This window comes from Zalophus californianus, chromosome 3 (assembly GCF_009762305.2).
Source record: "Zalophus californianus isolate mZalCal1 chromosome 3, mZalCal1.pri.v2, whole genome shotgun sequence".
Classification (NCBI taxonomy): Eukaryota; Metazoa; Chordata; class Mammalia; order Carnivora; family Otariidae; genus Zalophus; species Zalophus californianus.
In genome coordinates, this window is record NC_045597.1 from 77302202 (window position 1) to 77432989 (window position 130788).

Here is a 130788-nt window from a genome sequence, read left to right on the forward strand (position 1 = left end):
TTTTTTTCCTGAAATCTTTAGGGTTTTCTGCATTTGCAGATCATGTCATTTGCAGAGTTTTTTTTTTTTTTTTACTTCTTTTCCAATTTAAATGCCTCTTATTTCTTTTTTTTGCCTAATTGCTCCAGCTAGGACTTCCAGTACTACATTAAATAAAAGTGAAGAAAATGGGCATCCTTGTCATGATCTTAGAAGAAAAGCTTTCAGTTTTCACTACCGAGTGTGATGTTAGCTGTAGGCTTGTCATATATGGTCTTTATTGGTCTATTAAGATGATCATACAATTTTTATCCTTTCTTCTGTTAATGTGGTGTATCATAGTAATTGCTTTTTGTATGTTGAACTATCCTTGCATCCCAGAGATAATTCTCATTGGTCATGCTGTATGATTCTTTTAATGGGTTGTTGAATTTGGTTTGCTAATATTTTTGGAGAATTTTTGCATCTATGTTCAGGGATATTTGCCTGTAGTTTTCTTGTAGTCTTTTTCTATCTTTGCTATCAAGTTATTGTCTCAGTTACTTAAATTCGGAAGTGTTCCCTTCTCCTCAAGTTTTTGGAAGAGTTTGACAAGGATTGGTGTTAATTCTTCCTCAAATGTTTGACAGTATTCACCAGTGAAGCTTTCTAGTTCTGAGCTTTTCTTTGTTGAGAGATTTTTTTATTATTATTAATTTAATCTCCTTACTAGTTGCAGGTCTGTTTACATTTTCTATTTCTTCATGATTAGGTTTTGGTAGGTTGTAGCTTTCCAGAAACTTGTCCATTTCCTTTAGGTTATCCAGTTTGTTGGCATATAATTGTTTAAAGTAGTCTATTACAATCTTTAAATTACTGTGGTATCAGTTGTAATGTCTTCTCTTGAATTTCTGATTTTTTTGAGTCTTCTCTCTTTTTTCCTGATTTAATCTACCTAAAGGTCTGTCAATTTTACTGATCTTTGAAGAAAGCCAACTCTTAGTTTATTCTGTTTTTTTCTATTGTCTTTCTATTTTCTATTTCATTTACTTCTGCTCTAAGTTATGTCTTTTTTGCCAACTTTGGCCTTCTTTTGTTGTTGTTCTTACTTCTTTGAGATATACAGTTGGGTTGTTTGAGATCTTTTTTTAATGTGTGCTTTATTGCTGTAAACTTCCTTCTTCATATTGTTTTTGCTGCATCTTGTAGTTTTAATACATTGTGTTTTTGTTTTCATGAGTTGCAAGGTATTTTCGAATTTCTCTTTTGATTTATTCTTTGACCCATTCATTGTTCAAGAAGGTGTTATTTAATTTCCACATATCTGTGAATTTTCAAGCTTTCTCTCAGCTAGTAATTTCTAGTTTCATTGCATTGTAGTTAGAAAGGATATTTGGTATGGTTTTAACCATCTTAAATTTTTTAGGCTTGATTTGTGGCCTCTCTGGTCTAGATTGGAGAATGTACCATGTGCACTTGAGAGGAATGTGCATTTTGCTGTTGTTAGGTGGAATGTCTTGTATATTTCTGTTAGCTTCCTTTGGTCTATAGTGTTAAGTATTCTAATTCCTTATTGATATTCTGTCTGGATGTTCTATTTATTATTGAAAGTGAGCTATTTTAATTTTCTACTATTATTGTGTTGCTGTCTCTTCCTTCACTTCTGTCAAAGTCAGCTTGATACATTTGTGCTCTGATGTTGGATGACTATATTTATAATTATTTTATCTTCCTGATGTAATGACCCTTTTATCATTATATACTGTCCTTCTTTGTGTCCTGTGACAGTTTTTAACTTAAAGTCTTTTTTTTTTTTCTGGTAGAAGTATGGACAACCCTGTTTTCTTTTGAATAACATTTGCATGGAATATATTTTTCTACCCTTTCACTTTTAACCTGTGTGTGTCCTTAAATCTAAAGCCTGTCTCATAGCCAGCTTATATATAGTTGGATCTTTTTTTAATCCATTCATTTACTCTTTTGATTTGGGAGTTTAATCCATTTATATTTAGAGTAATTACTGATAGGGAAGGACTTACTATTGCCATTTTGTTAATTACTTTTTGTCTATCTTATAGCTTTTCTGTTCATCTTTTCCTCTCATCCTGTTTTCCTTTGTGATTCTTTGATTTTTTTGTGGTGACATGCTTTGGTTACTTTTTTATTTTCTTTTTGTGTATCTTCTATAGATATTTTCTTTGTGGTCACCATGGGCCTTATTTATAACAATCTATTTGAAGCTGATGACAATTTAACTTCAATCACATACAAATAGTCTATATTTTTAATTCTCCTTCTCTCCACACTTTGTTACTGATGTCAAAAATTACATCTTATTGTATTGTGTATTGATTAGAATATGTTTATAGTTATGGTTATCTTTTTTACCTTTATCTTTCAACTTATACTAGAATTAAACATGATTTATGCACCACTGTTACAGTATTTAAGTATTCCATATTTGCCTATATATTTACCTATGCCAGAGAGTTTTATACTCTCATGTTGCTCTTTAGCATCCTTGCATTTCAACTTGAAGGACTCCTTTTGTCATTTCTGATAAGACAGGTCTACTGGTGAACTCCCTTAACTCCTTTTCTTTTTTTTTAAATGGGAAAAATCTTTAATTATCTTTCCTTTTGAAGGATATTATTGTATTCCTCAACTCCAGAATTTCTGTTTTTTTTTTAAATATTTTCTGTCTCTTTGTTGATATTCTTTTTTATTCATGTGTTATTTTCTTGAGCTCCCAGAACACCTTTATGATGATGATTTTGAGTTCTTTAGGTAATTTATATATCTCTGATTCTTTAGGCTCAATTTCTAGAGCTTTATTTTGTTCTTTTTATGGGTGCCATTTTCTTTGTTTCCAACTTTGTGTTGGAATATGCCCATTTGTAAAACCAGCTGCCTCTCCCAGTCCTTATGATTTCATTCTGGGGAAGATGTTCATTAAACAGACTAACTAGAGATTTTCAGGGCACCTAAAAACTTGTGGGGGAAGGTGTGGCTTCTCTAGGCCTGTGCAAGCACTTTATTAATTAGAGAGGCATGGCCAGTTTATTTTTCAGGAGCCTATAACCCTTGCTTTATCTGGTGTCTATGGGTGATACTGAAAGTTCTCTGTTTCTACAGCAGTAATTGCCTAATTCTCTCTTTGTTCTCCCCAGCCACAAGGCATTGAAAGTGTGCTGGCTTTCCATCAGTGCCCTAAGACAGACAAACAGTTACGAGTTTTTCAGGCAGTCATCAGAAAAGCTTGAACACTGGACACATGTTCCACTTCTTCTTCTCCTCCCTGCGGGAGAAGCTTTGACTTCTGCATGTTTTCCCAGTCATGCCAAGCTGTGCCAGCTACAGCAAGCCACTCCCATCCTTCTTTGTTTACAGTGGCATATAAACTAAGTTAGTTCCATCAGTGTTCCAAACGAAGTGAGACATAAATTAGGCCCTTGGATAGCTCTCTGAAAAACCACAATGTTGGATGCATGAATGCTCTAGTCTTCTCTTTCTCCCTGAGGGAAAAGTAGCTAGTAGGGCTGTACTTTCCCAATGTTATGCTGTGCCAGCTTGGGAGAGGTGCTTTCACTCAGGTAGAGTGAAATGGATCTTCTAATCCATCTCAGTACAGCTGTTCTTAGCTTTGTGCTCTCCTGGTGTACTAAAACTTCTTAACTGGATTTGGGGATTATCTAGATACCAATATTTTGGTCCACATATCTTGTTAAATCAGTGTTTTTGTGGGGAAAGTAGGGTTGGGAATTCCTATTTCATCTTGCTGACCTTGTTCTCTATTTTTAAGTCATTTTATTGCTAGGAAATTTTTCCATTAATGTCATAAACTGTTACACCTTTCACCTGTATTAGTAGAGTGGATATCCATGATTTGAGGTGACCTGAATCAGGCTTCTGTGAATATCACCATCCCTCATTCTCTCCATTTCTTATTCTCAGGAGCTCCCATTTTTTTAATGTGATCACAATTGATTGTGTGGCTCTCAACCCCAACTGCATCACTGCGCCTATTTCCTGGTCACTTTCATTCTTGGGACCAGAGACAGTGTGAAGGAAAGGTTTCTCAGGTGACTGAGGTCATAAGTTTTAAGTTTTAAGTTTTAAGACATAAAACTTTGTAGTTATTAGAGATTGTGTTTTCACCATGTGTAGAAAGCCATCCTTAAGTAAGAAAAAAATGAAGTCGACATGCTGAGAGAAGCAGACATGAGAGATACCAAAACACAGTTTTAATGGTGTTTAGTGCCCCTTGGGCTCTTTCTCTGAATTCCATATGCATTTTTATTCCTGGTATTCAAGAAAATTTTTGAGTGCCTGGGTGGCTCAGTCAGTTAAGCATCTGTCTTTGGCTCAGGTCATGATCCCAGGGTCCTGGAATCGAGTCCCACACGGGGGGGGGGGGCTGCTCAGCAGGGAGTCTTCTTCTCCCTCTCCCTGTACCCCAAACCCTGGCCCCCCGACTCCTGCTCTCTGTTAAATAAATAAATAAAATCTTAAATGAAAAAGAAAGAAAACTTTCATGGTTAAATTAGTTAAATCTGTGATTTTATTTGTATCCCAAACAGGCTTAACTAATGCAATTTTCATTGAAACTTAAAAAATATCCCAAACCCCAATAACAACTTGAACCTCATGGTTTTAAGTATTATATTGCTTTGCTATGTGGTCTTAATCTACACTGTTTATTTTCTTCTCTTCTTAAATAAGTACAATCAAATAAATTATTTAATGCTTTTGTTTGTTTGTGTAAACAGTAAGCCATTCTAACCATTCTATAGCATGCCATCAAAAAGTTGCCTGGGGTTGTGTTGTTAAAATAGATACTCGACAGAGAAGAATGTATATATACATCAAACTTACTATGGCACTGTGTCTATAATTTCATAACCTTCACCTTCTTCTTTCTTCCTCCCAACCTATATTTTTGCCAGATAAATATCAATGTTTGTAAAGATTGTGCCTATAATCCTTTCTTTTCCTCCTTAGTAATTTTCTCTATGAAAAAGTTAACAGATAGTATTCTAAGACTGTTTTTGATGTGTGAGTTGTCCTTACTAAAGACGCATTAGTCTAACTATGGCTCTGAAAGTAACTATAATAACTTTTAATCTTTATCATTTTGTCTGTTTAATGGTTCCCAAATGGTTCTAGAATATGTGAGACAACACATCTATTAAAGTGGAATAATGGTGTTCCTAATAGCGCTGAAACAAGGGCTCTTTGGCTGTGTAACTTTCTTATGAGAACATTAGTCGAGTCTCTTTGGGTCAGAAAAGTGAGACTACATTTCCGCTGGAGGAAGTGACATGTTGTTGTTGCCAGACAGGCAGTTTATTATTCTTTTCTGAGCAGAATACCCAAAAGATGCTTTTATTTGTATTTCGAGATGTTTAATCATATCATCATAATGATGAACTATTTTAGAATACACTTACATAGGCAGAATCTTCAAGAATAAATAAAATGATAAGCTTCACTGAATTATCAAAGAGTTTATGGAAAATTTTTTAAAATACAAAGCAATCTATTTCCAACTTCTTATAATAAGAAACTGTCCCAAACTTGGTGAAATCAGTCATTTTTAGAGCTTGCAGGGACTTTGAGATCACTTGATCATAAGACTACACAGATGTAGTTTAGAAAGGAAATTACAAGTACATAGCAGGGAGACCTAATGTACTCCAGAAGTTCAGGGGAGGCATTGTGGAGAAATAAACTTTAATCTGAGTCCTACAGGATAAAGAAAGGGGAGGGTGAGAGCAGATGGCTGAGGTTTTCTAGGCAAAGTGAATACTCTGGCAAGTGAGAGAAGGTACGTATATTCAAGAAACTGAGAGATGTCAGGGTTGGCTTACCCTTAATGACTGTGTAGTCCTGGGTGAGCTTATTCCGTTTCTGTGAGCCTCAGGGCCTAGTTTCTATAAGCTTCAAGGCCTTCCACTTAAGAGTTAAGATAATAATAGGGGTGCCTTGCTGGCTCCATCAGTAGAGCATGTAATCGTGATCTCAGCCTTGTGAGTTCTAGCCCCACCTTGGGCATGGAGCCTACTTTTAAAAACAACAACAACAAAAACACCTTAAAAAATTTAAGAAAATAATGGTACCTACCTCCTGGAATTGTCAAAATTAATTCTAATTCTATTCATAAAGGTTTTATCCCAGTGCCTTAGAACATACATTGTCACTAAAGAGTAGCTTTGATGTGAAGAAATTAAAAGATTTTTAAAAATTTTATTTGAGATAGGGTGAGTGAGTATGATCAGGGGAGGGATAGAGGGAGGAGCAGACTCCCCACTGAGCAGGGAGCCTGACACGGGGCTCGATCCGAGGACCCTGAGATCATGACCTGAGCCAAAGTCAGATGCTTAACCAACTGAGCCACCCAGGCTCCCCAGAAGTTGAAAGATTTTAACTGAAGAATGACATGATCAGATTTTTAAAAATCAGTCATTCTGCAGGATAAGGATGGATTTATAGAGAACAAGACTGAATGTGGTAAGGTCAGTTAGAATAACTGCATAGTGATCCAGCTGACAGGTGGTGATGGTGTGGGCTAAGATAAAAAGTAACAACAGAGATAGAAGAAGTGGATTAATAAAATCTCAAATATTAGGGGCACCTGGGTGGCTCAGTCAGTTAAGTGTCTGCCTTCGGCTCGTGTCATGATCCTGGGGTCCTGGGATCGAGCCCTGCATTGGGCTCTCCGCTCAGCGGGAAGCCTGCTTCTCCCTCTCCCTCTGCTGCTCCCCCTGCTAGCGCTCTCTCTCATCTCTCTCTCTGTCAAATAAATAAATAAAATCTTAAAAAAAGAAGAACTTAAAATTTGAAATATTAGATTTTAGTGCATATTAGGTGAAGAGTATAGAGGTGAAGAGAGAGAGCAGTATGGGATATCTCCCAGTTTTCTAATTTCCTATTGCTGCACAAGAAATTACCATAAATAGCAACTTGAAACAATATAAATGTATTATCTAACAGTTTCTGAGTCAGGAGTCATCAGAGCTTACCTGGGTCCTTTGCTCAGGGTCTCCCAAGGCTGACATCAAGATGGCATTTGGGACTGCAGTCTCATTTGGAGACTCTAACTGAAAAAGACTTCCCTCCCAAGCTCTTTGGAACCTGCCTCTGGTGAGAGACTACTACAGTTCCCTAATTCCATTCATTTAGTGCTGGTCACATCATTATTATGAAGCTGCACCATCCATGGTGCTGCTGCCGTGAATGCTGGACACCCACAAGTCTCTCAAAGGCGCTTACTGTGCTTGAGTACACAAATGCAAACCTACCTCAGAGTATGAAGGTAACTGTAATTGATAATGCATTTGCTCATCATAGATTTGCCATTGGAATTTTAGAGTATGCACATAGAACAACACATCTTCCAACTTTGTCTCCTTTGGAACACTTTAGGCCGTTACCACTCCATTTTCTGGAATGTGATCTCTTTGATGTTGGTAATACCCCAACTTTGCACTCACTGCCATAAGTAGGAACGACGGGCAAGGGGTCCCGGGCAGAGTGAGAAGAGGAGTAGATTCACCTACAGAATATCTGTTCCTCGTCTGGGCAAGTCTCAAGAGCAACCTGGGAGAGCATGATGTCAAAACATTAGTTGCATTTTATTCAAAATCAATTGAGAATATTTATTCAAAATACTGAAATACTTTAGATGTTTAAACCAACTGTAATTACTAAAAACAAAGCTCGCAAACAGGAACATACTGCATTTTATGCCTAAAAAGAAAAGAGAAAATGAACAAATTAAATGAAGAATCTAAAGTTACAAAGGATATAATTTTAAAGTTCTACAATGGCATTTTAAAATTTTTCTCCTCAAGTGATGAATGTTCTATTGGAACTCTTGTCCTAATTGGATAAAGTGCATTCTTTACTGGGATGGAATGAAGTTGAGATGTTGCACCATATAAATTTGTGAAACTCCTAAAAGAATCGAAAGTAGTGATATGTTACATGAGTTTTGCCTTGTAAAATACAGTTATTGGGAAAAGGCATTCTGAATGAAAGCAAACAAACAGTATCCATAAAAAAGGCGAGCTGAAATATTTACATATTTCAATATAAAAAGTAGAATTAAGAATATTTTCTATTTAGCAGAATTTGCTCTAATAGGTATCTTTCTACTTAAAGATTCTATTTTCTCATTTAAAAAGATCATGGTCTACATAGAAGAGTCAGTTGACAGGACAATGATTTTAAATTTATTTACTAAAAGCTTTAAAGGAGAATACAGGCAATTTTATAAAAATATTAAAAAATGAGATCATATTGAAAAAAATACATTCTTGGAGAAAAACATTGTAATAGGTGCTGATACCATTAAGAAACTAAGGTATGTGAATGTGTAGCAAGAATAATTTTCTGCTTTTTTTAAACGATAATTTGTTTATTTATTTATTTATTTATTTGAGAGAGAGAGAGAGAGATTGAGAGAATGAGTGGGAGGAGGGGCAGAGGGAGAAGCAGACTCCCTGCTGAGCAAGAAGCCCAATGCTGGACTCAATCCCAGGACCCTGGGATCATGACCTGAGCCGAAGGCAGACGCTTAACCGACTGAGCCACCCACGTGCTCAAATTTTCTGCTTGTTATTTCTTATGGCTCAGAAAATCAATATAAAAATGTTTTAAAAAACATTTTCTTTAGAATAAATTTTCTCATTTTTAGAGAGCAATTTATTATTTAAAATAATTTTAAAGTGTTTGAAAATATCTCTTAAAGTTTGTGAATAGAATTATTCTATTTGGCCACCAATATAATAACCTTATATGTTAGTCAATATGTGAGTATTTTAAAAATTATATGATTTGAATTCTTTTGAGACACTTTTTCACTTTCCAAAGTATCCCAAGTTGGAACAATAAATTAGAGGATTATCCTGTCTACAGGTATCTCTCTTCACTCAAGCCTCGCTGTTTTAATATCTGTAGGTGAAACAGCAGGTCCCACTTGTAGTTCTTACTTTCCCAAAATATACATGCCAGTGTGACAGAGACTATTACCTAATGCACAAACCCTTCTTTTCTTCTTCCTATAGAGATTAGACTACAGTTTTGTAGCCTCTTGTAAAATGACTTGATAGAGTTTTATCAGTGAATGATAAAGTTTTATCAAGTGATGCATATCAGTTCCAGGTATGATGCATATTTGGGAGGTCCTTCTATTTTCTTATGTCCTATTGCTGGGTAAAGTGGCCACAATGCTAAGCATGACCTTGTGAGCCCTTATTTTATAGAATGCAGAGCTACTCCCTGAAAGGTGTCTGCACGTCTGAGTTTTCTGGGAGTGCATACCAACCAGAAAAACTCAGTATTCTTACCTAGGCAAGAAAACACTGCATAGGTTTAACTCACTGAGATTTTGGAATTTATTATGGCAGCTAGTATTAATTGAACATATACAGAAATGTGTACCTTCAATCAGAATGCCGCTGAAACAAAATGGAAACTATGTGGTATTATTATTATTATTATTATTATTATTATTTTTAAGTAGGCTCTATGCTGGACAATGCAGGGCTTGAACTCAGGACCCTGAGATCAAGACCTGAGCTGAGATCAAGAGTCAGATGCTCAACCAACGAAGCTACCCAGGCACCTCTATGTGGGATTGTGTTGGTGGTTGGGCAAAAGTTGGTGAAGAAATTGATGCTGAAGGCTGAAAAAATAGCCGCCCATGTTTACCAGAGGTGAAACATTTGTAAAATTAGTGTTTGCCATACTTGGAAGGCACACCATGTGCTTACTGCGGGATTTAATAATATATCTATGGAGCAGAGGCAACTGAGTTTTTCCTATTCTTCCCTTTCCCCAAATGGAAGCTTTCATGCCGTTGGTTATGTATTGGATATCTGCTGTTGAATTTGGCAGATAATTTGCCTCTTTAGATCACAGGTTCCTGCACTACGTGGAGCCATATTCATAGATGGGAGAGAGGATGGTTTATCACACAGAAATCTTGAACTTCCGAGCAGGGTCCAGTAACCAGATAGCACTTTCAATTTTCAGCCTCAGTAGATTATCTGCCTTGAATCCACGAGGACTAAGTTTATTGTCTTTTGTCCTATCTGTTATAAAATCTCCAAGATTTCTGGTCGCTCTTCATTCCCTGCACTTTGCCCATTGCCTCTGCACATCTTTTGTTTTATTCCCACCTCCCATCCCTCCCCAGTTACTGAAACTCTTCAACTCTGCCCGCTGGAATTCACCATCCATCAACAGCAGTATCCTTAGTGTTCTCAACCCCTTTTTCAAACTTTCCCATTGATTGATTGATTGATTGATTTGCCCTAACAGGAAGCCACTTCTTCCATTTGGACACCTGATCAAGGGTGACTCTTCCTCCCACAGTGCTTGCATCACTGCAAGAGGTGAGGAGTGAGGTTTGACAGCTCACCCCTCCATTGTCCCCCTGGGGACAGGTGAAGCGGCAGAGGGCATGGGTCAGCAAGAGCAAACTGGGCCAACAGGGGAGATTCTACCTTTCCTCCAGAAAGATCACTGCTTTGGCTTAGCCAAGGAGAAAATGCTAAAAAAAAAAAAAAAAAAAAAAAAAAATTCTGAAAAGGGAAACCTACGTATGTGCTAAAGCTTAAATTACAATAAAAAGTTAACTTCATCAATTCCAACATTAAGAACTACAACAAATGCAGGGTTGGTGGTTCGGCCCCCAGCCCCAATTAAAGGTAGAAAAAAGCCGGGTTCAGTGGTATTTACGTCAGTTGAGAGTCAGGAGGTTTGCACAGAACACTGCTTAAGCCCCCAAGGGTTCCTTCTTCCCTCTTTCTTTCTTTTTCTTTTCTTTTCTTTTCTTTTCTTTTCTTTTCTTTTGTTTTCTTTTGTTTTCTTTTGTTTTCTTTTGTTTTGTTTTGTTTTCTTTCTTTCTTTCTTTCTTTCTTTCTTTCTTTCTTTCTTTCTTTCTTTCTTTCTTTTTCTTTCTTTCTCCCTCTCCCTCTTTCTTTCTCTCTGTTTGTTTGTTTGTTTCTTTCTTTCTTCTTTCCTTCTTTCTTTTTCTTTCTTCTCCCTCTCTAAAGGGGAAAGAAGGGGGCAAAGGAGAAGGGTTGGAGTTCCAAGGCTGCTGAGAAAAGTCCAGGTAGAGGTGCCGTCCGTCAAACAGGTATGCTCTGTGAGGTGGTGGGAAATGAAAAGGGAACAAAATAAAATAGACGTGGATGGACACACATTGCACAGAGCAGAAGCTGGGAGGGGGGCTGGGGGTGGCTTTCCTTGCTTCCATGCCCCCCACCTGTGCCATCAGCTGTCCCCTCTGATGTCAGTCCGCCCAGGGCTGGAGATGGAGGGCCTTGGGCTCCTTGCCAAGAGGGTTCTTGGTTTTGTGTGAGAAAGAATTCAAGAGCAAGACTTTTAGAGAAAGGGACAACGATGTATTAAGTCTAGAAGCAAGAAAGGAGCTACTTTACAAAGTAGTGCTCTCTCCTCCCAGATGAGGAAGAGGACCCCCCTCCCCCCACCTCTAACAAGGGTTTTTTATGCTTTTAAATAAAGTTAGCTAATGTCTAGAGAGGGGCTTACTCTTTAACTTTGGGTTCATCATTTACATGGGGCAGTTAGTTTTTGCATTGCCTTAGGGTTGTGATTAGAGTTGTGAAATTACCCACATGGAGCAATTTTAACAACGTCTGGTCTTTGTGGCTTTTACTGCCGGAGGGAGTAGGATCTTGTAGTCTTCTGTGAGTTAGGATCTTGTGACTCTTGTTAGGACCTGCCCACTTTTAGGTTAAGGGTCAGCCTAAAAACCAAAATGGCTTTACTTTGGTCACCTTGTCTCCGGAGTCTCCTTTCCCTCCTGCCTCACTTGCAGCCAAGGGAGAGGAACAGCGAAAGGCCCGGACTCCTGCCTGGACTTGACCGGGGGTTCAGCCCTGGGGCAGGGCACTGGGGGAGGAGGAAGAAGGGCGCTGCTGTCCCACTTGCTCTCAGCTTTCCAGATCCGCCTTCCCTCTTGCTGCGGCTACCATCCGTGGGTACCCGTCATTGCTCAAGATTGTTTAAAAACCGAGATGCAAAATCCTAGAGGAGAACACAGGCAGCAACCTCTTTGACCTTGGCCACAGCAACTTCTTGCTAGACATGTCTCCAAAGGCAAGGGAAACAAAAGCAAACATGAACTATTGGGACTTCATCAAGATAAAAATTTTGCACAGCAAAGGAAACAGTCAACAAAACTAAAAGGCAACTTACCAAATGGGAAAAGATATTTTCAAATGTCTCATCGGACAAAGGGCTAGCATCCAAAATCTATAAAGAATTATCAAACACAATACCCCAAAAACAAAAAATCCAGTCAAGGAATGGGTAGAAGACAGGAACAGACATTTCTCCAAAGACATACAAATGGCCAATACACACATAAAAAAATGTTCAACATCCCTTGGCATCAGGGAAATACGAATCAAAACTATGATGAAATACCACCTCACACCAGTCAGAATGGCTAAAATGAACAAGTCAGGAAAAAACAGATGCTGGGTGAGGATGCAGAGAAAGGGGAACCCTCTTATACTGTTGGTGGGAATGTAATCTAGTACAGCCACTATGGAAAATAGTATGGAAGTTTCCCAAAAAGTTAAAAATAGAGCTACCCACCACCTAGCAATTGTACTGTTAGGTGTTTATCCAAAGGATACAAACATAGTGATTCGAAGGGACACATGCACCCCAATGTTTATAGCAGCAATGTCCACAATAGCCAAACTGTGGAAAGAGCCTAGATGTCCATCAACAGATAAATGAATCAAGAACATGTGGTATATATATATATACACGTACCATATATATATATATATATATATATATATATATATATACACCATAATATTCCCATATATATATATGGGAATATTATGCAGTCATCAAAAAGAATGAACTCTTGACATTTGCAGATGTGGATGGAACTAGAGGGTATTATGCTAAGCAAAATAAGTCAGTCTGAGAAAGACAAATATATGATTTCACTCATATGTGGAATTTAAGAAACAAAACAGATAAATATAGTAAGGGAAAGAAAAAATAAGATGAAAACAGAGGGAGACAAACCATAAGAGACTCTTTTTTTTTTTTTTGGACAGAGAGACAGCGAGAGAGGGAACACAAGCAGGGGGAGTGGGAGAGGGAGAAGCAGGCCCCCCGCCGAGCAGGGAGCCCGATGCGGGGCTCCATCCCAGGACCCTGGGATCATGACCTGAGCCGAAGGCAGACACTTAACGACTGAGCCACCCAGGCACCCCAAACCATAAGAGACTCTTAATCACAGGAAACAAAATGAGGGTTGCTGGAGGGAAAGGGGATGGGGGGATGGGGTAACTGGTTGATGGGCATTAAGGAGGGCACTTGATGGAATGAGCACTGGGGGTTATATGCAACTGAATGAATCACTGAACTACCTCTGAAACTAATAATACACTAATTAACACTATATGTCAATTAAATCAAATAAAAAACAAAAACAAAAAAGCCCGAGATGCAGGGAGGGAGCATGCAGGGCAGCCAGCTCTCCTGAGTGGGCAGTGGAGGTGTGGGGGTCGCTTGGGCCTGGTGGCTGGTGTCCCAGAAGCGGAAGGGGGTCAGGAGAGGAATCTAGGTGAGGGGAAGCTGCCTCTCTCTGGCCTTCAGAATTCTTCGCAAAGGTTTTCATTTCTGGAGAGGAAAAGGGCGGCTTGCTGACTTGCTGGGCCCCAGACCTGGCTTTCCTGGTTTCCTATAATCCCCAACTTGGGGGGCCGGCCCATAGCCCATCTCGGTGCTGGCGGTGATGCGGAGGGAGGGCAGTGGCAGGCCTGGGGGAGCAGTTCCCATGTGACAGGTGCCAGAGGACTGGGCAGGAGGTGCTGCCTGAAAGCAGGCCGACAGTCTCAGTCTCCAGAGGCTGGAGATCTCACTGCAGGGCCCTGTCGCTGGCGCCAATCCTGGAAGCACGACACACCCAGGCTGCACCAGGCTGTCGCTCCTGCTATGTAAGCTGGTTGTAGTCGGTATGGTGCCCGGGTCATCCTCAGATGGAGGAAATATGTATCACCATTGCACTGGTACCCATAATGACCCCCGGCACAGTGACCACCACAACAGAAGATGGGTTCCCTGTACTGCTCAGATCCATGGCGGCCTGGAGTTAGGGGGTCTAGGAACCCGACAGGACCTCGGCAGAGACCCCCATCAAGGGTATGGAGGCAAGGGAGTTGCTGTGTTGGCAGCTGCCAGTGAGGCCCGGGCAAGGCCTGGAGCTCTTCTGTGGGTGGCACCAATGGGCCCTGGACCAGCGTGGACTGTCAGGATGGTCACAGCCCGAGTCAGCGTAAAGGACTCAGTTGTGTGATGGTGTTGGAGTTACTGATGTTCACACTGTTGCCCTGGGTGCTCCCCACCTCTTCCTGGTGCCAGATGGTGGGGGATGTTGGTCTGAGCTTATGCTGGAGGTGACAAAAGCATGGCCATGTGCATGATGCCTGTCTGGTGTGTCTCACAGGAGGGTTGGGGCATACCCTCTATGTCATGGAAGAAGCAATGAAGCACTGGCCTGGGGGGTGCTGCCCCCTCCAACCTAGACTCCAGGGTCCTGTGGGAGAGGACGGTGTCAGGGAGCAGGGCACCAATGCCGACTGACATGGTGGTACCAGTGGTCCTGTAGGGGTGGCAGGCAGGGGCTGCTGCCTACCCTCAAACTCACCCATACTCCCCCCAATGGGGGTGGTGGTGTTGGGTGTATTAGATGGTGCCCATCTCATGGGTCTCGCAGGGTTGGTTGTAGCACACCAGCATCACTGTGCCTGGCTGCATGTCACCCTGGACCAAGTCAGCAATGGTGACTGGCCAAGGGCTGTTCTCTAGTGGGCGGGGCTAGAACAGACATAGGGAGGCCATACACAGGCTGGGACTTGACCCCATGGGCACTGTGATGGGAGGCACCTGGGTAGGCTGGGAGGTAGGCTGCACGGTGATGGTGGGGGTGGTCTGTACAGCCAATACGGTAATGGCAGTGGGGCTGATCACCTGGCTTGAGTGGATGGCAATGGTGTCCGAGGTGGTGATGAGCATGGCCAGGGAGGCCCTGGTGCCATGGTCACAGCTCTGGCAAGGCTGGTGGGAATGGTGCCTGTTACTCTGCTGAGGGTTGTGATGCCTGTGGTTTTCTTCACAATCAACATGGTGATGGTGGGCTTGACAGTGGAGACAGTGACAGGGTGACTAGGTGAATACCCCTCAATGGGCATGGTGTTCACCTTTAGTGCCACTTGGGTCACCACCTTGCTTCCCACAGCCAGTGGCAACTTGGGGGACAGCAATGATGATTTTGGCGGGTGCTCCACTTCCCGAGGTCATCACCTTGGTGGTGATAGTCGTGATGGGGAACTTGATGCCAGGACTGTTGTCAGACCTGTGACCAATATGGGGATGGTCTTGATGATGGAGGTTGTGCTGGCCTTGGCAGTGCTGGGGAAAGACACTGCAAATGCCCGGTATGTCAGGCTTAGTCCCAGCCCCACTGGTCTGCATGGAACACCCACTGGTCTGCATGGAACTGAGATGGCAGTGGCCTCGCCATCTGCTGAGGTCTCCAGCTTCATGATGGTCCCAGCTGACAAGGACTCTTTGGTCTGGAGCACCACTATCACTTGGCCCAGATTGGAAATCAGAGCACTGCTTTCTGTGATAGAGATGGGGCTCTTCACCTATGGTCTTGGTGACCCCAATCCACCACTGTGCTCGCCACCTGGCTTGCTGGACCATCATCACAGTCCCTGACTTGGGCACCAAGATGATAGGGTGGGTGGACGTGTTGACAGAAGAAGAGATGGACATGATCATCCCCACCTGGGCACCTGCAGTCGTCAGCTGTTTGAGTGGCTGGGTGGCTCACCATATCTGGAGAAGAGCCCACCTTCAGAGTAGCCAGGAGGGGGGTCGTGCCAGGTGTCATAGCCATGGTTTTGATGATGGTGGTGTCCGTTGCGACACTCGGCACTGTGAGCACCAATGAAGATCCTCTCGGTGGGGACAGCTGTGGTCACTGGCTGCTAGTGCAACTGTCCTGCTCATCTCTGGGCTGCTGCTGATCACTGTTCCCTGGGCACTCTGCCCATTCTGCAATGAAAACTGCTTTTGATAAAGTGATGACTACCTTCTACATTGTTAGATCAAATGATCAGATTGGAATTAGAGATTATTTCTTTCTTCAATATGTACACACAATTTCCCAGCCCTGTTTATCAAGAAGACCATCTGTAGTGCTTTAAAGTTCCATCTTTGTCATAAATCAAATATCTCTGTGTGTGGGTTTATCTGGGGGCTCCCAATTCTGTCTCATCGCTCTGCCTATCTCTGCAGCCACTACCGTAACTGCTTAGTTACCGTAGTTTAAAAATAAATCTTGATGTCCATTAGAGCAAGTCCTACCACACCTTTCTTCCTTTTGGCTGTTCTTGGTCCTTCACATTCCCATATAAATTTTAGAATCAGCTGACAATTTCACAAAGGAACTTATTGGGATTTTGGATGATAATTCATTGAATCAATAAATCAATTTGGAGAGAATCCTTACAGTATTGCACCTTCCAATTTGTGGAACCATGGTATATCTTCTACTCTTCTACATCAATTTTTTCTTTCAATGTTTTATAATTTTCTGTGTAGAAACTTTGCACATATTTTATTAGATTTATTCCAAATTATTTTTAATTGTTTTGGATATTCAGAAAAAATTAGTTTTATATATCAGTCTTATATAAAGTAATCTTACTAAACTCAAATATTCCTTTTTTAAAAAGGTTTTATTTATTTACTTGAGAGAGAGAACAAGCAGAGGGAAGAGGCAGAGCGAGAGAGAGAAGCAGGCTCCCAGCTGAGCAGGGAGCCTGACACAGGGCTCGATCCCAGGACCCTGAGATCATGACCTGAGCCTAATGCAGATGCTTAATTGGCTGAGCCGCCCAGGCGCCCCATCAAACATTCCTTTTAATAACTATTTATTTGTAGATTATTTTGGCTTTTTGTGTGTATAATCATATTACCTACACAAAATGATCGTATTCTTGCATTTCTTTTTTTTTAAAGATTTTATGTATTTATTTGAGAGAAAGAGAGTGTGCAAGGAAGTGGGGGGAGGGGCAGAGGGAAAGGGAGAGAGAATCTCAAGCAGACTCTGCACTGAGCATGGAGCCCAATGTGGGGCTTGATCTCATAACCCTGAGATCATGACCTGAGCCTAAATCAAGAGCTGGACTCTCAACCGACTGAGCAACCAGATACCCCTGTGTTCCTGCATTTCTAATCAATGTATTTGATTTCTTTATCTTGTTTTACTGTATTGGCTAGGATCTCTAATATTATGGTGAATGCAAGGGGAGATAATGGACATCCCAGTTTGTTTCCCAACCTCAAATAGAAGTATTTAGCATTCCACCATTGTGTAACATGTTTTCATAGTTATGTTCTTTCAGACTAAAGAAACTTCCTTCTGGGTGGCTCAGTTGGTTAAGCGATTGCCTTCGGCTCAGGTCATGATCCTGGAGTCCCTGGATTGAGTCCCGCATCGGGCTCCCTGCTCGGCAGGGAGTCTGCTTCTCCCTCTGACCCTCCCCCTTCTCATGTGCTCTCTTTCTCAAATAAATAAATAAAATCTTTAAAAAAAATAAACTTCCTTCTAATTCTAGTTGCTAAGAGTTTTTAACGATCAATGTTGAATTTTTTCAATTTTTTTCTGCATAGATTGAGATGATCCTATGAATTTTCTTCTTTATCTTATTCTAGTTTATTCTATTTAATTTTCTTCTGTATGAATTGCATTGCTTGAGTTTTTTTCCCCAAGGATAAGCCAACTTTGTGTTTCTAGAATAAGTTCAGCTTGGTCACTCATATCATCCTTTTATGTATAAATGGATTTGGTTTGCAGATACTTTAAGAGTTTTGCATCTGTGTTCACACAGGAGATCAGCCTATGTTTTTGTCTTGTAGTGACCTGTTCAAGCTTTGCAATCAAGGTTTTGGAGCTTTCATAAAATGAGCTGGAATGTGAATGTTCATTCCCTATTCTCTGAAAGAGTCTGTATAGGATTAACATGACTGTCTCCCTACATGTTTGGTAGACATCCTTGAACTTTCTGGACAGTTCTGACATCAGTGTGCACTCTACCCCCGCACACTTGGAGGATCTAAGATTTCAGTAAAGGGTAACTTATTTACAGAAAATAGAACCCACTCTTGCTCCACGTGTGCCACTAGAAAATGAGTCCTTGACTACTTGAATGATATTGTTGTCTTCCTCTTAAAATAAGTGTGTATTTATTTGATGCTCACTATAAGTCAGGCACTCTGCTAATAATTTTACTTGTACTATCTCCCTTAATCCTTTAACAAAACTGTGGAACCTCTGGTTTGCTGAGGCATAGAGAGCTCAGAATATTCTGTGGAGGACCAAGCTGGGGAATGGTGGAGGCAGGATTCTATCCCAGGCAGCCTGGCGCCAGAGTTTACTCCCCTCACCCCGACTAATGCACGTTGCTTTGGGTTCAGACTGTTGCTCTTTTTTCTTCTCTATTGAATTGACTCCTCTACTCACTTGTTTCCCAATTTTCTTAATATCTAATAAGTACCTTCACAGTCAAATTTTCCTTGATTAATGCTTTGTTCGAATTCTGTGTTTCAATATGTGGTATTTTATTCTCACTGCTGAATAGCTGTTAATTTTAATTTGGAGTCTTTCTTCATCTTGAGTTACGAAGAGTGGTTTAACATTTCTGAGTGGAAAGTTTCTTTGGGGCTAGCCTTTGGTTGTGTACTGTCTGGTTTTGTGACATCGTAATCAGAACTTCGGCAGTGTAATTTCTGCCTTGAGCACTTTTTCTTTTAGAATTTTTTGGTAACCTAACATCTGCCTAATTATTGCAAGTGTTCCATGGTATTTGAAAATAATGTATTTTCAATTTGTTTGGTACACATTTCTATATATATCTATCATAGCAAGCTAGATATTTGTGATATTCAAATTCTTTATATGGTCATTTTTTCCCAGCTTACTTGCCATTTTCTTTCTTTCTTTCTTTCTTTCTTTCTTTCTTTCTTTCTTTAATAAACTGGGTTTTATTTATTTATTTATTTTTAAAGATTTTATTTATTTGACGGAGAGAGAGAGCACAAGCAGGCAGAGTGGCAGGCAGAGGGAGAGGGAGAAGCAGGCTCCCTGCTGAGCAAGAAGCCCAATGTGGGGCTCAATCCCAGGACCCCAGGATCATGACCTGAGCCGAAGGCAGTTGTTTAATCAACTGAGCCACCCAGGCGCCCTACTTGCCATTTTCTGAGAGGGGCTTTTTCTCTTCCTCTTTGGTTCTGGTTTGCCAGTTTCTCTTTGTATTTTTGAAAATATTTACTTTATATATTGCAATGCTATGTTCAGTCCTTCACAGTTTTCAATGTCTTCATGAGGTGTACCTTTAATCAGTATAAAACATTTGTCCTCTTCACACTCAATACTTGACCTTTTATCAGTTTTGTCAAATACCCATTTTTTTTTTCAAGCCAGTTTTCATTTTTATGGCAGTGACCTGGCACATCTTTGTCCATATCTGTTATCAGCTTTCCAGGTCAGAAACACCTGCTGCCTTACCACTGCCGTGGGCCCCACTTTACTTACGCTTGTTCTCTCTGATTTCTGTGGAGCCCTTCATTGATCCACAATGACTTGAGATCAATGAAGTCTTGCAAGAATGCATTTACTCTTTTTTTTTAAAGATTTTTATTTATTTATTTGACAGAGAGAGACACAGCGAGAGAGGGGACACAAGCAGGGGGAGTGGGAGAGGGAGAAGCAGGCTTCCCGCTGAGCAGGGAACCCAATGCTGGGCTTGATGCCATTACCCTGGGATCATGACCTGAACCGAAGGCAGACGCTTGACCTACTGGAGCCACCCAGGTGGCCTGCATTTACTCTTTTAAACTGGTAAGATATAATATAGGAAAATCTGTCTGTTGACTGTTTATCTCAGCCTGTATTTTCAGTGGGGTTTGCTTTTATCTTCCAGGATTGTTTAGAACATAAATCATTTTCTAAAACCTTTCTCAGGCTCCTGCAGGAAAGCAGGGGCATAGATCTGCCGTACCTCAAGGCCATCGGCATTGTATTTTCTCTCCTTTGCTTCTCTTTACTTTTTCCATCATGCCTCTAATGTGTTTTACCAGGTATTAACTTCCAAATGTGGACAGATATGTTCAGATGAAGTCTGAGTGGCTACATTCCATGTGCACTCGGGACTTGCTAGAATCTTCTCTTTCCTTCTGTTTCTTGTTGGCACGTCCTGGTGCATAGCCCTGGTTTTCTTCTTTACCTCAAAGGAGTAATAAGAATTATTTGAATAGAAAGGAATAATAATGGAAATCATTATTCTTCTAATAATTTTTGGTACAATCCTCGATTCTAACACCTATGCTCTGTATATTATTTTTTTTTTTATCAGTGTTATTCATTAAATGATAAGTCCTTAGGTAGCAGGAACCGTGCTAAATCCCCTTTATGGTCCTAGTGTGCTTCATGATGCCTGGCACACAAACATTCAATAAATGTGACAAATGAGGCACATGGAAAAAGACTAATGCATTCATAGACACCTAACACAAAAGGCTATGGGAGATGCAAATATAATGAACCAGGTGTCCTTACTTCTACTCGTGGCCTCTAATAATCTCTTCTTCATCTAATAGCGAAAAAGCTTCTTTTAAGACTTAAGTCTGATCATGTCCCTTCTCTGTTCAAAATCTGGTTCTAGGGACTTCCTATCTCACTCCAAGTAAAAGCTGGAGTTCTTATCTTGGCCTGTGGTGCCCAACACAATGTGTCCTCATCTCCCCCCGCTCCTTACACAACCTCCTCTAGCTGTGTTGGTCTCACTGATTTTCCTTAAACAACCTAAGCAGACTACAGCCTCCAGGATTTTGCATTTGCTTTCCCTCTGCTGGGCACGGACTCCCCCTGCTCCATATCCACATGGCTTTGTTTCACCTGATCCAAACCTCTGCTGGAATGCCACCCACCTTGAGAATCTGATCCCAGCCCAATCTGCCTGTGTCTCTTTTACCACACTGATTTCCTCACACTCTGTGACATCACCACCTGACATATTAAATATTTGTTTATTTACTCCTTCTAGAATATACGTCCCTGACAAAAGACACCTGTCTAGTTTTTCACTGCTGCATCCCAAGGGGTTAGTGAATGGTAGATGTGATTTTTAGATGATTAAATAGACGTATTTGCTTGGTCTTGGTGGCTATTGCTACATTTGCTATGGCCATGCATACTGAAAACAGAGGTACACGTGTTGGGGAGGAGTGACTGGTGCTGAATACCACTGGGGAGTGTTGGGGCTCGCAGCCATGGCAGGGCACTCCATATGAGCCAGGTGCTTGGTCATCCAAGAACTGTGGGCTTGCAACGCAGTCCTGGGAGAAGGATGCTGTAAAGCCTGCACTCTTTGGGTTTCGTGCCCACGGAAAAATAACTCTCATGGGCTGGGTGGTGGGAAAAAGCTGAGACCGCATGTATGTATTAGGTGAGACCAAGGCTTATAGGAACAAGATCAGTCTTGATTTGGTGTCTGCAGAATGTCCTATTCTCGCATTCATGCTGCCGTGGACAGGAAAGTGCGTGAAAAATTGTATTTGTATTTAGCTCGAATATAAGTCTTCTCTTTTATTTATTTATTTTTTTAAATTTTATTTATTTATTTGAGAGAGAGAGTGAGAGAGCACAAGCAGGGGGAGCGGTAGAGGGAGAAGCAGGCTCCCCGCTGAACAGGGAGCCCCATGTAGGGCTCGATCCCAGAACCCTGGGATCATGACCCGAGCCAAAGGCAGACGCTTAACCGACTGAGCCACACAGGCACCCGTAAGTCTTCTCTTTTACAGGCCAGGACTTTGGTGACCAAAAGCACAGGACCCTAAACTACCTTTCCCCCCTCAGCTTGCAATGCCGGTGTAGAAGATGACTATTCACAGTATAATTAAAGGAGTGACTTAGACATGCTTAATTGAACTAAATTAAAACTTAGAACCAAGATGGAATTGTGGAAAGATAATAAAAATGATCTGCTTCACTTGTAAAATTCTATCATTGTAAGTCTTCTGCACTTACAAATTTGAGAATTTGTGAATTTTTTAAGTATCAATAAGATGACTTTATAGGATGATATTTTGACATGTAGGCTGAATTTTGTAATGGATTAGTAATCTATAGGAAAACTGGAATTAAGTTATCTGTGATGTTAATACAGAAGAGGTTGGTCTTAAGTCTCAAGGTTATGCTGCCAACTTTGTCCTGTCTTGTCTCACGTTTGCTGAGAATTTACAATGCCCTAGGTACTGTAAGGGCTCCCAGTGCACTTAATTAAGGGTATTAATTAATTAGGATGTGATTAATTAGTAATGAGGGGGGATTAAGGGTATTTTTATTAACTTGCTGTCTGCATTTCCCCTTGCGGACTCAGGGTCAGAGCATGGTTTTCCTAAGACTGATAAAGGGAGGGGAAGGAATTGTGTTGTAGGGAAACTCACTGTAGAATCTGTGATCTAACCTGGAGTTTCTCTCTTACAATCAGTAGGCTGGCTGCCTTGAGGAGACTTGGATTCTGTCACATTTAGCAAGTTTCAGAAAAAATGCAAAGGAACCCAATTATTTAGGCCATGAAAGCTTTGCAGGGTTTTGGAGCTAAAGGCAAGTGGGAAGAATTCCAGAGATGGTAAGAAAAATGAAGGGAAGCATAAAGCTCTCTGAGTGCCTTTGAAAGAATGACCGTGAATTGATTTCTGTCCCTGAGTAATAATTTGGTAATTCAAGGGAACAGACCATATATACAAAAACATGATAAAGCCAAATCTTCATTTTTTCCTAAAATTTGTATAAAACAAATTATTTTTCTTGTACATATTCTATAAATATTCTGTAATTAGGGGCACCTGGGTGGCTCAGTCAGTTAAGTGTCTGACTCTTGATTTGGGCTCAGGTTTTATCCAAGCGAGCCCAGCGTGGAGCTCTGCGTTGGGCGTGGATCCTGCTTAAGATTCTCTCTCTCCCTCTCCCTCTGCCCCTCCCCACCACGCTCTCTCTCTCAAAAAAAAATTCTGTAATAAATATTCAAATTTGACTGTTTCAGAGGGTTTTCATCAGTTATCACACATGTTATGAATCTGTCAAATTAACCCTTGTTAAGTAAAGCACAGCATGCCCCATGGTGAATGGTGAGATGTGGTTCAACACAAACCAGGAGAACTTGAGAGAGAGAGAGGCTTCATACTCACAGGGCCTGAAGGAAGTAGCTGGAGGAGCTACAGGGGAAGATCAAGGCAGGGTGTGAACAGAGAGAGGCGCGACCTGGGGCACTCGCCTTTTTTAGGATCTGTGGGTGGAGTACTATGGGGTTCACAGGCTAAGCCTGGATTGGTCAATTCAAACCAAAAGAGCAGGGTTTTTGGTAAGCTCCACAGAGGTCTTATCTAAGCCGTGCACAAGACGGAAGGCCTGGGAGGCAGAGATACTGTTTATTCCAAGGACTGTTGGAGAAGTCACGTCAGGAATTACACTTACTTTTGACTCTGTGGGCTGCCGTTGAAGGCATGTGCTTGCTAGGGTCAGTTTAAGATTCCTGCAGACCACAGAATAGATGCCCAGGCAGCAATACCAAGGAGTAGCGTAGCTCAACTCCCAACGTCATAGAATGAGAGAACCTTAAAATGGAATTATAGGAAAAATTGGAAGCCCATAGTGAATATAATTTTTGTTTAAAAAAATAGTCTTTAGTGAGAATCTAGCAAAACCATAACTTATTAATAACAAAGTTGAGGTTTCTTTGTTTTGTTTTGTTTTTTTAGCTATAGTTAAATTGAGAGAGGACCTTAAGTATTATATGCAATGCATAAGAAAGCTTAAAGGACATTTTAATTTTTAATTTTCTAGTTTTCAAAAAGTAAGAGGCATAGGTCATAAACATCTTACAGTTAAAAAAGTGTAACCTTGCCTAATTTCTTACTTGTTTTTTATACCTTTGGCTACTTTTACCTTTTGTAGCTTTTCCAAGAGAAGTATTTTGTATTTTTCATTACAGATTTACCAATTGTAATTTATTTGTCAATTATAATTGTGTTTATTAATGTAGTAGGCTCCCTGTCTTGGCTGTGAAGTGTTTTCCTGAAATTAGTACCAAAGTTAAAAAGAATATTGATCAAGTTTTAGGATTGTTTGTTCCAGCACTTTGAAAAATGCCATTGGTATTTTGATCGGGATGGCGTTGAAAGTATAGATTGCTCTAGGCAGCATAGACATTTTAACAATGTTTATTCTTCTGATCCATGAACATGGAATGTTTTCCCATCTTTTTGTGTCTTCTTCAATTTCTTTCATAAGTGTTCTGTAGTTTCTAGAATACAGATCCTTTACCTCTTTGGTTAGGTTTATTCCAAGGTGGTGTTTGGTACTTTTGTAAATGGAATCAATTCCCTAATTTCTCTTTCTACAGTTACATTGTTAGTGTATAGGAAAGCAACTGATTTCTGTGCATTGATTTTGTATCCTGCCACATTACTGAATTGCTGTATGAGTTCTAGTAATTTGGGGCGGGGAGTCTTTTGGGTTTTCCACATAAAGTGTCATGTCATAAAGAGCTGGTATCCAAGGTCTATAAAGAACTTCTCAAACTCAATACATAAAAAACAAAAAATCAAGTCAAAAAATAGAAGACATGAACAGACACTTCTCCAAAGAAGACATACAAATGGCTAATAGACATGTGAAAAAATGTTCAACATCATTAGCCATCAGGGAAATTCAAATCAAAACCACATTGAGATATCACCTTACACCAGTTAGAATGGCAAGAATTGACAAGGCAAGAACAACAAATGTTGGAGAGGTGGTGGAGGAAGGGGAACCCTCTTACACTGTGGGTGGGAATGCAAGTTGGTACAGCCACTTTGGAAAACAGTGTGGAGGTTCCTCAAAATTTAAAAGTAGAGCTACCCTATGACCCAGCAATTGCACTCCTGGGTATTTACCCCAAAGATACAGATGTAGTGAAAAAAAGGGCCGCATGTACCCCAATGTTCATAGCAGCAATGTCTGCAATAGCCAAACTGTGGAAGGAGCTGAGATGCCCTTCAACAGATGAATGGATAAGAAAGATGTGGTCCATAGATACAATGGAATATTACTCAGCCATCAGAAAGGATGAATACCCAACTTTTACATCAACATGGATGGGACTGGAGGAGATGATGCTAAGTGAAATAAGTCAAGCAGAGAAAGTCAATTATCACATGGTTTCACTTATTTGTGGAACGTAAGGAATAGCATGGAGGACATTAGGAGAAGGAAGGGAAAAACGGAGGGGGAATCAGAGGGAGAGACGAACCATGAGAGACTATGGACTCTGAGAAACAAACTGAGGGTTCTAGAGGGGAGGGGGGTGGGGGGATGGGTTAGCCCGGTGATGGGTATTAGGGAGGGCACGTACTGCATGGAGCACTGGGTGTTATATGCAAACAATGAATCATGGATCACTACATCAAAAACTAATGATGTACTATATGCTGGTTAACTGAACGAAATAAAAAAAATTAAAAAAAAGAATAGTGATCAAGGTGTATTTGTCCAAAAGATAAAAGAATTATAGGCAATATCTTTATTATCAAGTATTATCTACTTACTATTATTATCTATTTGTTAGTAATATCTAATAAATCACTTAACCACTCTTTATACAGTTCTCAGCACTAGTGGAGGAGGGGCTGACATAGAATGTTATTAGTTTGTGTGGTTGGTTTAGCTTAAGTGCAGAAAGAAACACCACAACACATTCTCTACTGCAGATGGGGAGGTGTGAATCTTTGTTCTTTTGTGCTGCTCTTGATAAACGTTGACCTCGCCATAATGCTGAGTACTCGTATAGTTTTCAAAGGACATTCACATTTATTCTCATTTCATTGTTTTTTTTTAAAGTGTTTATTTATTTATATTTTTATTTGAGTATCCTTGACACAGTGTTATGTTAGTTTCAGGTATACAACACAGTGATCCAACAGGTTTATACACTATGCCATTCTCATCACAAATGTTACCATTGGTCACCATAGAACACTATCATGATAACATTGACCGTATTCCCTATGCTGTGTCATCATCTCTGCGATTTATTGTTTCCATAACTGGAAGCCTGTACCTCCTATTCCCCTTCACCCATTTTCCACATCCCCCCTCCCCTCTGGCAACCATCATTTGTTCTCTGTATTTATAGGTCTGATTCATTCTCTACAAAAAGACTGGAGAAGGTGAATTGTTTGCACAGTTTAAGTGTCTTGCTCAAGGTTGGGCAATGAATTTATGATGTGTTGGGATATGAATGGAAACCTCTTAACCTTATGCTTTCAAATGCAGCAGCAGATTTCAAAAGTCTTAAATGGTCTTAAATGTCACTGATTGGGTACAGCTGTATGATACTGAATTTATTTATTTTTAGTTTTTATTTAAATTCCTGTTAGTTAACCTACAGTGTAATATTAGTTTCAGGTATACAATTTAGTGATTCAGCATTTCCATATAACACCCGGGGACACGGAACTTTAATGTGTAGTCTGTGGTTTGTTCTAGGACCTCTCTGCCTGGTACATTTTAAAGGCATCCCAACAAATATCCTCAGGAATAAAGCTTTGATGTCCATTTCAGTATTATTTACTCTCTATGAAGTAAGTAATTGGTGTCTCACAGAGATGTATACATATTGAATTATTTTTTTTGTAAAAATGATGTACGCCTTTTGGATTATCCAAACTGACTTTATAATTTTTAATACAAAATATAATTTCATTTTTCTATTAAATAATTTCTTATGGAGATCAACAATGTTCAAAATGGCTGATTAGCAAAATAGCTAGTGGACTATTTTAGAATATTTGCATAGGGTAACATAATGTTTTCCTCTCCAAAGGTGAGGTAAGTATATAAATGCATTTATCACTTAGGGTGAAGAGCTACTCAGCATGACCTTCCTTGAGCTTCATGTTATAACAAAACAAATGGGATTGCTAGTTAATGAAGAAGAGCAGTGTTGCAGAAAAACTACTAACCTTTACTTCTCTCCCTCTTTCCCTTCCTTCCTCTTTCTTCGTTCTGTTCATCCATCCATCCATCTGTCCTTCTAGCTAATCCTTTCTTTGGTATTTGCATTTTGTCTTGCTTTCTTCCTTTCTGAAATTCATTAAAAAAACTTGTTGGTAATACTTGCAGTTCTGACAAACTTCTGATGTTACACATTAAAGAAATGGAAGTCCTGCATAAAAAGAGAATATTCTCAGGAAACAAACTGAGGATTGCTGGAGTGGTGGGGGGTGAGAGGGATGGGGTGGCTGGTTGATAGACATTGGGAGGGTATGTGCTATGGTGAGTGCTGTGAATTGTGCAAGACGGTTGAATCACAGATCTGTACTTCTGAAACAAATAATGCAATATATGTTAAGAAAAAAAAAGAAGATAGCAGGAGGGGAAGAATGAAGGGGGGGAAATCGGAGGGGGAGACGAACCATGAGAGATGATGGATTCTGAAAAACAAACTGGGGGTTCTAGAGGGCAGGGGGTTGGGGGATGGGTTAGCCTGGTGACGGGTATTAAAGAGGGCACATTCTGCATGGAGCACTGGATGTTATGCACAAACAATGAATCATGGAACACTACATCAAAAACTAATGATGTAATGTATGGTGATTAACATAACAATAAAAAATTTAAAGAATTAAAAAAAGAGAATATTCTGGGAAACCTTAGGTTAATTTAAAGTAGACAGAGATACGCCACTTCAGAAGAAGCTGGTTAAACAATTTTACACAATGCATTCTGAAACTACAAGAGGAAGGTGGAGATATATAGAATTTTCTACTGACCTGACCATGAAACTATTTATATTTCTCATAACAGTATCTAAAAAAACACCAACTGGGAAAATGCAAGTCTATTAAATCAAGCTTATTCATTACATGATGCAAATGCTTTGTTTTTTTGTTTTTGTTTTTTTGATTTTGGGGGTAGGGGCAGAGAGAGAGGACAGAGAGAACCTCAAGCAGGCTCCATGCTTGAGCATAGAACTTTATGCAGGGCTCAGTCTCACGATCGCGAAATCATGACCTGGGCCGAAACCAAGAGTCAGATGCTTAACTGACAGAGCCACCCAGGTGCCCTGACAATTTTTTATACTGGAATTTTCATTGTCTAATAAACATGTTCATGTTTTCCTTAATGGTTTTGGCTTTATCAGTTTCTTCTGGTGTTTCCAACAAACCTTCCTTTGCATTAATTTGAAATCATTCATTCTATCTGCTGCAGAAATTGTTAAGACTATCTTAACTTCATCAAATATTGTACCAGTTATATGTTCAAAATATACTGTTTCACTTGATTATTTGTATCTTAAATTGTATATTTTTAAACAATTGATTTTGAAATAATTATAGATTCACAGGAAGTTGTAAAAAAAAATACAAGGATGTCTCATGTGCTTTTCACCCAATTTCCCCAGTGGTAACACCTTGCATAGCTACTGTACAATATCAAAATGAGGAAATTGGCATTGGTACAACCCACAGAGCTTATTCAGATTTTACGAGTACAAGTCTCTGCCATCTTATCCCCTATGTGGATTCATGTAATCACCACCACAGTCAGGATAAAGAGCTGTTCTACCTTCACAGGCTCTCTGTGCTACCCCTTCATAGCCAGGCATACCTCTCCCCATTTTCTTCCTAATAATTTGCCGCCACTCTTCTCCATTTCTATAATTGAATATTTTGAGAATTTTACATAAATGGAACCATACAGCATGGAACCTTCTGAGATTGGCTTTTTTCACTCAGCATGATTCCCCTGAAATCCATCTGCATTGTATGTATCAAGAGCTCACTCATTTTATTATTGAGTAGTATTCCATGGTATGGATGTACCATGGATTGTTTAGTCATTTTTTGAAGGACATTTGGGTTATTTCAAGTTTGGACTTTTAAGAATAAAGCTGATATAAACACTCCTATATAGGTTTTGGTGTGAACATAAGTCTTCTCTTAAAAAAAAAAAAAAGTCTTCTCTTGTCTGTGATAAATGCCCAGAGTATAACTGTTGGTGCATATGATAGTTTAGTATTTTAAGAAATTTCCAAATTGTTATCCTGCATGGCTGTACCATGTTATATTTCCACCAGCAACCAATGAGTGATCCAGCTCCTTTACATCCTCAGCAGCATTCGGTGTTGTCACCATGTTTTATTTCCACCATTCTGATAGATGATACCTTATTTTGGTTTCCTATTTCCCTAATGGTTAATGATGTTGAACATCTTTTCCTGCACGTTAGTTGCCATCTTCTTTGGTGAACTATTTGTTTTTCTAATTTTCTAATTGGGTTTTTTTTTTTTTTTACTATTGAGGTTTGAGAGTACTTTATATATTTTAAACTTGAGATACAATTTTGTCAAATGGATGGTTTGTAAATCTTATTTCTATCTGTCTTGTAACTCATTTTCTTATCCTCTTTACAGAGTTTTTGGCAGAGCAAAAGTTTTTAATTTGGCAGATGTCCAATTAAATTGTATTTTAATTGTAATATTATTACTTTTAAAAAACTTCACTTGACACAATGTACCTTCTTAATTTTGCCAGAGATTATTCTTGCTTATTACAAAGCATTTTAAAAAGTACAATTTTTAAAACCCTATAAATTCTATTCAAATTAGCCATCATTAGCATTTTGGGGAATAGTCTCAATCTCTCTCTGCATATATTCATATACATGTGAAACAGAGAAGTAATTTACAAGAATAATATATAACTTTAAAAAGCATTAAATTCATTTTTATTCAAATTCAAAAGACAGGAAACCAAAATGAAAATATGACATATGTTGAGTTTTAGATAAGTTTTCATTTGCATCAGGGAATTTTAGTTCTTATGAGATCCCTTTACAAATAAGAAAAAGGTCATGAAAAAAATTAATGTTTAGTATTATAGTTGACCCTTGAACAACATGGGTTTGAACTGCCTGGGTCTACTTATACATGCCTTTTTAATAGTACTGTACTGTAAATGTATTTTCTCTTCCTTATCATTTTTTAAAGATTTTATTTATTTATTTATTTATTTGAGAGTGAGAGAGAGAGAGCACGAGCAGGGTGAGGGGCAGAGGGAGAAGCAGACTCCCCACTGATCAGGGAGCCCGATGTGGGGCTTGATCCTGCGGATGCTTAACCGACTGAGCCACTAAGGCACCCCTAATATTTTCTTTTCTCTAGCTTACTTTGTTGTAGAAATAGAGTATATAAAATATATAACATTCACATTGACTGTGTATGTTATTACTAAGGCTTCTGGTCAACAGTAGGCTATTAGTAGTTCAGTTTTGGGGAAGTCCAGAGTTATATGCAGACAGCTCAGAGGGTTGGTGTCCCTAACCTCCATATTGTTCAAGAGTCAACTGTATTTTCTTTAATTATAGGTTTCAGTTTTACTATATTGATTGGCTCCATTCTATGAAGGTAATCATCCTTTTTATACATCCTCTTACTTATCTTTCTCCTGAATTTCTATTTTTATAACTTTATGTAAAACTGATAATACCTTTACAATGTGTTTAATCTGTGCTATAACTATAATACCCCCGGTGAGTCACCTGGCTTCTCTTTGGCAGCTCTGCAGTAATCTGTTTTGTGAAACTGTTGCTCCCCTGATCCTTCCACACACTGGATGTAGTCAGTTCAGTCAAATGCCAGTGGGTATGCTGATTTTTCTTACCTGGCCTTCACTTTTAGGGCATCTGTACACTTCCCAAGTCTGCACAGCATAGCCCTCTCTTACAATGTGTTTGTCTCTCTGTCTTTTCCAGACCTCCAATCCTCACTCTGTGCCACATTTTGAAACTGAGGCTGTCTCTTGGTGAAAGGGAGATAATATTGCTTAACTCACTCCTGCAGCATTTTTTAATATTGGTAATCCAGGTCCCCCCTCCAACCCATTCTTCCTACAGCCCTTTGGCCATGAAGTCTAGGGCATGTGGCTTGTTCCTTAGAGATGGGGTGAATTGTACCATGAAAGTAGGAGAGTCTGGAGACAGGTGCACATAAGCAAGGCTTCCATAAGCAAGTGTTTTGTCTGCTCTTGTTAGGTTTTGTCCCCCAAGCCAGCAATTTAATTTATTAATTAAGTATCCTCTTTTTATATATTATACCTCATTAATTTATTCTTTCATTTATTTTCATGATTTCATTCCTTGTTTTTTCCTTTGGATTCCTTTGTTGGTTTTGTTTTTCCGTTTTTTTGAAATGAGTATTTAATAGATTTATTTTCATTCTTTCATTTTTACTGATAAATGTTTAGTACTATGGTGTTTCTCTTGATCATTGTTTTAAATGTATCCCATAGATTTGCATGTGCAATGCTATTTTATGATTATTAACAGAAATTTTGTTGTTTCAGTTTGTATTTCTTCTGTTGCCCAAGAGTTGTTTAATAGGTTTTTAATATCCAGGGTAAAATACCGTTTTTATTTTAGTTTTTATTAATACTTTCTAAATTTATTGCATTGTGATGAGAAGTGTTTCTTGTAATATTTCTACATTATGCAACTTCACTGATGTTTTCCTTGTAGCCTAGCATATGATACATTTTTGTGAATGTTTCATGAGTATGTAACTTCTAAAGTGCAATATATAACCTATGTGGTCTTCTAATTGTATTGCTTAAGTATTCTGTCTCCTTACATCTTTTTGTTCATTTCACCTGTCTTGCTGAGAGTGGTGTATGAATGTCTCCTCTTATTAGTGTGTTATGTTTCTATGTCTCTTTGAACCTCTTGTACTTTTTGCATCATAGGGTGATTGCTCTATTACTTAGTGTATGAATATTTCTAAGCATTATATCACTATAGTGAATTACAGCTTTTAGTGTTAAGAAGTACTTTTCTTTGGGACGTCTGGGTGGCTCAGTGGGTTAAGCCTCTGCTTTTGGCTCAGGTCATGATCTCAGGGTCCTGGGATCGAGCCCTGGGTATCCAGCCCTGGGTGGGGCTCCCTGCTCAGCCTGGAGTCTGCTTCTCCCTCTTCCTCTTCTCCCTTTCTCTCTCCCTTTACTCCTACCCCTGCTCATGCTCTGTCTCTCTCTCAAATAAACAAACAAAATCTTTTTTTTGATATTTATTTGAGAGAGAGACAGACAGAGATAGTGAGAGAGAGCACGAGCAGGAGGAGAGGGAGAAGCAGGCTCCCTGCCAAGCAGTAGCCGGATGCAGGACTCGATCCCAGGACCCTGGGATCACGACCTGAGCCAAAGGCAGACGCTTAACTGACTGAGCCACCCAGGCGCCCTAAATAAAATCTTTAAAAAAAGGGAAACGTGCCTTTCTTCATCACATTTAGTGCTTTTGGCTTAAATTCGACTTTGATATCTGGATTGCTACTTCTATTTTCTTATTGTTTCTATATTCTTGGGATTCCTTCCTCCAACTACTTTTAGCATATGGAATCCCTTTGTTTTAGGTCCTCTCTTGTATACAGCGTATAGTTGGGTTTTGTCTTGCAAACCAAATAGAAAATTGACTTCTTTCCTTGCTCTGCCTCTGATGGTATCCCTGAAATCATAAAAACATCTCCTTTGTGAAATTCCTGCTGAGTTCCCTGCAGGGTCTCCTGAACGTGGCACATGGTCTCCAGGGACAAGGAACACTTACTCAGCGTTGTTATTTCTCTATTGCCCCTAGTTGTTACGTGTGAGCTGTCCCTGCACTGGAGTTGAAAGTGTGTGCAGGGCTCCTTCTAATGGTGTTTAGCCCCTCCCCTCAGTTTGACAAGGGAAACAGGCCACTAACTTTAATATTTTATGCTTTTCTAATAGCTCCATTCCTACCACAGAGGTAGGTATCCAGCGTGGTGAGGGTGGTATTCTCGATGCCGGTGCCTCCCTCCATTTCCAGCTCTCTCTCTCCTCCTCTCCACAGTCCCTTAGGATTGAAAGTCATCAGGCTATGATTTCTTTTTTCCCCCAAAATTCTATCTTTCTCTTAGCCGTGGGCAGCAACTTCATGGTCTGGACTTCACAGGAGAAAGAAGTAACTTCTTTATATATTTGGAGACACTCTCTGACCAGATTGCTGTAGGCATGCATTCTTTAAATGGTAAAGTAATTTAAAAACTCCTCTTTTGCAAAGCCTGGTTTGCAACTCAATTGCCCTGCCCACAACTCAAGCAAAAATTTAATTTGACAGTTAAAGCTGAAAAATGACTTCACTGATACAGAACCCAGTATCTGCTCTTTCCCTGAGCACTAAAATACTTGACTTCAAAGGACAATGAGCTTCACCAGAACTTGAAAATATGTTCTTAAAAACTGTACACTTATCTCCATCACTGGTGTTAAGTGTGGCACGGTGTGCCAGCTATTCTGCTGTAGCTGGTCAAGCCATTCGTATGCGAGTAGGTCCTTTTTCACTCTGTCACCATTGTCACCATTCTGGCTCAAGTGTTCAGGGAAGTCATGGTTTCCAGGAAAAATTGTTAAAGTGCTCTTCTGGGACAACTTAGTGTGAGTCAGCGAAGCACTGTTGTGAAAGATTGGTGGCTACTTGTAATAGTTGATAGCTTTGCGTTTGCCACTGATTTATTCAGGAGTGAAGGTATGGCCATTGCTGCATTATCCCTAATATGAAGAGATGATGTGGGGTGCAGAGGCTCCATGTTAACCATGAAGACATCAGGATTAATTGTGTTAATCACATCTAACATCAAAATCAAAGCTTTTAAAATGTATCATTTTGAGGAAATGTGTCCTCCTTCCTGTTTGAAACTAAACTCGGCATTCATACCAGGGAACTGGGTTGAATTCTCCCGTCTAGTGGATGCATGATAGTGGAGTGACGATGTGTTTTCTTTTTCTTTTTATTATTATGTTATATTAATCACCATACATTACATCATCAGTTTTTGACATAGTGTTTCATGATTCATTGTTTGCATATAACACCCAGTGCTCCATTCAATACGTGCCCTCCTTAATACCCATCACCAGACTCACTCCTCCCCCACCCTCCCCTCTAGAACCCTCAGTTTGTTTCTCAGAGTCCATAGTCTCTCATGGTTCGTCTCCTCCTCCCATTTCCCCCCCCTTCATTCTTCCCCTCCTGCTATCTTCTTCTTCTTCTTCTTCTTTTTTAACATATAATGTATTATTTGTTTCAGAGGTACAGGTCTGTGATTCAACAGTCTTACACAATTCACAATGCTAACCATAGCACATACCCTCCCCAATGTCTTTTCTTTTTTTTTTAAAGATTTTATTTATTTATTTGACAGAGAGAGACAGCGAGAGAGAGAACACAATGTCTTTTCTAAGCAACACTCATGGCTTTTCACAAAATCACCATATTCAAATCTTTAATGACACTGCGCATAAAGATGATAAGAGTTTAGCAGAAGAATTAGGAAAACCACTTAATCATTTCCACTTCAGTATTTTTAAGCTGATGGGCTCCATTTTATTCCTGAAACTACGCACATCCCCTTTAGTCTGGGCAAGTTTCAATTTCTATACCAATGAATCAGTTAACTAGTTATCCACGTAACTAAACATTAAAACCACATTTCTTAAATGAGAATCGGTGCTAAGGATTTAGTTAACATAGAACATTTGTAGATCTTATTTATTTATTTTTGAATTTTTTTAGAGGGGGAGAGAGTGAGTGTGCATGCAAGCAGTGAGGGGAGGGGAAGAAGGAGAAAGAGAGAAAGAATCTTAAGCAGGCTCTATGCCCAGTATATAACCTAATAGGGGGCTTGATCTCAAGACCCTGAGATCATGACCTGAGCTGAAATCAATAGAAGCTTAACCCACTGAGCCACACAGGTGCCCCCGCACATTTACAGACCTTAAAGGCAGCTCTCCCAAAAGCTGAAAGCATCATACTACCGGTTAAATGTTGCTGAAACAAGACATTTATTTGTGTATTTGTGTTAGTGTGATGACCTGGTTCTATTACATTATCTCCTTGTCACTAAGAAGATTCTATCAATCATATCCATTTGTATGGAAGATTGAAACTTCTACAGAATGTTTAACCTAAAAGAAACTTGAGGAATAAACACTATACTTTTGGAAAGGCCACTCTATCGATTTAAAAGGTTTAATGATCCCTTACATGTGTGTAAGGTCTATTAGCACTGTTAGGAATTACATGGGCACAGGGGAAGGAAGAAGTTTCCGTGACAGATTGTATGGACTAATGAATCTGTAATTTTTTTTGTTCTGAGAAAACAGACTAATACTGACATCATTTGAGTCTACTTATAAATCATTCATAAATTTATTCATTCACAAATTTATTCATGTTACTATTTAACCTTTTAATTTAAGATAGCTATTAAAGATCAAGTAGATTCTATAGACTGAAAAAAGAAAACATTATCAAAGCATTGCCATAACACTAATTTTTGAGTACAGCATAAGTTATATGGTTGAGAATTCAGTAAAAAAAAACCCCACAAACAAAATGTGTCATTATTCCATCTGAAAAATCAAGGTTGAGATTTCTTCTAAAACATACTTGAAGTTGTATAGTTTTCATGGTTTTGTCTAATCTAATGTATCTTAATAAGGCATGAATTTAGAAGGAGTTTAGGATAGTCTGCTGCTTTATTTAATATTGTGAAAAACTGACATGACCACAGCCATTTTAAAATAGGGCTGGAGCAGTCAGTGCAGAGAAACTGCCCTTCTTGTCCTGGTCTGAAAGGAGCCAAAACCTTTGGGTTGGGCAAACCAGCAATTGTGTACAACAGTTATTTGAGAAGTCAACAGGGGAACAGACATCATGGTCACAAAATTCAAAGTTCTGGAATTTCTGAAGATAAAATCAGAAGACAATCAATGCATAATCCAGAGTAGTTTAGCTTGTTAACCCCATAGAAGAAATTTTTTTTTCTTTCTCTCATATAATTGCCCCTTCCTTTTTCTCATTAAAACCCCTTGCTTTTACCCTACAAATGGAAATACTATTTAGGTATGTACCTGAACGCATGTTCCCCAAATTATAACTCTTTAATCCCAAATAAGTTGTGGCTTGCCTCTCCCTGTGTCTCTTTTCCTCAGGCTGACAGGAGAGAGTGACTGAGGGTGACTTAATTACTTGTCCCTGTTCAGGCATCACCCATAACTCCACAACTACACCAACACTAATTAGGCATGGCTTTTAAAGCACCATTAGTTCAATCACTAACTTAAAATTTGCGAGTTCAGCCAAAGGCTATATTTTTTCAAGACAAAATATTTTTAAAAAATTAATGTATTCTGTTACCCCCAAAATTCAGAGTTAGGTAAATTATTTGTAAGATCTCATAGGGCCACAGATGTCCATTGACAGATGAATGGATAAAGAAGATGTGATACACACACACACACACACACACACATACACATACCCACACATACATATGTGTGTGTGTATATATGTATATATGTGTGTGTATATATATGTATATATATGTGTATATACATATATATATATATACATATGCGCGATGGAATATTACTCAACCATCAAAAAGAATGAAATCTTACCATTTACAATGATTTTGCTAAGCAAAATAAGTCAGTCAGAGAAAGATAAATACTATATAATTACACTCATATGTGGAATTTAAGAAACAAAACAGATGAACATAGGGGAAGGGAAGGAAAAATAAAATAAGATGAAAACAGAGAGGGAGGCAAACCATAAGAGATGCTGAACTCTAGGAAACAAACAGAGGGCTGCTGGAGGGGAGGTGGGTGAGAGGATGGGGTAACTGGGTGATGGGCATTAAGGAGGGCACTTGATATAATGAGAAATGAGCACTTGGTGTTATATGTAACTGATGAATCACTAAATTCTACCTCAGAAACTAATAATACAGTATATGTTAACTAAGCTAAATTTAAAGAATTAAAAAAAAAAAGAACTCATAGGGCCAGATTTCTAGGCAACGAGTGACTGCATTAGAGAATTTGGGGATTTAAGAGAATAACCCTTTATTTTTGGTGCCCAGTAATTTAGAAATAAGAGGTAACACGAGTGCTCGTTTATTGCCATGCTCTGGACTAGTAAGTCCTTTCCATGTATTCATTCATGGGATCTTAGAAATACCTTGGAAAGGTAAGCACTGTTGCTATCTTGAGTTTCCAGATGAGAAAACTGGGATTGAAAGAGAGCAAATAATTTGGTCAAAATCATAATTGAGCAGTTGGGACCCAAAGTCATCTCATTCTAAGATTACTTTTCCTTAAATATTGGTTGTCTAGACTCTCTTTTCCATTCATCAGCCAGAATGAACTGTCAAGAATGAAAATATGATCGTATTATTTCACTGTTACCCCTGAAAGTCTTCCCGTTTCCCTTGAAATCCCCCACCCTTTTCATGAGCTACATCCGTCTTCCTCTTCCATCTCCTGAAGGCACCTCCTCCTGATTACACCCTCCTGGCATGTTGTATTTTCTAGTTATTTCATACTCTTTCCTCCCTCCTCCTAGAATACTCCCCACACTTCAGTCTTTTTAACTCTTCACTCTAACTCCTAGTCCTCTGACCAGTCTCAGCTAACACTTTATTTACTCCCAGGGCCTTTTGGAAATCTACACTTGTTTTGAAAGTTTCACACCATACTTGTACTCCCCTTTCATGGTATATAATACATATACACGTATATGATATATAATATATATAACTCTTCCTTTAATATATAATAGTATAAAATATATTACAAATATTAGGCTTATTTAATAATTGTGTTCTTTATTATAATGAAAATTCACTTTGGGCAGGGTCAATATCTATCTTGTGATTACTGATTTTGCTATGCCTATCACAGCACCAGGCTATATAAATATATCTTGAATGGCTTAATCATATAGGTCTGACATTAGTGTTAATTAGTGTTGAATATAGTGATGAGTGTAAGGATTAAATGTATCAAATAAATGTGAACCTCAGCATGAATGTGCTGTAAGTAAGACTGTCCCATTCAATTTTGTATTCTCAGTGCCCACCACAATAACAATGGGCCAATAACGGATACTAGATTAAATATTTTTGGATGAAGATGAACACATTGAATGGTTGAGCATGACCTAACCAACATGTACGTAAATATTTTCTTGGGCAAAACGGTAATGATCATAAGTATCCTAGTTTTTTTGTCTGAAGTAAAGACAAAATGAGAGAAGAGATGTAAAGGCATAACAAAAATACTTGAGAGATAAAAACAATATTTTTATGAGAAAAATAGTCACATGTAAACATTTGATAACATTTACCCACTAAACATGTAAGTATTTTATCTGCTACATGAATTGCTATTGGAAATATATCTGGAGAGAAGAAATTTCGTTTCTTTTTATATTCACGTTTATATTCTTGCGGGCTCAGCCTCTTCTTTTATGGTCTATCCTTGGAGTATTTACTTGAAATGTTACATCTTACATTTTTTTTAAATTAAATTAAATTTTATTTTATTTTATATATATAGAGAGCATGACCACAGTGGGGGGAGTGGAGGAGGAGGGGCAGATGGAGAGGGAGAGAGAGAATCTTAAGCAGGCTCCATGCTTAGCGTGGAGCCCGACATGGGGCTCAATATCATGACCCTGACATCATGACCTGAGCTGAAATCAAGAGTCAGACACTTAACCGACTGGGTCACCCAGGAACGAGCTTTGCATATTCATATATTTCATTCCTTTTATTATCTGGTAATGTAGTACAACCATACAATGGAATATTATTTACCCTTAAGTGGATGGGTAATAAAAAGGGAGGAAATTCTCATATTCTATGACAGGGATGAACTTTGAGTGCATTATGGAAGTGAAATAAGCCAGCCACAAAAATACAAATACTGTATGATGCTGGTTATGGAAGATATCTGGACTAGTCAGATTAATGGAAACAGAAGGTAGAATGGTAGTTGCCAGGGGCTTGTGGGAAGGGCATATGGGGAGTTTCTTTTTCACTGACTATAGAGTTTCAATTTTCTAAGATGAAAAAGTTCTGGAGATGGTTGCACAACAATGTGAGTACATGTAACACTATAGCACTGTATACTGTAGAAATGGTTAAGGTGGTAAATTTTATTTTTTTAAAATTTTATGTTACATATATTTTTTTACCATAATAAAATATAAAAACAAGTGAGAAATAAGTAAAAAGTAGCTTAAATATTTTTAAATTGTCTAAAAGATATGTAAAAATAGCCCATAATCACTATTTAAAATAATTTAAAATATGTGGTGTTTCCTTTGGAATCAATTATTTTTCTAAATGTTTCCTTTGTTATCGTGCTATCAAGATGAGATGTAAATTTCTTCAAGTGTTTATTGCAAACACTGGTTTTTACAATCTGGACTTGTGCTTTTACTAGCTCCATAGGGTTTAGAAGTGGTATAAAACCAAGCATTATTGATATTCTGTGTAAAGAAAGAATCAGCCTAAGAAAAACTCTGTTCTCAATTTATTATTCTTTTAATGAATACTTTTAAGGTATTTTCATGATTAGAGGTAAAGAATCTTGCTGTAAATAATCTAAGGAATGCTGAAGTAGAGAGTAGAAGATGACAGGTAATCTTAACCCTCCTATTAAATACCTGCTTCCCTCCCCGTCACCAGTCTCTCTCCCCACCATGTCCCCTTCCATATTCCCAAAGTCACAAGATCAGTACCATTTTAATATCTTTGTTTCACACATAGATATATAAGAGAGTCATGAAGGTTTTTCAATTTGATGCTTTTATAAACATTTTTGTATCATATATACTTTTATAAATATTTTTTATACATTATCCGTCTATTGCTTAAGAAAAAATCCCCAATCTGGGCAAAGGATATACATGTAACATTCAGTTCCTATTGCCTCTTTCCTCCTAAGAAAGATTATAACCATTTATATTTCCATAAGTATATACGAATTAAGTCTATTGTCTCATAAACACCTCAACTAAAAGTATTCTTAATCTCTAAACATTTGGCAATCTTAGATGCATAAATGGCATCTCATTATTTATTTATTTATTTATTTATTTATTTAGAATGTCTTTGTCTAATGATGATTGACAATTGATGTCTATTTTCCTATTTTTCTTTAGGGTGTTCATATTTTTCTTATTGATTTGTAAGAAGTATTTACAACTCAAATGTACCATCCTTTTGTTGTATGTATTGCAAACATTTCTCCAGAGTTCCATTTGTCTTACTTACAGCTTTCCCATGAGATCGTTTGCCAAACAGATATTTACCTTTTCATATATCAGGTTAGTTTTATCAATCATTTCCCTTGTGGAGTCGGGCCTTGGTGTCATGTTCAGAAAGATTTTTCTTATTCGAAGATGGTTGTGCCCCTATATTCTCCTTTCTTTTCTATACTAAAATACTCTTATATTTTCTTTTGATACTATTTTTTAAAATAACCTGGTGCTACAAAGTGAGGCTTGGAAAAACACAGCAGCCGGGTTCTCCTACTGTAGCTCTTGGTTTGTGCTCCCAGTTACTGATTTTCAAATTTCAGGATTGTCCTGGGCTTGTGAGAGAAAATCTGTCTACCTACTTTTCATTGCTGCCGCAGTGGGTCTGAAGAGGGAGGGGCGGGGGCTAACAGATGGGGTAATTTCCACGTCTGTATTTTGTAGGAGATGACTCTGCCTCTGAACACTTCTCTACATTTTGTCTTACTTTTATATTTAATTGATTGCAGTGGGATTTGGGAAGCCCAGATTCATGGGTTCATTTTGGTATCCTTTCTTTTTTCCACATTGTGCGGTGGGTGATTGTTCAGCAAATCATTCTTTTTTTTTTTAAAGATGTTATTTATTCATTTGACACACACACAGAGAGAGAGAGAGAGAGAGAGAGAGAGAGCACAAGCAGGGGGAGCAGCAAAGGGAGAGGGAGAAGCAGGCTCCCTGCTGAGCAGGGAGCCAGATGCGATAAGGGGCTGGATCCCAGGACTGTGAGATCATGACCTGAGCGAAAGGCAGACACTTACCTGACTGAGCCACCCAGGCACCCCCAGCAAATCATTCTTGCAGTGCATACTCAAGTTCCCATTCCACCTGCTTTCAATAACAGCTCCCTGACCAGCAAGCAGGAGTGAAGTAGAGGGAGAGCACAAAAATTTCGTCCACTGGCCTCTGTTACTCGAAAGCACTTCCTTAGGCCACTAGATGCCTGTCAAACCAGAAGCCCGCCCCTCTGGCCAAAGTCCTGCGCTAGCAAATAGGCCTCTTTCACAGAAAGACTTGGGGTGTGTTTCAGTCTGCTGTCTGTGCAGTGCAACGTCCTGGGAGTGGTAGCCTGCCTAGAACTGTCTCTCTGGTTGTTAGAGCCCCATGGGACCCAGGAAGACAGCTCCCCTGGCCTCCGAGTCAGGCAAAAACAGGGGCATCCCATCAGCCGTAGCTGCAAAAATCAGGATATCAGATATGTTTAAAAGCTCCCTTCCGGGAGATACTGGTGCCCTGGAGCATGGCAGAGGGAGAGCGTGAAGATGGTGATTGTCAGCCATAGCAAGGCAGAGGGGGAACATAAAGATGGTGCCTGTAGGAAACAAAACAAAACAAAACAAAACAAAAACCCCAAAAGATGGCACCTTCCAGCTATTGCAAGGCAGAATAAAAGTGCAAAGGTGGCACCCACCAGTCTCTGCTCCCAAAAGAGTTTTCCAGCAGGCTCTTAGATGTGTGGGTAGATGTGTGTGTAGATGTGTGTGTATTAAACTAGATGCCTGCCACGGGCCAATGCTTTATTATAATTAAGTGAGATTTTCCACTTAAAATCTGAGTAGAATCAGCCGCCTCTGAGCTGGGCCTGGGGCAGGGGAGTATGAGTGGGGAGAGCATTTTAAGAGTCATTCCTCAGGGACGCCTGGGTGGCTCAGTCGTTAAGCATCTGCCTTCAGCTCAGGTCATGATCTCAGGGTCCTGGGATCGAGCCCCGCATTGGGCTCCCTGCTCAGCGGAGAGCCTGCTTCTCCCTCTCCCACTCCCCCTGCTTGTGTTCCCTCTCTTGCTGTGTCTCTCTCTGTCAAATAAATAAATAAAATCTTAAAAAAAAAAAAAGAGTCATTCCTCAGACGGCTACAGTGTTGTGGATGTGGGTGGACATGACCCTATTGGTTTTCAAAGCTAGATGTTTTGAGGGGCTCATTTCTCGGGTGCAGGTCTTAAACGTTGTCCAGTGTTGTTCAAACCCTTCACTCCTCAGGGGGAAGCTCCAAGTTTTGAATTCCTTCCCGATTGTGGGATCTACGTGGAGTGGGGTCTATGGGGAGAGATTGTGTCCCAGCCTCTCCTAATTACTTTGATGTGGTTTTCTTCTAGTTTGCCCAAAGTATAGTCATTGCTCAGTTCACCTTTAGGGTTTTTTCAAAAGAAATTGTTCCATATGTAACTATAGACTCAGTATGTCCATGGGAGGTGAGCTTAGGATCTTCCTGTGTTGCCATCTTGAAGAGGAACCTCCATCTATTCACTTTGTGTCTTTGTAGATTTATCTATTCTGGATTTTTAATAAAGGAATTATATAATATTTTACTTTTAGTGTCTGGCTTCTTCCCACTTAGCATAATGGTTTTGAGATTCATCTACATTATTACACATATCAGTACTTCATTCCTTTTTGCGGCTGAATAATATTTCTTTGTAAATATATATGACAATCTATTTATCCATTTCCCCATTCATGGACATTTGGGTTCTTTATGCCTTTTGGCTACAGTAAATAGTTTATTAAGGTCTATGTATTTTTTAAAGATATAATTCCCTTAAAAACTTTGAGGACTTCCTGTGTATCTGTATAATACACTCCATTCGACAAAACACATAGCCAAATATCCTTATGAGAGAGGACCTTATTTACCTTCAGCCACATGTGATATTAATTTGGGACAATAAATTAATGATTCTTAGAAGCCATCTTGAAAAGCCAAATTGATATATGAAGCATATTCTTGTATATAACTTGGGTCCAGTACATAACTTGGGTCCCTTTTTTAAAAACTTCTGTAACTCTTCCTTTCAAATTTTCATCCACAATCCCCTTAAGATCCTTTGGGCTTTTGTCTACTGCCTGGTCCTAAGATATTACCATACCATTTTGGTGTTTTATGGTAGGACTCTACTTCCAGATACCAAATTCTGTCCCAGAATCTACTACTGTGTAACAAACTACCCCCAAATATAATGGATTAAAATATTAATCACATTACTGCATCTAATGATTTTGAGAGTTAGAAATTCAGAGAGGGCTTAGGTGATTATCCTCCTCTACATGGGATGAATTGGGGTCGCTTGGTGGTGCTCAGCTGATGGCCAGTCTGGTCTTAGTGGTTTTAGTTGTCCAACCATAACCACTATCTAATCCAGATATTTTCAGTACCCATGATGGAAATGCCATTCCTACTCCCCTCTGCTGCCAACTGCTGGACGCCGCTAATTTACTTTCTGTTTCTATGGATTTGCCCATTCTGCACATTGTATATATGTGGAAACGTACCACTGTGGTTCATTTCCATAATTTTAATCCCTGTACATGTATTGAGGCTTGTTTTATGGTCCAACTGTTACTGAACATGAGTTAGGCTGCCCTTCGCTTGAAAGACCAATAGTCAAGAGACGAGTTTTGATTGGAAAGGAATATGAATTTTATTCAGGAGGCCAGTCACTTGGGAAGAAGGCAGACTATTGTCCAAAAGCCATTTTTTTGCGTGGCCCAGAGATTTTAATGAGTTTAATCAGTTAAGGGAGCGCAGTGGTCTGTGAAATTTCTTGATTTCAGGCAGACTCGATGATGCCAGCTACAGAGTTATCTCAGTGCTCCGGGTTGTGCAAGAAGTGCTAGTTCCTTGGTACCTGGGTAGTTCAGCCGGTTGAGTGTCTGCCTTCAGCTCAGGTCATGATCCCAGGGTCCTGGGATAGGGCCCCATGTTGGGCTCCCGTCTCAGTGGGGAGTCTGCTTCTCACTCGCCCTCTGCCTGCCGCTCTCCCTGCTCGTTCTCTCTGTCTGTCAAATAAATAAATAAAATCTTTTTTAAAAAAGAGTTTCTTATGGTTTGTCACCATTTATTTAAAAGAAATGGGCTTTCTTTGGGAACAGAAGGAGTATTCCTCATCTTCCTGCCAAATATTCAGAAAAAAACACAGAAGAAACAAAATTATGACAAGAAGCAGCTTTTGTTTTTGTTCTTCCCCAAAAGTCGAGGGGCTTCACCAATATATGTAGACCAGGTGGCGTTACAATAAAAAAAACCCCATCCTTTTCTTAGTCATGGGCTTCTGGCTATATTCTTTCCGTTTATTCAAAATATGGCCCAATGGGCTGTTTGGTGAGACAGAGATAGAAGCTGCCATTGTACACACATTTAACACAATACAACCCTCCCACAGCAAAAGATCTGTTCCTAATTCCAAGTACAGTGCCCATTATTCAAGTCCCTTTTAGTTTCTCCCCAAAGCCAGGCCTTCCTCATGGGAAAAAGCAAGGACAATGAAATAAAAGCACCCAGTGCTTCACAAATGAGAAACATGCATCAGCATGCACTCCGATGGACTCACAGGTTCCAGAAGCTCATCAGCTTCCCCCAGGAACTTTTAAAGGAGTTTAACCAGTTAAGGGAGTGCAGTGGTTTTTGACAGGTCTTGTTTATGTGCAGACTCCATGATGCCAGCTACAGTTATCTTGGTGCTCAGACGTTGTGCAAGAAGTTCTGGTTCCTTGGTACCTGGGCGAGGTTGTGCACGAAAGCCTGGTGACCTGCGAAGTGCTCTATTCTCTAGAAAAGCATGCATGATTTATAGATATACAGAGAAAGTTTAGTTCATCAATCATACAGGCTAAGAGTGCTTGCTAAAGGTGAAAGACTACTAGGTTGGCCAGAGGGGCTGAGGCGGCTTCACAGCCTATGGTGTATCCTGGAGAATGTTCCATGTGCCCTTGAGAAGAATGTGTGTTCTGCTGTTTGGGGTCTGGAAGAGTGTTCCATGTTCAGACTACTTGGTTTATAGTGTTGTTGAAGTGTCCTACTTCCTTTTTGATATTCAGTCTAGTTGCTGTATTCATTATTGCAAGGGTGATATTGAAGTCTCCTGTTATTATTGCTGAATTGTCTATTTCTCTCATCAATCTGTCAGCTTTTGCTGCATGTATTTTATATATTCTTGTGGATTTAATTTGCATTTCCCTAATGGCTAATGGCATTGAATATCATTTCCATATTTTATCCATATTTTTCAAATTACCCAAGAGTAACATGAATTACTTTTGTAATCTGAAAAAAAATTATTTTATAAAAATAAAAGTGACTTTTCTAATAACAGTTACAGTTTTAGAATTGTAAATACAATTCTTACATAGTATCTTCTGAAAGGCAAGTACCCAATAGTATTTGAAAAAGTAAGCTTTATTTCTAGTTCTTTATGTCAAAAATGTTTTTAAAAATACTTTTAAAAAGTTTAAATAGCTAGTTTGTATGAGGTGGAAAGCACTAAATCTGACTACCTATATGAACCATTGTTTCAAAAATAATATATACCAGGTGAGTTCAGCAAAAGAATTGAAACATTAAACATAAGCAATTAAATATTTTTTTAACCCAAATTATATGCTGAGTTTCTCTGACAGTTTTCTCAAAAAGGTATAATTAAGTCTGACATAGGACACTTGAGAAATTTGAATTCTCCCCTCAATAATGAGAAAAAGCAAAAAGTTTAAACTTTGCGCATTTATTTGAGTATGCAAAAAGAACTTGTTAGCATTAAATTTTTGAAGAAATGTTTCCACAATTTTAATTTTTTTTCCAAAAATGTAAATTCCCTAGGTGAAAATATCCCAGGAAGATAGGCCCCTCCCCACAATTTCCTTTGTTTCTGAGGAAATTTTGTCACTTCACAATACTTGTATTTATATTCAATTGAAAATTACTATTAATCATGATAACATTTAACAAATTTATTTTAGGGTCATTAAGTGATATTTGTTACTAGACATCTGCCCTCAAGCAAATGACAATTTCTCAACATCTATGAATCAAAGAGATAAAAGTAATTAACTTTTGGTTCAGGGAAAGTAGATTAAATTACAGATAAGTTTTAAAAAGGTTAAAACATGCTCCTAGATTTTAGACATGTATGTAATACAGGAATAACAATGTTGAAGTAAAGACATTTGAAATAAATTAAACATAAAGATAATTTGAGAAGAAAATAAACTTGAATTACAGTTTGCCACTCTTTTGATTGGGGATATTTATCATAATCTTTTCAAGTAAATAAGAAATAAATTTATTTATTTTTTATTTTATTTTTTAAAGACTTTATTTATTTATTTGACAGAGAGAGACAGCGAGAGAGGGAACACAAGCAGAGGGAGTCGGTGAGGGAGAAGCAGCCTTCCTGCCGAGCAGGGAGCCCGTTGCGGGGCTCTATCCCAGAACCCTGGGACCATGACCCAAGCCAAAGGCAGACTCTTAACAACTGAGCCACTCAGGTGCCCCAAAGTAAATAAGAAATAAATTTAATATCCTACTAATTTTGTCAGTTTTTATTTTTTTATCAACTTTACTTTTTTAATTTATGTATCACTAGTAAGTAGCTTAGTTAGCAGTTGGAACAGATATTTCTAAATTGGAGTGTCATCAATTTGGATTTTTTTTTTAATATTTTATTTATTTATTTGACAGAGAGAGAGGGAACACAAGCAGGGGAAGTGGCAGGCAGAGGGAGAAGCAGGCTTCTCGCCGAGCAGGGAGCCCGATGCGGGGCTCGATCCCAGGACCCTGGGATCGTGACCTGAACCGAAGGCAGCCGCTTAAGTGACTGAGCCACCCAGGCGCCCCATCAGTTTGGATTTTGACCAGAACTGCGGCTCTTGTTTGGCTTGAATGAAGACAGTACTTTCCAAAAGCTTCATCCTCACCGCCTGTTCTGGGACAATATGAAAAGTGCTAGAATTGAAAGAGGATTTCTTGTACAACGATTTTCTTTAGTTCATATTATGAAAAATTTGTTCAAAATATAAAGACTCTCATTAGTGCTATACTACACTTGTTTTTTTTGAGGAGAAAGAGAGAGAGGACAGATCTGCAAACTCTTTAATGTAGGGCCTGGCATATGGTAACTGCTTAATATATATTATATTATTACACAAAATGTGTATTATGAAATAATGTGTGTAAATTATAAATTACGTATCTCATGTATATAATATATTTCAGACATATTAGCTCTTAAAATCGTTTCTAGGTGACCACCACTTCCAGAGTACGGACTGGCATTGACTTTGGCTGCGGGAGTGCACGTCTGTAGCTGCGTGTTGTTACCTTATTCACCACTGCCCGTGTCATCAGTAACTTCCACAAATCTTTATGGATATTTACAAAACAGTTTGAGCTTCCTTCACCATCTCAGAAAGTTGTGGACTGAACGTTTGTGCCCCCGCCCCCCAAAAAGCATAAATTGAAATCTTAACCCCCAATGTCTCGGTGTTAAGAGGCAGGGCCTCTGTGAGGTGATTAGGTCATGAGGGTGGAGCCCTCATGGTTGAGATTAGTGTGCTTATAAAAGGAAGCCCGGAGAGCTCTCTCACCCTCTTTTGCCACGTGAAGGTATAGAGAGAGGGTGGCTGTTTTCATTTTCCAAATTGTTCACACTTCCTTGTACATGAAGGGTCACGTACAAACTCCTTAACCATTAATTCAAGGTTCTTGCTAATGATGTCTCCACATAATGTGGCACTTTATAATTCTTCCCTTATGCAAACCTTCCAATCTAACTGGACTGGTATGTTTATGTTTTCATAGTCTCAGCCCGGATTTGCTTTTCGTTACAACTTTATACATTCTCCTCCCTTCATGTAGAATTTCTTCTTATATGTAATTATTCCTTATGCCTATAGACCTTTCCTTCTATGTAGCCATACTTGCTTTCTACACCTTGAACTTTCCTACTGTAAACTATGCAACAGATCGTTTTCTCAAACTTAAACTTAAAAAAAAGCAGGTCAAGCGGGCAAAGAAACAACACCTATCATTTTTACCACTAATTTGAGTATTGTCACAACCTTCCTCATTTGTTTACTCATCTTTTAAAATGTGTCCACTGCTTGAATACATTCAGGTTCCTTCATGGTAGGGGACATGTTTTATTTTTCCCACAGTGCATAGCTGGGTGTTTTCCTCCAAAATAAATGCCTTATGGATTTTTAATTGGTTGATGCCTCCAGAGGTTTCTATAAAAATCTATAATTGCTTCGTATGCTCTATCATATTCTGCACTAATGTTTCATTATTTATTTATTTGTTCATTGGGTCAACAAGTGTTGTGAGCACCTAATATGTGGCACATGGTGAATGATAAAAGACAAATATTTTGAAATAGTGGCTCTCAAATTTTAGAGTTAGGAGGCTTGCTAAAACATGGATTGCTGAGTTCTACCCTCGAATTTCTGATTCCTCAGGTGTGGGGCAGGGCCCCGGAACTGCATCTTAAACAACATCCTAAGTGGCTCTGAGGCCATTTATCTGGGGGTCCTGCTTGGAGACCTCCCCTAACACATTACACTGAGTAGTGTAAATAATTCTAGAAAACATTCTCAAAACAGTGCTGGTGATCATATTTATAATGAGATTGAAATGGAGCTCCACAGTAAACATTAGTAGCCACACAAAATAACCAAATACAGATTTCAAAATACATTCCAAAATAATGAAATGAGCCAAATATCTTAAAGATGAGAGCTAATTACATAGAATTGTTCTCATTACCTAGGAAATGAAATATCTTAGATGTTTTTAATAATTATGATAAGAATGATGGGATAGCCCTGAGTTTTTAACAATGTTAACAGATAAAGTCAATATATGTAATCCTGGAAAAGCAAGGTTTTCAAAGTAGATCCTTTCAGGGGAAGAACAGGTTATTAAATAAAATAAAATGAAATAAGATAAAATAAAATGAAATAAAATAAAATAGAAAATAAAAATAAATAGAAAAAGAAAGGAAAAACCACAATGATGCCATGTCGATGGCAGGAACTTAAAAATGGTTTTATCGATGTAAAAATTAGAGTTCTCTTTTTTTTGTTAAAGTTTTTATTTATTTATTTGACAGAAAGATAGAGAGAGAGCACAAGTAGGCAGAGAGGCAGGCAGAGGGAGAGGATGAAGCAGGCTCCCCGCCACGCGAGGAGCCTGACGTGGGACTCGATCCCAGGATCCTGGGACCACAACCTGAGCCGAAGGCAGCCACTCAACTGACTGAATCACCCAGGTGCCCCTAAAAATTAGAGTTCTCTTATACACAGGGCCCAATCAGATTAAATGAGCCTGAGATTTGAATCATCTTGGGTTATGCATAGTTCTCATGTGCAAACCAAGAATCAACTGATCAACAGCCCAGAGCTGTCTAAAATATTCCTTCTAAATTTCATGAGATTATTGAACTCTTAGGATAGTAGGGAATGAATTATTGCTGTGTTAACTGTAACCACAGAAAACTGTAAGAATAAGAGAATGAGCAAGGATGGGAATATATGTCCAAATGAAACAACAATTTTAAATCAATGGTATTAGCACTTTTGTGACCTTTTTGAGTAGAGTAGTAAGTTTTCTTATTGGGACACATCTCTGGGTGCATGCTGCCCACTTCCATGAAGAAGGCCACAAGCGTACTACCAAATGGTCAAATAACATCTCATATCCTTGGAACTGTGGAGATTCATGGGTAGTGAATCCCCACAGTTGACATAGCCACATCTCGTCAAATGATACATAGGCAATTAAGACAGGATGTATACATGTATACAATGATAGGAAGAGCAAAGGCAGGGTGAGGAGAGACAAGCAGCTAACCGTTGGAAGGCTTAGAGGAGAGAATGGTCAGGTCCTGGCAAGGCTGCTCCTTGGCTAACTAAACTAACCCTAGTAGGCCAAGTCTGTATGAACTCTCACTCCATTACAGCCCTTCCCTCCTGTGTTGGCAGCTCAGCATTCCTGTGCTGGCACTCTCCTTCCTTCTACAAAATCATCTCATGGCAGGTTTGGGTGACATGAATAGAGAATGTCTATCTGGCTCATGGGTTTTAGTGCATTGTTGAACACAGAAGGAGAACACGAAGCATCTTATTGGCTTTTCAGTTGCTGATAAGCAGGCCCTCTTGAAGTCATACTTCATAGGCTCCCAATTGCAACTTTGAATAGGATATGTGGGTTTTGAGAAAAATCTGAGAAAAACTAAACACATTAGCAAACCTGGAGGTCATGAGCTGCTTCACCTCTTAAGTCTCCCCAGTTCTGATTTCTTCTTCTAATTTCTTCTTCCTTTATCTTCATTCTGTGCCTCCTCTTTAGCACACAATTTTGGTAGTAATTAGGAGATCTGAGTTGTATTTTATTTGTTGGAATTGAACCTGGAGGTGAATAAATCTAATTAAAGTTACCATTGAATGCTCACACAACTTCATGCCCCAGATCAAGATAAACAGAGGCTTTGCCAGAGGAACATCTAAATCTGCTGCAACAATTGTCAGCTGCCTTCACAAGGTCTTTCTTGGCAGAATGATGTGTTCAACAGCAATGCCATTAACCTCATAATAATTACCTCTCCACTTATGGGAAGGCACCCTGTGAGAAAGCTTATTCCAAGAACATTAGAATGAGAACATTAGAATTAAAGAACATGTGGGGCTGGGGGATGTAGGAATGGGAGATTAAGCTAGATTCTGTCAGTCCTCCAAATAGGTATGAGTGATGGCTGAGATTAAGCCGTGACTGACCTGTGGTATTGTCGACAGTGATATTCTATCCAGAAGTTCACAGAGCATCAGCTGCTGTTCCCTGCTTCTGTATCTTAACACAAAATGAGGGATACTTCACAGAGCTAGCAGGGCAGTTACAACCTATGGATTTAAATAATGGCCCTTTAAAAGAATAAGGAAAAATGTAAAATAATTCTTTAAGAAAAGAGAAAGTGCCGTGGAGGAAAAAAATGGGATTTATTGTCAGTTATGAGTGAGTTTGAATCTTAGCTCTACTTTCTTCTACTGGGAGTCTTTACCTCCCTCATTATACTAGTGAGCAGGCTTGAACAACTTCAGAAGAGGTTTCAATACCCCTTTCCTTCAAAACATCATTCTGAAAAGGAATGTGGAGAATCTCCCTAGATTTTTCTTTTTTTTTCTTTCTTTTTTGTTAGTTTCCTGAATTTTCTTTCTAGTTTCTATAATCCCTTCACAACACACAAAAGATAGAGGGAAATAAACAAAAACATCCAGTTAGAGAAATCCATGATTCCATGCAATCAGTGTTCCATGATGCAGATGGAATCTCATATGATGTTAAAAAAGTGGTAGCATTTGGGAGTGATTATGGGAGTGATACTCCAGGAAAGAAAAGTCTAGGTGGAGGGACCAGCATATCTGTGAAAGGCACACAGACATCAAGGAACAGAGCATATTGGGGACACAGTGAAATTGTCAGCAGTAAAGTCTAGAAAATGATGTAGATTTGGTGTCCCAGCATAGTCTTTTTAATGTCCAGGAATATATGTCTTTTTTGTTTGCTAGGGACAGAACCTAGAATTGAGATAGTTTATGTGAAAAGGGAATTAATTAGTTCACACAACTGGGAAGTCCAAGACTGGTTTCAAGTATGGCTGGTTCTACAGAATCAAATCATGGAATTAGAATCTGTCTTTCTTCCTTTTTTGACTATGTGGGGGTCTATTTATGGGCTAGCAGTTCTCTTTTCATTTAATGTACAAATTTATCCTTACGCTAATTCTGCACTTTTTTTTCCCAGCACTTTTTACTTAAAAATTGTTTTTTAATTTTAACTTCAGGATAGTTACCATATGGTGTTAGATTAGTTTCAGGTGTATGATATAGCGATTCAACACTTCCATACAATGCCTGGTGCTCATCACAAGTGCCCTCCTTAATCCCCCCTTCCCCACACCGACTTCCCCTCTGGTAACCATCAGTATGTTCTCTATAGTTAAGAGTCTGTTTCTTGGTTTGTCTCTCTCTCTTTTTTCCCCCCACGCTTGTTTGTTTTGTTTCTTAAATTCCACATATGAGTGAAATCATATGGTATTTGTCTTTCTTTACTTATTTCTCTTAACAAAATATTCTCTAGCTCCACTCAAGTCATTGCAAATGGCAAGATTTTTTCTTTTTTATGGCTAATACCCCATTGTATATACATACCACATCTCTCTTGGTTATTACAGTTTTGTAGTAAGTTTGGAAATCAGGTGGCATATGGTATCGGATATTGTTACTTTTTTAAAAAGTGTTTTAGATATTTTTGATCTTCTGCACTGCCAAAAAAATTTTAGGGCCAGCTTTGTCAATCTCTACAAAGAACTTGCTGGGATTTTGATATCTATTATACTTAAATTGTAGGTCAATTTGGATAGGACTGTCCTCTTAACAAACGAGATTTTCAGTAAATGAGCACATTCTACTTTTCTGTTTATTAAGATTTCTTGAATTGCTTTCAGAGAAATACCTGCAGGAAGCCAGTTAAATACCTATTTGAATGTATCCATGAAGAATATAAGTTTGTAGGCCTTGCCTGTTTGTTCCAGATTCAGGCTTAGTGAAGGAAAAAGTAGCTTTTTCTGGTCTTTCTAAAAACAGGTTTCAGTAAAGCAAGGAAGGAGGACCAGGGGAGACTAATCCTGCCGAATGGGGACTCTGAAGAAGGTGTTGGTAGTGTTTCAGAAAAGGGTAACAGCAGATGGGATGGAGTCAGAGAGTTGTGGGCATAAACTGGAAAGAAAAGTGCTGGGATTCAGGGGTAGATTAAAATATCATTTTCTTCAACGAGTTAAGTGGTTTTCAGGAGGAATTTGGCTAAGAAGAGGTTTTCCTTCAGTCCATTCCTTCTGAGGTTTTTACTTCTCATCTCCCAAAACGAGGGATTTTGGGGGCCAGTGTCTTTGGCACATCTCAGTAGTGTAGAAACAACTTCTGACCTCATAACACCTTAAAAAGTAAATTAAAAGTTCTGAATAGTAATTTTGTTTGCAACCTCCAAGTACAGGAGAATGTAAAGACAGTGTTTTATCTCAAATACAAGGTATTGTGCAAGAACATGAGTTTGAAGTGACATTGGACAGTACACTCGGGCTGGTAGGGGATTTCAGAAACGTTGCAGGGGAATGGCAAATAAACCCAGGTGAGTAATAGGAGCTTGTAGAACCAATCTTCTCCGTGGCTCCAAACTTAGATGTGACTAGACAATGTGGGAAGCTTTATTCAGCTCCTGATAGATCCTGGCTTCTGTGAACTTTTCTGAATTTAAAAAAAGTTTTCTTCACAAACATCTAATAAGTTTGGGAACCCAAATATTGTTTTGCAAGTTGTTTTTCCTCTTACTCTGGAACTTATTTTAAAATCTTCTTTAAATATACTTTTCTGAAGTAGAGTGACAGATGCATGAGAATTTACTATACTATTCACTTTATTCAGTCTCTCTTCTAAGGTACATGCGGTATACAATGTGTGAGCCTAGATTAGTTACTGCTTTTGAACCAGAAAATCACAGAAGCAAACCTGGAAAGATAGAGATGGTCAATGAGAAAAAAGGCAGGTGCAAACTTTTTGTATAAGTATGATCTCATAGTGGCTAAAATATATATGTATGTATAGTACCATAAGGTACATATATAGGAAAATTATATATAAAATGTATGAAAGTTCTATATAACATATATGCATTTTATAAATGAATATAGTATATATACATATACATATTTAATATCAATCTATACAAATAGAAAAATATCTGGAAGGATATATGTTAAACTTTAATTTCTGGGTACAGTGGACTGAATGTTTGTGTCTCCCCTGAATTTGTATGTTGAAATCTTAACCCCCAGTGTAATGCATTAGGAAGTACCTTTAGGAGGTAATTAGATCATGAAGGTAGAGCCCTCACAGATAGGATTAGTGCTCTCACAAAAGGGACATCAGGGAACTCACTTCTTTCTACCACGTGAAGACACAAATCATCCATCTTCAAACCGCAAGAGAGCCCTTACATGAACCCAACCATGCTGGCACCATGATATTGGACCTCCAGGCTCCAGAACTGGAGAAATAAATTTCTATTGTTGATAAGCCATGCAGTCTATGGTATTTTGTTATAGCAGCTGAAGCTGACTGAGACACCAGATATTAGGGTATAATTTCTCCTTTTCTCAAAAGTTTTTTCTAACTTAAAAAATATATTTTTACAAAAATGCTTTTTAAAAGAGTAAAAACCATTTAATTGTACAATTTAGTATTTTTTAAAAAAGAAATGTATGAAATTGACTGCAAAGCAAAAAGTAGTATTAGGAATTAAGGTCATTAAATAATGATCTTAAAATGTATAATTCAAGAGAAGTTATCATAATTCCAGCTTGTAACCTGAGAATATTGTTTCAAATGCACAAAGCAGAAATTGACAGAGTAGAAAGGAGAAATCTATAAATACACAGTCACAGCAGGAGATTTTAACACGTCTTTAATTAATGTCTTATTAACTAATTAATTTATCAACAGACCAAAAAATTTGAACAGCCAAACTAAAATGCCCGATCTCCTGAAACTATATAGAAACCATTACCTAATAGTTAGGAAATATGCATTTTTTTCACATATGCATTAAACATTTATGAAAATTGACCACTGAACTCTACTGTGTCCAAAAAGTAAGTCTAAACATTTCTCATGAGTGGTATCATTTTAACCATGTTCTCTGATGACAGCACAATTAAGTCAGAAAGCAGGGAACAGAATCTTGGAATCTTAAAAAAAAATTGAAATTGGAGAATCTGTTATGTTGAAATATCTTTCACACACCTCACGCAATGCCTTACAAAGGATATCTTGGATATTTCTGTAGAGTATTTCAAGGGAAATTTATAGTTTTATATACTTATATCAGAAAAGAGGAAATAACAATTAATGAGGTAAGCACACAATTTAAAAAGTTAAAAAATAAAGTAGAAGAAATAAAATAATTAAAGCAAAAACAGAAATTAATACAATAGGACTCAAATAATTAACTCCAAAGAAATAGTAAAGTCAGAAGTTGGTTCTTTTGGGGGAAGAAAAGATGCACAAACTTTGGCGTGATTGCTCAAGAAGAGGAAAAAGCTTAAATAAATAATACTGAAAATGAAAAAGAAGGCATAATTACTGTTGTAATGGAGATTAAAACTGTTAAGAGACTACTGTGAATAAGTTAATAGTTAAGTTAGATGAAATGGGCAAATTTCCTAGAAAAATGTAACTAATAAACTTATTTAAAAAACAGTAGAAAGTAAAAATATAGGTCTTAGAGAAAGACCTATATCCATTAAATAAACTAAGTAGTTAAAAATCTACTCTCACAGATAATACAAAGCCCCATCGTTTTAGTACAGAATTCTATTAAACTTTCATGGAACAAATAATTGCATTTTTTAATTCAATTTTAATTGAAATATAGTTGGCATAGACTGTCACGTTAGTTTCAGGCATACAACATACTGATTTGATAAGTCTATACACTTTGTTGTGCTCACCACAAGTGTAGCTACCCCGTCTGTCCCCATACATTGCTATTACAATACCATTGACTATACCCCTATGCTGTGTCTTTCAGCCCATGACTTATTCATTCCATAACTAGAAGACTGTACCTCCCTCTTCCCTTCACCCATTTTGCCCATCCTATTACCTCCTTTCCTTCTGGCAACCATCAGTTTGTTCTCTGTATTTATAGGTCTGTTAATAATTGCATTCTTATACAAACTTTTCCAGAGAATAGAAAAGGAGGCAACTCTATCATCTTATGAGACTGCTATAACCTTGCTACCAAATGCTGAAAATAATAATACAAGGAAGGAAAATTCCAGGCCAAGCTTAGCACTCAATAAATGCCCTAAACTTCATAAAACACCAGTAAATCACATCTTAAAATTCATGCAATAAAAAAATTCTATGGAATGTTGTTAGAATTTGGCTTTTTATTTATATCCAATCCAGGAATCACTGAGCACCAGCTTAGGTAATCTCTGTTCCATGAGCTAGAAATGGAGTGGTAAACAGTATTTAGATGCTTCTTCCCCACAGGACCATGATTCTCAAATTGTGTCTTGTCTTACAAATTACTTTAGAGTCACAACTTAATAGTTAAACTTTTCTTGTTTCATACTTTGTTTCTCATGCTTCCTGCAGTATGTTCATATTATACATCTCCTTTCTCATTTCTCCCCACTGATTTAAAAGTTAACCATCTTGGTTTTTATTCTAGCAGCTCTTTGTGACTTTCAGATATATGCTTGCATACGCATATCTCTACATCTATATCGACATATGTATGTATATACATAAATTATCAATATATGGCTTGCAATTCCCCATGTAAAAAAAAAGGAAAGTAACATGACAACATCCATGCTCTTCCCTCTACATTTTTATTTTTTGCTATTATGTAGGTTTTATGTTTGTGCTATTATGAAATTATATACTTTTTATATTATGTGATCTTTATCAGGAGGTATCTTGGTATTTGTAATATTTAAACCAATTATCTACCCTTAGTTTCTCATGGTTCCTTTGCTCTGCATCCTTGCCCTCCATCTTGGTCCTGCTGTCATCATACTCATGATATTACATCCCTTTATTGATTTCTATGACAAAATCCCACAAGAACCAAATATTTTGTGTAACATTTGAGATTTGCAGATGCTATGGAATGCCATACCAGTCTTCACCAGTTTGCTGACTGTACTCCCCCCTTGTTTCACTGAATTCCAAAGTCGATGCTCCCCGTACATGGCCCTCATGGCCACATGCAGACCTGGGAAGCTTTGTCCAGTTACTTGCATCTCCTCAGAAAACAATCATGACTACCTGGTCTTGCTTTTCCCAGGAACCCTGGAATCTTGATGAATAAAATTCTACCTGTACTACAGACAGGGACTCGGAAAATGTCACCTGGACTACCTATTTCATCCTCATAGTAACAATTTGAAGTGAATACTAGTTGCCTGCTTAAGGTTGAGTGGTGGGGGCAATATAAGAGGTCGGTGCATGGCCATAGAAATTTGAAAACAATGACAAAAGTCATTCTGCTTTTTATTATCACATACATTGGCACTTCTAAACTATCTCAGCAGCAAAAATAAAGTACACCTTCTGGGGCCAACCATTCCCCCTTCCCTGTTGTTGACAAGTCATAGGTAGGTACTTTTACTAACCCAGTTACACAGATGGGGAAACTGAGGCTTACACAGGATATTATTGCCCTCCAGGTCTTACAGATTATAAGGGAAAGTATTGGTATTTGTACCATGTATAGCTTACTCCAAAGTTCTTAACAAATATGCTATTGTGCTTACTTTTTGATAACAATCTTTAGTAGTTTGGCTTTTCTCTACCCCTTAATGAAGTGCCATTGAGACATTATCAGTGAAAAGCATTACAATCTGATCACACCTCTAATGAATTTTCACAGTCAATGATATTGCATCTGTATAATTCCCTAGGAAAGCTAGTTTCAACTCATTATTGTCAAGGACTATTGACCAATTAGTGCCAATTCAATCTAAATGTGTAACAGAGAAACTCAGGCCTTCCTGAACTCATAATGAACTCTGTGTGGCTCTTGCTAATAGCAAGACATCACTGGTCTCTACAAGAAGAAGCCAAGTTTGAAATCTGAACAGACTTAAAATATAGCAGCTGTCTATATTTTAAGAGAAAGCAAGCTATTTGCCAAATACCAGTCCATAATCTTCATGTTTCTGAAAGCAAAACATTCATTCCATTTTGAATGATCCACAAAGTTTTCTACAAATAAAACAGGAGCATCTTAGAAAGAGAAACTTACTTATATGTTATATGCCAAAAATTAAATCACATGAGATTGATTTTGTTTCATAGTGGTGGCACTAAGTATGACTTTAATAAATTCTTGTCACTTAAGTTTTGCAAAACATAGACATTAACTGCTTAAATAAAACATTTCTTTCATGAATTTCACTAATAGTTGTCAGCTTTATTACCCATTAAGAATCATTAGGATGGTATAAGGGAAAGGCCCAGTTTTATTGTTCTGCATGTGGCTGTCCAATTTTCCCAACACCATTTGTTGAAGAGACTGTCTTTTTTCCACTGGACATTCTTTCCTGCTTTGTCGAAGATTAGTTGACCATAGAGTTGAGGGTCCATTTCTGGGCTCTCGATTCTGTTCCATTGATCTATGTGTCTGTTTTTGTGCCAGTACCATACTGTCTTGATGATGACAGCTTTGTAATAGAACTTGAAGTCCGGAATTGTGATGCCACCAACTTTGCTTTTCTTTTTCAACATTCCTCTGGCTATTCTGGGTCTTTTCTGGTTCCATACAAATTTTAGGATTATTTGTTCCATTTCTTTGAAAAAAAAAAGATAATAGGAAGGGAAAAATGAAGGGGAGGAATCATAGGGGGAGACGAACCATGAGAGACTATGGACTCTGAAAAACAAACTGAGGGTTCTAGAGGGGAGGGGGGGTAGGGGGATGGGTTAGCCTGGTGATGGGTATTAAAGAGGGCATGTTCTGCGTGGAGCACTGGGTGTTATATGCAAAAAAATGAATCATGGAACACTACATCAAAAACTAATGATGTAATGTATGGTGATTAACATAACATAATAAAATAAAATTAAAAAAAGAATCATTAGGATGACTGTCTTAATTGTTTATCTAATTCTTTATTCTATTGTGTTTCCACCTATGTCATAACATGGATGACTATTTTGCAGTAGAAAGTGCAAGAACTTTTGATTTCTAGAGACTTAATCCAAATCATCCCCTTGTACATGAACAAAGATAGGTAACTATGTTCATCTATCAGTTGAATGAAAGGACGATGGAAGTCACAGAAAGAAATATTATGAAAATTAAATATGATTTCAACACATTCAGTGTCTTAGATTTACCCCTGTATCAGTGTCCTAGGGCTCCTGTGACCAAGTACCACAAGCTGAGCTTCTTAAACAACGGGAATTTTATTTTCTCTCAGTTCTGGAGTCTAGATAAGGCATCGGCAGGGCGGTGCTCCCTCTGACGGCTCTAGGGATGGGTCCTTCCTTGCCCCTACCCAGCCTCTGGTGGCTCCTGGCAATCCTTGACATTCTTTGGCTTGTAGCTGCATCATCCTGCTCTCTGCCTCTGTCTTCACCTGGCATTCTTCCCTGTGTGTTTGTGTCTCTGTGTCTTCTCTTAAGAGGATACCAGTCATTGGATTTAGGACTCAGTCTAATCCATTATAACTTAATCTTAACTAATTCCATTGGCAAAGATACTGCTTCCAAATTAGGTCACATTCTGAGGTTCTGGGTGCATGTGTATCTTATGGGAAGACAACTACTGAACACACTCCACCTATCTAAATTCTTATTCTATTGTGTTTCCATCTATGTCATAACATGGGGGACTACTTTGCTGTGGAAAGTATAAGAACTTCAAGTGATAGAAACCTGGATTCAAACTCCCCCCTTGTATAGGAACAAAGGCAGGTGTAAATATTTCTCTATCTGTAAATTAAAGGGAAGTAAGATGTAATTTATAAAAGTGTTATTAAAATTAAATATGGTACTCTGAAATCATGTGTGGTACTTGCTAGGTACTTCATAAATATTATTTTTTCATATTAACATTTAGAATTAGAATATTCTGCATTAAAATATTTATTAGAATGCTAAGTAATTAATAGACAGCCATAATCTTTGACAAACTTATGCCCTATGTAAATAATGACTATTTAGAAATGACACTGTTAAGAAGTCCTTCCTTATACAAAAAGCCACCTTTAATTATATGAACTATTACTAACTTTTCTGCCACAAAGGTTTTTATTGAGGAATTAAAACTCTGTAGTAATTTTTCTCTCATTAAATAATTAAAATTATAATCAATTATGTAACATTTCAAATGAAAACAACATTATATATCAGACAGAGACTTATGTAACAACTGGACTTGACAAATCTGGTTTAACATCTGTCTACATATGTTTTAATTCTTTTGTTTCAAGTTAGGAAAATAAAGCTTTACATGTGCAATTTAACACCACATTCCCATCAGCTCCCTTTCCTTCCATTTCTTAGTAACCAATAAAATGAAGAGGATGCTGTGTAGGTCACCAAGTCACAGTACTCCAGGGGTGATAGTAACCATACGCTATAATGTGTATAAAATTTATGTAGTCTATGTGTATTCTTTTAAAACAGAAATTGCTTTTAAAATGTATATTAATAGTTTTATATGTATGCTTTTCAAGTTTTTTTACTTCAAGTTAATTTGGACCTGTTATTTCAACAGCTTCACTGGTCTCCCCTGCAGGAAAGCCACATTGACTTGTCAGTTCCCTACTGAGGGACAATTGGATTGTTCCTTTTCCTCCTGCTCTTACAGCCAATTCTGTAGTGAACATCCTAATACTTTCTCTATTTCAATAAGTGTAGTTGTTTCGAGAACTACAATTGTTGCATTATTGGATAGTCACATCTTTAACTTTATGGATATTACTAAATATCTTCCCAAATTAGATGTCCCAATTTATATACTCACTAGAATTATATGGCAATTCCCATTTCCAAAAACATTCTTGTCAACATTTGGTATTCTCAAACTGGCTTTATCAATCAGATGATTATAAAGTAGTAGTAGCCTTTGATCATCACAGGGGTTGAACATCTTTTCATATATTTATTGACAACTTAGTTTTCATGTTCTGTGGATTACCAGTTGTATCCTTTGAAAATATGTATAATTTGGGTTATATTTTCTTGCCCTTATTTGTATGAGGCTTAAATATATGTGTCCTGTATAATATTTCTGTGTTGGTTCTCTGTTTTGCAAATATCTTTTTCCAGTCTGTGGGACATCTTTTCTGGTTTCCACCATAGTTTATGAGTCTTGATGTCTTATGGGCAAGTATCTTCTTATTTGGATTTTTCCTTTCAGCACTGACCTACTCTCTATTTTTCCTTGGAGACTAGAAGCCTATCCTTGTAAGAAACTGCTCGATGCTGAAATGGACAGATCATCTAAGCAAGAGATCAACAAGGAAATAAAGACTTTAAATGACACACTGGACCAAATGGACCTCACAGATATATTCAGAACATTCCATCCCAAAACAACAGAATACACATTCTTCTCTAGTGCCCACGGAACATTCTCCAGAACTGATCACATCCTAGGTCACAAATCAGGTCTCAACTGGTACCAAAAGATTGAGATCATTCCCTGCATATTTTCAGGTGACAATGCTTTGAAGCTAGAACTCAATCACAAGAGGAAAGTCAAAAAGAACTCAAATACATGGAGGCTAAAGAGCATCCTACTAAAGAATGAATGGGTCAACCAGGAAATTAAAGAAGAATTTAAAAAATTCATGGAAACCAATGAAAATGAAAACACAACTGTTCAAAATCTTTGGGATACAGCAAAGGTGGTCCTAAGAGGAAAGTATATAGAATACAAGCCTTCCTCAAGAAACAAGAAAGGTCTCAAATACATAACCTAACCCTACACTTAAAGGAGCTGGAGAAAGAACAGCAAATAAATCATAAACCCAGCAGGAGAAGAGAAATAATAAAAATCAGAGCAGAAATCAATGAAATAGAAACCAAAAGACCAGTAGAACAGATCAACGAAACTAGGAACTGGTTCTTTGAAGGAATTAACAAGATTGATAAAGCCCTGGCCAGACTCATCAAAAAGAAAAGAGAAATGACCCAAATCAACAAAATCATGAATGAAAGAGGAGAGATCACAACCAACACGAAAGAAATACAAACAATGATAAGAACATATTATGAGTAACTATATGCCAGCAAATTAGATAACCTGGAAGAAATGGATGCATTCCTAAAGATGTATCAACTACCAAAACTGAACCAGGAAGAAATAGAAAACCTGAACAGACCTATAACCACTGAGGAAATTGAAGCAGTCATCAAAAATCTCCCAACAAACAAAAGCCCAGGGCCAGATGGCTTTCCAGGGGAATTCTACCAAACATTTAAAGAAGAATTAATACCTATTCTTCTGAAACTGTTCCAAAAAATAGAAATGGAAGGAAAACTTCCAAACTCATTTTATGAGGCCACCATTACCTTGATCCCCAAATCGGACAAAGACCCCATCAAAAAGGAGAATTACAGACCAATATCCTTGATGAACATGGATGCGAAAATTCTCACCAAAATACTAGCCAATAGGATCCAACAGTACTTTCAAAGGATTATTCACCATGACCAAGTGGGCTTTATCCCTGGCCTGCAAGTTTGGTTCAACATCCACAAATCAATCAATGTGATACAATACATTAATAAAAGAAAGAACAAGAACCATATCATCCTCTCAAGAGATGCAGAAAAAGCATTTGGCAAATTAGAGCATCCTTTCTTGATCAAAACTCTTCAGAGTATAGGGATAGAGGGTACATACCTCAAGATCATAAAAGCCATCTATGAAAAATCCACAGCGAATATCATTCTCAATGGGGAAAAAACTGAGAACTTTCCCCTAAGGTCAGGAACACGGCAGGGATGTCCCCTATCACCACTGTTATTCAACATAGTATTAGAAGTCCTAGCCACAGCAATCAGACAACAAAAATAAATCAAAGGCATCCAAATCGGTAAAGAAGTCAAACTCTCACTCTTTGCCGATGATATGATACTTTATGTGGAAAACCCAAAGACTCTACCCCAAAACTGCTAGAACTCATACAGGAATTCAGTCAAGTGGCAGGATCTAAAATCAATGCACAGAAATCAGTGGCACTCCTATACACCAACAACAAGACAGAAGAAAGAGAAATTAAGGAGTTGATCCCATTTACAATTACACCCAAAACCATAAGATACCTAGGAATAAATCTAACCAAAGAGGCAAAGGATCTGTACTCAGAAAACTATAAAAGACTCATGAAAGAAATTGAGGAAGACACAAAGAAATGGAAAAATGTTCCATGCTCATGGATTGGAAGAAGAAATATTGTGAAGATGTCAATGCTACCTAGAGCAATCTACACATTCAATGCAATTCCTGTCAAAATACCATCCACTTTTTTTCAAAGAAATGGAACAAATAATCCAAAAATTTGTATGGAACCAGAAAAGACCCCAAATAGCCAGAGAAATGTTGGAAAAGAAAAGCAAAGCTGGTGGCATCACAATTCCGGACTTCCAGCTCTATTACAAAGCTGTCATCATCAAGACAGTATGGTCCTGGCACAAAAACAGACACATAGATCAATGGAACAGAATAGAGAGCCCAGAAATGGACCCTCAACTCTATGGTCAACTAATCTTCAACTGGGTGGGGATGAAAGCCCAGTGCAGCCATCTGATTAGATTGAGCTGAGTAGTGCACCCTTTTTACTCATGTTTTGAGGTGATCTGGTTCTCACTTAATCTGGTTTCCAAACTCTGACTTCTGTTAAGTTTCTTACTGATCCTTTATTTCTCCTGGACTTTTCTTAAAAGCAAATGAGTTTCAGCACCTTCCCAAATTTGAGCTTAATTTTAAGTCTTTGCACAGCTTGAGGGTGGGGGATAGCTAATGGGAAGTGGTCAGTTGCATAGATGATGTGTAATTGGTCAACACAGATAATCTCTAAATGACTGAGGATTTAAAGCAAATCATTTCTGGGGCGCCTGGGTGGCTCAGTTGGTTAAGCAGCTGCCTTCGGCTCAGGTCGTGATCCCAGGGTCCTGGGATCGAGCCCCATATCGGGCTCCCTGCTCGGCGGGGAGCCTGCTTCTCCCTCTCCCACTCCCCCTGCTTGTGTTCCCTCTCTCACTGTGTCTCTCTCTGTCAAATAAATAAATAAAATCTTTAAAAAAAAAAAAAGCAAATTATTTCTGTCCATGTAACTGAAAGGAAATAAAACTTAATTAAACACAGTCCTACAGTTAACTCTGCCTGCAACAGAATGAGGCACTTGCCTTGCTTCCTTTTCTCCTGGCTACATTAAATAACTTTGTTCTTAAAATAGACCAATTATCCCCCAAAGGATGCTAAATTAAAAACAAACGATTCTTTGCTGTTTTAATTATCCTGGAACTTGTATTTTGAGGAATAATCCTTCATGCATTTAGTCTCATCCACATTGAATTCTTGGTCAGAAGTGATAATAGAATATTTTGCAAGAAAAAAGCTGGGAAGTAATAGAGTTTAATCTTATTGTTTTGGCCTATTTGTAATGTTTTCAAATATAGAGTTCATGGATATTTATTAATGTCTGTTTTATTGTCTGGTAATTCCTGCTGTTGTTCACATCAAGAGATGAAGAAAATGAAAGAATCTGGAGGTAGCATGTTACTGTTTCACCTTGTATTGGAGCACCTAACAAAAATTAATGAATAGTGTGGTTTATTCAATTTCATTGCGGTCTAAAGCATTATTTTCATTAGAGTGTCCTTTTCGATCTTTGAAATGTGATAAATTCTCTCATAATGTGTCACTAGAACTTCTAAAGATTTTGAAATATTTTCCTGTGCCTCATATCTGTTTATATAAGTGACAATCACATGGCCTAATTTGAATTAACTTCTGAAAAAGAATCAATAACCAGAAAATGCAATAGATTGATTTGACTGATTAACTAATTAATTTAATGATTTAACTATTCTCTTATTCATTCAGCAAGCACTCATTGAACTACTAATATAATACCTGGTATTTGCTACATACAGGGCAACTGAAAATAAAAAGACAGTAGCCAGGTTGATTAGGCACATATGTATCTCCCACTATACAAATCTATTAAATTACACGGTTTTGACTGAAAGAGTTTACATGGCTATAGATATTTATATTTGATTACTGAATGACATTTAGGGGTGAGACATGCTTGCACAATAACAGAGATTGCTAAAAAATTATTTTATTTGCCCCAGTGTGCAACTATATACTTTAATTACATTACAACAAACTTTGCTCCTATACATTTATTTTTATTAGAGTGAAGAACAAATTTATAATTAATGGAGCCCAGGTTTTTAGATTGTACTTTTAGCTTGGTGGCTCTGATGGATTGACTTTTCCCATAGAAACACCCATGAAGTCAGGTAAAGGATGGAGAGATGTTCAATAGCACTGGGAACATCAATTGGTACTTTTCTAATCTTTTAAGAGAATGATGACTTTTTTAGGTCTATTCAAACTAAACAAACAAACAAAAAATCAAAGTTTTGTGACTTGTCTTAGGCCACAAAGACAGTAAGAAGAACAGCAAGGAGATGAATAGGGAAAGACTTTTATCTGCTCACTCTCTATTCCCCTAGGAGAGACAGAGGACTTGTATCAACCCCAAATCCTGCAGTTAACATTGTATGTGGATGATGTATTGGAGGTAGATAATTCCCCCTCTCTGCTTTCTTGTCACTTCTTTTTACTCTGAATCAGTACAGGGCAACTCCCAGGAATGCAACACATCCAAGTATCAAACAAGGCAAATAGTAACACCATGTATCCTGAGAAGCACAATGGAAATGAAGTGTGAATGACCATAGGAGGAATGTTGGTTGCAGAATACAATGAGGGGTATAGTTTCATTCACTAGTTCTACTCAGACTCTCTTAAATTACTTAGAAAGAAATTTACCTTTTACCATTCAATTAGTCAGGCAATAGAAAGGTAGAAAACCCTATCATAGTAGTAGAGCTACATTAAAGAAATGCCAGAAAGATATCAAAGATTTATTTAGAGGTTGTAGGCACAACTTGTCCTTTAGCAGAAGTGAAGCTGGGAGGGGCTTCTGCTTTCCATAATGGTACCATATAAAATTCAGAATACCTAGCCTGTTGAGAAAAGCAGATGAGCTGAGAGTGGGGGTGGGGGGTTGGGAGGACCTGTTTGAAGGCACAAGAGAGCTAAGCATATATTGAAAAACTACCTGCCAAAATTTGAGAGAGGACAGAAATTCAGAAAAGGGATCCCTGTTTCTCTGGGGTTATTTGCTGATTGCCCCCAATTAAAGAAATGTATGGATGAAATACTGACAGTGCTTTAGACAACTTTCAGGGCTGGGGTGCAAGGCTGATATTAGAAGCCTGAGTCCACCAATATGATAATGGGGGACATTGGTGAAAACTCAAGGCTTTTGAATGGAGATGCTGGGAGTTGCACCTTACAAATAAGAGCAAGAGGGTAAAGTAGACCTCACAGAGGCTGCACCCCTGCTTCACATGGTCACGTCTGATAAGGGATCCTACATTGCTGGAACTCCAGTCCCTGGAAGAGGCACATGTAAATCATCTCTGGGAATTGTAAACTCTAAAAAGTAGAATCCCAATTCTACTTTTAAATTTGAAAAATAAAATAAATTAAGAACTCAGTTTACTGTGAAAACCTGTTTAGACAGATGAGAAAGGTAGATAGGTTGATAATTGATATAGATGATAACTAGCTAGCTAGAGAAATACCTGAGACAGAGTAAATGACATGTAGAATACAATGAGGAAGTCCAAAAGATGTCAAAGGAGTGAAATAGAAGCAATATTTGAAGTTATTGTGTCTGAGAATTTTATAAAACCAGAGGACAATCAATCATGGCTTAAAAAAGACCTACAAACAGTTTTCGTATGATAAATACAAAGTGAGTATGAGTCACATCTTGGTACATCATAATCATACTCCAGGAAAGCAAAAAGAAAATGTCAAACTCAAGAAAACATACATTTTCAATGTAACAAGATTTTTAGATCTACACCTGATATTTTGGTAACAGCTTTATTGAAATACATTCACATACCATATAATTTACCATTTAAAGCGTGTAATTCAATGCTTTTAAAATTTATATTCACAGGGTTGTCAACCATCAACCAAACTTTCGAATATTTTCATCACTCCAAAAAACAAACTTCATAGCCTTCAGCGTCAGTCCCAATCCTTCTTCCCCACTCCAGTCCTATGCAACCACTTTCTGTCTCTGTATGTTCCTATTCTGGAAATTTCATATAAATGGAATCATATAACATGTGTTCTTCTCCTACTGGCTTCTTTCACTTAGCAAAATGTTTAAAAAATTCATCCACATTGTCGCATGTATCATTATTTAACTTATTTTTGTGACCCAGTAATATTCCATTGTATGTATATGCAGGCATACCTTAAAGATATTGTGGGTTTTGTTCCAGACCATTGCAATAAAGCAAATATCACAATGAAGTGTCAGATCATTTTTTAAAATTTCCCAGTGCATATAAAAGTTATTTTTATATCACTATGCAGTCTATTAAGTGGTAATAACATCAAAAACAATAGTAAAAAAATAATGTGCATACCTTAAATATAAAACACTTCATTTTTAAAAAATGCTAACCATCATTGGAGCTTTCTGTGACTTGTAATCTTTTTTGCTGGTGGAAGGTCTTGCCCCCATGTTGATGGCTGCTGACTGACCAGGGTGGTGGCTGCTAAATGCTGGGGTGGCTGCAGCATTTTTTTAAAACAAGACAACAGTGGAGTTTGTTGCATCCAGTGACTCTTCCTTTTATGAATGATTCTTATGTACTATGCAGTGCTCTTTGATAGCATTTTACAGTAGAACTTTTTTTAAAATTGGAGTCCATCCTCTAACCCTGCCACTGATTTATCAACTAAGTTGATGTAATATTTTAAATTCTTCATTATCGTTTCAACAATCTTCACAGCATCTCCACCAGGAACAGATTCCATCTCAAGAAACCACTTTTTTGCTCATCCAAGAGAAGCAGCTCTTCAACCGTTCAATTGCAGCAATGTGGTCCCATCAACTTACCCCACTTCTAACTCCAGTTCTCTTACTGTTTCCACCACCTCTGACCATCTCTACTGGTGCCCTGAACCCCTCCAAGTCCTTCGTGAGTGTGGGAACCAACTTCTTCCAAACTCCTATGAATGTGGATATTTTGACCTCTTCCCATGAATCACAAATGTTATTAATGGCATCTAGAATGGTGAATCCTTTCCAAAAGGTTTTCTATTGACTTTGCCCAGATCCATCAGAGGAATCATTTTCTATGGCAGCTAGAGCCTTTCAAAAATGTATTTCTAAAGAATAAGACTTGAGAGCCAAGATGCCCATCGACAGATGAATGGATAAAGAAGATGTGGTATATATACACGATGGAATATTATGCAGCCATCAAAAGGAATGAGATCTTGCCATTTGCAACGACGTGGATGGAACTGGAGGGTGTTATGCTGAGTGAAATAAGTCAATCAGAGAAAGACATGTATCACATGACCTCACTGATATGAGGAATTCTTAATCTCAGGAAACAAACTGAGTGTTACTGGAGTGGTTGGGGGTGGGAGGGATGGGGTGGCTGGGTGATAGACATTGGGGAGGGTATGTGCTACGGTGAGTGCTGTGAATTGTGCAAGACTGTTGAATCACAGATCTGTACTTCTGAAACAAATAATGCAACATATTTTAAGAAAAAAGAAAAAGAAGAAGATAACAGGAGAGGAAGAAAAGGGGAGTATGTCAGAGGAGGAGACGAATCATGAGAGATGATGGACTCTGAAAAACAAACTGAGGGTTCTAGAGGGGAGGGGGTAAGGGGATGGGTTAGCCTGGTGATGGGTATTGAGGAGGGCACGTTCTGCATGGAGCACTGGGTGTTATGAACAAACAATGAATCATGGAATACTGCACCAAAAACTAATGATGTAATATATGGTGATTAACATAACAATAAAAAAATTAAAAAAAAAAAGAATACGACTTGAAAGTTGAAATGACTCCTTGATTCATGGGCTGCAGAATGAATGTTGTGTCAACAGGCATGAAAACAACATTCATCTTGTTGTTCATTTCCATCAGAGCTCTTGGGTGACCAGTTGCATTGTCAATGAGCAGCAATATTTTGAAAGGAACCCTTTTTTTCTCAGCACTAGGTCCCAACAGTGGGTTTAAAATATTTAGTAAACCATGTTATAAGCAGATGCTGTCACCCAGGCTTTGTTGAATAGATAGAGCATAATTCTTAAGGACCTAAGTAAGGGTTGAGCATTGGCTTCCCTTAGTCACCAACTGCATTAGCCCCTAACAAGACAGTCAACCTGTCTTTTGATGTTTTGAAGCCAGACATTGACTTCTCTCTAGCTATGAAAGTCCTAGATGGCATTTTCTTCCAATAGAAGCCTGTTTCATCTACGTTGAAAATCTGTTAATGTAACCACCCTCATGAATTATCTTAGCTCGACCTTCTGGATAACTTGCTGCAGCTTCTCCACAGCACTTTTGCTTCACCTTGCACAATTACGTTATAGAGATGGTTTCTTTCCTTAAACCTCAAGAACCAACCTCTGCCAGCTTAACAATTTCCTTCTTCAGCTTCCTCACCTCTCTCAGTCTTTGCAGAATTAAAGAGAGTTAGGGCCTTGCTCTGGATTAGGCTTTGGCTTAAGGGAATTCTGTGGCTGGTTTGATCTTCTGTCCAGACCACTTAAACTTTCTCCATATCAGCAATAAGGTTGTTTTGCTTTCTTATCATTCATGTGTTCACTGGATTAGAACTTTTAATTTCCTTCAAGAATTTTTCCTTTGTATTCATAACTTGGCTAATGTTTGGTGCAAGAAGCCTCACTTTTGGCCTGTGTTGGCTTTTGACATGCCTTCTTCACTAAGTTTGATCATTTATATCTTTCTAAAAAAAGATTTTTATTTATTTATTAGAGAGAGAGGAGAGAGAGAGAGAGAGAATGAGCAGTGGGGAAGGGCAGAGGGAGTGGGAGAAGCAGGCTTCCTGCTCAGCCGGGAGCCCAATGCTGGACTCAACCCCAGGACCCTGGGATCATGACCTGAGCCAAAGGCAGATGCTTAAACAACTGAGCCACCCAGGTGCCCCAATCATTCCTATCTTTTGATTTAAAGTAAGAAACATGTGACTTTTCCTTTCACTTGAACACTTAGAAGCCATCGTAGGGTTATTCATTGGCTTAATGCCAATATTGTTGTGTCTCAGGGAATAGGGAGGATGAAGGAAAGGGAAAGAGATGGGGGGACAGCCAGTCGGTGGAACAGTTAGAACACACACATTTATTGATGAAATTTATCATCTTATAAGGGCACAGCTTGTGGCACCCCAAAACAATTCCAATAGTAGCAATAAATATCACTGATCATAGGGCATCATAACAAATATGATAATAATGAAAAAGTTGGAAATATTGCAAACAGTACCAAAACCTGACACAGAGACATGAAGTAAGCACATGCTATTGGAAAAATGGTAGCAGTAGACTTGCTTGAGACAGGGTTGCCACAAACCTTCAATATGTAAGAAACTCAATACCTGCAAAGTACAATAAAGTGAAGTACAGTAACTTGAGGTATGCCTCCTTGTGCCACATTTTGTTTATCCATTCATTAGTTGATGGCCATTTGGGTTGTTTCCATGTTCTGGCTATTACGATCAACACTGTTCTGAAACTGCAAATGTGAATATGAAATTGTTTACAAAGATTTGGGTGGACATATGTTTATCTTGGGTAGGTCCTTGAGAGTGGAATTGCTGGGTCAATGGTAACTGTATGTTTAATGTTTGGAAGAATTGCCAGACTATTTCCATAGCAGCTGCACCACTTACCTTCTCACCAGCAGTGCATGAGGATTTCTCTACATCTTCACCAGTAGCCAATACTTGACATTATCTGTTTGATGTTTATGTGTGTCTGTTTGATTTTATTGCCATCCTAGAAAATATGAAGCAGGTTGTGAAATGCTGTCATCTTAACAAAGCTAATTAAGTCAGAAGTCAATGGAATGATAGATTTAAAGAAAATAACTGCCAACCTAGAAGTCTTTGCTTCGTGAAAAAGTACTTCAAAATTAATTTGAAACAAAGAGAAAATTTAAAAATTGATAGCAATAATGATCAGCACATCTCTACTAGGAGAACTAAATCCTGTTCTTCAGGCAGAAGGGAAATGTTCCCAGATGAAAACTCATATGTGCATGAATCTCTAAATTCCATACTGGAAGTCAGCTGATCCCAAAACTTTCTTTCCTTTGCACCTAATAGAACAAGAACACCCTATTTTCTTCAAATGGAAAAGATTCTTCATTTTCCCCCCTTGTTTGGAAGTAATACATTCAGCTTTTTTTCAGATATATTTTAGTGGTAGTTATATTCAGAAGCTTGGATTGTCACACTACTGGATGTTTACCCAAAGAATATGAAAAAAATAACTCAAAAGAATACATGAACCCCCATGTTTCTTGCAACAATATTTACAATATCACAATATGGAAGCAACCCAAGTGTCTGTTGATAAATTGATAAATGAGATGATAGATGTGTATACACACACACACACACACACACACACACACACACACACACACACAAGAATATTAGTCAGCCATAAAAAAGAATGAAATTTTGCCATTTACAGCCATATGAATGGAGCTAGAGAGTATTATCCTAAGTGAAATCAGTCAGAGAAAGACAATACCATATGATGTCACTCTTATGTGGAATTTAAGAAACAAACATAAATAAATAAAGGAGAAAAAGAGACAAACCAAAATACAGACTCTTCACAATAGAGAACAAACTGATGGTTACCAGAGGGGAGGTGGATGGAGGGATGAGTGAAATAGATGAAAGGGATTAAGAATACACTTTTCTTGATGAGCACTGAGTAATATATAGAATTACTGAATCACTCTATTGTACACCTGAAACTAATATAACACTGTATGTTAACTCTACTGGAATTAAAATAAAAAAGAAAAAAAGAAGAAAAGAAAACAAAAAAAGCTTGGATTGTACCTGTTGACAATGGGGAATTATTTCTAAAGACAATTCTGAATGCATTGTGGATTGCCGGGGAGTAAGAGAAGATACAGGGAGACCAATTAAGTCATTAGACATGTGGGAGGGGTTGTCACCAGATGAGAGGTGACATGGTCACTGTTAAGAGATGGGGACAATTGGATAGGACTGGGACATAAAGGGTTGGCAGGTTGGATGTGGGGGATAAGAATGAGGAAGGAGATAAGGAAACATGAAAGGAAATACTAGTCAGAAAGAAAGAGAACATAATAGAATAATTGTTTTCTAGGGAAGGAAATCAGTTCATGTTTGAAGATGTAGAATTTGAGTTGCCTGTGGAAATCCCATGACTGGGTAAGTAGGTTTAGAGTTCAGGGGGAAGACAGATTTGTCGTTCCTGAGCATATTAGTTTATAGTGACAGCCTTGCAAACAGATGAACTCTCCATGGGGGCTCTGCCCAGAAGAGTCTTGACAATCAGGGGCACATTCAGAATCACATTAGCTTTCTTTCAAAGACTATGTCAAGGACACACCCCTTTTATGTTCTCATCCAGTTGGACTGTGATGAGACCTGTGATTCTCAAGTTCATCCTTGGTTGAATTTAACTATGTAGAGAGAAAAAAGAAGTCCTGAGGAACTTAAAATGTGGGGAGAGGAAAATGGAAGTTGCAAAGTCCAGAGAGAAAGGGTGTCCAGAACAGCTAAAAGAAAATCTCAGAGGAGGTGATGTTCCAGAAGCTGGGGAAGAGACCATTTCACAAAGGAGGTCAGACTGAAAAAATATGAACAGAATAAACAAGATAGCTGAATGACATTTTAGAAAAAAAATTCAGCTGATTTCAGTCTGCCTTTCAGACAGAACACAGACTGTGTGTGTATACATTTGTGCACATGCATGCATACACATGCACATGAAGAGGGAGGTATTAGGAAGAAGGAGTAGAAGCTGCAGAAGTGCAGACAAGTATAAGCATCTCTTACATAGACTACCCTGGAGGAGAAGCTTAGATTTTGTCCATCAATAAAAAAAAAGAAAGAAGAGAGAAAGAAAACCAATCAATAACTACATACAATCTCTATAAAGGAAGCCCTATGCAGATGTGCTAGAAATGAAAACATGTGGCATCATGTTATAGAGGACACAGAGAAGAGTAATAATATATGAGGTGACTTTTATAGGTCAAAAAATAAAGCCTCTAAAAGAGCACTGAGATTATGAGAAAAGAGAGGCAGGAGGAACATGGATGGGATAGAATGAAGGCATTGGGGCTTGGGTCAATGATGAGATAATTATTACTATCATTTTTTAATTTTTAGTTAACAGCTAAAACAAAGAAAACAAGTTGGGCATAAAAGAACTGTTTCAAATTCCACATCTCTTTGCCTAGTTTACCTAAAACATGTCAGTAAAAATGGTTCTGGGTAGTTGAGGAAGAAAGAAATGGGGCAGTGCATTGTAATGATCTCTTTCTGTTTGCAGCAGATGTTCGATGGGAAGCCCTGAATGGTTGCTGCTGGTTGTTATGCATGGCTCAGAACAGAACAGCTTGTGGGAGCTGTGAGCCCAGAAGCTGCAGCCTGAAAATAGGCTACAGTCATCAAATTTGTAGTGAGCATTGTGGAAAGGTGCTGCTCACAGTGCCGGGGGGTTGTGGATTAGGTGACTCTTCTATTTCTGACCTAGGAGCAAATTATGCTCTAAGTCATTTTACATAATCAAGATATGATACCACATGGATTACCTTTAGATGTACTTGTATAAAAGTGTTTTAGGATGCATGAGTACATCAGGAAGATATGGTTTTCACTGATTCATGTAGAATTTCTAAGGTGAAGACTAGTAATTTTTATTTAAAGGTTTTAAAGACAATGTTGACTAGAATTCATGCAGACAACACCAAAATCTATTATATGAATTATAGAAAACACCACCATTCTATGCTGATAACATTCTCACTATGCAATTATAACTAAAGAAAAGCATTATTTTAGCAAGTGAAAGATATGGGTTAGGGCAACACTATAGGATGAAAGTAAAAAAAAATCTTCAAAGTATTTCACACAGGAGCCCTTCATGGAATATATGAAGAAAACTAGAGTAGAGAAAAACACCAGAAAGAAAAGGAGTTCTTTGATTAGCATTAAAACATTATATACTTAATACGGATATGATGTTCAGAGAGTTCCTAAATGAATACATTTGCAAAAGTTTGCTGCAAAACTGTTATTGTTTTCAGATTAATAAATAACTACATTTGGACCAAATTAAAGGGATATGTTATGGATATGTCATTAAAAATGTGAAGGATTAGCTCTTAAAACTATTTCTTTCTTTGGGTAAAATAGAAAACTATAATATAATTTTCATAGTCAGTAAATAGTCAAATGGTTTATTTTTCATCCTGCTTCACAGGAAAAAGCCCTGACACTAGTTAGCGTTGAAGTAGCTTACGCATCTTCTAGATACTCTAGACAAGAGATCATTTCCTGTCATGAAATTACTCAGGAAATAAAATTTACTAGCACAGCAGTAAGTTTTGATGCGATGATCATATCTATGGTGATTACCTCTCCCATTTAGATAGTAATTTTTACCTTTCATTAAGTAACTTGTCATTTTTAACTCATTTTATTATAACAGTACACAGTAATATTCAGTAATATTACTGAAATTTGCAGTCTTTTGTTTCCAAGACAACAATATTTCACTAATATAATCTTTGTTTTTGTTTCCTCTGAGCACAATTATTTAACTTTCAAAACCTATTTTCCTTCACTCTTTCCCACTTTTCTTGTAATATTTTATTCTCCTGGCACAGTTCTCCATGCAGGGATACAATGGTGAACAGGACAGACAGGGCCTTTGTCCTCCTGCTGCTCACAGTCCATGGGGAAGTCTGGAAATAAAGAAATGTTACAATGCGATAAAGTTTAGAGCAAGAGAAACAACCAACCCTCTGCAAAGCTGCTATGCCCTTTGATGCTACAGCATTTCTGCTTGATCCATTGAGTCCTGATCCCCAAGGTAGCCTTGTCTCCTTCCCTTTTTCCCCCAAATCTTCATCAGGAATTTGGCTTCACCATCCTGTTTTCAGCACATTTAGAGTCTAGGTATTGATGTTCACACTAATGCCTCTCAGCTGCATCTGCCTTTTACACAAGAATTTGATTTTAACCATTTTTCATACAAAACAACTTCTCCAAATCTCTTTTTTTTCCCTTCTGTCGGATCTTTGAAAAGCTTTTTCTTGAAAGTCCTCTCTACCAACTTGTATCTTATGAATATTTTCTATGCCTTTATACAAAACTTTTTCAGTTTTCTTTTCAGACCTTCATGCCTGAAACTTAATTCTACATTGTGAATTTTCCATTGCAATTTGTACACTGGAAATATTTCTGTCACTTCAAAAGTAAGTATTGATCGCCCTTCTAATCCCCTTTTAACCTCACCTTGTTTGAAAGAAAGAATCATGTATTGAGCTAACAGCTTGTGCTCTGTGCTGAAAGTGGTCTTCATGTTTTCCTGTGGGGTATGAGGATGACTTAAGCAGGGTGGATAGATGTGCACAGTACTGTTTGTCACTTTTCCACTAGATGATAGACGATAACCTGGGACTGCACATTTACTCTAGTCCTTGACATTTACAGAGCTCTACAACCACCTTTGGCCTTTGTTCTTCTTTCTTTTTTTTCCTTCGTTCTTCTTACTTAATATGATGCTGTTGTTGTAATAGCACTGAAATTAGAAATATATTTCCCATAAGTAATTTAGTGTCCTTAACTGAACCCTAATCATATACGAGGCAATGAGATAGGCATGCATCTCTATTTTATAGATGAGAAAGTAGAAATTTGGGGAAATTAACATGAAAGTCAAAAAACTAATAAGGCAAAAAGTGGAGTCAACTCAAAACTAAGTCTGTTTGACTCTAAACTTCTAATGGGCACATGGCAAGATTGCATCATCTTTCTAAAACAGGTGGAGAAAAGGTCTGCAATACTAGACAAAGCATTTTCCAGAGGCCTGGCTCACTGCTTCTTCCTCTGCCTAGTGGGAAGGTTGCATAGTTAGAGGGACCTCCACAGTCAGTGTGGACTTGTCCCAGGGAGTCTTGAGCTGGACTAGCTGTCATACACAGATGGGGCGGGCAGAGTGGGATAAAAACCCATGTAAGGAGTTCCTGGTCTTAATATTTCCAATACTCTGCAAACTGCTATTTCATAGTAATAATGTGGATTAGGTGGCTAATAATTCACCTACCTTTCTGATGTGAATCTTCCTAAAGGAGGGTGATGGAATAAATTAATTTAAAAAGTAGATTGGGAAAAAATATCTGCTGTATAATACTCATCATACCCAGTTAATTAACTCAAGGTTCAAATTGAGGGTGGCACTTGAAAACATCTATATTGTATAATATAATTCTGTTAACAGAAAGGCCTATTCTATCTTTCTTAGCTTTGTATTAAGTATAGCAGAATCACGGTGCTTTGCACATTAAAAAGGGGATCAGTACTTATTTTTGAAGTGACAGAGATATTTCCAGTGTAGAAATTGCAATGGAAAATTCACAATGTAGAATTAAGTTTCAGGCATGAAGTTCTGAAAAGAAAACTGCAAAAGTTTTGTATAAAGCCCTTCATCTCCAATTAAAAGTTTTGTATAAGCCCTTCATCTCCAATTAAAAGTTTTGTATAAGCCCTTCATCTCCAATTAAAAGTTGAAATAGGTATCAAGTCTGATATCTCTGAGGGTGTACACAGTGTCTTAAACCACAGTAGCAAAACCAGAAAGAGTCTGTTGAATGATTATGAGTCTATTGTTTGGTTTTCTTTAGATCCAAAGCTTGAAAGTGAGCAACTCCTGTGGTCTAGGCATAGGGATGCCTTATATATTCATGGGTTTTTCTTGCAGGAACTCAACCATCTTCTCATGGTGAAAATGGAAGAAAAATCTCTTGTTCCTGGCAGGATGAGAAGGAAAAGTAACCATACTAAATAGATCTAGAGCATTCTCTATAATAAAGGCTTGCTTACTCTCCAAGGAAAAAGATTTTAGCAGAGATTTATCAGACCAGGTAGAAGGCGATTAGACAGCTCCAGCCCCCTCTAGCCTTGCTGTTTTACCTAGAAAGCTGAGAAACACTTTTGAAGGTCACAGTCCAGGGACTCAGGGCCATTAAAAGACTGAGATTTAATTAAAAGATAGGAAATGCTTCATCTCTGCCACGTCTTACCTCTGGATTAACAGGACTCCAGTATATTACAGTGGATTATGGTTTAAAGAGCTGTAAGACATAAACTCTACTTAAGTAGGAGTTTTTAGGAAAACCCCAAGACACTAAGGGAGAAAAAGGAAACAAGAATGCTAGAGGACACTGAAGCCTCTGGCACCTGCAGCTAGAGCAGACAGTAAACACACCCCACTTCCTAGCCAAATTAACATAAAATCTCACAGTAAAGTCCTGTTTGCCTTGTTTCCTTCTTTCTGATACATCATGTCTATCTTTCAACAAAAAAAATTGCAAAGTATGCTAAAAGACAAAAATAAAAATGAAAGAACCCCCAAAAGACAAGAAACACACTCTGAAAAGACAAAGCACACATCAAAACGAGACTCAGGTGTGACACAACTTTTGAAATAATCAGTGAGGGAATTTAAGTTAACTCTGATTAATATCCTAATTGTTCCAATGGAAAAAGTGGGTGACACACAAGGATAGATGGGCAATGTAAGCAGAGAGACAAACACTATTAGAAAGAATCCAAAGGAAATACTAGAAATCATAAACACTGAAAAAGAGAAGAATACCTGTGATTGAATACAGTCAAGGAAATAATCAGTAAATTTGAAAACATTTCAATAGATTACTAAACCAAAATGCAAAGACCAAAAAAAAAAAAGAAAGAATATCCAAGAATTATGGGACAATTACAAAAGAAGAAATATAAGCATTATTGGAATATCAGAAAAGAAATAAAGAAATAAAGGAATAGTAAAATTTTTTAAAGTAATTAATGGCTGAAAACAAACCACAGATCCAGAAGACTTAGGAAATATCAAGACAAATACCAAAAGTGGACACTCAGACATAATACATTCAAACTGCAGAATAGCAAAGACAAAGAAAATCTTGAAAGAATCCAGAGGAAAATAACATCTATAAAGCAACAAGGATAAGAATTATTTTAGACTTCATATTAGAAACCATGCAAGTAAGAAGCGGACTGAAATGTTTGAAGTGCTAAAGTAGAAAAATACCAACCTAAAATTTTTTATCCAGTGAAATTATTCTTCAAAAGTAAAGAAAAAACAGACTCTATCAGACAAACAATAATGGAGGGAATTTGTGAAGAGTAGATCAGTGCAGAAACTTCGACCTACAGAAAGAGAGGAACAAAGGTGGAGAAAGAATAAATGAAAGTAAAATAAAATAATTTATTTTTCTTAATTAACTGAGTAGATAGCTTCTGTTTTCAAATTAATAATGTAGTGATTTACTGGGTGCATATGGCATATGAATAAGTAAAATGAATGACGGCAATGTTATAAGGGATAAAGAGAACTTGAGAATACTTGATTATAAGCTACTTGCACTACCCCCCAAAACAGTATAGTGTTACATGAAAAATGGACTTAGGTTCATAGTAAATTTTGCATTTTTTAAAAAAAGAATTTTTAAATTTTATTTTATTATGTTATGTTAATCACCATGCAAAAAGGAATTTTTTAAAAAGAAGCATAAATGATATACTAAGTGAAGTGAGAAAATGGAATAATGTAAAATGTTCAGTTTATATCAGAAAAGGTAGAAAAAGGAGGGAATGGAGAAAAAAAGAAATGAAGAACAGGTGCGGGGAATGGAAAAACAGTTACCTACATGGTTGATGTTAACCCATATCAATAATCATGCTAATTAAAAAATAGAGACTGTCAGAGTGGAGAAAAAAAGAATGACCCAACTGTATTGCCTATAGCAAACTCACTAAATGTAAAGACACAGATAAAAGTAAGAGGGTGGAAAAAATATACCATGCTAACCCTAATCAAAAGAAAGCTGGAGTATTTTCATTAATTTCAGACAAAACCAATCTTGTCATTTGTGACATAGTTCATCCTTGAGGGCATTGTGCTGATTGAAATAAGATAAGCAGAGAAAAGATAAATACAGTATGATATCACTTATATGTGGAATCTTAAAAAAAAGTTGAACTCATAGAAACCATGAGTAGAATAGTGTTTGCCAGGAGTTGGGTGTTGAGGGAAATGGGGAGAGGTGGGTAAAGGATCAAAACTTTCAGTTATAAGATGAATAAGATCTTAAGATCTGATGTATAACATGGTGGCTATAGTTGACAATATTGTATAATTGAAATTTGTTACAACCACAGAACTTAAGTGTTCTGACCACTTAAAAAGGTAATATGTTAGGTGATTTATGGGTTAATCAACTCAATGGTGGGAATCCTCTCACAATGTACACTTATATTGAATTACCATGATGTAACTTTAAATATTTAAATATTTAATTTGATTTATCAACTATACCTTAATAAAGCTGAAAAACAGTAGATAAATCCATTTTTATAATTAGAGACCTCATCATTATTTCCAAAACTGATAGACCCAGCAAGAAGACAGTAATGATAGACTTAAATCGAGCATTATCTTATTCAGTGGTATCTAACTGATATTCATAGGATACTTCATTCAATGATAGCAGAGCATGGATACTTTTCAAGCTTACAAGATAACCCACACTGTGGGCCACAAAACACACCTTAACAAACTTAAAAGCATAGAAATGAGACAAAGTATGCTTTCAGATCACAATAGAGTTAAACTTGAAATGAATAAAATAAAGATAGCTGGAAAATCCCCAAGTATTTGGAACATAAACAACACACTGTTTCTTTTAAGAGATTTATTTATTCATTTTATATAAAGAGACAGAGAGAGAGTGGGGGGAATAACAGAGGGAAAGAATCTTCAAGCAGACTCCCCTCTGAGTGTGGAACCCAACACAGGGCTCAATCCCATGCCCCATGAGATCACAACCTGAGACAAAACCAAGAGGAGTTGAGCACTCAACCAACTGAGCCATCAGGCACCCCAACAACACAGTTCTAAATAACACATGGTTCAAAAAGTCTCAAGTAAAACAAAAATATGTTGAACCAAATGAAAATACAACTTAGCAAAATTACTAAGATTCACTGAAAGCCGTGCTCTGAGGAAACTTATAGTACTGAATGCATATATTAGAAAAGGAGAAAAATACAGAATTGATCATCTAATCTTCCACCTAAGGGGACTAGAGAAAGAAGAGCAATTTAAGTCCATAGCAAGCAGAAGAAAATAACAAAAAATAGAGCAACAATCAATGGAACTGAAAATAAGAAATCAACAGAGTAAATAAAAACCAAATTCTTTGAAAAAATCAATGAATTCATAAGGCACTAGTTAGGCTAACCAAGAAAAAAAGAGAGAAGGGATAAATTACTAATATCAGAAATGAAAGCAGGACCACTACTATTGATCATTAAAAGGATAATAAAGGGATAATATAAACCACTAATAAAATGATATTATAAATATCCCAATAAAGGGATATTATAAACAATTCAATATAAGGGGTATTATAAACACAAATGTAATAACTTAAATGAAATGAACTAATTCCTTGAAAAACACAAATTACCAAAAAATACAAGGAGAAACAGATAATCAGAATAGGCATCTATATATTACAGAAATTGAATAAAAAATTAAAAAAGAAAACAAGAAACACAGGTGGTTTTATTAGGGAATTCCACTAAACATTTATTGAAGAAATGATACCAATTCTCTATAAATTTTTTTCTAGAAAATAGAAGCAGAGGAACTCTTCCACACTGATTTTGTAAGATTAGCATTACTGTAATATAAAACTAGATAAAGACATTAGAAAAGGGAAAACTATAGACCAATATCTCTCATAAACTGAGATTTAGAAAAACCTGCACCTAAATATTAGCAAATTGAACCAAACAATGTATAAAAAGAATTATGCACAATGACCAAGTGAGATTTATTCTAGTTATGCAAGGCAGATTTAGCATTTGAAAATCAATTAATGTAATCCATCACATCACCAGGCTAAAGAGGAAAAATCACATGATGATATCAATTGTTGCATGAAGAGCATTTAAAAAAATCATCAACCACCAATTATTCATGCTAAAAACTTTGAGCAAACTGGGAAGGGAGGGGAATTTTCTCAATTTGATAAGGTGCATCTACAAAAAAAGATCCTACAGTTAACATCATACAAATGATGAGAAACAGGATGTTTTCTTCTTAAAATAAGGAGTATGGCAAGGATGGCGCCCTCTTCACTCCTTTTCAACATCATACTAGGATTCCTAGTAATTTCAATAAGAAAGAAAAGGAAATAAAAATCATACTTATTGGGAGGGGGAGGCAAGATGGCAGAAGAGTAGGGGAACTCATTTCATCTGGTCCCTTGAATTTAGCTAGATAACTATCAAATCATTCTGAACACCTATGAATTCAACCTGAGATATAAGAAAAGAATTGCTGGAATTCTACAAATAGAAAAGCAACTACTTTTTGCAAGGTGAGAGGTGTGGAGAAGTGAACCAAAGGGGATATAATGGAAGAAAATGGCAGGGGGAGGGAGCCTCCATAAGCTGGCTACTGGAAAGTGATATAGCCACAGAGTACAAAATCAGAACCTTTAGAAATCTGTTCCAGTGAGGGACATCCCTGCCTGAAAGGTGCACAGGTGGTGAAGTGAGGCAGAATTCTAGGTGGGACAATGTGGTCTCAGGATCCTTGGGGTCACAGAAAGAACAGGGTGCCTGACTTGGCAGAGTTCCCAAGCATTGGAGCAGGGAAATAAGCTATGCCAGCGAGACTGGGAGTGGACTCTCAGCTCGGTTTGCCATAAACTTTGAGCCAGCATGATTGGGTGACTGCTTTCCATGTGGGGACACTGCAAAGGGCAGAAACTTGGGGACACTTTGCCTTCCCCCGGGGAAGATTGGTGTGGGCACACACTACAGGAACCTGCAGAGTTTGGCACTCACAAAAGTGAAGATGCTTATCCCTGACAGTTTACTGAAGAGAGGGGATCACGATTTTTCAGCTCCAGGGCCAATTTTATTTTCATCCTCCAAAGATGTGCAGGAAGCATTCAGGGAATAAAAGCCACAAAGATCAACCAGAAACAGCTTACACTGAAACCAGCCCCCTGGCAAGGGGTGGTGCAACTCTGCCCAGGCAAAGACACCTGAGAATCAGCACAGCAGGCCCCTCCCCCCAGAAGACCAGCTGAAACAATTGGCGAATACCAAGTTTACTGAGCACACAGGACTGCAAAACTCTAGCACTAAGGGAAAATAGAATACAGAATTTGGGGTTTTTTTCTCATGATTCATTTCTTTTAGTTTAAAAATTTCCTTTTCTATTTTTTTCCTTCTCAATGAGTTTCATATTTTATCAAATCTTTGTTTTTAAGTCTTTTTTTAACTTTCATTTTTTATGCTCACATTTTATAGATACATTCTTCATTTTGGGGTTCCTTTCACTGTATTAAATTTATTTACATATATAAGTCTTGCTTTCTTTACAATTTTGGGGTTTAGTGTCTTCTAACAAATAGACCAATATACACCAAGGAACAAGTGAATCAACCTATTTTGTCCACCTGGGAGATTATATTCTCCCCTCGCCTTTTTTCCTTTTCCTTCTCTTTTTTAGTTTCTGACCTCTTCGGATTTGTCTAGTGTGTATTTTGCTTGGGTCATGGTTGACATTTTTGATTTTGTTCTCTCATTCATCCATTCTTCTCTGAGCAAAATGACTAGAAGGAGGAATTCACAACAAAAGAAAGAACCAGAAGTAATACTCTGCCACAGATCTAATTGATATGGATATAAGTAAAATGTCAGAGCTGAAATTTAGGATAACAATTATAGAGATACTAACTGGCTTGAAAAAAGCATAAAAGACACTAGAGAATCTCATAGTGTAGAAATAAAATCTAATCAGGCCAAAATTAAAAATGCTTTAACTGAGACACAGTCTAAACTGGATGCTCTAACAGCTAGAGTAAATAAGGCAGAAGAAATAGTGACATAGAAGACAAGGTGATGGATAAGAAGGAAACTGAGAAAAAGAGAAAAACAACTAATGGACCATGGGGGAGGCGCTTTGAAAAATCAGCGATACCATAAAGCGAAACAATATTAGAATTATTGGGGTCCCTGGGGAAGAAGAAAGAGATAGAGGGACAGAAGGTATATTTGAGCAAATCATAGCTGAGAACTTCCCTAATCTGGGGAAGGAAACACACATTCAAGTCCAAGAATTAGAGAGGACTCCTCTCAAAATCAATAAAAATAGATCAATACCCCAACATATAATAGTGAAACTTGCAAATTTCAGAGATAAAGAGAAAATCCTGAAAGCAGCTCAAGACAAGAAGGTCTTAACCTCCAGGGGTAGAAATATGAGGCTGGCAGTAGACCTATCCACAGAGACCTGGCAGGCCAGAAAGGGCTGGCATGACATATTCAGGGTACTAAATGAGAAAAACATGCAGCCACAAATACTTTATCAGCAAGGCTATCATTCAGAATGGAAGGAAGGAGAGATAAAGAGTTTCCAGGACAAACAGGAACTAAAAGAATTTGTTATCCCTAAACCAGCTCTGCATGAAATATTAAAGGGGATCCTGTAAGCAAAGAGAGAGCCCAAAAATAACATAGATAAGAAAAAAACAGAGAAAATCTACAGAAACAGGGACTTTACTGGCAATACAATGGCCTTAAATTCATATCTTTCAATAGTTACTCTGAATCATATGGTCTAAATGCCCCAATCAAAAGACACGGGGTATCAGATTGGATAAAAAAGCAAGACCCATCCATATGCTGTCTGCAAAAGACTCATTTCAGACCTAAAGTCCCCTCCAGTGAGGGAGTGGAGAACAATTTATCATGCTAATGGACACCAAAAGAAAGCTGTGGTAGCAATCCTCATATCAGACAAATTAGATTTTAAACCAAAGTCTATAGTAAGGGATGAAGAGAGACACTATATCATACTTAAAGGGTCTATCCAACAAGAAGATCTAACAATTATAAATATTTATTCTCCTAACTTGGGAGCAGTCAATTATATAGACCAACTAATAATCAAATTAAAGAAACACATGGATAATAATACAATAATAGCAGGGGACTGAAACACCCCACTCAAAGCAATAGACAGATCATCTAAGCAGAAGATCAACAAGGAAACAAGGGCTTTGAATGACACACTGTACCCAATGGACTTCACAGATATATACAGAGCGTTCCATCCTAAAGCAACAGAATACACATTCTTCTCAAGTGCACATGGAACATTCTCCAGAATAGATCACACATACTGGGTCACAAATCAAGTCTCAACTGATACAAAAAGATTGGGATCATTCCCGGGATATTTTCAGACCACAATACTTTGAAACTTGGACTCAGTCACAAGAGGTAGCTTGGAAGGAACTCAAACACTTGGAAGTTAAAGAGCATCCTACTAAAGAATGAATGGGTCAACCAGGAAATTAAAGAAGAATTTTAAAAATTCATGGAAAAACAACTGTTCAAAACCTTTGGTATACGGCAAAGGCGGTCCTAAGAGGGACTTACATAGCAATACAAGCCTTTCTTAAGAAATTAGAAAAGTCTCAACTACACAAACTAATCTTACACCAAAAAGAGCTGGAGAAAGTACAGCAAATAAAACCTAAACCAAGAAGGAGAAGAGAAATAATAAAGGTTAGAGCAGAAATCAATGAAATAGAAACCAAAAGAACAATAGAACAGATCAATGAAACTAGAAGCTGTTCTTTGAAAGAATTAATAAGATCAAAAACCCCCTAGCCAGACTTATCAAAAAGAAAAGAGAAAGGGCTCAAATTAATAAAATCATGAATGAAAGAGGGGAGATCATGACCAACACCGGGAAATACAATCTTAAAAACATATGATGAGCAACTATATGCCAGCAAATTGGGCAATCTGGAAGAAATGGATGCATTCCTGGAAATTTATAAACTACTGAAACTGAAACAAGAAGAAAGAGAAAACCTGAACAGACCCCTAACCAGAAAGGAAATTGAAGCAGTAATCAAAAATCTCCCAACAAACAAGAGTCTAGGGCCAGATGGCTTCCCAGGGGGAATTCTACCAAACATTTAAAGAAGAACTAATACTTATTCTTCTGAAGCTGTTTCAAAAAATAGAAATGGAAGGAAAACTTCTAAACTCAGTTCTATGAGGCCAGCATTACCTTGATCTCCAAACCAGACAAAGACCCCATCAAAAAGGAGAATTACAGATCAATATCCCTGATGAATATGTATACCAAAATTCTTATCAAGATATTAGACAATAGGATCCAACAGTACATTAAAAGTATTATTCACCATGACCAAGTGGGATTTATTCCTGGGCTGTAAGGGTGGTTCAACATTATCAAATCAGTCAACCTGATACATCACATTAATAAAAGAAAGGACAAGAACCATATGATACCTAGGAATAAATCTAACCAAAGAGGCAAAGGATCTGTACTCAGAAAACTATAAAATACTCATGAAAGAGATCAAGGAAGACACAAAGAAATGGAAAATAATTCCATGCTCATGGACTGAAAGAATAAATATTGTTAAAATGTCTATGCTACCCAGAGCAATCTACACATTGAAAGCAATCCCTATCAAAATACCATCAACATTTTTCACAGAGCTGGAACAAATAATCCTACAATTTGTATGGAACCAGAAATAACCCTGAATAGGCAGAGGAATGTTGAAAAAGAAAACTAAAGCTGGTGGCATCACAGTGCCGGGCTTCAAGCTATATTACAAAGCCGTAATCATCAAGACAGTATGGTACTGGCACAAAAACAGACACAGAGATTATTGGAACAGAATAGAGAATCCAGAAATGGACCCTCAACTCTATGGCCATTAATCTTCGACAAAGTAGGAAAGAATATCCAATGGAAAAAAGACAGTCTCTTCAACAAATGGTGCTGGAAAAACTGAACACCAACATGCAGAAGAATGAAACTGGTCCTCTTTTTTACACCATATGCAAAAATAAATTCAAAATGGATGATAGACCTAAATGTGAGACAGGAATCCATCAAAATCGTAAAGGAGAACACAGGCAGCAACCTCTTTGACCTCGGCTGCAGCAACTTCTTGCTAGACATGTCTCCAAAGGCAAGGAAACAAAAGCAAACATGAACGATTGGGATTTCATCAAGATAAAAAGCTTCTGCACAGCAAAGGAAATGGTCAACAAAACTAAAAGGCAACCTATGGAATGGGAGAAGATATTTGCAAATGACATATCAGATAAAGGGCTAGTATCCAAGATCTATAAAGAACTACTCAATACCCCCCAAAAAAAGAATCCTGGGGCGCCTGGGTGGCTCAGTCATTAAGTGTCTGCCTTCGGCTCAGGTCATGATCCAGGAGTCCTGGGATCGAGTCCCGCATCGGGCTCCCTGCTCAGCGGGGTACCTGCTTCTCCCTCTCCCACTCCCCCTGCTTGTGTACCCCCTCTCGCTGTGTCTCTCTCTGTCAAATAAATAAAATCTTAAAAAAAAAAAGAATCCAGTCAAGAAATGGGCAGAAGACATGAACAGACATTTCTCCAAGGAAGACATACAAATGGCCAACAGACAGATGAAAAAATGCTCCAAATCCCTTGGCATCAGGGAAATACAAATCAAAACCACAATGAGATAACACCTCACACCAGTCAGAATGGCTAAAATTAACAAGACAGGAAATAACAAATGTTGGCAAGGATGTAGAGAAAGGGGAACCTTCCTATACTGCTGGTGGAATGCAAGCTGGTACAGCCACTCTGGAAAGCAGTATGGAGGTTCCTCATGAAGTTAAAAATAGAGCTGCCCTATGACCCAGCAATTGCACTACTGGGTATTTACCCCAAAGATACAAATGTAGTGTTCCTGTTACAGGGACTGGATTGCCCAACAGAGGAGCCAAATGGCACCCGGAGATCTTGGAGGATAGGAGGTTTATTTAACACTGGTGGGCTCAGAGGAGAGTGGTCTCCAAAGGTCTGAGCCCCAAACACAAACAAAGGGGGCAATTTATACACTTGTACTTCCGCATACTTGGCATTTTGGCACATGCGCGAAGCGGGGCTGGGAGAAGAACCCAGACTGGTGCGCGCGGGAAGCAGAGCAGGGAGAAGAACCCGGAAGAGCCCCGGGGCAAGGACTGGGACTCTCTTACTGGCTTGGTTGGCCATCTTAGGGCACAGATTTTCCTTATCAATCTGAAGGGGCACATGCACCCCAATGTTCACAGCAGCATTGTCCACAATAGCCAAACTGTGGAAAAAGCCAAGATGTCCATCGACAGATGAATGGATAAAGAAGATGTGGTATATATATACACACAATGGAATATTACTCAGCCATCAGAAAGGATGAATACTTACCATTTACATTGATGTGGATGGAATTGGAGGGTATTAGGTTGAGCAAAATAAGTCAAACAGAGAAAGACAATTATCATATGTTTTCACTCATATGTGGAATATAAGAAACAAGGCAGAGGACCGTAGGGGAAAGGAGGGAAAACTGAATGTGAAGTCATCAGAGAGGGAGAAAAACCATGAGAGACTCTTAAGTATAGGACACATACTGAGGGTTGTTGGAGGGGAGGTGGGTGGGGGATGGGGTAATTGGGTGATTGGCATTAAGGAGGGCATGTAATGTGATAAGCACTAGGTGTTATACACAACTGATAAATTATTGAACACTACATCTGAAACTAATGTACTATATGTTGGCTAATTGAATTAAAAATATATTGATTGGGAAGAAAGAAATAAAACTGTGGTTGTTTGCAGATGACAGGATTATCTATGTAAAAAATCCTAAAGAATCAACAACAAAAACATTCTGGAACTGATAAGGATTAAAACAAGCTGACAAGATAGAATAATAGCATACAAAATTTAATTGCTTTCCTATATGCCAGCAATAAAAAACTGGAACTTGAAATTAAAAGCACAACACCTTTTACATTAACAACAAAGATGTGGGATTTTGTAAATTTCAAGCACCAGAAACAATAACATGTTTCTTTCTTTTTTTTTTTGATTTTATTTATTTATTCATGAGAGCCAGAGAGAGAGAGAGAGAGGCAGAGGGAGAAGCAGGCTCCCAAGGAGCAGGGAGCCCGATGCGGGACTCGATCCCAGGACCCTGGGATCATGGCCTGAGCCGAAGACAGAGGGTTAACCATCTGAGCCACCCAGGCACATGTTTCTAAAGGTTAGGTGGAAAGCAGAAGACTGAGATTAGCCAACACAGCAGTGAAGAGGAAGAACAGAGATGGTGGGCTGGTCCCACATGACTGACTTATAAGGCTGTAGTAATCAAGGCACAATGATATTTGCCAAAAAAAAAATAGACATATAGATCAGGATTTTTTTACATTGATAATCCTGTCATCTGCAAACAACCACAGTTTTATTTCTTTCTTCCCAATACAAAGCTCCACAACACACTCATGCAAATATAGTGAACTGATCTTAGATAAATAGGCAAAAGGAATTTAACTGAGAAAGGGTAATCTTTTCAGCAAATATTGTAACAATAGAATTTCCATATATAAAAGGAAAAAGAAAAGAAAAAGGAATGAAAAAAAGTAAAAGAAAGAATCTAGGTGGAGACATTATTTCTTTTATAAAAATTAACTCAAAATGGATCATATAGACCTAAATGTAAAATGAAAAAGTATAAAACTTCTAGAAGGGTTTATGATGACTTATTAAATATAACACCAAAACCACTATCCATGAAGAAAAAAAAAAGCCTGATAAATTGGATTGTATTAAAATTAAGAACTCCCACTCTGTGGAAAACAACTGTTAAGAAGAGGGAGAGAAAAGCAACAGACGGGGAAGAAATATTTGGAAAACACATAACTAATAAAGGATTTGTCTCTAAATATACAAAGAGCTCTTGAAACTCAAATGTAAGAAAATAGCACAATTAGAAAGTTGGGCAAAAGATCTAAACAGACATCTCACCAAAGAGATGGCGAATAGGCATATGTAAAGATGCTGGACATTGTTATTTATGGGGGAATTGCAAATTAAAACAACAACATATCACTATATAACAAGTGGAATGATTGAAATCCAGAAAACTGGCAATACCAAACATCGCCAGGATAGGGAACAACAGTAACTTCAATTCATTGCAGGTGGGAACCCAAAATGGTACAACGCCTTTGAAAGACAGTCTAGCAGCTCTTACAAATGTAAACATAATCTAATCATATGATCCAGAAATTGTATTTATTTATTTTTTTACATAAAAAGTGTTTTATTTGCCAGTGGGTGGGGTGAGCAGGAACTTAATCGAACTAGCCGAATCCCATATCGTCGTCCGACTCCTCCGACTCCTTCTCGTCTTTCTTTTCCTCTGCTGCGGATCCAGGAGCTGCAGACCCTGGGGCGGCAGAGACGGCACCCCACCCGATGGCGACAGCCTCACCAGCAGGCACGCTGACCAGCTCGCCAATACCCTGGGTCATGACGTCTTCCATGTTTTTAATGTTCAACTCACTGATGACCTTGTTGAGCCTAGTGTTTACCCAATTGATTTGAAAAGTTAGGCCCACAAAAAATAAAAAAAACAACTATATGTAAATGTTTGTAAAGCTTTATTCATAACAACCCAAAGCTGGGAGAAATGAAGATGGCCTTCAATAGGTGAATGAAAAAACAAAGAGATGCATTAATTCCACAGAATATTGCTACATTATTCATTGATAAGAATCAATGAGCAATCAAGCCATGAAAAGACAGAAGAACTTTTTTTTTAATTTTTTTATTGTTGTGTTAATCGCCATATATTACATCATTAGTTTTTGATGTACTGTTCCATGATTCATTGTTTGTGCATAACACCCAGTGCTCCATGCAGAATGTGCCCTCTTTAATACCCATCACCAGGCTAACCCATCCCCCTACCCTCCTCCCCTCTAGAACCCTCAGTTTGTTTTTCAGAGTCCATCATCAAGACAGAAGAACTTTAAATGTATGTAGGTAAGTAGAGAATTCAGTCTAAAAAAAAAAATAAAGCAATTCAGGCAAGAATACTAAAATACATTGGACATTTGTGGAAGAGACATGCAGCTTGATGTATGGAGTAGACACAAAGTGAGATGATTTGTATTTCCCATTTATATCCATCAGAGATCATGTTTGAGGGGAGATAGGAACAACCAGTGGGACAAGATGACTTATGTGTTAATTGTCAGCCAGCCTCTACTCAGCTACCTCTGTGCTTGTACAGTGGGCCCACAGCTGGAGTGGTGGCAGGGCTGAAAGCTGTGGATTCACAGCATGGGCTTCCTCTCACCTGGGTTAATCTAGCTAGTACTGCAAATGGAGTTTTGATGTGTCAGAAAGAAAATAAAGCTGAGTACCCATGTGGTATTACATGTAAAGAGATCATTTGGTAGCAAATTTACTTTAACATAGCCTTCTACTCTAGAAAGAGAAGTGACTCATGCTTCTCAGGACTAATACTTTTTTTTTTTTTTTTTTTTAGGGAGAGAGAGGGAGAGCTTCAGTGGAGGGGCAGAGGGAGAGGGAGAGAGAGAATCTCAAACAGGTTCCCCACCCAGTGTGGAGCCTGATGCGGGGTTTGATGTTTGATCTCACAACCCTGAGATCACAACCTGAGCCAAAACCAAGAGTTGGACACTTAACTGACTGCTCCATTCAGGTGCCCCAGGACTAATATATATTCTAAATATGAATTTGCCTTTCCTTCCCACCCTACAGCGCCTTTGATGATACCACTTCCCAAAGGTTCAGAGAGAGTCTGATTTATAGAAATGAGATCACTCATAACATTGTTTAAGACTAAGGGACCCACTCACTGCATAGGAGTTGTGGCACTGAGCATATAAGCATTAGATCTCCTGGTCCTACCACATATTTCACCATCCAAGCTGCCAGTCTGATGGAGCATAGAAATGGAATTTTCATGATTCAGCCACTGTGATTGCTTGGAGAAAAGCCTCTCTAAAGTTGGGATGCTGTCCTTAAGTGTGTTAGGGAATTTAAAATAACTTCCATTATATAATAATATAATCAATAGTAGAATACCTGGATCCAGTAACCAAGGAATAGAAGTTGGAATGACTCTGCTAACTCATTATTCTCATTGACTCATTGGGGTATTGTGTTTTCTTCCTTACAACTTTAGGTTTGTGGGCCCAGAGGTCCTGCTTCCTAGAAGAAGGATACCTTAGTCCAAGAACCCAGAAGGGATTGAATTAAACTTAAAGCTACTTTCCACCAGCTCATCTTTGGCTCCTTATAACATTGGGCAAACAGGCAAAGAATGGAGTTATTTTACTAATAGATTGACCTCTGTCATCATTATGAAGTAGAGTCACAATGACATAAAATGAGTAAGGAGAAATCAGTCTTTGAGAAGGTCACTCATGTGATCCATTGTGATGTCAGGATGTCACTTAGTGTTCCATGTCCAATTTTCTCGCTGAAGAGATCATTATAGCAACCACATTCTGGTAAGAGCATGTTAACAGAGTCTCAAATCTCTTATCAGTGAAAGTCTGAGTCACCTCTGAGTCAAGACATCTGGCCTGGCAGAAGTACTAGATGAGACCATAGGGCATCTAAAATGGGTGGTAGAGAAGAGACATAATATTAATAATTTTGACTTTGGACCAACTTAAGACATGGGCTATCCATTGTCTCACTAAGTTTTTTTCCCCCCAATTATTATTAACAATCAGAATTTTGGAGAAGCTATGACATGAAGGCATATACTCAGTGTCAGTAACAAATGGGTCTAAGCATGAAAGGAGTGGACAGTAGCAGAAAGTGTCAGTATCTGTCATGTTCCACCCAGACCCTTTGGGTCCTTTCCACACACTCTATGTGCCTGTTCTCCAGTTTCTGTGTGCTTCACTTTTAACAGTTCACATCTACAAACTTCTTTAGAGGGATATTTTTAGGTTACTGAAGCTGCTTCATCTCATGCCACAAGAGCCAGAAGTGCCTGACAGTTCAATTGCTCTCCAGACAGCCTGTTAATGACTGACTGGCATATGAGGATGAGAGCCCAGTTCCCGTGCCTCCAGATGGGATAACTCCACAGTGAAACTTAATCTCTGAAGCTTCCTTTGGCTTCTTTTTCTTTCATTTCCTGCTTTCCCCATTCTCTACCAACTACAAAGTTTCTTTATAGGTGTACTTTCTTAATAAATCACTTGCATAAGGATCTACTTCTGGGGAATCTAAACTAAGATTATGAGAACTTTTCATAAGATATACTGGGACTGCTGAATATACATTTGGGGGATAATAAAATTATATCCACACCATTGGATATATCCACACCACAAAATTATATCCTCACCATACACAAGAATAAATTTCAAATAGATTAAAGAGCCAACAATAACATTAAAAAATACAGGAAAATATATTCTATGAATATAGCTATGAAAAGCTAAGGTTTGTCTGAACATGGTATGAAACCAATATAAAAAATAGGGAATGTAAGGATTTCTGATGAACAGAAGATGCTCTGTTAAAAAGATGAAGGACAGACTTAAAAAATATTTACAACATATATAACACAGTCATATAAATTATATGAGAAAGGCCCTAAAGATAAAAAAGCCAAACCAAATAACTCAAAGAGAAAAATGAGAAAAAAAGAATATGTAAAGGAAATTCACAGATGGAATGTACTTAACCACACTAGTAAAAAAAAATGCAAATTAAAATTAGATATAATCCTTAGAATAAATTGGAATAGGGTATTGGAAAAAATTTATGATTGGCAAGAATATGTGAAAATGAGTACTTATATCCACCTTTGGATAGAGAGAATTTTGTCAGTATCTACTGATATCTTATTTTATTATTATTTTTTCTACTGATATTTTAAATGTATAAACCTATACTTCAGGAAGACCTTTTGTAAGAATTTATCCTACAGAAGTACTTGCAGGGTCGAAAAGATAGATAAATACACACACATGCTTTGTAAAATCAATTGGAAATTAGTTAAATGCAGTATTGAACAACTAATCAGATAATCTGAAGTTTCATTAATTGAGAAAACACTGAAAAATTGTAGACATCAAAAAAATGATGTGATTTACATGTGTTGGCATTGAAAGGACTTTGATACATGGGTAAAACATAAGAACATTTCAGAAAAATGTGTCGTATTTGGATACATTTGTATACCATCACCAACAACAGCAAACCTCTTTGCGCACGTGTGTGTGTGTGTGTGTGTGTGTGCTTACACATATACAACAAGTTTACCAACTTCTGTCTAAGTTGATGGATGTCTTGTGTCCTTGATTACTGATCTGGGTTCCATAACTCATCTATAACCACTACGCATGTTTATGATATTCAATGTCCATGGCATCGTAATTGTACGTAGTAAGAGTATGGGTTTTGTTGTCAGCTCTATTAGAATGACAGCTCCACCATCTGAGAGTATTGACCTTTGACAAATTCTTCAACTCTCTAAGCTTCAATTACCTCATTTGCTAAAAGTGGATAAGAGCAATATCTCCACTTCCTTAGTGAGGTGAAATAAATAAGAAATATGATAATAGCTGCCTGCAAATTGCCCACCAAAGTCAGCAGTTATTTATCATCCCTACAGGGATGCATTCCTCCAGATTCAGTGGCTAAAGGAGATGAATTTTCAATGAAGTCTTATGGTTCTCAAACATTCCTGAGGGAAAATAAAAATTGAAGGCTTCTGCTTCTAAAATATCTTCTCTAGGTAGCATACAAAACTTCAGAGTAGTTTAATTAAAAAGTCCTAAAAAATGTCAAAAGCATAACTGGCTTTCCATTACTGTCTTTTTAGTCTCCCATCTTTCTTTAGCAAATCTCTTTAATCTTATTATAGAAGCACAAGTTTTTTTAGAGGGGGATTGTTTTGTTTTTCTTTTTCTTGAAGAATCAAAAATTTGCAGCTCAGTACCATATGAAAATAAATAAATGTTGAAACAAAGGACTATAGAATAATAAACTAAAAGCACAAAGTAAAACATCACCAGCAGAAAGACTAAACTGAATATCCAGGGAAGTCAATGGTTTTGAATCATATAAATTGTGTAAAACCTCCACATGACAACAGTTCAGGATTTAAGGTTAATTACTGAAATTGCATTGCCACTGACTCCTTTCACAAAGTTATGGCATATATTATTTTCAGCAACCATGTAATCTGGTTAAATACTTCAGAAAGCAAAATAAAGATAAAGAAGAATGGCATTGATTTGAGAAACACCTGCGTGCCCTTGGCTTTGAGCTTCGCTCCTCTACTCACTTTCTTCCTCTCCCAACAAGGGTGAAAATGCTTTCATTTAGAGGATTTTTATGAAGAGTAGAGAAAAAATAAATAGTAACCAAAGTGCCCGGAACACAGTAAGCACCCAACAAAGGATAGCTAATGAGCTGGGAATTGTGTCACTATTTTGACTCATAGTTTTTCTGTCAAAGACTAAAATTGTTAGAGTGAGCAAGAATAAAATCCCAGAATGCAGGTTTATGCAAACTCTTGTGGTCACCTAAGAAATATGATATTATTTTCAGAGGCTTATGCCACTCTTCAGCAATCTTTTTTTAAGTATCTCAAGGGCTCAGAAATTTCTTGCTTAAAGAGAATCTCACCAAACCCTGGAATCTACCTCCATTTTGTTTCGATCAGGGATCTAGTCTTACTCATTTCCCCCAGGGCCACCCTTCTCCAACTTCATGTCTTCTCATCTCTTGGATAAACATCATCAGGCTTTTGCCATCTGTGATATGTTATTTCCCCAACTGCCATTAGAGCAGTCCATTGCCTAAAAATTTCCTTTATTCAAGTGTTTCCGTGTTTCTCCAGAGGGTATCCCACATGTGTTTGCAAACAAATTTTATCAGGTGCCTTGTTATAGTTGCTGGCACTCTTTCCTCTCTTTCCTGCAGCCCTAATTGGCTTGGTACTCACTTGTCTGTCTGACATCCCAATGTCCCTTCTCCTTGTGGTAATTCCTGAAGGCCATTGGATGTCTGCCAGCCAGCACAGTTGCCACTTCCAATTCCATGGCTTGACCATCCTATATTTATGCAATACTTTCTTGAAACCAAATACAAGCATTTATTTCTCCTAACCTCTACCTTTTTAAATTTGATCACTTTTTTTCTAATTTCTAAAGAAATTTCTGGATCATTATTTCATCATCCAGTGTCTTCAGTATCTTTCCATATTTGTAGCACCTGAAAGGATGTATGAAGTATCTGTCATATGTCCATTCAACTCAATGGTCCATGTGTCATATGATTTCCTCTGGTCTTCTGTGTCTTACATTTTCCTAGACAGGTTAAGCTCCTGTATTCCTGTTATAATTTAAACATAGGCTTACCACTTACCAACTAGATCCTAAATCTTCCATGATGAAACTTGTGTGGAAGTGATTTTAGAGATGTTTTAGTTGTTAGACAGATAGGTTGGTATCCTTGGTTGAAGGTGCTTGGTAAATGTTGGTTAAACAAGAGGAAAAAGCAGTTGGTTGGACCAGATGATCTTTAAGAGTATAAGAATTGGCCAAATAAAAGAAGCTGTAATGTGATATTGTTTTCAGTTAGGGTCATCATTAACTATGAAATTCTCTAAATAATTAATAAGTAAATGCCAATTTAAAATTTGGATGCAAAAAAACACATGCTATAATTTAAACATATTTGTTTTGTGACACTTTATGTGTGCTTTTCCTTTAATTGGTCACCTAAGAAATTTGATATTATTTTCAAAGGCTTAGGCCAGACTCTTCAGCAATCTTTTTTCTAAGTATCCCAGAAGTAAGACTTTATCTTTCCATATTTGTAGCACCTGAAAGAGTGTATAAGAAAAAAAAAAACAAGTACATTAATTCCCTGTTATTGTAAACAATCTTGAGGAAATAATTAACAAAGAGGAAAAGAAAAATCTTATCAAACAAGAAGAAAAAAATAAACTGCAGGAGGATTAAAACAGAATCCTGAAGCTGGAAATATGTCTTAATCAAGGCCTCTGTAGAAGTTTTTCTGAAGATAGTAATTAAACAATGTACAACAAATTGATGATAAAAGTCTTTTTGTGCAAAAGATATATTTCTAGGGAGCTTAGACTGTTTTAATTTTCCCTCCACTTCATTTTCCTGTGAAAGTCACAACCTTTTAGGTACACATTATCCCATGTATGAAATCATTTTTCAAGCTGGTGTATTGAAATCTCTTGAAAATCTAAGACCTCTTAGATCTGCTAAAATACATTTACTAATACTTACACTATCTGCTTAAATTTTAAAAAAACTATTTTTTATTCCAATAATTTTATTGCATTTCTCAATATTTAGTGTTATTATTTTCAGTTGAAATTTTGTTATCAACTGAAAATTAACAGTTTGGAAGACAGTAAAAAGGTTCCGAACAGTACAAATTCATTTGGAGGGAATTCTATGGTTAATGTTGGATTGTGGTGGAGGATTTCTCATACTTGCACTCAGGTACAACACAGTTTCTTTTCCTACCATTAACATGCTGATTTTTCTCTTTTTCCTCTTACTTGGTGGTTTGCACCGTGCTGTGATTTCACTTCTGATTTTATGCTGCAGGAAGTGCTAACACTCAGATGAAAATTGCATTAGGCTATGGCTAAGATGCTAGTTTTATATTGTGTTGAGCAAGTACTCTGAGCGCAGGGAGGAACTTGTAACACAAGAGAGCACAAAATGTGAGACCAGTGAGAAATAACGTGCCTCTCACGTGCCTGAGCAGCACAAAATGGGAAGTACAGAGGCCATGAGGATTAAGTTGCACAACCCAACCTTCTTGCAGAATGAAGATTTCTCTGGAAGCTTGTAATTGGACATAGTTATATTTTCTAGACCAAAAGTGTTTACTTCATGAAGAAAATAGCTGAGGAAATATGAAGCCAAAGAGCATCTACAAAGCTTTTTCTATCTGATTAATGACAACTCAATAAGGGAAGCTTTGATTTTGTTACCCAGGCAAGAAGGGGAGCTCAGAAATGCCCACATCATCCCAGTCAGCAGCATCTCGAAGAGAAGAGTCATTTTACAAGGCATTTGGAATTTCCATTGCTCATCTTTCTGTGTCTATTTGGAAGTTCATGCACAGTTCCATCACCTTGGCTACATTTATAATTGTACCTAATAGGGTCTGTACACCATGAAATTTCTAAAATATTTCACTATAATCTTTTTTTATCATCTCCTTTACACTCTCATTTCTAAACAATATAATTATGCCTTTTGCAGTAAAACACAGCCTTATGAGGTATCTGCCAGTTAAAAAAAATCTTGAATATTGTCTTCACAAACAAGTATCTTCCTGATGGCTTAAGCAGAAATGGTCATAAATCATATATAATTGGACAAGTACACTAGGCCATATCCAGGATTTGAAAAGGATAATATAAAATATGATGCAATTTATTGTCTTTTTCCTTAGTGAAAAGATAATGCAAAGGTTCACTATCATTATGAAGTTCTTTTTTTTTTTTTAAGATTTTACTTATTTCACAGAGAGAGAGAGAACACAAGCAGGGGGAGTGGCAGGCAGAGGGAGAAGCAGGCTCCCCGCTGAGCAAGGAGCCCGATGAGGGACTTGATCCCAGGACCCTGGGATCATGACCTGAGCTGAAGGCAGATGTTTAACTGACTGAGCCACCCAGGTGCCCCTCATTATGAGGTTCTTTAGATATATTTTGAAGTTCTTTAGATATATTAATTAGTCTTTTTTTCTTTCAAGAGAAGAAAAGGAATCAAATGTCATTTGATGTTGTAATAACATAATAGTAAAAGAAAAATAGTGAGTTTAGAGATTTATCTTATATTCTAGAATCTAATACTCACTCATCATTACTATTAATGATAAAAATCCAACCTTCATTGCAGCACTGGAAACATAGTTGTAGCACGCCTCTCTCTCATTTTCATGAAAAAGAACTCTGGCCACGGAGGCAGTTGGTCAGACCCTACAAAAAGTGAAGAGTTTGCTCCAATCATAGTTCCTGGATTCTCTACTTTCATTGTTATTTTGATGTAATTCTATTTTTTCCATCCTTCGCATTTTCATGTGTCCAAACTTGATTCAGAAAAGGTCTTGAAACCAATATTCACCAAAGTGTGAATGACCAATGAAAGCAAAGTAAAACCACTGCCTATCTTGGTGCAGAAATGTTTGTTTTGCTTTGTTTTTAAATGTTTTCTGGAGAAGAAAGGTAAAGAAAGGAGCTTAGATGGTTTAAAGAAAAACAGTTTCTTGAGAAAACAGAAAACAAGTGTCGGAGTAGATCTGGAGAAATTGGAAACCGTACACATTGTTTGTGAGAATGTAAAATGGTGTAGCTGCTTTGGAAAACAGTATGATGCTTCCTTGCAAAGTTAAACATAGAATTACCATTTGATCTAGCAATTCCACTTCTGCATTTATATACAAAAATTTTGGGAGAAGGAATAAATAAAAAATATATATAAAAAAGAAAAGCAGTTGTGTTAGTCAATCTATAATGAAGACCAACAGTTAGAATATGAACAATTTGGAAATTTTATTAGGGAAATAAATTTTATGTTAAATTCCAAAAAATACAAAATATTGGAAAAATGAAAAATGTAGAAGAATGGCTTTGTGGGTGAGGAACAGTCTTACATAATATTTCTTTCACCTTTTCATGAATGATGTAACAGAGCTTCTCAAATTGCAGTCCCCAGATCAGCAGCATCAGCATACCTTGAAAACCTGACAGAAATTCAAATTTCCAGATTTTTGCCTACACCCACTGAGAGGTCAAGCAATCTACATTTTTAGAAGCCCTTCAGGTTATTCTGATATACACTGAAGTTCTAGAACCACACATATAGATGGGATGCTAGGTAAATATATTTAAGTTCCAAATCCTAGGAGCATTTACTAACTGTGACCCTGGAGAAATTATATGCATTCAAAGGGTGTTAGTATTATCCTCTATAAAATGAAAATAGTAATAAAGACTACTGTCAAGGTTAAATGAGTTACTGAATTGGTGATAGACTATCAAATGGGATCTTTCCTGTTGTCTCAATAAATGGCCACAAGAGTTGCTAATATGTCCAAGCAGGAATTTCTAAAATGCAATGGAAATGACCCAAAAATAATCAACTGACTACAGACTCCAAGGGAGAAGATTTGAAATTGTAAAGGCAACGTCTAGTGGAATTGGTAGGAATAGAGAAATTGCAGAGTGTGCTAAGGTTTTTCTCTTCCCATCCCTTTAGGTGAGAAGAGTGCTACTTCCCTCCCCATAAGCCAAGAAAGAGGGTGCCAAGAAAACCCTTTTGAGATTGAAAGAAGATAGCAGGAAAGGAAAAATGAAGGGGGGATATCGGAGGGGGAGACGAACCATGAGAGACTATGGACTCTGAGAAACAAACTGAGGATTCTAGAGGGGAGGTGGGTGGGGGGATGGGTTAGTCTGGTGATGGGTGGGCACATACTGAATGGAGCACTGGGTATTATATGCAAACAATGACTCATGGAACACTACCTCAAAAACTAATGATATAATGTATGGTGATTAATATAACATAATAAAATAAAATTAAATTAAATTAAAAAAAGAAATTCTTTAAAGAAGCTAAGATATTTAATCACACGTGTGCTACACTGTAGGCCCATTTGGACACAGCCATGTGGGCAGAACAAGGTGAAAGAACTTTTGTGAGGACCTGCTATTTGTCTCTAGGATTTTGGAGCATAGATATATATAGATTCTGATGTGTTATTTTCCATGCTGGACATTTGGAAGTCTGCACTCTGGTTGGGACTGCTCCAAATTGCAGGCCAAGGAAGAGGAGTCAGCATCTGGGCCAGCTGTACTTCCTCTGTTTTGTCAAACAAAGACAGCTACATTTTTTATGGGTCAATTAGATGCCATATATTAGTAGGTAGGTATCTTGAAAGGACCCTACCTATTTGGCTGCCTGCTCTAAGAGTAAGAGACTCTGAGGGTTGGTTGCAAGACATCAGCCAGAGAGCACACTGTCAGAAAATAGCACAGCACAGAGACCTCTGCCCACAGAGATTCCCAAGAACCCACAGATAAATTCTCTAAGAGAACCAGCTTTTGGACAACTGCCGTAGAAGACACAGTGGCCAGCCGCTGTCTGCTGAGTCAGAACTACAAGGAGCACCAGCTAAGGCATAAGACCTTTATTCTTCCCTCACCTTTTTTTTTTAAGATTTTATTTATTTATTTGACAGAGAGAGATACAGTGAGAGAGGGAACACAAGAAGGGGGAGTGAGAGAGGGAGAAGCAGGCTTCCTGCAGAGCGGGGAGCCTGATGCGGGGCTCGAGCCCAGGACCCTGGATCATGACCTGAGCTGAAGGCAGATGCTTAACGACTGAGCCACCCAGGCGCCCCTTCCTTCACCTTTCTTTTTCTAATCTCCATTTCTCTGCCCTGACTCTGAAAGGGTCAGAAAATGGTGCGGGGAGGGGAAAAAAAAGGAGCAAGGTGAAAGTAGACATATATTTCTTTAACCACAGTTGGGTCCTGATCATTGGGTAGTGAAGATAGTTGAATTTTGTGTGAGAGTAGGGTCAAATTTTTGACTGAATTGGACTATTACAATTTCTGAAAATGACACTGTTCTAGTGGGTAAGAAGCAACTGAAGAGTGATGGGATCTATCCCAAAGTGATGGTGAGAAAGACAGAGTCAATAAAGCATGTTAAGCAGTAATGGAGAAAATAGAGGAAAGCTGTTTCTAGTTTGTACTTCATCAGTTCTAGTGCATTCAACAAGCTTGTTCCACAAATAAAGTATCTAAGAAAGCATCTGCCATATACAGAGGTAGTCAATACATGTTATCTTTTCCTTTTCTTTCATTTCTTTTTAAATTTTTTATTGTTATGTTAATCACCATATATTACATCATTAGTTTTTGATGTAGTGTTCCATGATTCATTGTTTGCGTGTAACACCCAGTGCTCCATGCAGAATGTGCCCTCTTTAATACCCATCACCAGGCTAACCCATCACCCTAACCTCCTCCCCTCTAGAACCCTCAGTTTGTTTTTCAGAGTCCATCGTCTCTCATGGTTCGTCTTCCCCTCTGACTTACTCCCCTTCATTCTTCCTCTCCTGTTATCTTCTTCTTTTTCTTTTTTCTTAAAATATGTTGCATTATTTGTTTCAGAAGTACAGATCTGTGATTCAACAGTCTTGCACAATTCACAGCGTTCACCGTAGCACATACCCTCCCCAATGTCAATCACCCAGCCACCCCATCCCTCCCACCTCCCACCACTCAAGCACCCTCAGTTTGTTTCCTGAGATTAAGAATTCCTCATATCAGTGAGGTCATATGATACATGTCTTTCTCTGATTGACTTATTTCACTAAGCATAACACTCTCCAGTTCCATCCACGTCGTTGCAAATGGGAAGATCTCGTTCCTTTTGATGGCTGCATAATATTCCATTGTGTATATATACCACCTCTTCTTTATGCATTCATCTGTCGATGGACATCTTGACTCTTTCCACAGTTTGGCTATTGTGGACATTGCTGCTATAAACATTGGGGTGCACGTACCCCTTCGGGTCCCTACATTTGTATCTTTGTGGTAAATACCCAGTAGTGCAATTGCTGGATCGAATGGTAGCTCTAAATTCAACTGTATGAGGAACCTTCATACTGTTTTCCAGAGTGGTTGCACCACCTTGCATTCCCACCAACAGTGTAGGAGGGTTCCCCTTTCTCCACATCCCCGCCAACATCTGTCGTTCCCTGACTTGTTAACTTTAGCCATTCTGACGGGTGTGAGGTGGTATCTCATTGAGGTTTTGATTTGGATTTCCCTGATGCCGAGTGATGTTGAGCACTTTTTCATGTGCCTGTTGGCCATTTGGATGTCTTCTTTGGAAACATGTCTGTTCATGTCTTCTGCCCATTTCTTGATTGGATTATTTGTTCTTTGGGTGTTGAGTTTGATAAGTTCTTTATAGAGTTTGGATACTAGCCCTTTATCTGATATGTCATTTGCAAATATTTTCTCCCATTCTGTCGGTTGTCTTTTGGTTTGGTGGACTGTTTCTTTTGCTGTGCAAAAGCTTTTTATCTTGATGAAGTCCCAATAGTTCATTTTTACCCTGGCTTCCCTTGCCTTTGGCACTGTTTCTAGGAAGAAGTTGCTGCGGCTGAGGTCGAAGAGGTTGCTACCTGTGTTTCCTTTAGGATTTTGATGGACTCCTGTCTCACGTTTAGGTCTTTCAACCATTTGGAGTCTATTTTTGTGTGTGGTGTAAGGAAATGGTCCAGGTTCATTCTTCTGCCTGTGGCTGTCCAATTTTTCCCAACACCATTTGTTGAAGAGACTGTCTTTTTTCCATTGGACGTTCTTTCCTGCTTTGTCAAAGATGAGTTGACCATAGAGTTGAGGGTCCATTTCTGGGCTCTCGATTCAGTTCCATTGATCTGTGTGTCTGTTTTTGTGCCAGTACCATACTGTCTTAATGATGACAGCTTTGTAATAGAGCTGGAAGTCCGGAATTGTGACGCCGCCAGCTTTGCTTTTCTTTTTCACGATTCCTCTGGCTATTCGGGGTCTCTTCTGGTTCCATACAAATTTTAGGATTATTTGTTCCATTTCTTTGAAAAAAGTGGATGGTATTTTGATGGGGATTGCATTGAATGTGTAGATTGCTCTAGGTAGCATTGACATCTTCACAATGTTGGTTCTCCCAATCCATGAGCATGGAACGTTTTTGCATTTCTTTGTGTCTTCTTCCATTTCTTTCATGAGTATTTTATAGTTTTCTGAGTACAGATCCTTTGCCTCTTTGATTAAACTTATCCTAGGTATCTTATGGTTTTGGGTGCAATTGTAAATGGGATCGACTCCTTGATTTGTCTCTCTTCTGTCTTGTTGTTGGTGTATAGGATTGCCACTGATTTCTGTGCATTGATTTTATATCCTGCTACTTTACTGAATTCCTGTATGAGTTCTAGCAGTTTTGGGGTGGAGTCTTTTGGGTTTTCCACATACAGTATCATATCATCTGCAAAGAGTGAGAGTTTGACTTCCTCTTTGCTGATTTGGATGCCTTTGATTTCTTTTTGTTGTCTGATTGCTGTGGCGAGGAATTCTAATAATATGTTGAATAGCAGTGGTGAGAGTGGACATCCCTGCCGCATTCCTGACCTTAGGGGAAAAGCTCTCAGCCTTTCCCCATTGAGAATGATATTCGCTGTAGGTTTTTCATAGATGGCTTTTATGATATTGAGGTATGTACCCTGTAACCCTACACTCTGAAGAGTTTTGATCAAGAAAGGATGCTGTACTTGTCAAATGCTTTTTCTGCATCTATTGAGAGGATCATATGATTCTTGTTCTTTCTTTTGTTAATGTGTTGTATCACGTTGATTGATTTGCGGATGTTGAACCAACCTTGCAGCCCAGGGATAAATCCCACTTGGTCGTGGTGAATAATCCTTTTAATGTACTGTTGGATCCTATCGGCTAGCATTTTGGTGAAAATTTTTGCATCCATGTTCATCAAGGATATTGGTCTGTAATTCTCCTTTTTGATGGGGTCTTTGTCTGGTTTTAGAATCAAGGTAATGCTGGCCTCATAAAATGAGTTTGGAAGTTTTCCTTCCATTTCTATTTTTTGGAACAGTTTCAGGAGAATAGATATTAATTCTTCTTTAAATGTCTGATAGAATTCCCCCTGGGAAGCCATCTGGCCCTGGGCTTTTGTTTCTTGGGAGATTTTTGATGACTGCTTCAATTTCCTTAGTGGTTATAGGTCTGTTCAGGTTTTCTATTTCTTCCTGGTTCAATTTAGGTAGTTGATACATGCCTAGGAATGCATCCATTTCTTCCAGGTTATCTAATTTGCTGGCATAGAGTTGCTCATAATATGTTCTTATCATTGTTTGTATTTCTTTGGTGTTGGTTGTGATCTCTCCTCTTTCATTCATGATTTTGTTGATTTGGGTCATTTCTCTTTTCTTTTTGATCAGTCTGGCCAGGGGTTTATCAATCTTGTTAATTCATTCAAAGAACCAGCTCCTAGTTTCGTTGATCTGTTCTACTGTTCTTTTGGTTTCTAGTTCATTGATTTCTGCTCTGATCTTTATTATTTCTCTTCTCCTGCTGGGTTTAGTCTTTATTTGCTGTTCTTTCTCCAGCTCCTTTAGGTGTAGGGTTAGGTTGTGTATTTGAGACCTTTCTTGTTTCTTGAGAAAGGCTTGTATTGCTATATACTTTCCTCTCAGGACTGCCTTTGCTGTATCCCAAAGATTTTGAACAGTTGTGTTTTCATTTTCATTGGTTTCCATGAATTTTTTTAATTTTTCTTTAATTTCCTGGTTGACCCATTCATTCTTTAGCCTCCATGTATTTGAGTTCTTTCCGACTTTCCTCTTGTGATTGAGTTCTATTTTCAAAGCACTGTGGTCTGAAAATATGCAGGGAATAATCCCAATCTTTTGGTACCGGTTGAGACCTGATTTGTGACCCAGGATGTGATCAATTCTTGAGAATGTTCCATGGGCACTAGAGAAGAATGTGTATTCCGTGGCTTTGGGATGGAATGTTCTGAATATGTCTGTGAAGTCCATTTGGTCCAGTGTGTCATTTAAAGTCTTTATTTCCTTGTTGATCTTTTGCTTAGATGATCTGTCCATTTCAGTCAGGGGGGTGTTAAAGTCCCCCACTATTATTGTATTGTTGTCAATGTGTTTCTTTGCTTTTGTTATTAATTGCCTTATATAATTGCCTGCGCCCATGTTCGGGGCATAGATATTTACAATTGTTAGATCTTCTTGTTGGATAGACCCTTTAAGTAGGATATACTGTCCTTTCTCATCTCTTATTACAGTCTTTGTTTTAAAATCTAGTTTGTCTGATATAAGGATTGCCACCCCAGCTTTCTTTTGGTGTCCATTAGCATGGTAAATGGTTTTCCACCCCCTCACTTTTAATATGGGGGTGTCTTTGGGTCTAAAATGAGTCTCTTGCAGACAGCACATTGATGGGTCTTGTTTTTTAATCCAATCTGATAGCCTGTGTCTTTTGATTGGGGCATTTAGCCCATTTACATTCAGGGTAACTATTGAAAGGTATGAATTTAGTGCCATTGTATTGCCTGTAAGGTGACTGTTAACTGTATGTTGTCTGTGTTCCTTTTGATCTTTGCTGCTTTTAGGCTCTCTTTTTGCTTAGAGGACCCCTCTCAATATTTCTTGGAGGGCTGGTTTCGTGTTTGCAAATTCCTTTAGTTTTTGTTTGTTCTGGAAGCTTTTGATCTCTCCTTCTATTTTCAATGATAGCCTAGCTGGATATAGTATTCTTGGCTGCATATTTTTCTCGTTTAGTGCTCTGAAGATATCTTGCCAGTCCTTTCTGGCCTGCCAGGTCTCTTTGGATAGGTCTGTTGCCAATCTAATGTTTCTACCATTGTAGGTTACATATCTCTTCTCCCGAGCTGCTTTCAGGATTTTCTCTTTGTCTCTGAGACTTGTAAGTTTTACTATTAGATGTCGGGGTGTTGACCCATTATTATTGATTTTGAGAGGGGTTCTCTGTGCCTCCTGGATTTTGATGCCTGTTTCCTTCCTCACATTAGGGAAGTTCTCTGCTATAATTTGCTCCAATATACCTTCTGCCCCTCTCTCCCTCTCTTCTTCTTCTGGGATCCCAATTATTCTAATGTTGTTTCATCTTATCGTATCACTTATCTCTCGAATTCTGCCCTCGTGATCCTGTAGTTGTTTCTCTCTCTTTTTCTCAGCCTCTTTATTTTCCATCATTTGGTCTTCTATATCACTGATTCTCTATTCTGCCTCATTTATCCTAGCAATTAGTGCCCCCATTTTTGATTGCACCTCATCAATAGCCTTTTTGATTTTGACTTGGTTAGATTTTAGTTCTTTTATTTCTCCAGAAAGCGTTTCTCTAATAACTTCCACGCTTTTTCAAGCCCAGCTAGTATTTTTAAAGTCATGATTCTGAACTCTAGGTCCGACATCGTACTAATGTCCATATTGAGTAGGTCCCTGGCTGACGGTACTACCTCTTGTTCTTTTTGCTGAGGTGATTTTTTTCGTCTTGTCATTTTGTCCAGAGGAGAATAGATGAATGAGAGAACAAAATGCTAACAGGTTTACAATGTCCCCAGCAAATATACTGTATACAAAGCAGAAAAGACCTGAAACCAGGGGAAAAGAAAGGGAAAGAAAGAAAAAAGAAAGTGAAAAAAAAAGAAAAAAAAGATAAAAACAAAAACAGAACAATACAAAAAAAGCAGAATATGATCAAATATGATCAGGCTAGTGCATAGATCAGTGCCACACACTAGATTTTGGGCGTATTTTGGTCTGTTAGAAAAAAGTGCCTCCTAAAATTTTAAAGGAAGAAAGACATATATGTACAAAATAAGGGTTGATACAATTAAGGGATGGAAGATGACTGTAAAGATGAAAATTATAAAAGATTTTATAAAAGGACTTGATAAGATAAGAAGTTGTTTGAAAAAAGAAAGAAGATTTAAGAAAAAAAAGGAAAAAGGGAGAGAATGTGATCAGGCAGGAGACTAGAACAAAGCCATACACTAGTGATTTAGGGTATATTTTAATCTGCTAGAAGAAACTGTATCTCAAAATTTTAAAGAGAGAACAACTTATATATATATGCCAAAAATAAGGGTAACTACTATGAAGGGATAAAATATGACTCTAAAAATGAAAAATAAAAAATGTTTTTTTTTTTTTAAAAAGGGATTGATAAGATGTTGGTTGAAAAAGGGAAAAAGAAAAATAAAAAAAACAGTTAACAAAAATTAACTTTGATGAACTAATGAATCATGGTAAAAAAAAAGCCATGAATTCTATGTGCAGTATTCCCCTAGCGCTGGAGTTCTCCCGTTCTCCTTGATTGGTAAACTTGGTCTTGGCTTGCTGGCTGTTCGTGCTGATCTTCCGGGGGTGGGGCCTGTTGCCGTGGTTTCCAAATGTCTTTGCCGGAGGCTGAATTGCCCCGCTCTTGTCGGTCCGGGTTAAGGAAGCTGCTTGGGTTTGCTCTCAGGAGCTTTTGTTCCCTGCAAGCTCTCGGTACAGCTTTGGAGGACCAGGGCAAAAATGGTGGCCTCCCAATCTCCACCCGGAGGAGCTGAGAATTCGGGTCCCCGCTCCTCAGTGCGCCCCCAGAGAAAAGCAGTCACTCCCGTCTCCCTGGTCTCCGGCCGCACTCCGTGCTCACCCAGCCTGTGACCGAGCGTTTCTATCTCTGGCACCCGACGCCGTGTGGAGTCTCCAAACCCAGCAGATCCCTGCTGTGCGCTCCCGCGCCACTCCTCCCAGGGGAGGAAGGGGAGTCTCCCCGGCTCTGCCACTTGTTGGGTCCCTGCTGGAGGAGCAGGGACCCAACTGTGCTGTGGATCACAGTTTATGGCCACCCTGAGCTGAGAGCCGCGCCTCGGTTCGTCTCTGCAGCCGGCTTCCCCGCTCCGATACCTGGGAGCTCTGCCACACTCAGGCACCCCCCCGGTCTTTCTGTGACCCCGAGGGTCCTGAGACCACACTGTCCCAGGAGGATTCCACCCCCCGCTTAGCCACTGCAGCGACGTCCCTCAGCTGAGCCAACTTCTAAAAGGTCCGATTTTGTGCTTCGCGGCTCTATCACTTGCCAGAAGCGGCTGGCGGAGGCCCCTCCCCCGCTGTCTATCCTCCCGAATATCGCCTTGGATTCACTTCTCCGCAGATCCTACCTTCCAGTAAGTGGTCGCTTCTCTGTTCAGAGAGTTGTTACTATTCTTATCTTCGATCTCCTGTTGAGTTCGTAGGTGTTCAGAATGGTTTGATCTCTATTCAGCTGAATTCCTGAGACCAGACGAAATCTAGGTCTCCTACTCCTCTGCCATCTTGCTCCTCCTGGAACAGAATCCTTTTCTTTCTTTTTTTCCCTTCTTGGTAAGAAGGTTGCGTGGGATGGGTGTCAAATATGACTTTTTGCTATTTTTCAGTTAGTGGATCAAAGCCACTTGTAAGAACTTTTAACATTAACCAGTTCTGAAGAATGAAACTTGAGCAATGAATACTTTTCAGAAAGATTTTGACTCATAGAAAAGTATTACAGCAAATCTTTTTCTCCTCATGCTGGTGAAACAGAAATAAGATGAAATTCAGCAAGGGCTGAAAACACTTGAAAATTAGTGGGAAGCAAACTTTTAACTTAGTATTTGATTATCTTTGCATTTGTTCATAGTTGAAATTATTTTGAAATTAATAACCTAATTATTTACATTAACTTACTTTTAATGGAGATATGTAATTCTTAATATCATAGAATTGTGACACATTTAATGTTACCTAAGAAAATCCTTATTATTAAGGTCACAAATCCCAGCTCTCATTATGTTGACCTGAAGATAGTCAAGCCACATTTTCAGCAAAGTTACTTGGAAATGTGGAACACAGAATAGGGAAGCCTGGCTCCAGACTAAGGAGGGAAGATGTTTAAGTTGACTTGATCCTCAAGGGGGAAATGTTTTTTTTTCTCATTTTTTTATTATTATGTTAATCACCATATATTACATCATTAGTTTTTGATGTAGTGTTCCATGATTCATTATTTGTGCATAACACCCAGTGCTGCATGCAGAGTGTGCCCTCTTTAATATCCATCACCAGGCTAACCCATCCCCCCACCCACTCCCCTCTAGAACCCTCAGTTTGTTTTTCAGAGTCCATCGTCTCTCATGGTTCATCTCCCCATCCGACTTACTCCCCTTCATTCTTCCCCTCCTGCTATCTTCTTCTTTCTTTTTTTTTCTTAACATGTATTGCATTATTTGTTTCAGAAGTACAGATCTGTGATTCAACAGTCTAGCACAATTCACAGTGCTCACCATAGCACATACCCTCCCCAATGTCTATCACCCAGCCACCCCATCCCTCCCACCCCCCACCACTCAAGCACCCTCAGTTTGTTCCCTGAGATTAAGAATTCCTCATATCAGTGAGGTCATATGATACATATCTTTCTCTGATTGACTTATTTCACTCAGCATAACACCCTCCAGTTCCATCCACGTTGTTGCAAATGGCAAGATCTCATTCCTTTTGATGGCTGCATAATATTCCATTGTGTATATATACTACATCTTTATCATTTCATCTGTCGATTGACATCTTGGCTCTTTCCACAGTTTGGCTATTGTGGACATTGCTGCTATAAACATTGGGGTGCACGTACCCCTTTGGATCCCTACATTTATATCTTTGGAGTAAATACCTAGTAGTGAAATTGCTGGATCGTAGGGTAGCTCTATTTTCAACTGTTTGAGGAACCTCCATACTGTTTTCCAGAGTAGTTGCACCAGCTTGCATTCCCACCAACAGTGTAGGAGGGTTCCCCTTTCTCCACATCCCCGCCAACATCTGTCGTTTCCTGACGTGTTAATTCTAGTCATTCTGACTGGTGTGAGGTGGTATCTCATTGAGGTTTTGATTTGGATTTCCCTGATGCCGAGTGATGTTGAGCACTTTTTCATGTGTCTGTTGGCCATTTGGATGTCTTCTTTGGAAAAATGTCTGTTCATGTCTTCTGCCCATTTCTTAATTGGATTATTTGTTCTTTGGGTGTTGAGTTTGATAAATTCTTTATAGAGTTTGGATACTAGCCCTTTATCTGATATGTCATTTGCAAATATTTTCTCCCATTCTGTCGGTTGTCTTTTGGTTTGGTGGACTGTTTCTTTTGCTGTGCAAAAGCTTTTTATCTTGATGAAGTCCCAATAGTTCATTTTTACCCTGGCTTCCCTTGCCTTTGGCACTGTTTCTAGGAAGAAGTTGCTGCGGCTGAGGTCGAAGAGGTTGCTACCTGTGTTTCCTTTAGGATTTTGATGGACTCCTGTCTCACGTTTAGGTCTTTCAACCATTTGGAGTCTATTTTTGTGTGTGGTGTAAGGAAATGGTCCAGGTTCATTCTTCTGCCTGTGGCTGTCCAATTTTTCCCAACACCATTTGTTGAAGAGACTGTCTTTTTTCCATTGGACGTTCTTTCCTGCTTTGTCAAAGATGAGTTGACCATAGAGTTGAGGGTCCATTTCTGGGCTCTCGATTCAGTTCCATTGATCTGTGTGTCTGTTTTTGTGCCAGTACCATACTGTCTTAATGATGACAGCTTTGTAATAGAGCTGGAAGTCCGGAATTGTGACGCCGCCAGCTTTGCTTTTCTTTTTCACGATTCCTCTGGCTATTCGGGGTCTCTTCTGGTTCCATACAAATTTTAGGATTATTTGTTCCATTTCTTTGAAAAAAGTGGATGGTATTTTGATGGGGATTGCATTGAATGTGTAGATTGCTCTAGGTAGCATTGACATCTTCACAATGTTGGTTCTCCCAATCCATGAGCATGGAACGTTTTTGCATTTCTTTGTGTCTTCTTCCATTTCTTTCATGAGTATTTTATAGTTTTCTGAGTACAGATCCTTTGCCTCTTTGATTAAACTTATCCTAGGTATCTTATGGTTTTGGGTGCAGTTGTAAATGGGATCGACTCCTTGATTTGTCTCTCTTCTGTCTTGTTGTTGGTGTATAGGATTGCCACTGATTTCTGTGCATTGATTTTATATCCTGCTACTTTACTGAATTCCTGTATGAGTTCTAGCAGTTTTGGGGTGGAGTCTTTTGGGTTTTCCACATATAGTATCATATCATCTGCAAAGAGGAGAGTTTGACTTCCTCTTTGCCGATTTGGATGCCTTTGATTTCTTTTTGTTGTCTGATTGCTGTGGCTAGGCCTTTTAATACTATGTTGAATAGCAGTGTTGATAGTGGACGTCCCTGTCGCGTTCCTGACCTTAGGGGAAATGCTCTCAGCTTTTCCCCATTGAGAATGATTTTCGCTGTAAGTTTTTCATAGATGGCTTTTATGATATTGAGGTATGTACCCTCTAACGCTACACTCTGAAGAGTTTTGATCAAGAAGGGATGCTGTACTTGTCAAATGCTTTTTCTGCATCTATTGAGAGGATCATATGATTCTTGTTCTTTCTTTTGTTAATGTGTTGTATCACGTTGATTGATTTGCGGATGTTGAACCAACCTTGCAGCCCAGGGATAAATCCCACTTGGTCATGGTGAATAATCCTTTTAATGTACTGTTGGAGCCTATTGGCTAGGATTTTGGTGAGAATTTTCGTATCCATGTTCATCAAGGATATTGGTCTGTAATTGTCCTTTTTGATGGGGTTTTTGTCTGGTTTTGGGATAAAGGTAATGGTAGCCTAATAAAATGAGTTTAGAAGTTTTCCTTCCATTTCTATTTTTTGGAACAGTTTCAGGAGAATAGGTATTAATTCTTGAAATGTTTGGTAGAATTCCCCTGGGAAGCCATCTGGCCCTGGGGTTTTGTTTGTTGGGAGATTTTTGATGACTGCTTCAATTACCTTTGTGGTTATAGGTCTGTTCAGGTTTTCTATTTCTTCCTGGTTCAATTTTGGTAGTTGATACATCTCTAGGAATGCACCCATTTCTTCCAGGTTATCAAATTTGGTGGCATAGAGTTGCTCATAATATGTTCTTATCATTGTTTGTATTTCTTTGGTGTTGGTTGTGATCTCTCCTCTTTCATTCATGATTTTGTTGATTTGGGTCATTTCTCTTTGATTTTTTGATAAGTCTGGCCAGGGGTTTATCAATCTTGTTAATTCTTTCAAAGAACCAGCTCTTAGTTTCGTTGATCTGTTCTACTGTTCTTTTGGTTTCTATTTCATTGGTTTCTGTTCTGATCTTTATTATTTCTCTTCTTCTGCTGGGTTTAGGCTTTATTTGCTGTTCTTTCTCTAGCTCCTTTAGGTGTAGGGTTAGGTTGTGTATGAGACCTTTCTTGTTTCTTGAGAAAGGCTTGTATTGCTATATACTTTCCTCTTAGGACTGCTTTTGCTGTATCCCAAAGATTTTGAACAGTTGTGTTTTCATTTTCACTTGTTTCCATGAATTTTTTTAATTCTTCTTTAATTTCCTGGTTGACCCATTCATTCTTTAGTAGGATGCTCTTTAGCCTCCATGTATTTGAGTTCTTTCCGACTTTCCTCTTGTAATGGAGTTCTAGTTTCAAAGCATTGTGGTCTGAAAATATGCAGGGAATAATCCCAATCTTTTGGTACCGGTTGAGATCTGATTTGTGACCTAGGTTGTGATCACTTCTGGAGAATGTTCCATGGACACTAGAGAAGAATGTGTATTCTGTTGCTTTGGGATGGAATATTCTCAATATGTCTGTGAAGACCATTTGGTCGAGTGTTTCATTTAAAGTCTTTATTTCCTTGTTGGTCTTTTGTTTAGATGATCTGTCCATTTCAGTGAGGGGGCTGTTAAAGTCCCCCATGATTATTGTATTGTTGTCAATGTATTTCTTTGCTTTTGTTATTAATTGCCTTATATAATTGGCTGCTCCCATGTTAGGGGCATAGATATTTACAATTGTTAGATCTTCATGGTGGATAGACCCTTTAAGTAGGATATATTGTCTTTCTTCATCTCTTAGTACAGTCTTTGTTTTAAATTTTAATTTGTCTGATATAAGGATTGCCACCCCAGCTTTCTTTTGGTGTCCATTAGCATGGTAAATCATTTTCCACCCCCTCACTTTCAATCTGGGGGTGTCTTTGGGTCTAAGATGAGTCTCTTGCAGACAGCATATCGATGGGTCTTGTTTTTTAATCCAATCTGATAGTCTGTGTCTTTTGATTGGGGCATTTAGCCCATTTACATTCAGGGTAACTATTGAAAGATATGAATTTAGTGCCATTGTATTGCCTGTAAGGTGACTGTGACTGTATATTGTCTGTGTTCCTTTCTAATCTATGCTGCTTTTAGGCTCTCTCTTTGCTTAGAGGACCCCTTTCAATATTTCTTGGAGGGCTGGTTTCGTGTTTGCAAATTCCTTTAGTTTTTGTTTGTTCTGGAAGCTTTTGATCTGTCCTTCTATTTTCAATGACAGCCTAGCTGGATATAGTATTCTTGGCTGCATATTTTTCTCATTTAGTGCTCTGAAGATATCATGCCCGTCCTTTCTGTCCTGCCAGGTCTCTGTGGATAGGTCTGTTGCCAATCTAATGTTTCTACAATTATAGGTTACATATTTCTTCTTCTGAGCTTCTTTCAGGATTTTCTCTTTGTCTCTGAGACTCGTAAGTTTTACTATTAGATGTCAGGGTTTTGACCTCTTTTTACTGATTTTGAGAGGGGTTCTCTGTGCCTCCTGGATTTTGATGCCTGTTTCCTTCCCCAAATTAGGGAAGTTCTCTGCTATAATTTGCACCAATATACCTTCTGCCCCTCTCTCTCTTTCTTCTTCTTCTGGGATCCCAATTATTCTAATGTTTCATCTTATCGTATCGCTTATCTCTTGAATTCTGCCCTCATGATCCAGTAGTTGTTTCTCTCTCTTTTTCTCAGCCTCTTTATTTTCCATCATTTGGTCTTCTATATCACTGGTTATCTCTTCTGCCTCATTTATCCTAGAGTTAGTGCCCCCATTTTTGTTTGCACCTCATTAATAGCCTTTTTGCTTTTGACTTCTTAGATTTTAGTTCTTTTATTTCTCCAGAAAGGGTTTCTCTAATAACGTCCACACCTTTTTTCAAGCCCAGTTAGTATCTTTAAAGTCATGATTCTGAACTCTAGGTCTGACATCGTACTACTATCCGTATTGCATAGGTCCCTGGCAGACAGCACTATCTCTTGTTCTTTTTGCTCAGGTGATTTTTTTCATCTTTTCATTTTGTCCAGTGGAGAATAGATGATTGAGGGAACAAAATGCTAAGAGGTTCACAACGTCCCCAGCAAATATACTCTATACAAATCAGAAAAGACCTGAAAGCAGGGAAAAGAAAGGGAAAGAAAGAAAAAAGAAAGAGGAAAAAAAAGAAAAAAGGAAAAGAAAAAGATAAAAACAAAGAAAAACAGAACGAAACAAAATAAAACAGAATATGATCAAATATGATCAGACTAGTGTATAGATCAGTGCCACACACTGATTTTGGACGTATTTTGGTCTGTTAGAAGAAAGTGCCTTCTAATATTTTAAAGGAAGAAAGACTTATATATGTAGAAAATAAGGGTTGATACAACGAAGGGAAGGAAGATGACTCTAAAGATGAAAATTATAAAAGATTTTATAAAAGGAATTGATAAGATAAGAAGTTGTTTAAAAAAAGAAACAAGAAGATTAAAAACAAAGAAGAAAAAGAAAAAAGAAAAGGGAGAGACTGTGATCAGGCAGGAGACTAGAACAAAGCATACACTAGTGATTTAGGGTATATTTTGATCTGTTAGAAGAAACTGTATCTCAGAATTTTAAAGAGAGAATAACTTATGTATATATGCCAAAAATAATGGTAACTACTATGAAGGGATAAAATATGACTAAAAATGAAAAATAAAAAAAAATTTTTTTAAAAAAGGGATTGATAAGATGTTGGTTGAAAAAGGGAAACAGAAAAATTCAAAAAAAGAAAAACAGTTAAAAAATCAACTTTGAAAAACTAATGAATCATGGTAAAAAAGCCATGAATTCTATGTGCAGTATTCCCCTAGCGCTGGAGTTCTGTTCTCCTTGATCGGTAAACTTGGTCTTGGCTTGCTGGCTGTTCGTGCTGATCTTCTGGGGGAGGGGCCTGTTGCCGTGGTTCCCAAATGTCTTTGCCGGAGGTGGAATTGCCCCGCCCTTTTCATTCCGGGCTAAGCAAGCTGCTCGGGTTTGCTCTCTGGTGCTTTTTTTCCCTGCTCTCGGTACCGCTTTGGAGGACCAGAGTGAAAATGGTGGCCTCCCAGTCTCCGCCCGGAGGAGCTGAGACTCGGGGCCCCGCTTCTCAGTGCGCCCCCAGAGAAAAGCAGTCACTCCCATCTCCCCAGTCTCTGGCCGCACTCCGTGCTCACCCGGCCTGTGACCGAGCGTTTCTATCTCTGGCACCCAACCCCGTGTGGAGTCTCCAAACCAGCAGATCCCTGTGGTGCGCTCCCGCACCGCTCCTCCCAGGGAAGGAAGGGGAGTCTCTCCGGCTCTGCCACTTGTTGGGTCCCTGCTGGAGGAGCAGTGACCCAACTGTGCTGTGGATCACAGTTTATGGCAACCCCGAGCTGAGAGCCCGCGCCTCGGTTCCGTCTCTGCAGCTGGCTTCCCCGCTCTGATACCTGGGAGTTCTGCCGCACGCAGGCACCCCTGGTCTTTCTGTGACCCCGAGGGTCCTGAGACCATACTGTCCCGCGAGGGTTCCACCCCCTGCTTAGCCACTGGAGCGACGTCCCTCAGCAGAGCTGGCTTCTAAAAGTTCCGATTTTGTGCCCCGCGGCTCTAGCACTTGCCAGAAGCGGCGGACGGAGGCCCCCTCCCCCGCCATCTCTCCTCCGGAATATCGCCTCGGATTCACTTCTCTCCACGTCCTACCTTCCAATAAGTGGTTGCTTTTCTGTTCAGAGAGTTGTTGGTATTCTTCTCTCCAATTTCCTGTTGAGTTTGTAGGTGTTCTGAACACCTACAGCTGAATTCCTGAGACCAGACGAAACCCAGGTCTCCTACTCCTCCGCCATCTTGCTCCGCCAGTCACCATATTTGTTTCAAGGGGGAAATGTTTATGACCACTTATCACTCTGACCTAGAGTTGACTCCAATCTGGGGTTCAAATAATTCATTCTTGACCTAAAAATGTTCACTCTGAGGCTATTCTTGCCTATTTTTCCTCACCCTTCACCCAATCCTGGCATAAAATGATTTCTAATGATTATATTACTGAAATAATTTATTGAAATTTCATAAAAATCATATATGAAACCATTATAATACTTACAAGTACATTGAAAAATTAGCATTATTTTTATTTGCTTTTTGCCCAAATTAGCTAATATTTGGAAAATGACAGAATATTAAGATCAATGGATCTCTAGGTAGCACTTTTAGATGATTATTTTTGTGACACAATTTGCATATCTGATGACTTACTCAAAATTTCACCTTGGTCCTGTAGGAAGATAGAAAACCAGAAGTGTGAGTTGCTATAGGACAAATAAATTTGTTCTCTGGGGGGCAAACGGTTTGAAACCTACACATAAATGTAAAGAGCTTTCAATTTTAACTGAGTTTTACCTTTATAGGGTAGAGTTTTTTTTATTTGCAATATTCTGAATTACAAAATTATGGATGTGGTGTAATACTTTTCACTACTTCCTCTTCCCAGTGCTCACACCAAGAAGGCTATTTATTATAACCCAGGTCTTTCTTTATTAATGAACAGTAAATAGTGGTATGTCAGAGCAATCAAAGGTTATATTTTTAGGACTTCTGTGATGTCAAATCAATCTGTGGGAATCACTGCAATTTATGGTACTGTAATTTCTGCACTCCTACAAGGACAATGAAATCTTGAGAATCAAAGTGTTGTGATCATTGTGCAATTCCTACATTTTGGATAGTTCCTAACTGATTGCATATGCAGCACATTATGTACTGGTGCACTGATGCCTACAAACAGCAATTACAGTATTTTTTATCTTTTATCAATCTAAAATTAATGGAAACCCTTCTTGCTTTGGCCTTAACAAATGGCATTGTGCCCTTTGTAAATCTTCAGAGGCTATTAAAATTTCCCTTGTGATACAGTCTTGAGAAGGAAATGCTTTTGAACATTTCTAATTGGAAACTGAAAATTCTAAGATAGGAGAAAACTTTGAAAAGTATTGATTGCTCGGGGGCCATTTTCCTTAGGGAGGAGAAAAACAATGGGCTAGAACCAAATTAGACATAGTCCAATTCTTTAATCCTACAAACACACTCATTACTTACTGCTTAGTACCTTCTCTGTTAACCACAGGGCTTGGGTCATTATAGATCATAGACCCAGTAAAAGCCTCCAAACTCTTGGAGAGTAGTAGAAATCTTCAAATTTGCCATTCTGAGAACACTGAAGAAAGCATCATGCCCTTTGTTGCTTCTATACTTGGACCTGCACTTTGATCTGTTTAGAATGTTCTTAGTTCTTTTTTCTGCCTGGCAAATGTCTACTCTTTAAAAATTACATTTTTGGTGTGTCATTATGAAAGAAATATGTGTTCATTTTAGAAAATTTGAAAATACAACACGACAAAATATGATGCACTATATGTTGGCTAACTGAATATTAAAAAAAAGAGGTATAAAATGGGAAAAAAAATCTTCCTCGACTTCTCAGACATAACCACTATCACTTCTTTAGTAGGTATCATCCCAGACGTTTATTGGTGGAAATATGTATAATGCATGTGCATGTAAGCCTATGTGTTTAACGATTGGAATGATTATTTACTATTTGTTACCCACTTGGGACTTATACAGTTTAATTTTATAGCATATACTTATCTTCTTCCAAACATGATATTAATAATACTTTATCATATAATGTACTGTAGTGTATTTAAACAGAATCCTCTACTTTTTTTCAAACAGAATCCTCTAACATGGGAAATTCAGGTGTTCTTAATTTTCTCCACTTTGATAAAGCTTGTATGAATTTTCTTTACTTTTACCTTTATGTCTTTTTTATTTGGTATCGCTGAATTTTTATCCTAGGAAAGTTCTTCAAATGAGAACTAGAGGTCAAGAGATATAAAAATTTTTAAAAAATTTTTGACACATATAGCCAAAAAGTTGATAAAAAAGATATATCTTTATGTACTCTCTCAGCAGAGGATGAGCTGAAAATGTCTTTGGCAATTTGATATATGAAAAATTGCATTTCATTATATTTTTAATTTAATCATTTTGATTTCTGGTACAATAAACATCTTTTGTGTATTAATTTATCTTTTGTTTTTCAATTTTGTGACTCATTTGATGTTCTTTGCTCATATTTCGATAGGACTCTGTCTTAATTTTCTAAGTGTCTTTTGTATAGAAAAAAATTTTTGTCATGTACTTTGAATCTTTTGTATTACTACTTTGAATTTTTGTTTGCTTATAAAATAATTTAAATATACATATCAAATTTTTATAGAGTCAAAACTATGTCTCAATATTATTTGTTATAAAATAGTTGCTGATCATCAGTATCTGCCACTATCACAAAAAAGGGGTCCAAAAGATACTGTGTATCTCCTGATGGAAGAACAAAATACCCCCTCTCTTTCCTGTAGCAGAGTCAAGCCCTGACATTCATTAATTCCCAAATAGGTTTCCAAAAGCCAATTTCATCCAAAGACAAACTTATTTTTTTTCAAAATTGAAACAAAATAGTATTGGAACTATTATCATTATTTTACATGCTTTCATTGTTTTGTTAATGTAATACAATGTGAAAAGACAGAAAGGAATCAACATTGGAAAAATAATAAGAAATTTCATAATTTTCATATCTATTAATTATAAATGCAGAACAATTGAATAATACAAGCTAAAACAATCTTGCTAAAGATATGCAAGATAGCTAAGTAAAATTCAATAGAATTTCTATGTACCATTAGTAACAAGCTGGAAAATATGTTTAAAGTGTGGCATTTCATTGATCTTATAAGCATTATTAAAAAGTTTAACTGAGCATGATAGTGCTATGTAGTAATATATTTTAGCATCTGCTCAGACTGATCCCTATAGATTATTTTAAATGAACAAGAAAATGTTCTATGTTCTTATGACTTTATTCAATAGATACACATTACCTGCTTATTGTTCTACACCCTTGATTAAAATTAGAGACTACAAAACCAACACACAAAAATCAGCTGCATTTCTAAACACTAAAAATGAACAGTCTGAAAAAGAAATCTAAAAAAAAATTCCATTTACAATAACATCCAAAAGAATAAAATGCTTTGTAATAGATTTAAACAAAGAGGCAAAAGATTTGTATAGTGAAAACTGTAAAAAGATTTTCCATTTAAAGATTTCTATTTAAAAAGGCATAAATAAGTGGAAATACATCATGAATTCATGGTTGGAACACTTAATATTGTTAATCTGATAATATTGTCCAAAGTGATCTTCAAATTGAAAGCAATCCCTAGCAAAATCATAATGATTTTTTATTTTATAGAAATAGAAAAACCCATAAGATTCATATGACCCAGAATAGCCCAAACAATCTTGAAAAGAGCAAAACTGGAGGACTCACACTTTCTGATTTCAAGCTTACTATAAAGCTGTAGCAATCAAAAGTAGGATACTGTCACAAGAACTAAATATAGACCAATAGAATAAAATAGAAAGTCGGGAAATAAACCCTCACTTATTTGGTCAATTGATTTTCAATAGGGGCGCCAACATCATTCAATGAAGAGAGGACAATCTTTCTTTCTTTCTTTTTGTTTGTAAGAAATAGATTCACCTTCAATTGTTAAATCCAATGGTTGATGCATTGTTATGCTTTATGAAGGCATTTTGATACTTTCCTTTTTCATAATGTTAATAAGACTGACTTAAAAAAAAATAATTCCAGTATAGCTAGCATACAGTGTTATATCAGCTTCAGGCGTACAATATAGTGATTCAGCACTTCCATACACAACACTGTGCTCATCACAAGTGCCCTACTTAATCCCTGTCACCTGTTTAATCCATCCCCTCACCCACCTACCCTCTGGTACCCATCAGTTTGTTCTCTATAGTTGAGTCTGGTTTTTTTTTTTTTTTTGGTTTGTCTCTTTCTTTCTTTCTTTCTTTCTTTCTTTCTTTCTTTCTTTCTTTCTTTCTTTCTTTCTTTCTTTCTTCCTTCCTTCCTTCCTTCCTTCCTCCCTCCCTCCCTCCCTCCCTCCCTCCCTCTCTCTTTCTCCTTTTCTTTCTTTCTTTCTTTCTTTCTTTCTTTCTTTCTTTCTTTCTTTCTTTCTTTCTTTCTTTCTTTCTTTCTTTTTTCTTAAATTCCACATATGAGTGAAATCATACGGTATTTTTCTTTCTCTGACTTATTTTGGTCAGCATTACAATCTCTAGCTCCAACCATGTTGTTGCAAATGGCAAGATTTCATTCTTTTTTATGGCTGAATAATATTACATTGTATATACATACCACATTTTCTTTATCCATTAATCTATTGATGGACACTTGGGTTCCTTCCATAATTTGGCTATTGTAAATAATGCTGCAATAAGCATAAGGGTGCATATATCCCTTTGAATTAGTGTTTTCATATTCTTTGAGTAAATACCCAGTAGTGCAATTACTGGATCATATGGTAATTCTATTTCATTTTTTGAGGAAATCCATACTGTTTTCCACAGTGGCTGCACCAGCTTGCATTCCTACCAATAGCTCATGAGGGTTCCTTCTTCTCCACATCCTCACCTACACTTGTTACTTCTTGTGTTTTTGATTTTATCAATTCTGACAGGTGTGAGGTGGTATCTCATTGTGGTTTTGATTTGCATTTCCCTGATTATGGGTGATGTTAAGGATCTTTCCATTTATCTATTGACCATCTGTATGTCTTCTTTGGAGAAATGTCTGTTCATGTCTTTGCCCATTTTTTAAGTGGATTATTTGATTTTTGGGTGTTGAGCTTGGTAAGTTCTTTTATATTTTGCATACTAACCCTTTATCAGGTATGTCATTTGGCAAATATTCTTCATTCAGTAGGCTGTTTTTTAGTTTTGTTGATTATTTCTTTTACTGTGCAGTAGCTTTTTATTTTGATGTAGTACCAATAGTTTATTTTTGCTTTTGTTTTCCTTGCCTCAGGGGACATATCTAGAAAAATGTTGCTGTGACCATTGTGAGAAGAATTACTGCTTGTGCTCTATTCTAGGATTTTTGTGGTTTCAAGTCTTACATTTATGTCTTTAATACATTTTGATTTTATTTTTTGTATGGTGAAAGAAAGTGGTCCAGTTTCATTCTTTTGCATGTAGCTGTCCAGTTTTCCCAATGCCATTTGTTGAAAAAACAGTCTTTTCCCCTCTGTATATTCCTGACTCTTTTGTTGAAGATTAATTAAACATGTAATGGTGGGTTTATTTCTGGGTTCTTCATTTTGTTCCATTAATCTATGTGTCTACTTTTATGCCAGTACTATATTGTTTTGATTACTACAGCTTTGTAGTATATTTGAAATCTGGGATTGTGAAACCCCCAACTTTGTTCTTTTTAAAATTGCTTTGGCTATTTGGGGTCTTTTGTGGTTCCATACAAATGTTAGGATTATTTGTTCCAGTTCTGTGAAAAATGCTATTGGTATTTTAATAGGGATTGCGTTAAATGTGTAGACTGCTTTGGGCAGTATAGACATTTTAACAATATTTGTTCTTTCAATCCATGAGCATGGAATGTCTTTCCATTTGTTTGTGTCATCTTTAATTTCTTTCATCAATGTTTTATAGTTTTCAGAGTACAGGTCTTTCACCTCTTTGGTGAAAGGACAGTCTTTTTAATGAATAGCGTGAAAACTGAATATCCACATGCAAAAGAATGAAGTGGGACTCTTATCTTATACCTTATACAAAATTAACTCAAAATAGATTGAAGACATATATTTAAGAGCTAAGCCTACAAAATTCTTAGAAAAATACATAGGGGAAAATCTTTATGGCACTACAATTGGCAATTATTACTTGTATATGACAACGAAAGCACAGGTAACAAGAAAAAAATAGATAAATAGGACAACATCAAAATTGAAAACTATTATAAATCAAAGAACACTATCAAGAGAATGAAAAGGCAATTGAAGAATGGCAAAATATATTTGCAGACCATATATCTAATAAAAGATTATTATCCAGAAAATGTAAAGAACTTCTACAACTCAACAACAAAAAAAACAATCTAATCAAAGTGGCCAAAAAACCTAAATAGTAATTTCTCCAAATAAGATATACAAATTTCCAATAAGCACACTAAAAAGTTCAGTGCATCAAATCAAATTAGGGACAACAAATCAAAACCACAATAAGATACCACTTCACAACCAGAATTGCTGTTATTAAACAAAAAACAGAAAATGACAAAAGTTAGTGAGGATGTGGAGAAATTGGAACTCTTTTGCACTGCTGTTGGGAATGTAAAATAGTACAGCTACTATGGAAAACAGTTTGGTGTTTCCTCAAACAAGTTTAGCATAGAAATCACTGTATGATCCAGCAATTCCATTTCTAAGTGTGTGTCCAAAAGAACTGGAAAGAGGAACTTGAACAGATACTTGTACACCCATGTTCATAGCAGCACAGTAGAAGCCATCCACGTGTCCATCAACAGATGAATGGATAAACAAAATGGGGTTTGCACATACAATAGAATACCAATCAGCCTTTAAAAGGAATGAAATTTTGATACCTGCTATAACAAAGATGAACCTTGAAAACACGCAAAGTGAAGTAAACATAGTCACAAAAGGGCAAATATTGCATCATTCCATTTATAGAGGGTGTCTAGAACACATTTACATAGACAGAGAGTAGAATAGAGGTTACTAGAGGCTGGGGTAAGGGATAAATTAAAGGTTATTTTTTAATAGTTATGGAATTTCTCTTTGGGATGAACAAAGAGTGGAAATGGATGGTGGTGATGGCTGCACAACGTTGTGACTGTACTTAATGCCACTGAATTGAATACTTAAAAGTCATAAATTAAAATGGTAAATTGTATGTTATGTAAATGTTATCAGAATAAAAACAAATTAGGGGCACGTTTTGTCCTCACAAAGATTATAACCTACAAGACATTAAATAGACATTAAATGTTAATTATTTGTTATTACATTATATAAAATACATATGTAACATGATATATGTTATGGAGAAAAAATATTATACACAGTGGAAAATATTGCAAAAAACACAGCTATGCTTACTATCAGATATCAGGGATTTATCCTAGCTGATATCAAGTTATCAGTGTATTAATAACAATTTTACTGGTACTTTACTAACAAGAAACAAAATAAACAATTAAAAAATATATTTTTTTCTCATCCAGATTGCTCTTTCCATAGTTTTGAGAGTAGGATTACAAGAGGGAAAGGATAATATTTTATTCATCTCTGTATTTTAAGCACCTAGCACATAATAGCCATTTACATAGAAAAAAACAAAAAAAAAAAGACCATGCACAGATGGATACAAATTACATTTGTAAATACAGATCTACACACACACACACACACACACACACACACACACACACACACACACTACACACACTTTGTCACACACACGTTGAGATAATCTTTGGATAATTGCTACAAAAAACTGAAAAATCTATGGTATTTTTCAACCACAGGAGGAAAAAAACCTTTTGATATTTTTTTCTCATCTATGAGATAAATACCCCAAAGTTGACACAGTTTATAAAGCATTGCTTTCACAAAATATATACTGAGTTTCCAGCACAACTAAGTGCTGATTTTTTATGTCTGCTTTAATATGAGACGGAATGATTCTTGGTGCATTTAAAAGAAGGCAAAGACATATACATGTTAATTGGTCTACTCTTATTGCCATCCTTTATCTTAATAACCTAATTTTTTTCTTCCCAAAAGGAACAGTGCAGATTTTACTAATATCTCACTGAACTTCAACCTCTCTTTCCTGGGACTTGGTTAGTGGATGAAAGGCAACACTTTACTTAGCCCCTGCTCAACCCATGCCATCTTTCTCTTTTCCCTGACACCTCACCTCAGTCCCTGCAGTTTTCATTTTCCAGTACTCCAGATTTCCAATCTTTTAGATGGCTGATGTATACCCAACCATTGGTGTCTAACCAAGATGTAGTTCAACTACCATAGTGATATATGACTTCAATACCCTAAATTAAGCATAAGAGTCTTGGTGCAGAATAACATACCAACAGACCTGGAAAATTTAGTGTACTGCTAAATTATTTCTTTACAAACTTTACAAACTTATTGAAACCATAAAACTCAACACATTAAAATTTTCTGTTCTTTTCTGTATCTTCAGGATTATACTTGACCTTCTAAGTTGTTAATTAACCAATAATTTTATTGAAGTGGAAATAATCATAATAGAAAATATCTTCAGAAAATGAATGTAATTTATTTTAACATTCAACTTAATGTTCCATTTTTCTTTGGTGTTTGAATTATTGTCAGTGAATAAACAAATCCTACACGGTGTGAATATCATTTATTACCAAGAAACAGATGTTGGAAAAGGTTAATGAATTCCTAATGGAATAACAATAACTGAAAATGAGTTGTTTTACAGCAGAGAGTTATTAAGTCTACCTCATATATCTCAGTATATAGTATAGCACTAACCAGTGGCAAGAACAAAGTAGGTGTTTAATAATGATGCTGAATTCAAATAAATATTTTTAGTTAGTATTCAATAATAATGATAAATATAAATTAATTGCTGTGAATAATTGGCAAAGCTTTTCCTCGTCACAGGAACAAATGATGGATATTTGAACATTTTGAAGACTGTAGAAAAGTCTTTGTTTAGTTACATTTGCCTTGAGGCTTTTAAATATAGGAGATTTTATTTTACTTCTAATAGGGACATTGTCTTACAATTTGTATAATGGATTAAAGCTTTTAAGCATCATAAGAAAGCTGCTATTTATAATTAAAAACAGTTTTGACAAATGATTCAAAAAGCATCTATGGATCTGAAAAGAACCAATGCAACTTCTTTAGCTGATCATGTTAGCTTAAGTTTATATTTGTGATTTGCCTTGTATTGGTTTCATTTCCATAGATGACCTCTCTCATTTAGTAAATCCCATGAGAGAGGTAAAGATGTAACTGGCAGTTCACTTAAGCACTCATATTTCTAATTTTTATTCACACTTGGGTTAAAAAATAAAAACCTAAGTTGAAAATAATTACTTTTCCCTATTTATTACTTAGAAAAATTTTAGTCATTGTTTATTTTAATAACATTATTTTTAGACAGTGATACTAGATGATTTCTGAATTAGAATATTTAATAAAGTAGTGAAATAATAAATTTAATTTATATAATATTTCTGAAATATTGGGCATTATAAAAGATTTAAAAATAAATGACACTATGAATGACCAGTTTCCAGATTTGACTGGTTATAAGTTCAGAGACAAGTATTATAAGAGAAGACCACCACCATAAGTTCTATTAGAAATGTGTAAGTAAATTATTGTGATGGAAGAATTAGGTGGTGGAACCACACTCTGCTGGGTGCTGCAATCAAGACTTCTGGAGGAGGATAAGGGACAGGCCAGACAAATGAGTTAGGAGTGGCCTATAAACTAGAGGGCCTATAAAATAGAGGGCTTCACCATTGTGTCTTCATGGGAGAGAGCTGGCCCTAAAACTCTAAGAATTTAGAGCTTTGAAGCTATGGGAACTTGTGCAAATTGTCTGAGCCCCTCTGAACTTCAAATTCCTCATTTAGAAAATTAGGAAATAACACCTAACTTGCAAGTTTGCTGAATATTACGTGAGATTACGAATGTGGAAACATGGATATAGTTTTTGACCTAAGCAAGAAATACAGCAAATGGTCATTGTAGTAGAAGTTCTTGTGGAAATATTTGAAAAACGTGCTAATCATTTTTCTTAATGTGAGAGTGAAACCACTACATTCTTGAAGGGGAATAAATCGGAGGGGGAGACGAACCATGAGAGACAATGGACTCTGAAAAACAAACCGAGGGTTCTAGAGGGGAGGGGGGTGGGGGGATGGGTTAGCCTGGTGATGGGTATTAAAGAGGGCACGTTCTGCGTGGAGCACTGGGTGTTATGCACAAACAATGAATCATGGAACACTACATCAAAAACTAATGATGTAATGTATGGTGATTAACATAACAATAAAAAATTTAAAAAGAAAAAAAATCCCACAAGAAAAAAAAAAAGAAACCACTACATTCTTTTATTTGTTGTTCAGAGTAACAAATATTTTGAAAGATATGCTTTAAAGATTTTATTTATTTATTTTAGAAAGAGAGAGAGGGAGAAAGAGAGAGAAAAGCAGACTCTCTGCTGAGCAGGAAGCCTGATATGGGGCTCAATCCCAGCACCCAGAGATCATGACCTGAGCTGAAGGCAGTTGCTTAACCGACTGAGCCACCCAGGATCCCCAAAAGATAATAACTTTTAAACATAATAATATAATTGATTATAGATAGAAATGATGATATGTAAAATATCTTGAAATTGGTAGGTGCAAATGGAATGATGACCAAATTCAACTGATATTAATCCAGAAAGGGTTCTTAAAGAAACTTATTCTCAAGGAGTTTCTTGAAGGGTGGTGTTATGATTTAGTTAAATTTAGATTATATGTAGTCAAAGCAGAGAAAATTGTATTAGTGAATTACCACAAGGAAGCGTGTCCAGATTTTTTAAGAAGAATGCACATGAGAGTTAGGGTATAAAGTAATGTCTGGTCCCTTTTCCCATAATTTCCTCATTTAGTCACAGAAACCTATTCTTCAAATTAGTGATTCCTTGTTATCCATTTTAGAAACTTTCTACCAAGACACTCCTTGATATGCTGTTCATCTTGGCTAGGGTTCTAGCAATTCATCTTTATGATTTCAGAACAGTTTGTGCTTTTGTTTCAAATCAACATCCACTGGTTTAGGTATATCTGACCCTAAATTCCATGATCTGTCATATTTTTGTTACTAGTTCTATAAACAAGATATATGGGCCAAGCATGAACTGTTCAGGGCATTGTATTTTATGTTTATTTGTTGAATTTTTTGTCTCCCACCTTTGACTATAAGATCCATGAGGTAGTCCATCTTTTTTTAATTTAATTTAATTTAATTATGTTATGTTAATCACCATACCTTACATCATTAGTTTTTAATGTAGTGTTCCATGATTCATTGTTTGTGTATAACACCCAGTACTCCATTCAGTACATGCCCTCTTTAATACCCATCACCAGGCAAGCCCATACCCCCACGCCCCTCCACTCTAGAACCCTCAGTTCTAGCCAAAAGGATCCAACAGTACATTCAAATGATTATTCACCACGACCAAGTGGGATTTATCCCTGGGCTGCAAGGTTGGCTCAACAGCCACAAATCAATCAATGTGATACAATACATTAATAAAAGAAAGAACAAGAACCATATGATCCTCTCAATAGATGCAGAAAAAGCATTTGACAAAGTACAGCATCCTTTCTTGATCAAAACTCTTCAGAGTATAAGGATAGAGGGTACATACCTCAATATCATAAAAGCCATCTATGAAAAACCTACAGTGAATATCATTCTCAATGGGGGAAAAACTGAGAGCTTTCCCCCTAAGGTCAGGAACACGGCAGGAGTGTCCACTGCTATTCAACATAGTATTAGAAGTCCTAGCCACAGCAATCAGACAACAGAAAGAAATCAAAGTCATTCAAATTGGCAAAAAAGAAGTCAAACTCTCATTCTTTGCAGATGATGTGATACTGTATGTGGAAAACCCAAAAGACTCCACCCCAAAATTGCTAGAACTCATACAGGAATTCAGCAAAGTGGCAGTATATAAAATCAGTGCACAGAAATCAGTGGCATTCCTATACACCAACAACAAGACAGAAGAAAGAGAAATTAAGGAGTCAATCCCATTTACAATTGCACCCTAAACCATAAGATACCTAGGAATAAATCTAACCAAAGAGGCATGAGGTAGTTTATCTTGATCCTTACCAATAGGTCTAACACATGTTAGATTTCTGTAAATATTTAACAAAAAATAACTGAAGATAGAGTTTGCTTTGGAAAACTGTCTTAAATTTGAGAAGCACTTTCAAGATAGCAGGGTGAGGACCTACCAAAATCCATTCCTCCCCAAATTACTCCTCCATAAAAGTAATGGGGACACTGGCAAATATTGCCAAAATCAACTTTTTCAGGACTCCGAAAACTTATGAAAGACTTGCAACAATCCAAAGAGCATTTAATTAAGAAAAAAATGGCAGAAGCTCTGTAAGAACTGTGAGCTTTGTGGTATTTTTCACTTCTTACCTTATTATTGCCGTTTCTGTGCCCCTCCCACCCCTGCTCTATAATATTCGTGAAAACACAACCTTGCAACTGAGGTAGCTATGAAAATGAGCAACCTAATAGGCATTTTAGGGGAAGAAAATGTTTGGAGTTCCTTAGAAAGCTTCACCCAGAGAATGGTCACTGTCTGATGAATCTGGCCACTCATTGAAAAGTTCAGTTCTCAAAGCTTATCTTTATTTGACCTGACTCTGAGCTTGTGTGTGCAACCTTATCCCCAAGATGTGACAATTATGTAATATCACAGCTGCCTGAGGTGACAATCAGAGTTGGGGCTAATACGTTCAATGAATAGACTTAAAACGAATAATTGGGGAATGAGATGATCATAAGGGGCCTTGGTAAACTCTAGCACATTCCTGGGAATCTAGAAGGCTATGTGCAGGTACAACACTGTGCATGGCCAAAAAACACATGAAAGGACTCTAATCAATCACCCCTGGATGACCTAGAGGTTATGTACAAATAGGAAGTGAAGTCTAATAGAGAGTTGTATGTGCTGGAGCATTGAAGATTTGCCCCAAAACCCATACTGAGCCCCTTGGCAAAGGATGAGAGCCTTTCTGGTCCAAAGCATTCAAGGGAATCTGTCCAGTCATTTGCTGGCTGCTATGCAATCAAGCAGAGACATCAGTTGCTGCACACAAAAAAGAATACAGATTATACAGAATCAGTCTAGGAAAATCACTATAAAAAACCAGGAACAATAATGACAACATCACAAATAGCAAGCAAATAAAATTTTTAAATGCTAGAGGGATTCTGATTTATAAAATTTCCATATTATAATATTTGAAATATCCAGTCTTTAAGAAAAAATTATGAGACATGCAAAGAAACAGGAAAATATGACTAGGAACAATAAAAAAAGCAGTTAGTAGAAGAAATTGTCTATAAGAAGGACAAAATGTACTCACTAGAAAAACATTTGAATTCAGCTATGGTATGTTCAAATATAACCACAACCATACCGAAAGAAGTAAAGGAAAATATGAGGATGATGGCTCACCAAAAGAATATAAATAAATAAATAAATAGAGATTAAGAAACAAACTAAACAGAAATTTTACAGTTGAAAAGGACAATAATAAATAAAAATACACCAGAGAGGCCCAATAGAAGACTTGAACTGGAGAAGGAATCTATGAACTTGATGCTAGGTCAATTGAGATTATAAAGTCTGAGAAACTTAAAGATAAGAGTGCAATAAAATGAACAGACCATCAGAGACCTGTGAGATACCAGCAAGTATCTTGGCATACCCAAAAGAATGCAAGGAGAGAGAGACAAAGGGGAAGGAAGAATATTTGAAGCAATAATAATCACAAAATTTCCAAATTTGATGAAAGACATTAGTCAGGACAACCAAGATGCTGAACAAACTGCAAGTAGGATAAATGCATGGAAATCCACAGTTAAATACATCAGAGTCAAACTGTCAAAATCCAAACACAGATAATCTTGAAAGCAGCTAGAGAAAAGTGACTCATCACATACAAAGGATCCTCAATAAGAATGACATCTGACTTCCCATCAACAGCCAGGTAGGCCAGAGCTTAGTGAAATAATATTAGAAATTCTGAAGGAAAATACAATTGGCCAGAAATTCTATACCCAGCAAAAAATCCTTCCAAATTGAAGGATAAATGAAGACATTCTCAGAAAAATAAGAACGTAGGGAAGTTGTTGCTGAAAGACCTGCCCTACAGCAAATGCTAAAGGGAATGTTTCAGACTAATTAAAGGCCAATAAAATATAACTTGAATCCACATGAAGCAATAAAAAGCACCATTATAGGTAATCATACAGGTAAATATAGAAAGAGGTATAAATGTTGTTTTGTTTGTAAAACTTTTTTTCTGCTACCTGATTTAAAAGACACCAAATAAACTAGTAATTATGAAACTGTGTTGATATTACAGCAGTAACACACAAAAAAGAAAGGAGACAATGAACTGATATTGGAGGAAAATTGTGTGTGGTACATGTAAATCTTACTTTATCAGTAACATTAAATATAAATGAACTATACATTCTAATCTAAAGGTAGAGATTTGCACAATGAATAAAAAATATGATCCAGTGATATGCTATGTACAGGAGACAGAGTTCAGATTAAAAAACACACATTGAAAGTAAAAGGATGGGGGGGCACCTGGGTGGCTCAGTTGGTTAGACATCTGCCTTTGGCTCAGGTCATGATCCCAGGGTCCTGGGATCGAGCCCCACATCAGGCTCCCTGCTCAGTGGGAAGCCTGCTTTTCCCACTCTAACTCCCCCTGCTTGTGTTCCTTCTCGCTGTGTCTCTCTCTGTCAAATAAATAAATAAAATCTTAAGGAAAAAAAAGAAAGTAAAAGTTGGAAAGTTAAGCCATGGAAACAGGAACACCAAAAGAGCTGGAGTGACTATACTAATAGACAAAGTAGGCTTGAAGACTGAAATTGTTACTAGAGGCAAAGAAAGACATTTTATAATGATAGCAGGGAAAATCCATTAGGAATAGATTAGTAAGAATTATTAACATATAAACTTAAAAAAAGCCCCCCCAATTAAGAAAAGCTGTCAGAATTGTAGAGAGAAATAGAAAATGCATCAATAACAGTGGAGACTTTAACACCCTACTTTAAATAATGGATAAAAGTACTATGCAGATCAACAAGAAAATAGAAGATTTGAAAAGGTTTTAAGGCAATTAGATCTAACAGATTATCTATAGAACAATTCACCCAACCACAGCAGAATACATATG

The 130788-nt window shown here is 37.6% G+C and overlaps 1 pseudogene; it reads right to left on the reverse strand.

Moving 5' to 3' along the window:
* Positions 1-14489: 14489 nt before the first annotated feature.
* On the reverse strand, positions 14490-67927 carry LOC113920421 (annotated as a pseudogene).
* Positions 67928-130788: the final 62861 nt, after the last annotated feature.